This window comes from Oreochromis aureus, linkage group 10 (assembly GCF_013358895.1).
Source record: "Oreochromis aureus strain Israel breed Guangdong linkage group 10, ZZ_aureus, whole genome shotgun sequence".
In the NCBI taxonomy this organism is placed as follows: Eukaryota; Metazoa; Chordata; class Actinopteri; order Cichliformes; family Cichlidae; genus Oreochromis; species Oreochromis aureus.
The window spans coordinates 15,223,212-15,332,184 of record NC_052951.1 but is presented as its reverse complement, the minus strand read 5'-3'; the positions used below and the strand labels follow the sequence as shown (position 1 = coordinate 15,332,184).

The 108,973-nt window shown below is 40.7% G+C and overlaps 5 protein-coding genes across 13 annotated transcripts; 3 read left to right on the top strand and 2 right to left on the bottom strand.

Annotated features, from left to right (window-relative positions):
- Positions 1 to 6,847: 6,847 nt before the first annotated feature.
- si:dkey-175g6.2 lies at positions 6,848 to 55,617 on the bottom strand. Of its 3 annotated transcripts, none has more exons than XM_039617864.1 (4): positions 55,487 to 55,617; positions 53,881 to 54,137; positions 12,666 to 12,811; positions 6,848 to 10,491 (listed from the first exon to the last, which is right to left on the bottom strand). In XM_039617864.1, exon 4 carries the CDS (start codon positions 10,460 to 10,462, stop codon positions 8,432 to 8,434), a length of 2,031 nt encoding a protein of 676 aa, XP_039473798.1. In that variant the 5' UTR covers positions 10,463 to 10,491; positions 12,666 to 12,811; positions 53,881 to 54,137; positions 55,487 to 55,617; the 3' UTR covers positions 6,848 to 8,431. The 3 variants fall into 3 exon arrangements, with proteins under 3 accessions (XP_039473798.1, XP_039473799.1, XP_039473800.1); XM_039617865.1 differs by having other exon boundaries at positions 53,885 to 54,137; XM_039617866.1 differs by lacking the exons at positions 12,666 to 12,811; positions 53,881 to 54,137; positions 55,487 to 55,617 and adding an exon at positions 11,385 to 11,729.
- LOC116331471 (multidrug and toxin extrusion protein 1-like) lies at positions 49,712 to 62,685 on the top strand. Of its 3 annotated transcripts, XM_039617867.1 has the most exons (17): positions 49,712 to 49,976; positions 50,090 to 50,279; positions 53,168 to 53,269; positions 53,428 to 53,496; positions 53,626 to 53,774; positions 53,913 to 53,955; positions 54,065 to 54,109; positions 54,289 to 54,386; positions 54,554 to 54,651; positions 55,504 to 55,685; positions 56,203 to 56,311; positions 56,835 to 56,910; positions 58,600 to 58,669; positions 58,769 to 58,901; positions 58,998 to 59,092; positions 60,347 to 60,392; positions 60,463 to 62,685. In XM_039617867.1, the coding sequence occupies exons 2-17, from the start codon at positions 50,091 to 50,093 to the stop codon at positions 60,699 to 60,701; spliced, it is 1,743 nt and encodes a 580-aa protein (XP_039473801.1). In that variant the 5' UTR covers positions 49,712 to 49,976; position 50,090; the 3' UTR covers positions 60,702 to 62,685. The 3 variants fall into 3 exon arrangements, with proteins under 3 accessions (XP_039473801.1, XP_039473802.1, XP_031610020.2); XM_031754160.2 differs by lacking the exon at positions 49,712 to 49,976 and having other exon boundaries at positions 49,987 to 50,279; XM_039617868.1 differs by lacking the exons at positions 53,168 to 53,269; positions 53,428 to 53,496.
- A 6,054-nt stretch (positions 62,686 to 68,739) lies between these two features.
- slc47a1 (solute carrier family 47 member 1) lies at positions 68,740 to 88,428 on the bottom strand. The gene is made up of 17 exons (XM_031754136.2): positions 88,175 to 88,428; positions 87,699 to 87,800; positions 79,295 to 79,363; positions 79,027 to 79,175; positions 78,700 to 78,742; positions 78,401 to 78,445; positions 75,781 to 75,878; positions 75,119 to 75,216; positions 74,916 to 75,029; positions 73,883 to 73,950; positions 73,683 to 73,791; positions 73,511 to 73,586; positions 73,357 to 73,426; positions 73,097 to 73,229; positions 71,088 to 71,182; positions 69,809 to 69,913; positions 68,740 to 69,716 (listed from the first exon to the last, which is right to left on the bottom strand). Exons 1-17 carry the CDS (start codon positions 88,385 to 88,387, stop codon positions 69,351 to 69,353), a joined length of 1,953 nt encoding a protein of 650 aa, XP_031609996.2. The 5' UTR covers positions 88,388 to 88,428; the 3' UTR covers positions 68,740 to 69,350.
- tmigd1 (transmembrane and immunoglobulin domain containing 1) lies at positions 82,510 to 95,788 on the top strand. 4 transcript variants are annotated; one of them, XM_039618777.1, is made up of 8 exons: positions 82,510 to 82,640; positions 82,724 to 82,910; positions 83,786 to 83,920; positions 91,423 to 91,507; positions 91,637 to 91,915; positions 93,779 to 94,066; positions 94,199 to 94,302; positions 94,387 to 95,788. In XM_039618777.1, the coding sequence occupies exons 4-8, from the start codon at positions 91,444 to 91,446 to the stop codon at positions 94,396 to 94,398; spliced, it is 747 nt and encodes a 248-aa protein (XP_039474711.1). In that variant the 5' UTR covers positions 82,510 to 82,640; positions 82,724 to 82,910; positions 83,786 to 83,920; positions 91,423 to 91,443; the 3' UTR covers positions 94,399 to 95,788. The 4 variants fall into 4 exon arrangements, with proteins under 4 accessions (XP_039474711.1, XP_031610021.2, XP_039474713.1 ...); XM_031754161.2 differs by lacking the exons at positions 82,510 to 82,640; positions 82,724 to 82,910; positions 83,786 to 83,920 and adding an exon at positions 90,562 to 90,679; XM_039618779.1 differs by lacking the exons at positions 82,510 to 82,640; positions 82,724 to 82,910; positions 83,786 to 83,920 and adding an exon at positions 91,298 to 91,325.
- Positions 95,789 to 97,132: 1,344 nt separating this feature from the next.
- On the top strand, positions 97,133 to 101,222 carry LOC116331447. Of its 2 annotated transcripts, XM_039617948.1 has the most exons (6): positions 97,133 to 97,274; positions 98,005 to 98,322; positions 98,427 to 98,728; positions 98,960 to 99,055; positions 99,734 to 99,772; positions 100,246 to 101,222. In XM_039617948.1, exons 2-5 carry the CDS (start codon positions 98,029 to 98,031, stop codon positions 99,762 to 99,764), a joined length of 723 nt encoding a protein of 240 aa, XP_039473882.1. In that variant the 5' UTR covers positions 97,133 to 97,274; positions 98,005 to 98,028; the 3' UTR covers positions 99,765 to 99,772; positions 100,246 to 101,222. The 2 variants fall into 2 exon arrangements, with proteins under 2 accessions (XP_039473882.1, XP_039473881.1); XM_039617947.1 differs by lacking the exon at positions 99,734 to 99,772.
- Positions 101,223 to 108,973: the final 7,751 nt, after the last annotated feature.

The window sequence follows — 108,973 nt, the reverse complement described above, 5'->3', positions numbered from 1 at the left end:
CAAATTTTGTGCCTGTGAGAGTTGGAGCCTTTTGAAAGATTCAAATTGCATTTTAATTATAGCACACCCACCAGGCAACATATAAATGATTACTATAAGGACGTAATGTGATCTAAAGCTTGACACACAATTATCCCTTTGTGCTGGAAAAAAAATGTAAATCGCGATTGTGTAGTATGTCACAGAAACATGAATGAGGGAATGTAAATAGCCACATCCCAACAATGCTCTTTTTGTCCGCCGCTTGGCAACAAGGTGGGTGAAGAGGACTTCATGGAAGCTTCCTTTTTTTCATAAGCTGCAGTGTTTCAGCATCCTCTGCACAGACTTAACGCGTGATCAGAGCGGTCATGCTTAGTCACATCGTCATGTGTCAGGTCTGAGAAACACTGAACTGGATTCACTCAGACATTGTAAATGATACATTATCACACCGACTTTATACAGCTGTTTGTCTGTATTAGGCAATTATTCCAACACGAGGCAGCATGTGAGGCAGTTATGATAGCCCATACATGTAGCGTAGCTAACTCATAGAGCCTTGAATTCTGATAGAGCAGCGTAAAACAAATGGGAACACAGAAGAAAATCACTGAGAGGATTAGCTGCCTTTATCAGGTTAGATTACATTTGATTTGTGGAAAGATCTTGCTGGACTCGGGCCACACAGCAGTTGAGAAACCTCTTGTCATATTGTTGTAATCTGATCTTTTATACCACACTTCCCAGTTTAAAGATGCTACATGCTGATGTTTAAAAAAAATGCCCTAATGACATCTTAAAGTGCCGTCCATAAAAACATGTACTTAAAAAAAACACTACACAGAGGACAGGACATCCCTCTTGGTTCTTTGCTAGATGTCATCAAATCGATCATTTAAAGGGCAGCAGGGCTCTGGGGTCAGATCGACCCCGACTGTCATGATGTCATCTTTCTGAATTAATTTACTTACTGCGCTGGTTATGAGGTGGCCAGCATGCATCAGTGATCATACTGAAAAATTGATGTATTTTAATTTAATATTTGACATAACATTTTTTTAAAATTAACTCAAACTTGCACTGCAAATTTGAGCTTTTTTACTGATCTCACTGAGGCCTCAATACAGCCTCAGTACAGCCTCTGAGCATCTTTCACATTCAAACGATGGCCGGGAATTTTTCCAAATGTCCAAATCAGTCAGATGGGGTATTAAACAGACTTTGCCCCTCCAGCTTATTGGTGCAAAGTCAGTGCAGTGGCCAGTCAAGCCCATGGTCTAGGTAACTGTGCAGAGAAATTACAGTGAGGGGGTGTCTTGTGTCCTGCCAGTCCCCATTTACTGCCCATTAGTATGAGTGAAACACTTAGGGCCTACTTCTATTGCCTAAATGCTTTATGACTGAAAAGAGTTAGTTAAGATGTCATGTGCCACATTTTTAGGGGTTTCTTCAAACTGCTTACAAGCTTTGGAGTCTTCCTTTGAGAGCCTAATTGCCTCTGAAAGTAGAACCGGGGTGTCTGCTTCTGGCAGTTATAAGAAAATTATGACAAATAGCATTTGAAAATAGCAATCTAATAGCAAAGGGGAGACAGGTCCAGCTGTCATCAAAATTTTTGTGTATTGTTTTTGTCCACTGGACCCTGCGAGGGCCCTCTGACCCAGTGTTTTGAGTTTTCTTATACTTTGATGTTTATGGTTTATGTTTAAGATCATGTAGTTATCTTCAGCTGTTGCTGTTTTAGTTCAGTGTTTATTAGATTCCCGTTGTGTCTTCGCCCCCTGTGTTTAGGCCTTCCTCGCCCTTCATCCCGTCTCCTCCTCGTTGACGTTTTCCCCTTTTGACCCATTACTTCTGTTACATGTGTTTTCCCCCAGCCATCATGCTGTTTGTGCTTAGTTGTGTCAATGTCTCAACCACAGTCCCCTTTTCCCTCTGTATGTATTCATAGTGTGCGTGTTCCTCATTGGTTCACCATGTTAAGTCTGCATGTCTTAATCTGTCATATATAGAAGAGCCACCTTGACATGCATCTAAAGGACAAAGGTCACTCTTTCGAGGATGCCATTGTTCAATTATTGGACAGAGAAGACAGATGGTTTGAAAGAGGAGTAAAAGAAGCCATCTATGTTCACTGTGAATGACCATCTTTGAACAGAGGCGGTGGCTTACAACACCAACTGTCTGCCATAATCCAGTTTTGAGATCCCTTCCCAGATGCCTTAACGCCAACTCACATCCTGGGCCATTTGACCTCAGGAAATCACATGATAGGGTGAGGCTGACGTCCACACTAGCCTGGATAGATTTGAAAACGGCGTTTCCGTCTGAAAACGCTCCACGTCCACACTAGCGTTTTCAGTCGTTTTCACAGAGTTGTGCGTCCACATTGAAACGGCCGAAAACGCTTACGCTCCAGTACTGCGCATGCGTGAAGCGCGTCGTGGCAAACGGTCGAGAAAAAGCACAGAGTTTTTTAAATGGACTAACAATGAGGTGGAGTTGTTGCTGCAAGTAACGCAAAAGTGCAAAGTTGCAAAAGCGAGTGAGAATTAAATAATTTGAAGAAAAGCTATCTTTTATCATGTACAAACTGATATTAATCTTTTATAGGGCTGTCAAAATTGAGAGCAAACAAAACAACTGCTGTATAATGCACTCCGCTATCTTTGTTTAATTGGTCACATGACTGCATCACATGACTAAAATGCGTCATCGTTTTAGAAAGTCTTGTTTTCTCTGGTCCCTGCTGGTAACTGATGCCCTCAGGGGTTGGTGCATTGGTGGTTCTTGGTGTCCGGGGCTGGGCGCTCAGGTATGCACCAGCTCACTCCCGGTGGCTACTTGGCGGGGCCTGGTGCCTATCACTAGGTCAGGCCTCTTCTGGGGCAAAGGGGGCCCTCGGGCCTCCGGCCTCGGGGCCTGCAACTCGGTTCACTCTGGCACAGCTGGCTGCCGGCAGAGCCGGCGGGCACACCAGTGCAGCCCCCTCTGGCTTCTGCTCCGTGGCTACTGGGTGACCCCCTCATCTGGGGATCTCCTCAGCCCGGATGCCCCTCCGGTGGTACTCCTTGGGCTCTCGCACTCTGGGGCCTCTGGATGTCTGGAGCCTGGATCTCCTCCATGCCTGCTTCATGCCCTGGGGGACGGGGCTATGGGCCTCCACACCCTCTAGCAGACCGTTACATGGGGAAACCTTTTTGAATACAAGCGTTGATCCACACAGGTGTGCACACGGGTGTTCACTGTTCGTGAGACATAAACTACACCTTTCTTAGCTGCTACTTCAAAGCACATTGTGCGCTGTCTGTCCTCGTGTGCTGCACAACAACTTTCAATATTTAGTATTTACTGCTGTTCACACTTAGCTAGATTAACGTGATGGTGTTGTGTTTAGTATGTTGCTTTGTTTTGTTTGTTTTTTGCTTGTCTTCTCTTCTTTTTCTCTCAACAGGTGATCCAGGAGATTTTTTTCTTCTTTTTCTCTTTGTCTTTGTAAGTGCCCTTTCTCACTGTCCCTTTTCCCTTCTGTTTTCTTTTCCTTCCTCTCTCTCTTTCTCCCTTTCCTATCCCCCAGTCATGTCTGTCCCATCTGTAACAACTGAAAATAAAATAAATAATAACAACAAAGTTTGATCAAATGGACCAATACGGCAATGCCATGATGATCCATTTGGCAAAATAAATCCATTTGGTATCCTTGTTGGTCTTCAGACAACAATTCTGACGGCTAAAGAACCAAATGGGACAGACAAAAAAAAAAAAAAAAAAAAAAAGTCTTGTTTTCGCTGTCCACACTGCGATGCAAACGCACCGTCTTCAAATGTATTCGTTTTCAAGAGCGTTTTCAAAATGCTGCGTTTTTCTTTGGGGAAAATGCGGTCTCAGTGTGGACGGGAGGCCAAAACGGAGAGAAAACGATACGTTTTCAAACGAAAACGCTTTAGTGTGGACGTAGCCTAAGTTTCACAATCGGTTCACCTGAAACCTTGGCTGATTGTGACCCACACCCGTTTTCACACCTTGGCTCACGTGATTAGGTAGAGGATCAATAGGGGGTCCATGACCCTTTGGGGACACTCCCATAGGGCTTAAATCTGGGACTCTCCACCAATTGCTCTTAGAACTGAAGAAGCTTCTCAAATGAGAGGTGAAACGTCTTCAAGGAAACTTAAAGAAGTCTAGACGGTTTCTTTCCAACCTCCTTAGACTACAAGGCCCTGGATGACTGAGAACCTTCACAGACAATCTGTTATATGTTTCATGTCTGCGTGTCCTATGTTGTCAAGTTTGTGTTGTCATGTCTGCGTCTCATCATGTTTCCTGTTTTATTTTGAAGAGGTCTGGTGTTCCATGTTTAGTGAGTTTAGTTTCACTTCCCCTGTGATGTCATTATGTTCATTCTAATCAGCTGTTTTCTCATGTGTTTCCACTTCCCCATATCACCTCCTGTGTGTATTTAGTCTGTGTGTTTTCATTCATTCCTTGTCTGTTCATCCTGCTGTGTGATTCCATCTTTCAAGGTCTATGAATTGATGCCAAACGTCAGGTTTCTATGTTCACGTTCCAGAGTTTTTTATGTTTAGGCTTAGTTCTCCCAGTTTAGGTTATTGTTTAGCTTCGTCTTTGCCTTTTGTTTTTGTACTGTTTTACCAGCCTACAATAAACGACTCACAGTTTCAATCCAATCCAATTCAATCCAACTTTATTTATAGAGCACTTTAAAAACAACATGGTTGACCAAAGTCCTTTCCAGTAAAAAATAGCCCTTTGTTAAGATCAAGTTTAGTTTTCGTGTGTCTGCATTTGGGTCCACCTCCTCACTCCACACAGTCAGCTTCTCTGCTAACTGTGACACTCTCAGGTTAGAAACCAGTTTAAATGCCAGGTGGCCAGAAACATCAACTGAATAATAGTGTTGCGTTGTGTTTATCTGGGCTTATAAATAGGCAAATATCAGTTTAAAAGACAATATGTCAAGGCTGTGTTTAGTGCTTGTTTCTACTGCCTCCAAAAAGCCAGGAATCTCTTATTGCTTAAACTACCTTCTTCTTCTTCTTTCGGCTCTCTCCATCTCATCCTATCCTGACCATGTCATACCAACCATCCTCCTTCCCAACATCCATGAATCTTCTTTGATGGTCTTGCTCTTTTCCTCGTGCCTGGCAGCTCCATATTCATCATCCTTTGTCAACTACCCCACCCCACCCCCCGTCAAAACCATCTCAGACTTCCTTCCATGTTGCTTTAAACTATGAGTTAAACTCATTCAAATCACATTTTACATTTAAATAAAACTATCCCATCTTAAAGTTGCTTAAAAGAGCACTCAACAAACAAACTGTCTTTTATCCATGTATTCTTCACCAGCATTGCTATAATAATGTTTTTCACATTTGTAGACTTCAGTCTAAACAGAAACTGATTGAAATGATGAGAGACATAGCAGACCTCACACAGCTTTGTAGTGCTTTACCGTAGACTTCCCACAACATTGTTTTACTCACCGTGACTCGTGAATAAAAATATGGCGTGTAAAATGCGTCAGAAAAAAAGTGATTGTGATTTCTTCTTTATGTTTAGCCAAAATTAGAAAGGCAATAAACTCTTCAAAATGTCAAACTATTCTTTTGATATTCCTAAAGCACCATGAAGCCCATTAGTGAGGTGCTGAACAGTTTCAGTGGCCCTCGCCATTGATTCTCCAGGACTCCTGATTTTCAGTCTTTAAGAGTCAGATGTTTTCTCATCTGCTGTTTTGGTGGTAGTGGTGGTGGTGGTGGTGAAGAGCCCTGTCTAACATACTGGTTTACAATCTCATTGTCATATTTGCCAAAGAATTAAGTGACTCACTGATCCTCCCACCTCATCCCAACCAACCAACCAGCATGCCCACACCGCTCTCGCCACCATCAGGATCACCAAATCACCTCACTGCTAGGATCGAGGGTCCAAGGTTCTTTGTCTCTCTAGCACTGCTGCTTAAATGCAAGTGGCTAGTGCTAAATGACAAATGAACATAATTCCTACAGTCATTCTGTGAATATCTAGATAGAAGCTACAAGCTGTAACCCAATGTCTGGATTCATGAAATGGTGTCCAAGAAACACCATGAAAGGCAATGTTCAAATAAACCGAGGCGCAAGCTCACAAGATAACACCTGATTAAAACATATTGACAACCTGCTAATCACTGTCACTGTTTGTACCGCTGACAGCATGCATAAAGTTTGTTTTGATGCCAAACAAGCGGGCGACCAGAAGCACTTCAAGGGATTATAGCAGAAGGGTATATTGCCTGTGTGATGTGAGAGTGAGGGGGAGGTGTGGAAACAAGATATGGCAGGAAACCTATCTACCAAACACCTTTCCACCGGCCGACTGGCAGCCTCGAGGCAGAAGCAAACATGACTCAATCTTTATCTTAAATGCCAGCAGCTAAATTACTATACAGCTCAAAGAGAATATGTATGTGTGTGTGTGTGTGTGTGTATGTGTGTGTGGTCCTGCGCAGTAAAGTGTACAGATGGATGACTCATCCACCAATCATGTGACTCATCAATCACTGCAGTTACCATTTCCCTGCCTTCTTCTGAAATTTTCCTTTTCTTTAGTTCTCTTTCATTCCCGTCTGGCTGTTGTTGCCTTTTTCCACCCCTGTTTTTTACTCTTCATTTTGATTTTTTTGAGATAGAATAAAGTCCCTCTATGGGTTTTTCTTTACTTGATTGATGTGGCTGTCACTGAGATTTACTGTCTTTTTCTTTATTTTTTGTTTTAAGCTAAAGAACCAAGTGTTCGTGCTGTTTTTGCTTCGGCACAAATACAACAGAGCACTCGCCAAAAAGCCATGAAAAAACTGAACTTTAATAAAATAATTGCTTTTATTTTTTATCATATAGCAAAACTAGTAATCATCATGCTGTTATTTACACATTGCACGGGCATATTTATTTCACACTGTACATCTTACAATGCTAAAGTGACATCAACAACAACACTCTCCTTTTACAAGACAGATGGCTTCACTGTGGACACAGTGGCCCTCTTCCTTTGAGATTTCTTTTTTTTTTATGTTCACAGTTTATTCAGAGAAGACAACCATTTTGAATTCTCCATACTGTTTTATTTTTTTCCTCTTTTTTTGTTCTTTTTTTTTGTTCATTTTTTAAGATGCAAGTAGAAAGACGTGCATTTAACGGTTTAAGCACAATCCCTGACTCCCCGGCCTGAAACTTTTCAATGAATTTCTTCTGAAAAATGAACAAAATGTTTTGTAGCCTCTTGGTGGAAATCAGTTGGGTTTTTGTTTTTAAAAGGCTGCAGAACAGATAGCGTGATTTCAAGTATTTTTTTTCTTTTAAAAATAAAGGAAAAAAATAGACACAATAGATATGATGCGTGTGCGTAAAACAAAGTAAATGTGAACTGGAGATGGACAATGAGAAAATGATCCAAAACATGAAGCACTCCTGCAGAGTCACGGAGCACTGCATGGATGTGGCGACGGTGGATCTGCCGTAAATATGTTGACACAATAACTTCTGGATCCCAGAATGCTTGAAACCCCTTAGTCCACCAGGTTGGAAGTGTTTAGTGTTTAACTTTGTGCTTTTGGAGTCCACAGGGTTTCTACATTGGGATGATGAGAGAATTATGCAATATGATATTTCCCTTATAGAACCATGGTGCTTTGTAAGGCAAAAATCTGAATCTTGAGTTTGAAAAAACAAAAAACAAACGAACTGAAATGTGTGTATTTGGCACCTTTGCAAATTGCAGCTGTTTAAGGTTGATCCAATCAGAAATGAGAAAGGCAACTACACACATCAAATACAACAAAAAGTATACTGTCAACATTTGACAATATCCGTGTTCTTTCTCTTTTTCTCTGTGTGCGCGTGTGTGTGTAGATAAGACGTAATTGAACTACTTTAGTTTTGTAATGTGACGTACAGAATATAAAACAAAAGATACAAAGTGATGTTGTAAACATGGTTCTCTTACAATGGCCACATCTGCTTGTGAATGTGTCACAATGTGATTCTATGTAAGTGTGTGTGTGTGTGTGTAGTGTGTGTGTGTTTGCGTGTGTCCTCTATAGATCTCTGAAATATGCAAGAACATCAGAGATTGACCTGAATGGAGGCAGACATACACCATGGTATGTTCTGTTTCAAAATGTAAACTGAGCAAGAGGCTGAACATGGTTACAGGGAGCTTAAACTAGGACACCTTCATCCTCTCCCTGACTGAGAAAATCAACAAAAATACAGTGATTAAACCAACATAAATCTAACTTTTTACTTCTGAAATTTCTCATCAGGCTCAAAACACACCTTCTCTGAATCTTTTTTTTTCCCACCTCTGCTTTAGCTTTCCTCCCGCTACTGTATAACTATCCCACATCTGTGAGTCCCTCTGAGCGGACAGTGTCCAAAAAAGTCTCTCAATACATTCTGCGCTTCATGTAGATCCTCTCAATAAAGTTTTCCAGTTCCTCCTCACTGTCCAGCTGAGGCACCAGCCCATCTTCCTCATAGTCATCTCCCGGTGTGACTTGTGGATAGTAGTAGGGGGGTCGCCTGCCTCTCCTGGGTGTGGTTATTGGTTTGGGAGGGGGTAGGGGTTGGTAGGTCCGTGGGTGAGGAAGGATATAGTTAGAGATATAAGGGGTAAGAGGCAGGCGTGGTGGTGGCTGCTGCTTCCAGCCCTGTCCGCGGTTCTTACCCCCGCCCCTGTGTCTGCGTCTCGGGGCCTGGAGGTCAAGTTCCTGGGGGCCGAAGGTCTGGTCTCTGGAGGGGGCGGGCTTCCCATAATATTGTGGTTTGGGATATGGGAAATAAACTGGGTAGTATGCTCGATATGGCTTTTGGTAATATGGATAAGAGGGGAAGGCTAAAAACTGTTTCTGGGGCTTATACCAGTAGTCAAGCTGCTTCTGAGGCTTATACCAATAGTCCTGCTTGTATGACTTTACTTTATCCTTGTGCCATTTCTTGTTGGACTTGTTGTACCTATAAGGGGCTTTCTTGGGGTTTTTTGAGGCTGTGTAGTGATAAACAGGCGGAGCAGCCAGAGGAGGAGGTACCAGAGGCCTAAAGCGTGGGGCAACAGGGTTGCTGTTGGTTGGCTGTTGTTGTAGCTCTTTCCTTTTTTTCTTCTTCTCCTCCACATCACTAATAATCTCAATCACATCATCGGCAGGCAGGTGCAGCTTGCTGCTGATCTCAATAAGCCTGTCAATCATTTGCTGGTCCAGGTCATCTTCATCAGGAAGGACCTCCTCTGAGCGTTTGTCCTCAGCTGTGTTGCCGGCGGCCCCCATGCTGCTTTTCTGCCGGGGCTTCATGTAGGACTGCTGCTTCCTCCCCATGTACTGCAGCAACATGTCAGAGGCGATGTCTGCCAGCCTCTGCTCTTCCTCTCTGGCTCGCTCGGCCTCCTCCTGCTGCCGGAGCACCTCCTGTTTCTCCGCCCGTGCTCTCGCCTCTTCCTCCATGTGGGAGAGGCTCTCCTCTTCTTCCTCAACCTCCTCCTCCAGCTCCTCTCCTTCATCCTCAAAGTCATCCATGAAGTTGCCCCCCTTCACAGGTCTGTTGCGGGACGGGTTCTCCTGCCAGTGCTGCTTCTTTCCTGCACGTGCTAACTGAGTGTTGTACGCTTTGTAGCCCTTCAGAGGAGGCAGGATCTCATTATCTTGGAGACCCAAGTCAATGTTCTGGAAGTAGCCTCTTATTTTGCGCTGCAGGGAAGGGTCATCTCCCTCTGAGGTGGAGCCTGGCGTGGCCTCATCTAAGAAACTTTCCAAGTAATTTCCCTCCTCCCGCCCCTCTCCTTCATCTTTCCTTTCCTCCTCCCTTACGCTATCTGTTCCCACATTCTTCACAGACCACCCTTGATCCTCCGACCTTGTGTTTCCATCCACCTCCCCCTCCCTCTCCTTCAAGTCATCCCCCTGAGCAGCTGCCAAATGGCCTACATTTAGCTGTTCAATAGCCTTATCGGCCCCTCGCCCCTCCTTCTCCTCCTCCACCCCCCTCTCTCCCTGTGGCTGCTCCGTTCTCCTTATCTCACCACCCTCAGAGCCTTCAGCAGAGGGCAGCTCCGGACTCCGATCCCCTTCCCAGTCTCTGTTTTTGCTAGCCTGGTTTTCACTGTCCCCCAGGTGGTCCAGGGCCTCAAGCAGAACAGCGAGCACCTGCGCAGGGTCCGTCACTTTATCTAATTGGCTGTCTTGACCCGGGCCCCGACCCCAGTCTAGGGACACGTTGTCAGGGCTGGAGAGGCTCTGGGGCTGGGGCGAGTGAAAGGGGGCAAGGTTGTCCTCTTTACGATCTGTCCGGGTGCGCCCCTCCACCCCACCCTCCCCTGCCTCACCCCACACAGGGGCGGTGCCAGCTAACTGTGGAATGACAATGAGCAGGACCAATAGGATGAGGTGGGCTGTGGAAGGGGCGTGATGACAGGTCATGACCATGCAGAACTGGCAGGAGGGAGGTTAAGCACCTGAAGAAGGAGAGAAGGCAGAGAGAGAAGGGCAGAAGAAGGATGAGAATTTATTCACACATCATTTCTTATCTCTGGAATCACAAATATGTTTTTTGTGTTGTTGTTACTTATTTTCTTTATTGTTTTCTCCCAGTGGCAACGTGAGCATCAGTGTCATTTAAATAACATACAGCTTTGGTGAAAAAGCCAAAACGTAGAGAGGACTGACTGGTAAGAAATATTTCATTAAGTCCCCAGCCTGCCATAAAGTTTCAAAGAAAATGTACCTGGAAAAATGACCAGTTTTTCAAACAAAATATTTTTACCACAAAGAGGCCACCATATTAAAAACAAAAAAACGTTTTCCAGTTATTGTAGAAACCATTGAGGACAAAAGCAGACAGACGTAGCAGCCAAATGCAACAAATTCTCCTCTCTTTTATTTTCGATATAGAGCGTTTGACTGAAAAAAAAAATGTGGTTTCTAACATTTCCAGCTCCAGTTGTGTCACTGCTGTGCAGCTTGGATACAACTGAAAACATGAAGATAAAGGTCTGAGCTGAACGTAGAAACGAGATCGTGAGTCGTTGATTTAACCGCAAAAAAAGAAAAAGAAAACAAAAAAAAATTGCGCGTTTCTTTGAAAGGAAAGGGGATAATCCGCACAAAGAAACTGCGTTTCGATTCTAAACATCGTGCCTTTTTTGTCTCGAGTCGCGCGTTAACCCACTCATTACCCACTCATTATCTTTAAGCCGCACGAATCACCTGGTTGGGTATAATACATCCCCTGGCGCATTTTGTCAGGGTCACGAGATTTAACTGAGCAAATTGTTTGCAACAGCAACGAAAATGCGCATCCGGTAACTGATTTGCGTCTTTTTTCTGGTATATGTTAAAAATGCCTCACCTCTTCCTCCAAGCCAACCCATCCAAAACGCGCGCACCTCCCATTTTCTAACGTCTAGTTCTTAAAAAAAAAAAAAAAGAAAAGAAAGAAAGATGGAAAGAAAGAAAGGAAATACTGAGAACAAAAACGGGTCCGAGCTCGCGTCTCCGTAATTGCTGTGATTTTGGTATTCCATGCGTCAAAGCGATGTCACCAAGACACTGGCACAGAAAGCTGCAAGCTCGGGGAAGTCATGCGTAAAGCTGGTGGCCACGGTTGAGTTATTAACCCTACGGTTCCTGAGTGGTCCATCCAAATTGTAAATTAACCGGGCATTAAGTTTGAGAGGATAAAGCCTTTTTGCGCAAAGACAGGAGGGCGCAGCCAGTGAGGATGCAGGGCTTTGTCCTTGTGTGGCGTGAGCATGTTTCTCCTCACTGGCAGCGGTGGAATGCAGACAAGCGCAAATTTTTGGCAGCACAACCCAATTTGATTTTTTTTTTTTCATTTTAATAAATCAAGAGAAACGAAATTATTCGACTTATCAGGGCCAACTACCTACTCATAAATGGTTGCGATTCTAAATTATTTCGAATTAATAGCTGAAAACCGTCTGTTTAAATCGTGCTTGTTAAAACAAAAAATACTGAAATCGTAAAAATTTGCACATTTTTTCAAATGTGCGAATTCTTCAAAGGTTTTTTAAAAAAAATCTTGCGTGAAAATTTTCTCAAGCTCTTCTGAGAGGCAGCTAGAAATGTATATTAAATATTATTGTCTTCACATTGCAGTGGATTCATTCTTAATTCATACCGAGTGAGTGAAATAAACAAAATACAAAATTAGATATTTTACTGGGGATTTTTTAGACTGCATTTAATAATTAGTATCATGCCTATACGTTCATAAGAACTGGGTTTGTTCGTAAATGTCATAATAAAAACACTGTTTGAAAAAAAAAGAAAATTAGAAAATTATAAATATATATATATATATTGCTCGATTTCCTAGAATAGAAATCATACACAGATTAGTCTAAATTTAAGCGCCATATAGAAACGGCCACAGTTCACGTCTACTTCATAATCAGACAAGCAACAGTCGCACATAGATTAATTCTAACGATGAAGTTGCAAATTTAAAAGAAAAAAAAACACGAACTATTTCTCGTTTTTTTTAACAAAAAAAAACGTGATTATGAACAGAGAATTATAACGAACTGAATAACAGTCAGAAATTGTCCTAATCTATCTGGTTAGTATGGTTTGTGAATGATGCAGAGACAGATTTCGTTCCACTTACCTGAAGTCCCACTGGGGGGTGGGGAAGTGGTGAAACTCGCAACGCACGGATAAAGCCAAGATTATTTCATGAATAGTGAAAGCACCTGAGAGAATTTCAGCTTTCCTCCCTCTCTCTTTCTCTCTCTCTCTCTCTCACTCTTCAGCCTGTGACCAGCATCAAGGAAAAAAAAATAACAATCAAAAAAGAATCTAACGTCTCTTTATTTATTTGTGAGGTGTTTGTATGGCGGCAGCACTGGTGCTAATGTACAATTGAGTGAATGTTTTCAGCACCACGGTCAGCGCAACTTTATTGTATATACCCTCGGCGGACCACGTGATCCTCCCCACCGCCACCCCCCAGCTGCAGGCAGTGCTGACGTCACTTCCATTGATAAGAATGTTGGTGTGGAGATGGCACTGTGAGTCTAGGCTGGCCCCAGCTGATGAATGAACGGAAATGGCATGAATGAAATAGTACTTTTCCTCAATGAAAGGAGCAAATTGTAGAGATAGAGCTGGTACGCAGCCATTTTCCTTCTCACATATTAAAGGGTGGTGTGTTGCATCTTCCTCCCTTGTTGCTTCCTTCCTTTGCTCTGGCTTGTTTCAGAATCAGGAGAAGAGTGGGAGGGGAAAAAAATAGAGTGACCTCTTTCACAGGCTATCAATTAGGGTCATTTGATGACATTCTCCCAAGAATCAATGACAAGAGGCCGATGTCTCGCTGCAGCTTGCTTGTTAGGTTTTGGTCTTAGGTGGCCCCAGATCATCTGTAGCTTTGCTGCTTGATTTCTTCTCAATTTCCAGGGATTGCACAATTTTCCATCCACCCCGTCATTTCTAGCCGCTCTCCATCTGTCAGCGGCTCAGTGTGCTCTTAATGTGGCCTCTCATCAGCATTGTTCTGCGCCAAGGAGATACAAGCCAGTGACCATTTGTACATAAATCAGTAACATTTCACGATAAGGGCAAACACGTGCTGAAGCAATATGTCATGATTATATGCATGAATGAATGCGGGATGTATCATGAATTCCTGCTGCTCACCATTTCAGGAATGACTAAGCGGCTGTGTGTTTATGTGATCAGGCAATTAACTTCATACATTAATTTAGTCGATACCGTTAAATTAGCTGGAATGCAGTCGCATACAACAAAAAAGTGCATTTCAGACCCACGCGTACAATGGGCCTCTGAAAGTGGAGCCCATATGCATTCTCATAAAAACACAAGGCTATTTTGTGACACTGAGAAGCGAAGACACCTACGTGTTGCTGTAAGATCCGGCAGTCTTTGTTCACGTCACAGGATGGCGAGGTGTTTTAACGTGATATGTTTCTGTTGTTGAAGTGGAGCTTGCTCCAGCACATACAGCTAGTGCCAGTGGACAAATCACTGTAGAATAGACAGACTTGGTTTTTGGGATGATGGTTCAGCGAGATGGACCAATATCTTACGAAAAATGGAAGGAAATGGCTTAGTCCCAGGAATTCAGTACAGTTCAGAAATGGCTACAAAGTGCAGCCGTCACAAAGACAAGAGCAGTTTGACAAAGATGACAAGAAGAACAGATATTTATATACTCGATGTGTCCTGCATGGGCATGTTTTTTCTTGTGGCATTCGCAAGATATAAATGTGCAACAAATTTCTCACTAGCACAACACCCCATGACAATATACAGTGCTGCTAAACATTATTTGCTCCGTTTGTGAGAAAATACAAAATGCAGTTTTTAAATGATGATTTCATTTCTTAAGGGAAAGAGAGTTGTGTGAAAAAGTAATTCCATCTCCATACTTGTTAAACCAAGAATTAACTGTGATTAACCACTTTTCCCTCTCTTTTTTTTCACTTTTACTAACCACACCCAGGCCTGATTACTGCCAGCCCTGCTGAATTAAGAAATCACTTAAATAGAACCTTTCTGACAAAGTGAAGTAGACTAAAAGATGTCAGAAAGCAGCACATCTTGGCAAGATCGAAAGAAACTGGGGAACTTTCCATTAATCAGTCTGGAAAGGGTTACAAAACCATTTCTAACACTTTAGGAATTCAGCAATCTGTAATGAGAGCCTTTTCATGGTGAATATTCCCAAGAGTGTCCAGCCTACCAAAATTACTCCAAGGGTGCATCAATGACGCATCCAGGAGGTCACAAAAGAACCCAGAGCAACATCCAAGTGACTGCAGACCTGACTTGCCTCAGTTAAGGTCAGAATTCATGATTCAACAGTAAGAAATGCACTAGGCAAAAATGGCCCAGTGTGGCTGAATTAAAACAATGCTGCAGAGAACACTGAGCAAAGACTCCTCCACAGCGATGTGAAAGACTCATTCACAGTTACTGCAAATGCTTGGTTGCAGTTCTTGCTGCCTAAAATTAGTTTGACGATCTGAAACTTGTAAGTGTGACAAATATGCACATACACTAAGAAATCAGGAAGCCAAACCACTGTGCATACAACAGAGATCTCAAGATCATGTCAAAACAGAGTAAGTTTAAACACTACAGAAAATAAACATGTTTTTGAGCGAGGTTTACCACTAGCAACAATTTTCATCCACACAACTGTCATTGTGGAGGACTTGTGGTGAGAAAAATGTAACCCGAGATGTGTGCGCTGCTATATTTAGATGACCTGCGGCACGAAAATGCACAACACGAGGACTGATACCTCACTCTATTAGCAGCAATCAAGAAGGCAATCACAAGGAAGTGGTGTGAAGAGGACCACCCTACTCTGGGTAACTGACCGCACGTAGCTGAAAAGATGTACACTTTGAAGGACTCTCACTTGTTTTGTTTTTTGGGCCACTGTGAATCATGTGATGTCTGCAGAAGTTACACTGATGCAGTTTGGCCTCTGCGCCAAAACAGCTCAGGGCTCTTCCTACTATAGGCGAGAGCACAGATCTGACAGGGGCCTTTTCAAAGTGTAACTGGATCCGGGCTAATTTGGTGGCATATGTATAAAGCAACATTCATTAACTGATGATTAATTCAAGGTTAACTAATCACATAAACCTCTCAAAAGTGACCAACAGGGTGCATTAATGCACGATTTATTAAACGATAATGATTCACGCATTAGTTAAGCACGCTGCACTCTTAGCAAAAAAGCTTTCCATTATCAATACTAAAGCAAGAAGAGGCGTAGCATTGCAGCGCTGTCTCCCACTCCCAAAAGGTTTAAACCTCACTAGCCCTTCCTGAAACATGAGGATAAGAATCAAAGCTCTGCTAGGGTAAACAACCAGGTTGTAGAGGAAATGTTTGCTCTTTTTTTCAGCTTCCATTCGGCTTTATTTATTACAGAAACAGCTTCCACTTCCACTGTCAACCAGTCATTCCCAAGGTCTGCCGTAATGGGGCGTTTTTGTACATAATGACTCAAGGGCAGATAAATATAAAGTTATTTCTGGCACTCAGTTTTCCTGTTGTTTTGAAGGTAAAGGAAGACACTGCACTGCTATTACTGGCATTTATGTGCCGGATAACGTGGAAACAAGTTGATTCACAACGTTAAGCCAACCTCATTTCCATACACTTCATTTGTCACTGACAAGCCCCTGCTCTGGCCTTGTGCGCCACTAAATTCAGCTGTCAGTCCTCGTACAGGTTGGGTTCTCACTGCATTAAGGCTTGTGCATGTGTTTGTGGATGTGTTTTCTTTGTATGTGTGTCTGATTCATCCTCGCACTGTACGTTCAGTTAATCACAGACAGGGGTTCGGTATTTTCACTGATGTTCTGAGGTTAATTGGATATTAGCAGCAGATGTCACATGTGGCCAACTTTATCGAGCAATTATCGAGCGTCCTGATTCAAAATGTCTTCGTTATTTTTACAGATGGAGAATTACAAATATTATTTAGAGTCTTGAAAGTCTTCAGTCCTGTAATTAGCTGAATTTTCTGCTCTTACTCAGAAATTAGTCCTGATCTCCTTCTTAATAATATCTAAACTAATACGGCACAAAAATGTGTACTTTTCATGTCTTTTTTGAGTAATTACTCACAGGGAAGGCTGGAAAAAATAAAGTCAGCGCTTGAATTTAGTAACTTGCCAAACCTCTTTTAGCACCAACCATCAACCTGACATTTCCTGCATGTGCTTAGGGGGACTTATGAGGAGGGTTTTTGAATCACTCGTCACTAAAAAAAAAAGCCTGTTTCAGTTCCTGAATATTCCCAGCATCTCTTCATTAAACATCTCTCTTCATGTTATATAAAACAATATCAAGCAGTTTGGTTACGCTTTGAGTTTTCTCCCTAAGGCAGCAGACACCTGGCAGTCAGTAAGGCCCAAATTGTTATGCTACCACCATGCTCACAGTTGGGATGAGGTTTTGGTGCTGGTATAAAGTGCAGTGTTTTATGAAATTTAGGAAATTTGTGCAGCAAGTTTTTCTTTGCTTCCTCACATGCAGGGCCAGCCCAAGGTTTTATGGGGCCTTGGGCAGAATTTGATTTTGGGCTCCACCCCCAGCTAAACCCATTGGCAACATCAACTATATTAGCACGCTTGATTATTTGTACGTGTGTTGAAAAGGTGTCCAATAAACCAGGAGACAGTGGAACTTACAAACAAGTTAAAGCAGGTTAAAAAGAGTTAAAAGGTAAAGCAGGTCATCTGCTAATATTAAAGTTGGTGGTTCAATCCCTGAAGGCTCCAGTCTGCATCCTAAATATGCTTGGGCAAAATACTAACCCCTAAGTTGCTCTCCGATGCATCCATTGGCGTGTGAATGTTAGACATGTTGTATCAAGCGCTTTGAGCGCTCAGGAACAGGAAAGTGCTTTAAAGGATCACTCCATTTAATTTAATTGTTTTTCAAAGGGCAGAACAATCACTAAGAATTTAACATAGGCTTGAATATTTTTCTTTTTATACATAACAAATGCAAATGTAAAAACAGACTATATTAATTAATTTGAATGGAATCTAACTAAGTAGAGAGCTAACAATAGTTTGCTTCTGGTTTCCATGCAACATCAGCTCACCACACCTCAGCTGAGCTGAAGGCTTGTTTAAAGCTTCTTATTTAACATTATTGTTAGTGAATGTTCATGATAAACACCTAACATGGAGTTATTCATGGACTTTTATTCTTTACACTTTTTTTGCTTTTATTTTCTTTTAAGCCTCAGAGGGATAAATCCTTTTTCAACACACACTTGCAACAATCTACTTGCAAACATTTACAGTTTGTGTGAACGTGACCCCAGCTCTGACAGTGAAAATGATTAAACCAGTAGCAATAATTTGTCAGTCAGTAAACATATTTATTACAACATTTCCCTTTCTCTTGTATGATTGCTATTAATATATCACATGCACAAAAAGATACATTCACTTTGGGTGTTTGGAGGCCCCAAGCAGCTGCCTAGTCTGTTTATTCTATGTTACCCACTCCAAGTGAGATTTCTACTGTGATGAACACCCAGCTATAAAAAAATGCTGCTGCAGTCTATAATGATTTTTCTAATGTCCTGTAAAAGTTGGTGAAATTGAGATGCACTCACACCAACCTATCTATTTTTTTGAAGCGCAGAGTTTGTCAGTAATCACAATTTGTGTCTTCATTAACAAGAAAAACACAGTTCCAATCCCATCTCCCTAACTGAAACATCTGACTCCAGACAGAAGTCATTAGCACAGAGGTTCACTTATCTTTTCCCGCCTGCACCATGAGTTATTGCTCAGTGTATTCATTAAAGACATGAAAAGTACAAGTGTTTGTGTGTTATTAGTTTAGCCAGATTGTGTTTTGTGGCTGTGTCTTAGATGAAAATCAGATCCCCGCTGCACGAGTAAATCAGTGAAACTGATGGACTCAATCTGGTAATTCACAAACCTCCTTCATCAACCGCGTAGCCCGCGCAGCCTACCTGGAAAATAAAATGGAGCTTTGTTTCTGTTTTAAAGTGAGGTTTGACTCGTCTTTGTGTGGAAATATGTGTTTTGTGTTTGCAGATGAGATATGCACACATCAAATGAAAATGTAATTTGTTACGATGGCTTGAGGCACCACATAACCTCTGTTTGATTAGATTCTGCGCGAGCGACTGTTTGCTGCAGAATGTGAAGCATTCGCAAGGCAGCCGTGTCGTTGCGCCCGTGTGTGTGTGTCTGTGTGTGCGTGTCTTTGTTGAAATGCTTGACGGCAGCAGCAGGCTCAGAGAGGTAAGCATGAAGCCGGAGGGCAGATGCTGATATAACGGTCTGGCATTATCAACTGCCACTCAGCATTAGTTGGCCCCTTACCCTCACTCCATGTCCGCACCCCCGCACTGACTCACACTCTACCGCCTGCTTGGCCACTCACATAGTTTAACACTGGTACACCGTGCTTGCATTTAATGGAATACACACACTGGAGAACACACACACATACACCTCGCAGTAATAGTTCCATTTATGTGGTCTTTTTCGCTCACACAGACACAGACACAGACACACACACACATACACAGGCAGGGAAACAAACACACTCTTCCCTCTCTTACTGTAATGTACATTACAGACAAATGAACCTTTGGAGGAGGTTGGGGCGTGCTGTCACTGATGGTTCCCAGTACAAACCGCTAAGACAAGAGGCAATGACAACACGTGGCTGGCCTTTTGTTCCATTTAATTAACTTTTTCTTTCCACTGTTGGTATTGGACTGAGGAGAGCTGCAGGGTCGCGAGGCAGAGCTGAAAAATCGACACGCTTCAAACAGTCGCAGACACGGATTGGTGAATTCCCCAGGTTTTGCTGACATTATGGCCACAATTATAGTAATGGCAGGCTGGGGATCTTTCGGCAAGTGTGCTAATGCAGCTACCTCGCACAGCAAAGGATCTCTACCTGGAAGTGATAAAATAGAGCTCCTGATTAACAGAAGCTTTTCTGCCCACGCCATTTTGTCAGGGGAGGGAAGGACAAGTAATTGCACCATAAGGTTCCTACAACACAATGCTTAGCTGGGACTCGATGATGTGTGCAGGACCCCGGCGCCCACACTATAATCTGCCATTTCATCGAGGCAGAGGCTTTTTGTTTTTTTGTTTTTTTCACATGTGCTTTTTAAAAGTTAAAATTTGATGCGAGCTACGCTAACCTACACACATATCTGATATGCATGTTGCGTGTCTTAGTCACAGGAGACTCATATGATTACACTCCTTACAATAATGCTGATTATTAGGTTAATCTTTTACATCCATCCATCAAAAGTTTTCTGTCAGTGCTCAGGATACGGAAAGTAGATGCTGTCACTTTATGGCCCAGTTTCGTAGAAAGCAGCCATTTCCAGCCACCGAGCTGAATCACTCCCTGTCGTTCCCACGTTGTTCTCTGTGAGTCAAATACCGTTCGCGTCAGAAGGTTCAACGCAGCGTCGCACAACAACATCTGCTCTACTGGGGCTGGGTGACACACTGCTGTTATGCTGCATTGTTATTGTTGGCTTTTATAGCTAAGCAGCTGTGTTTACATATGGAAAGTAACGTGGTAGAAGAGCCTGACAGCGGAATCTTTTAAAACCCCTGTCCCATCGGTAGCCCTCAAAAGCCTCCAGATTAATTGGTGATATTACAACCAAATCCGACTTTAACGAGCGTTAAATGACACCGATGTCAAGCCTGGCTTTTGCCGTATTGCAGACTTAATGTCATCGTAATACACGATGCAGCTTTTCCCTTTGCATTGTTACAGAAATGCTTGCGGAGACTGCACATGCAACATAGCAAACATGTTATGCAGGAAGCTTAAGTCATATGTAATTGTAGCGTTACGTTTTCTTACAGTATGCGCATGTTTGTATCACCTTTGAATTTACCTTTCCAAAGTGGGCACAGCAGCTAATATCCAACATTTCTGGTCAGTTTGTGTCATGCTGCTTTTGATCTGCTAATGCATGCTGGGAAAAAATGCATCAGCATTAGCACTGTTGCCTCACAGCAAGACGGTCCTGAGTTCAAATGTACCATCTGGCCGGGTCTTTCTGTGAGGAGTTTGCATGTTCTCCCCGTGTTTGCGTGGGTTCGCTTCGAATATTCTGGCTTCCTCTCACAGTTCAAAGACGTGCAGTTAGTGGGGTTAGGTTAATTGTGGTGATTCTAATTTGCCCATAGGTGAAATCTGTGACTCTGTTAGCACTCCCTCCTATTTGTCTTTTATCCAGTTGCACCAGTTCCTTACTTCTCAAACCCAAAACTTTGACTTACTCAAGTTTGTATTTCTGGAATTTTCTTCACTTCTCTTTTGACTGTTTATTTTTTTTATTATATCTTTGTGTACTGTTTTACTGACCTTTAACTCAGAATGTTTCATGCATGGTGTGCTTTTGGATTCCCGGGCTGTTTTGTTTTTTTGGACCTCGCCATCCCTTGCCTCTTGTGCTTGCCTCACTGACTGCCTTAATGTCTATTGCCCTAAGCCTAGTATTAAAGATTTGGATATTTGAACTTTTATCTGCCTCTGGCGTCCTGCATTTGGGTCCACTCAAGGATGTGAGTTGTCACAAGACATGTTACACTGATATTAAAGTAAATAAATAAAATAGAAATGGAGCAATCAGCAAAATCAATATGGTCATGTTAGTGGCTTTTAAGAAAATGCCTTAAAACGATGAAAAATCAAATATTCCTAATATTTGTATTGCGTCTATCCTCCCAGGTGCCTTAATCGGTTCTGTCAGCCCCGCAAAGAATAATGTCTTTCTGTTCACACTGAGCAGCCCTGTGAATGAACACCATCCTTCCATAAGTAATCCATGACAGGTTAACGCATCTACCCTGATGAATATGTGTTAAGGGTAATATTGGAATCTATAAACCAATATTAATGATAGTTCGAGCAGCCACTGAATGCCAAATACCTATTAGACCTTTCAAAAGAGTTATGGTGGGACTCCATGGACCCCTCGGGAAGTGGATTCTGTGTGAATAATGTGTGCGCATTGTGGTGATTGTTGTCCTACTCTCTCACTGTCTGCTACCCAGAAATCATTTACCCCCTTGAATATTAGCTGTAAAATGTGCATTGCAACCTTTGAGAAACTGGTGGCGTCAGTGACGAATGGTGTTGGAGGCCAGAAGCAGGCAATGAATTTGAGGTTGATGAGGCGACTCATATCGGAGCGCGCGACATCAGTGCTCGCCATCAATCTCTTCGCCTCTTCCCTGTAGACATCTGGCACATGCATCAGCAAACACACTATTGAAAGTGAATTGAACCCAACCCTGACAAAAACACATGCAGACACAGGGCAATGCAAAGCCTCATGACAAGATGCTCGGCCTGCAGCTAAATGCCTCTAATGTAATACAGTAGAACCTGAGACTTTATTAGAGTAATAGCTTGCATCCACATCATTTGTAATCACTGCACCAGAAAGCAGAGATGGCAAAGCCACGAATTAAAGTCCTAAAAGTGGGCAAGGCCCGGTTTGCAGAACTTCTCTATAAAATGTGGCCAATTTTATCTTTATGCATTGATCCAAAAAAAACAATGAAAGACCGTGTTTAAATATACAAACATGAAAATGCATTGTTAAAAATGCAGCTTTTATTTTTGACTGTAGCTGTAATGAAGCATAGAAGTTCCTCATTTACATTCATGAGAAAAAAGACGCCATTGCAGTTGTCATTTTACTGAATTCTGAAGCTTAGTAAACAGCAGATGTTTATTTGTTTGTTTGCACAATTTTACATTATTCATTCTATTAGTATTAAAATAGAGCATTAGACTTCAGGCTACTAGTAATTGTGAACAGCATAGCTAAAGCTATGTTGGCTTTTTTTTTTTAAACTTTACTTAAAAATGCTGATGTTACCTCTGCTAATACTGCACATATATACACAAATATATGAACCAAGTGCGTTTCAGCTATCAGACTGGTGCTTTGCTCGTGTTTTGTTTACACTGCTCATTTTTAAGTGACCTTGTTAGTGTTGTCACTGAGGTGAAGATGCTTTTCTTATTTGTGCATTTATAGTGTTGACTTCTCAGCACAACTGTAACACTAAAATGTAGTATTGATTTAATTTTACGGTCATTTTACAGTTTTAAATTTGGTCAGTGATGTCCTGGCAACCACCAGTTGATAGAGAAAAGTGTGTTTTTCAAAAGTGCAAGCAGTCGCTAGTGTAAAATTGGTCACTAAGAGGTATAAAGTGCTGCACCAAAATCTTATTTGAGATTACTTTAGTTGCTAGAAGATTGCCGTGGTTGCCAACTTGGCTGCAGTAGAAGTTGTGCCTTTCGAAATTTGCACAACTTTTACTTTGAAGTCGAAAGTTCACTGTTTCCAGTTTGTGTCACACCTTTTCAAGTTTCATTACAGCTGAAAGAGTAAATGGCGAGTGTTTACAGACAAGTCAGCCATGCAAACTATTGGCAACCATAGCAACCTCTTCAGTGACTGATGAAATCACAAGGGGTTTCTTGGTGTAGCATTTTCTTTGCAATCAATAAAACTCTTTTTAAACTGCCAGCAACCCCTCGTCATCTCGTTGGGAAACATTTTTCACAGATCACCAACCATCTGGCTGTAACATTAGGTTTCTACCCACTGTAGCTTTAATATTGTCTTTCTTATCTCATTTATAATAGTACAAAAGATATTTTTTTTGTTTCGGCTGCAGGGTCAACAAATTTCAGATTATAAAGTTTTTAAAAAAACTCCTTTGTGAATCCTAACTGATCGGGAAAGAAACACGGTCATTTCCCATCAGCTCACAGCTTGCCTGTGTGTGTTGCCGGTCTAGACCAAACGCAAACAGGCACAAGCTGTACCACTGCTATACCTTGAGGCAAACAAACAGAAGGAAGGATGAGTCCTCCAAAACTCCTTGTTGAAGTGAAAACTGTTATCAGTTATCAGCGCACCACCCGACTGGAAGGGAAGTAATTTGAAAGCCGTTTGAAATGCAGTAATTTGCCAGTGTGACTCATCGCTGACACCTACAGCGACAAAAACCTCTGATCCTCTAAAGGAAGAATGGGGGTAACATAACTGTGTGTGTGCGTGTGTGTAATAAACCAGCAAGCTGGCATTTGAGGTTAATAGATAGAAAGCTATAAGAAGATATGTAGCTTCAATCATAATAATTACGGATCATATTTCCTGCATCATTGTAGAAAATATCTTTTATGTCCGGCTCCAAGCTCCACTTGCTAACCTTTAATTGATGCAATTAAAACATGAAGTTTTGTTTTATTTTGTTTTGTTTTTTCATTGATTAAATGCACTTGAGCACTTGTGTCTGCAACTGCTAAAAAGAATCACGAACCCTTTTATTGTTCCGACAGTCAACACATCTTTCTATTTATAAATGTCCTGTGAACATTTAGGGACTTTCCATTAAAGGAGAACAAGCTTGCTGTGGGTATTAAATGATATCACAAGGCTGAGATATAAAACAAACTGCCTACATTTCCATATCAGGCAGGAAGCCGGGGTCCAGTTAATATGATTTTGATGACAACCTGATGGCATCAAAGAAAATAGGGCACGCTCACTCGAGGTGTCAGGGTGACGGAAATTATCATGATTAATGATGGGTTATGACTAGGCAAGAATGTAATCAGTCTCTCACTTGTTAATCATTATCTCTCCCTGATTAATTTTGGCTCAAGATTTAAAATAAGATATCATGCTTCATTGTGTTGGGCAAAGGCCTTAAACAAGGCTTTCACTGCATGAAGCACTAGACTTTGCAACTCGTAATAATATTAATAATCATACGAATGCGTCTCCTGCATTTAACATGTGCTGAAATCAAAAGCGAGACATTTTAATACCATAGAAAGCCCGCAGTTAGGAGGTATACAGTATACTTGTCATCAACAGTAAGCATAGCCCCAGGTACTGCATGCTGTGGGGTCCACCGTGAAGCTATGGGGTTCAAAAACACTTCAAGTCCTAACAAAGCCAGGTGATTTGTGGCCAGCTTGCCAGCTAAAAAGACATAAGGTGCACTTTTGCATTAAGCTTATTTCTCTTCTTTTAGGGATGCTAGAACCCTCCAGCCAACCCACCAAACCAACATGACACACAAATGAATGAACAAAGAAAATTTATAAGCATCCTGTCAAGTGGACAGCAGGCTAACCAACACAGTGGGACATGAGTGAAGCCTTTAAATGTGTTCGTGGTTATCATGTTATTGCAATATTACATGATCCATGTAGAATAAAAGTTTTTCAAAGATTGCTAAGGCACTGCAAAGGTTTGACAACACTCTCTCATTTTTTAACAGTGAGTTATCAAGCACAGAGTAACTCATATAATGTTATTGTATGTCTGAGTGCCACGGTGGCATGAAAAAAATCACACGATGAGCAGTGTTATTCCCAACAATGTTACATGTACTTCTACACTCACCAAACACTTTGTTAGGTTAGCCTGTCAACTGCTGATTACAAGAAATATCAGATGACCTCATTGGATGGTAGCAACTCGGTGCATGTAAATGATGATTAGAGGTTATTAAAACGACTTTGAATGTGTCAAGGTTGCTGGCACTTGACCTGCTTGTTTGAGTAAACTGTTGATCTGCTGTGAATTTACTGCACAACCATCCCTAGGGTTTACAAACAGTGGTCTAAAAGTTCAGAGGAGAATGGCCAGATTGCTTTGAGCTGTAACTCAAATAACCAAATTCCAACCAAGGTATGCAGATGAGCATCTCTCTACACAGCAGCAGAAGACCACACTGGGTACTACTCCTGTCATCTGTCAACTGTAGTATTAAACACATCCCGCCTCCCATCTCCACCAAGATCTAAGTCATATTTCACTCAATGACATATTTTCTCAGGATTTTTGGTTGGTCCCTCTCTCCATTAAATTGAGAATAACATAAAATTAGAGACTTTCCATTTTGTTGTAAGTGAGAGCAACTGTTTTGCTTGCATATAATATACTGCCTGTATATTTGGTTTTTAAACTGTATAGTTTAAAAACAAAACTCTGCACATTTAAGTCATTCCTGTGAGCCAAAAGCTCAAACAGCTGGTTCTCTACTCATGGATCGGTGTGACATTAACAACAGTTGACGGTCATCTCAGCTCTTGCTGTGTAGCGCTCCCATCCACCTGCTCTGTTTGATTTATATTTATCCACTGCTCTAAAGCAGAACACACTGCAAGGTTTGGATGACAAAAAAAAAAATGTAGGTTCTGTGGGAAAATAAAATTAGTCTTTTTAAAGAAGAAAGATTAAGAGGATTAAGTTTGTGTTTCTCTATTTGTTTCTCTTTTGTTAGCATTTTTGGCTAGGCTAATGCTAACCGACCCTGCTGTTACATCTGTAAAGATCATCACTGAGGAGTCAGAGCGACAGACGACATGCTGTAACATGTCTCTGAAATGTTGCCATGAGTAAGAAAAGGTGAACTTTACCCAGTGAAGATACCACAAAATGCTGCTGGTACAAGCTGCCAATTATAGGTAATCAGTATAATCATTATCACCTGCTTGCTGATTGCAGTTTAACCGAGGAGTTTTCTCTGAAGGTGGTGAAAATGCACTCAGTGACTCAAGGAAACTCTTGAAGGCTTTTTGCAAAAAGTGTGCAGCGCATGAAAAAATTAAATTAAACACACTCTCACAACAACCTTTGTATTTTGCATACCATGAGATTAGCATTAGATTATCGTGCCGCGTCAAGGGCTTTAGAGTTTTCAGAGATCTGATAAGCCTGCAAACTGTTAAACATCTTCATCTGATAAGGGTCTTAAAAATGTGCATAACATTTATGGTTCAGAAACATGTGGGAGTGAGATTTAAATATAAAAATATCAGAACGTAATAATAATGCGCTCGTGAAATGCCAAATTTGGTGCAAAAAGTCAACAAATGGTTAAGTATACATTGTTTATGTACAAGTACAGTATGTATATATAGATATATATTTATTTTATTTTTTTTCATTTATGCCTGACACTGATAATCGCATTGAAGTGTGGAACCTTAATCCTCACATCCCAACCTGTGTTTGTTTTTAAATCACTGAATTAAACTGTGAAATTAATGACTTCCACGGGGTTGGACACCTTCAAAAGCTCCGATAAGGATTTACAGGGCAACATCAGTAATGCGATCATGTTCAGGCACATATGCAACCTCCTATTTTTGTAAGTGGAGCCAATATTCCTTTCCTTATGTGGTTATCATAGTGAATTCTCATATTAAACAAGACAAAAGTTTAGGATAATACGACTATTGTTTGTATAGGTAATCCCTGTGAGCTGAAAAAGCACAGACTTTGGTTTTTCCACTACCTACCATCAGAGTTATTAAGAAAAAATTTACTGTTTCTGTAATAAATTCAAATGCGCTTCCATTTGCTTAAGAAGAAAGAATAAAAGTGAATATTATTTTTTTGAACTGCCAAAATTCAGGTAGGCTGGAAAGTTGGAGTTCTTTCATGCATAAAGGACAATGTTGAGGAGTCAGAACCACAAGCTGTGAATCACAATTTATTAATGAAATGTGTTTCTCGTATTTCTATTAAGATTAATTTGTTCATTTCAGTGCAAAATAAGTTGCACTGAAATGGAATATATTTTACAATATAGCTAAGTTTATCTTCTTAGTTCTACCATCTCCTACAAACTGTTTTAATATCTGTAAGGATGAGAGGGATATACAATCCTGATCAAAAGTTTAAGACCACTTGAAAAATGGCAGAAAATCATATTTTGCATGGTTGGATCTTAACAAGGTTCCAAGCAGAGCTTCAATATGCAACAAGAAGAAATGGGAGAGAGACAAAACATTTCTTTGAGAATGCAATTTATTGAAAACAACGCTCAAACTGAAACAGCCCATTTTACAGCTGATCAAAAGTTTAGGACCACACTTCCAAAAAACCGTAACCCCCCCCCCCCAAAAACAGAAATAAATGTTCCAAACATGAACTTAGAAATGAGTGGCTCTACCGTTATTGTTGATAACTTCAAAAATTAGTTGCTGTGTGCTTGATGCAAGAGTTTCCATGAGGTGAGTGGGAACATTTCTCCAAGTGGTGAAGATGTCCACACGAAGGGCATCTACTGTCTGGAACGGTTGTCCATTTTTGTAAACTTTCCTTGCCATCCATCCCCAAAGGTTCTCAATTGGATTTAGATCAGGGGAACATGCAGGATGGACGCATTGTGTACTGTAGCGTTGTCTTGTTGAAAAACCCACTCGTTGCCACATACACAAGGGCCCTCAGCTCTGTTGTTCCACTGGAGGAAAAAGCACCCAAGACCATTATAGCGCCCCCTCCACTGTGGCGCGTAGAAAACATCTCAGGTGGGATCTGCATGTCAAGCCAGTAACATTGGAAACCATCAGGACCATCAAGGTTAAATTTTTTTCTCATCAGAGAATAAAACTTTCTTCCACCTTTAAGTGTCCTGTGTTTGGTGCTCTCTTGCAAAGTCCAAACGGTCAGTTCTGTGGTGTTCAAGGAGACGAGGCCTTTGAAGACATTTTTTGTTTTTGAGGCCCTTCAGTCTCAGATGCACTCTGAGAGTTATGGGGCTGCAGTCAGCACCAGTAATGGCCTTAATTTGGATCATCCAGTGTCTTGACGGACAGCCAATTCGATCCTCCGGCTCAGTACTGGTGAAACTGTTTTGAGCCTTCCACTTGACTTTTTTGTTCGATAACCCTCAGGATCATTTAAGAAATTCCAAGTGACTGTCTAACTGCGTCCCACCTCAGCAGCGATGGCACACTGCGAGAGACCCTGCTTCCTGCTTATGCAGTTCAACAACCCGACCACGTTCAAAAAGGGATCGGTTTTTTGCCTTTGCTGTCAGAACGTCATTGCAGTCTGACTACCTGACTGAAAATGACAATGAATCCACATTTTTGCACAGATTTGGCCTTTTAAAGGCATCCGGTCCTAAACTTTTGATCAGCTGTAAAACAGCCTGTTTCAGCTTAAGAGTTGTTTCAATTAATTGCATACTGAAAAAAAATGTTTTGTCTCACTCCCATTTCTTTTTGTTGCATGTTGAAGCTCTACTTGGAACCTTGTTAAGATCCAACCATGCAAAATATGATTTTCTGCCATTTTTCAAGTGGTCTTAAACTTTTGATCGGGACTGTATCACATAGTCGCTAATTAGGGTAATAGGGATATATGTTAACGTCACCTGTGTACAATGTCATTGCTGACTGTCTTTACTGAATTTTGAATTTTCATACTTTCATGCATAATCTGGCTAAAATGGACCTAGTGGACATAAGGTAGAACAGATCCACTTACATTTAGCCCAATATGAGGGCTCTTAAAGATGAGGACTTTAAAAGGTAATCTTCTATCTAACCCCTGTTGTTGTGCTAAATTCATAAAATTTAGCACAACAATTTATGAATTTGTTACATTTATGCTCAAATTACCCTGTGGCCAGTTACAGCCTGAGTCAGCTGACCTCTGGCCTGCTAACCCACTGCTTGGTCCAGCCACTGAGTTGACTAGCCTCCTCCCTGCTGTTCATGCCTCAGTGTGCCCCACAGCGTGCACCACAGCTGGCTGTTTCACTTCCTGTCTTTGTCAGTTTTCCCTCCTTCCCACCTTCTTCAGTTTCACCTGTGTCCAGTTACCAAGTAACTCTCTATATCATCACTTTTATTTTGTCCTCTTGTCTTAATCAAGCTTTTCAAACATTTTATGATGTTGCTAATATTTTTGTCTCCTCGTGTATGTCTTTAGTGGAACTGTTTACTTTCACTTAGGATGTTTAGTCAGTTTAAATTGAACTCAGTTCGTTTTTCCCCTTTGGTTTGGTTCATTTGTGCAGGATTGAACACAGAAATCAGATTTGAGTGTGGACCAAAACACCCACAACAAGACCCTTTGGAGGTGGTGGTACGGTCCCAAATGAACTAATGAGTGGTTAGTTTATGGTGTGAACGTAATCCGACCCTGATCCAAACCAACTACTGTGTGTGCTTTACAAGTATGAACTAAAAAATGTCTCATAGCTATGTATGCTGTGTATTCTCAATGCAGGAAGTTACTATAGATGTTCAAGTTCTGTAGATTCCTTATGTTCTCCAATAGCCCAGAACTCAGGATATTCTTCCTGCATTTACTCGTGTTGTTCCCGCCCCAGACACATCTGGCCAATGAGCAGAGTGAACATTGTCATGTGCTTTGTAGTGACACCCTTTGTTTCACTTGGAGTTCACTTGGACATTTCTCTGTGTGAAGACAAACCAAACCACAGGAAACAGCTACAAGTTTTACAAACTTCTCAACTGATTTGGACCAGAGTAAACAAACTATAGGTGTGATAACGCCCTCACTGCCTCTAGACACATGGCCCCTGATCTGATTAGAGAACTGAATGAAACTGGACTGGTACCTTAAACAACAACCTCGCAAATGTGGCCTCCGCACTGTTTTATTTCATTCATACAATACATAGATACAATTACATTTCTGTGGCATGTGCACCTGATTCAAGAAAATTCGTGGCATTCGACAATTTCTAAAACTCAGGAGCGGCCCAGACCTTTACTAGAAGTCTTATAGAAAAAGTTTGCTTCTCTCCGCAGGCGGAAAGACTATTTATTTGACACAAAATGTCATTGTAAATTATGAAATCTTGGCAAAAGTGCACCTCCTCATGAGCAGGTGGCATTTATTTCAGTTAAGTCACTGGCTCCCACTCGGAACACTTTGGGAAAAAAGACAAATAACATGTTTTGCAGGTCCATGTTAAACTTTGTACACATACTTTATTTTACAAGCTGTAGAGCGTGTCACTTTTTTCTGTGGAGACAGAGAAAAAAAAGGCCTCATTGTAGCCAGGGGTAAAACCTGAGCTTGTCAGTGTAAAAGGATTCAGGCAGAGAGGGACTGAATAAAGCTTATATTCAGCTAGCTCAGTATTCACAAAATCCATTTTCCAGATAGCAGTGTACAATGAAATTTTCCATTTCTTTATCTGTCACTTCTGCTAATCCAGACACTGATCTTCCTGAAACAAAGCTCTGCTTTCTGTATGTAACTGATTGTCATAAACTCATTTCTCCTTTATCATTTGAGCTCATCACCTCCTCTATTCTGGCTGCATGCATTTTATTTTCATCATTTCAGTTTTCCAAGAGTGTTTCTCTATATGTTCTGAGTGCCTGCCTGCATCCATGAGGCAGCATTTGCAGCAGAAAATGGTCTAAGCACAAAGATATGGAATAATTCTGGCTTTTATTTATTAAATCTCATTACTTTTAACATTCTAAAATTCATATTATTATACTTATCATACTCTTAATTTTAGACTTGAAAGTTTACGTATTAATTAACACAATATGTAATAATCTCCACCTGTTATAAATAAACCAAAGAGCCGTAAATATTTTATTTTCTTTCTGCTTTACGTGTTGTTTCTTAAAAGAAAAAATGCATTGCACGTGGCATGCACAAGGCTGATAAATATTTTTGTGACTTGGCATTAAAAGACCTTTGCTCAGCTGTCTTGGTCAAAGACTTAGAGAGCCGAGCTACTTCAGGGATGTATTTAATGTTATGTTCGTACAGAGAGTGTTATCTGTAATTGAAACATTATATCCTGTGCCTGTTCTGATTTGGACAGACTGCTTACTGACAGAACCAGTCTCTTTAAAAGTAAACAACACGGCTGAATAGCAGGTTTGTCTAATCTTTCTATTGTTGCAGGAGTGCATTGCAGTTATATTCAGTTGTAACCACAGAAAAGAGGCAGAAAGAATCCTATCACTTTTGTTAATCACTTGTTGAATTCCTGAAAAAAACTCAGCAATGGTAGTTCCGTCAGTCTGTAAAAACATCCACATAACAGTGGATTTCTGGCATGAAAATGCACTGTCAAAAGGCTAAGAGGCTGGTATGAAGGTGGCCCCAAAAGCAGACTCAATACAGGAAGAATTCAAACTTAAACAGATTTTATTTAACACAGGGATTATCAAAGGCAGAGCAGGGCTCAGAGGAAACTTCACAGGGGCTGGATCCACTGCAACGGGAGGAGAGAGGCATTATTTCCAGTGCAGTGGACTACAGGAGAGTTTAAGGATGAGGTGAATAAAAGAAGAGTGCTTACTTGGCAGGTGGAGGAAAGAAGCTATTGAGGGTGGGGTGGTTCTCCGGGGGTGATGGCAAAGTTAGCGGCGAGTGAAACGAGAATGTCCAGGCACAATTTCTAGAAGCTGTGGATGGTTGTGATGAGCATGAGGGCAGGCCAGTGAGTTTCCTGATTTTCCACAGGAGGTGTGGAGGCAGCTTGGAGGAAGAATCGGGGTGGAAGTAAGCTGGAGCGAAGGAACGGTGTCAGGGGAAATCCAGGTAGTTACGGCAGTAAGTGGAGAATGAACCAGAGGTGCAAGCAACTGGAGAAATGACACCATGAGATTACACAAGGAAAAACTTGAACAGACAAAGCATGGAGGCCGCTATGGTTGAGCTGACGATCTGGGGAAGAATTAAGACCTGAACCGGTCCTTAAGACTGCCATGCTGATTACGGATGATGAGCTGCAGGTGGAGACAGGTGGAAGTGGAAACCCTGAACTCCACCCGGAGGTGAGGCTAGAGCTCCAGACAGGAAAACAACAAGCAACGCCACATCACTGACACCCTGGATCATGACAGGCACATACTGCTTTGCCAGAGTAGAGTTTTTCAGCACCGCTTCTTCTCTGTTCCACTCAAAAAACACAAAAACCCTCATATAACCCTCACTGATGCTCACTTTATGTGAGCATCAGCCTGACCAACAAGGACAGGGTGTTTGTCGGTCAGGGTCGTGAATTCAAGTCACTACTCTAATGAGAGATGCCATAATCTGTAACTGGCAAACACATTTAATATGAATAAATACATATAGTATAAGAACAATGACTAAAATAGGTAATATACACAATCAGAGGCTTGTTTTAGCCTGCAGTTAGACACTAAAAACAAGAAAACAGTGATGCACGCTTGTTTTTAAGGCGGTAAACTATTGTAAAGACTGCTGGAACATCAGAATTCACAATGCTTCAGCAGCCGCCTTACACAAAGGGTACAAATGCCCACCTGCCTCAATGATCTGGTATAATGTCCTGATAGGACACGAATTATGATAGTGGGCAAAAACTCTCAGATGAACATGCATTGTGGAGAAAAATGGAGCATTAGGTTAAACAGGAACGGTTTAGCTTTGAGGCTTTAGGAATGATTTCCAAACCATTTGGCACATTTGCCAAGTTGAGTCTACCTTGGAGACTACTTGGAAAACATGCAGCCATTAAAAAGACAATAACAACCAGTTGGGAAACCTGCAGCTTTCATTTTGACTGCAGGTAGATAAGTAGCTATCATCATGGGATCCAAGGATGCTCAGCAACATGTGGAGTAGAATAGGATCTGCTAAACAGCACAAATTGGGAAACAGCAGGAGGACAAGATGGACATAATGTGGCTCATTATGTATTGTTGGTTAAGAATTTGCAAAGCAGTTGTTGTACACACTTAGAGAAACCCAACTATCACAATAATAACCCCTTTTTCATGTGTTCCACATCTATTATTATAAATAAAAGCAGAATTTTTTTTTAAACGGTGATGCAACACTTCGGTTTTAGCGCTTTATTTTCACATGAATCAAATGGCCTTTTTTATACTTTCTTATGCAAATTTGAAAGCATCTTAGAGTTTATTGACAGCGGAGAGCAATAAAGAAACATCAGAAGAGTGATGTGAATGACTTGCAGCAAAGTTCTCCAGCTGGATTCAAACTGCAGATATTGCTGTTTTATGACACGTGTCTTTATCAGCAAGCTTCCAAAAACCTTTGTGTTTGTGTGTTGGCAAAGAAATGGTGCTAGAGACACCCACTGCTGCAGGAACCATCATTTTAAGTATTGTAGCAGCTCTTTGTATGTTTGGATAGATTTTGTCGGCTTATCTGACAAATGTGGACTAAATACTCATGCAATAATGTAGTAATAACTCCAAAATACTCGCAAACCCTGCTTAGGTTGTATTAAGGTTTTAAGGCTTTAAGTTACGCAGGTTTGGCCATTTTGAGTGATAAACTGGATACTTTGTCATTTTAAGGCTATTACCTGACAAATCAAGAGGCATCATGTGTGGTTAATTGTAAAAACAGGTCAATCACGAAGTCTGGGCACCAGTTTAGTCATTACATTTCCTTTGCAAATTTGTTAGCATTAGCTGAAAACTTAAGTCTTTAAAAAACGTTCCACAAACCAATGAGTGACACCACATCATGTTTCCATGAAAGACAGTATACCACATGGGCGTATACATCAGGTGATAGCTGTGGTTGCAAAAAAGACTTCAAGTCCTATGGAAGTTTATAATATAGCAGGTTCCTGACATCACCTCTGTAAACACTTTTCAACTGAGCTGGGTTCAGTCATTCGTTTTGGGTCATATTAAACAAATAAAAGGAAGTCTTTAAAAAAACAAGTCTTTACAATTTTTGGCTATGCTCTGTTCTAAGTTTTCAATCATAAAATTATGATTCATTATATTTTCTTTGCCCAAGTTTACGGCGGCAGGAATGCTCATCTCAAGGCTTCAAATCAGGACTTCAGGGTAGCGTCCATCTTTTATGCTGTCATTGGTTTACAATTAAGACATAGGCACCAATAACAGGGTATCCTATTCCTGTTTTAACTGTTTTAAACATTTGCACATCTCAACACTTAGTGTCTTGAATGTGGTGTTTTAGAATTGTGTTTTCATGTAACAGTTTTCATTTTAGTGAGGTGATATTTCTGGCTTGTTGGCATTAGGAACATTGTAGAAATGTTATATATCATATATAACTAGAACAGAAGAGGTTAAATTACATTGCATTACATTCCTTCTTGGTCTTCTTCAGAGCTGCTATATCATAGTATTACATAGAGTAGATGAGTAGTAGTAATAAGAACCTTGGATATACTCTTATGCTAAGAAGTATAAAGCAGTTTAAAGTTAAACTAACTCAGATTTATGTTGTTCCTTTGTGCCTTAGAACAATCTTTAGCAGAAGGAGTGAAATAGTGAATTTCTCAGTATTACAAATTTTATTTTAGCTCCTGCAAATCTGAATAGTTTTTTTTATATCAAGTATATCATTTTGTTTGTGTAGCTTTGGCAGTGGGATATATCCAGAAATTAGACTATGTAAGCTAGAGGCAATCATTTAAATCCTACTCACAGTGATGGTATCACTACACCACAGTATTTGCTAAGCTTTTCCTTTTTCTTTTCTTCTTTTTTTTTTTTTTGGTGATCTCCACTGTCATAGGCTATTAAAAGTCTGCATTGTTCAAAATACGCTTTAGGCAACTTCCAATTCAAGTCATAAATATTTCAAATGTTTGAAATAAATGTGGGATGCTCCAGTGGAGTAGTATGTAGTGCCATAACACTGAGTCATTCGCTCTTGGATTCTGAATAATAAATGCTGAGGAGAGAGTGTTGCCTGCACATATATATATATGCAACTAGTATTATCCCCAAACTTTGAAAACTGACAGGAAGATTTTAGTGGCATACAAGTTATTTTTGTCTCTTAAAGGAAATACTCCTGGATTATTCCGTATTAGAGCATGTTTGGCAGATAAGGTCTATTCTAAATGAAGATTTCCACACATCATTTTTGTGGTTCATTCACACGGTGAAAAAAGACGGTGTCTTTATCAGGAATGTCCTGGATGTACAGAAGATTAATGTGCACATGCTGGAGCAAGATAATAAACAACACTGGTCTGTGGGAAACCCTTATACAGTCAAGCCGCTTGGCTTTGTTAATGAACACACAGCTTACGGCATTCGTGTGCGGAATAACCAGCTCAGAGGATAACAGTGCACGATCCCCTCTGTCAAACTGAAACAACTAATGCCGAATACAAAACTATTGCACTCAAAATGTAATATTTCATCAGACAGCTTTGCTACGTATTCGTGAAGGTTTCTCTTGGGGATAAAACATCTATCAGGAACAGAAGCATGTTGGCATACATCCGCTTAGCCACATGTTTTGTGTAACTAATTGGATAACCACACCAACTAAAGCACGAAATTGCCTTTTTTTTTATCCCTCGTGCAGCAGTGGATGCAAACCCTCTCTGCAGGGCGTTGGTGGGGCACAGAGGCGCGCACATTTATGAGTCATACATTTAATATGCTCTCCCTTCCTACCCATATCATAAACACTCAGAGGGATGGAAATGAAACATCCCCTTTTTTTCCTCTTTACCCGCGTCGGGAGACTTCGTCAGACAGCTGAGAGAGATCCTCTCCTCTCTGTCCTTTGAGTGTTTCTCGTCCGTACGCGCCGGTGCCCCCTGACTCTTCTCTTCTTCGCTGTCTGACACTCAAAAGTGCTGCTTTGACTCTCCTTGCACTATTTTTAAAAAAAATAATAATAATCTGCGTGTCTGTGTGTGTCTGTGTGCGTGTGTTTGGCTGAGAAGATAAGAGATTAGCATGAGTCAGATAATGATTCAGGACGCCAGGTGGCAAATGCCTCAAATCACGCTCTCCCCCTTTTCGCTCCCTCGTTTCCTTTCACTTGTTCACTTGCCGTCCCTGCTCTCTGCGCCGCACGAACTGTCACTGCTGCTCTTTTCTGCTCACCAATTCCCACTCCTTTCTCCTCAAAATTTGAGCCCGTCTCTTTTGTCTACCCCCATTTAAGTCCCTCTCGCTCTTGTTCCTCCCAATGTCGCCTTCTGTCCCCTCACCGCCTGCAACTGTGGCAAACTTAATAACCCATCGGTTCAGGGGTGGGCGTGGAGAGGTTAACAGGGGAGATAAAGAGGGCAAAGACAGATCGAGTGAAGAGGGGACGGCGGTGGGGGTGCAGTAGGGAGATCGATGGCCCGATGTGGAGAGATAAACGGGAGCGTGTCGGATCGAGGTGGATTTTGAGCACGAATCTCAAGGAGTGCTCATGGAAAAAAGCGGCTGGTATCGTGCATGTGCCGGAGGGAGTAGAGGGTGGTGGGTAATTTAGAAAGAGTGGGACATAGGAATGTGTAGTGAGAGGCAGAGAGGGTTATAGAGAGCTGTGTAGAGGTGGATGGAGGCAGGGATAGAGAGATAGAAGGAGGGGTGGTGATCCTGGGGGCCTGATGACTCATGGCTGTGCTGCGGTTTGTGCGTCACTGGCGCTGGCTGGAGGAGGAGATAGTGGAGAGGTCTACGCATTTAATTACAGCCTTCCAATTTAGACACACTGTACACACACGCACCTACACACACACACTTGCACAAAATAATATCACAAATAATAGTCTTGCAAGTACCCTAATTGGTGACACACAAACACGTAGGAATACATGGATGGAGGGCGCACTGTGAGCGCCTCAAACATGACATCCTTGGGTTTTACTTGCAAGCTGGATGTAAAAATGTTTACATCCCTTCCCTTTTTTTTTCTGCATTCCCTTTTTTGTCGTCACTGGCATCGAGCTAAAACAATTACAGTCATGGGCGTGTTGAGCATGCACGTTCACTGTGTGCAGCCATCCCATCCCAGACAGACCTTGAGGCACAAAACTTATCAATCCCCCCCACCACCACCACCACCAAAAAAATAAAGAATTCCAAAATACAAAATCGTACCCTTTGAGCAGTTGCACCACACAGCCTGTGACTGGAATATGAAATAGAGACAGAGACATACAGAGGGACGTGCAGGACTGGCTTTGATGACGCAGTAAAGCAAACTCTTCTCTCAGAAAAATCCTGCACGCTTGAGAGTTTTCACCACACATCCGCTGCTGCGTGATATACAAGTTGTCCTGCTGGTTAAAGGTCAGCCCCGTAAGAGCAGGATTTCTGCATCATCTGTTATTTATTTATTGTATTATACATGGTTGTGTGGTTTTGACAAAGACATGGAGAGCTTGTTATTTTAAAATGCCACATCTGAGAGATTTTTTAAAAGGATAAAACTGTGGAGGAAAAAAACCCTCCAAATATCACATTCTTTACATCGAAGGAGCTGTTTGCATAGTTCCCTGCTGCATGGTCAAGTCAAGTTTTAACACCTGCTTTCCATCAGCCAGAAACAAAGGACACGTAGATAGAAATGGAAGCAAGAAACAGAACAAGAACATCATGAATATCAGGAAATGGTTGCAGAGCCTGCTGTTGGAAACAGGCAACAGAAGAAAATGCAACAGCTGCTTCGTGCAGCGTTCACTGCATGTATTTTCGGTAATATTTGTTTTGTGTTGTTGAAAGCATCAGAAGAGAGGAAGCTAAATGTAAATAAAGCATTAATACTGTAGATTTACAGGGATTCTCTATTACAGGCTTAAAACAAGTAAAAAAAAACAACATTAAAAAATGTAAAAATAGTAATTTGTAGTGATTTTTATATGTTCCACAACTAAGCTTATAAGAAAGAAAAAGATAAGATAATAAAGATAATATCTGCTGATGATTTCAGTTTCTGTGTCTACAGATAAAAACAAATAATGCTTCAAAATTGCCATGACTTGCACAGACATACAAAGGCAACTCGAAGCAGCAGAGGTTATTTTTGTATTTCAACATCCTGCTATCAGCTATCATTTCCAGGTTTCCTGTGTTTGTCATGGGTTTAAACATATTAAATATACTATTTTCTTTCTCTGTTATATTTCATCCAACAGGAAACTGTGGGGAAATTTGATTCCGAGGCCTCCTTGTACTTTGATGTGGCAGTAAAAAAAAAAATTAAAGAAAAAAGCATGTGAAAGAGAAAAGAGCTCCAGGGCAAAAAAATAAATGAAATACCGATTTCAGAATATGCTGCTTTCACTGGTTCAAATTTAATTTCAAATGTTTCAGATTTAACGTTCCTTTTAATTTCCCCACTCTTTTTTTTTCCTTTTTTTTTTTTTGACTCCTCTTTCCTGTCCAAACACATTACCCTCCTTGTGTGCCAATTATCCCCTAAGAGGCAGCAAGCCTCACTCTTAAACAATAGGAGCAATCAGTTGCCCTCACTCCCTCTCCCCCTCTGTGCCCCTTTACTCGCTCTCTTTTCCAGCAGCGAGTGCAAAGGGAGGATAATTTTTCCAAACAACAGCGTTGAGAGTAGAATGGCAGAGGGAAGAGAAAGGAGAGGTAGAAAGAGATAAAGGAAGAGAGAGGGACTGCTGATCGGCCAGGTCACGTTGGTTCAAAGACTCAAGAGGCACATCTGACAATACAACGCCGCATACAGATGTTTGCTGTCCTAAGCCAAGACAGGCAAATGCACAGCTGCTCTATAACCCCTGACACAGAGTCTATAAAGCCTAAAATATACAAAGACACAGCTACAATCACATCTACTAAAACGATCCCAGGACAAAGAACCGGAAGGAGATAACAGCTTACATTTGCATACTAGTAAATATGCACGTGTGTTTCTCCAGCGTTTCATTTCTGTCTGTTGTCTGCAATGTCTTGTGTCTGAAAAAATATGGTTTAATGGCTTTGCAATTTCTTAAATCTAGCAAACATTTATTAAAATTTTATTTTTTATTAACAATAATAAAATAATCACATTTTTAGGTAAACGAGACTATTTTTATTGTTCTGTAGACATTTAAAGGAAAATCAGAAAAGCACTCTGACACGGATAACTTTTGTAAAAAACATTTACTTGCATGTACGTGTGGTTTTGGGGGGTTTGTTTTGTTTTTAATTAATTCGGGGTGTTTTTCTTCCCGGCAGTTTTCCAGGTCTTTCAATTTAACGCCTATTTCCCCTTTCATTCATGTCTCCTATCATGAGTTGTCAGCAGCTACATCCCGAGGGAGGGAAATCCCAGCTGTCACTAAATAACTTTTCAGATCACACCAATAAAGCTAATGTCCACGGACATTAAAGGCTATGGAGTCCATTTAACAACCGCTTAACGCATGGGCACACATGTGACACACACACACACACACACACACACACACACACACATGCTGTTGTGGATTACTCTAACCAGGCTAATGATCTCCTCAATGGGACAACTGGGACTCTTCTGAGACCGTCTTCAGCCTGAGGTCCCACAGGGACCTGGAGAGAGGCTCAGGGGTAATTACAATGTAAATGCTCCTTTTGGGTGAGTGTGTGTGTGAGTGTGTGTGTAAGGAGGGGCCTCCTGCCTGTATTTTCAAGATTAGGCTAATCTATAGTTGTACATTTTGATTTTGATAGTAAAAATCACACTTATTATAAAAAGGGGGGGAAAGCTGCTTATTTGAACCGTGTTACATGTTCTTTTTTTCTTAAACATATCAGATGTACACTGTATATTTGAGTCCTGCTGCTATATCTGGTTTGTTTTGAAAGGTTTTAAGAAGATTTTTTAGATAATTCCTCTTTTACGAAAGCATAAGTTTCCAATAAAGTTTAGCAATGGCTACGCGTCATGTTTGGGAACGTCAATATGGGCACATGCTGGCTTTCTGATGCCCTTTTTACTGTCCAAATGAAGGCTCAGCTACTTTTCTGCTCAGTAAGCATTCAGATTTGGCATCACAGAGGCATAACAGTTTAACAGCCCCGACTGCAAGAGAGAATACACATTTTAAATTATTTTCAGTGCTTGAAATCTGTGATATTGGGTGACCAAAAAATGGAGGGGAGAGTGTTATTGAGAGGCAGAGAGAGGAACGGGGTAAATGAATGTATGATTGATGCGAGTTTGACACTAGGAGGGTTAGACAGAGAGAGAGAAAGAGATATTCACCTCTTTTTTTTCACTCTGCCTTTGTTTCGGCTCATCGCCCCTCATCATTACCCTCATCATCATCATCACCATCATAATTATTTCCCTCTCTCTCCTTTTTTTCGAGCTCTGTCACCAGTCCCCTTGTCCCACCCCTCTCTGTGACGCTCACCATGCCAATCAGATCGTAACGTGACATTATGGCTCATTATACCTGGGCTGCACCGTCTGCTGCAAGTGGCCAGCCTTCTCAGAGACACACACTCAAAAAAACAAAGACCTTTAGCTCAACATGTAAATGTTCCTTTTATTTATCTCTTTTATTTGCATTTCATGTCTGTAGCATCCACACACAGAACTGTATGGGATCCCGCATCGTGTAATCTGGAGGCTTGTAAGCTGCTTAAAAGCACCAAAGGGAAGGAGATAGCAAGAGGTCTGAAGCTACAAAAATAGAGTAAAGAAAGGGAATAAGAATCATAGGAGAGGCAAAGGTAGAAAGAGAGCCACGAACACTCAAGCAGCAGAAAAACATTGTGGTCATCTGCAGTGCGATGAGTCACCTGTAGGCAACACGCACACACACATACACACACAAATGCGCACTAACCCAAAAGAGACAGGCTTTGCAATCACAGCCCACATCTCTGTACTTATAATGCCATATTGTCTCATGAGCTGCATCTACTGAGAGCTTTGCATTGTCAAATCTGGAATGCAATCTTCTGCTGAGAGTGAGAATCAAAGTGAAACGGTGGAATATATGAAAATCAAAAAGAAACTGCAAAATGATTCGACCTTTTACAGCCTTGCTGGCGAATTCGAGATCTCGCCCCGATAATTAACGTCAACTGCCGAACAAAATGTTAATGAAAGGCAGAAAAAAAAACATGGTTTACTGGCAGCAATGATGTTGCTGCTCTTGTAATTAGTTAAAATACAAATCTGTGGATTAAATCAGCCATCTGCATCTTGTATACATATTTCCTTCTGCACCCCTTCTGCTCCTCTTCTTGTGAGTAGGGCGTGAAACAAAAAACTGCATCAAATATGCCGTCATCGGTGTGATTAAGCCATTCATTTTTTTTCACTCATAATCAAACCTACATACACATCACATATACACTAAAGACAATTACTAAAGCTGCAGCTAATGATGGTTTTCATTAATGACTAATCTTTCTATTATTTTCTCAATGAATCATTTGGTCTATAATAAACTATAAAACCAACGCAACATCCTGCAACACAAGGTGACCCTAGAAAATGCTTAAAACTCAAAAATAGATAATGGAAGGCTTTAAAAAGCATTTGATTATCTTGTTTAAAGGATTTGGAGATATTAGCTTTTTTTTTAAACCAACTAAAAGAATTAATTTAGTGTTATTTTTCTTATCTTTAGAATGATACAGTAACCATCTGCACTGCTAAAATTAAAGACAACCTCACTTTGACACTTTTAAAAGGGTTAATAGCAAATCGGGGCAAACTGGAAGGCACATCTCATGACAAATAATCAAAAAGGAAAAATCCTCACAGAAAATGACAACAACAGAGGGAAACAAAAAACATTTGACTTTCTCTGTAGATTTGATCAAATTCCTGCTACAGTTTTATCAATTCTTGTGGAACCTAACACTGGATTTGCTTTGGTTTGATTATCACAAATATTCGCTTCATCTTCTGAACTATGTCTCCTTACGTTCTAAAGGACTCTGTATGTTGAGCTGGATCATTATTCATTCATACTGCTGCCTGACAGAAAATCAGGTGCGCTTTCACCAGCAACATTAGCTAATTTCCAAACTGCCAATCCATCATCAGGTGCTAACATTTCCTTGTTAATTTGAATGTGAAACGTCTGACTGCTGCAAAGTTTGGGTCGTGAGGCGATGCCCATCGAATTCCGACAATGAGGACAAAACAGATGTGGGGGAAAAAAGGAGTAGATCTTGTCATCATTCATTCCAATTCTCTTTGCGTTTAACTCTCACTCTCTAGTCCTCCCCCCGCACGGCTTCATCTCTTTTCAAGCCTCATCACCAACACGCAGCACTTCCCCCGCTCCGCCCTGCCACCTCACTCCCCTCCCCAATTTCCTCCATCCACACTCATGTTCCTGAACAAGAATGAGACTAATTCAGCCCATTTGTATTAGCAGGAGCTGTTTATGCTCCTTTAGGTTCCCTAACAGCAGTGAAAGAAAAATTATAAATTCATGCTCCTTGTCTGCTGTACCCTCACACAGCATTACCTCAGTGCTGTGATCTCACTCTGATATATAAACATGCATACAGCTTAAAGCCTGTGGTCCAGTTTGCACAATTTATCGTCTTGTAAAAATGCATCTCTCATTTCTGAAATATTTTAGTTACATGCTTTCTGCAGCTTCCAGGAGACAGGAAACATTCAGATGAGAAAGACAACATTAATCATTAGTGCAGTGATTAGCTTTTTCAGTTTTACCATGGCAACAATGTCAAAGACGAACATATTGATTATTACTATTTTGCTATCTCTTCAAACTTAAGACACACCTGATCCTGCACCTGTGTGCAGCAGGCTCTTATTTATAGTCTGTGGTTGTGACCTTTAACTCTAGAGTCTGACCACATATTTGGCTGAACCCTGTTCAAACACAATGCGTAACGCATGGACAAACATCCACACTGGACCAAATCCTAGATTCACCCAAGCCGGAGAGCAGATTCATCACACAGATTTAGTCCAAAACCCAATCAGTCGAGTCTAAAAAGAGACAAATCACTGAAAAACTGAAATACTTAACTTGCTGAATGTCAATTCTTAGTCTTCGCTCTAATGTAATTGTGTGGAAACAAAAAGAGGTTTAAAATGACGTGAATTATTCTCTGGTTTCTTAGCGCATCATTTGTAATTGATGTGATTACATCTTAGCCCGTCACAGAGATTTGAAATTTTGTGTCATATGCAAAAATGTGTTACATAAAGTCACTGAGAATGAAGATGATCAAGATGAAAGCACAAAAAAGGAAGAAAGGACTCTGATTCACCCTCTTCAATGAATTGCACAGTATGTTTGTTTGTGTCCACGCTTCCTATATGAGTAACTTTGCCTGAATATGAAGACGAAGGCGAGGCGATATTTTTATAAAGTTCTTGGTTTAACTTGGTAAACAATAACAGTAATGATAATGCTGTCATAAATTATGTTCTATAAGCCGCCTTTTCCTCAAATAATTGTAACCCACAGATGGTTCTGCATACCATCGTAGATAAGCCAGTGTCTTAGAAGGCAGGGAATGTTTAAAAAAAGGCACTGGACACTTAGAGTTTCAATTAAGTTTAATTGAAATGTAGTTTTATGATGTACCTTTAAGCTATTGGGTGAAATGAATGATGTTGGAGTTATAAAGCTCGTCTTTCAAGTCACTGATCTCCTTTCTTTGAGCTCTTCTGGTTACGTTTTCAGTTTCCATATTATTATTTTTTTTATGGAGCACATTTTGTCTGCCATCTGCTTAATACTAGTGATGCATTTCAAATGTAACATTCAGGAAACTTCAAGACGTACCACTGTCTGTTTTTTTTCTGCAGCAAACAAATGTTACAGGATATCATGTCGAAAACTCAAGCAAAAAGTGGAATGTGTTTGCCCTCCCTACTCTTTGTTTCACAGGTATGATGCGAGTGTACAAGTGAAGGTTTCAAGGTTAAAGGTTGCACATGTGCTATGATTCAGCCCGAATCAAAGGCTATCTTTCTGGGTAATCAGGACCACGCCAGTATAAGGACAGTGCCCCCCCCTCTTCAACAAAACATACTTCATACTTTACAATGAGTCTAAAGAGCTGAAAGACTTTGAGATCATCAGTAAGGCATCACTTCTGTGCGTTAGATATTATGCACCGTAGGTGAGGCCAGGTGCCTCTCACCTCCTGCGACTCTCACGTCAGAACGAATATCTTCCGTTTCCCTCCTTCAGACAAGGCACGCACAAGAAAGCTCCAGAGGTTCAAACTGAAAGTGAGAGAAACAGGTTGCCTTCCCTCCAAGGTCAACCAGCCGCCACAGTCAATGAGCCTCTTCAGACTGTGAGTCCACAAAGCACCGAATCACTTCCTATTATAAATGTGTCATCAATAATGCCGACCCTGTCATGCACATAGTCACATGTGGGCTCAGTGGGAGGTTTTTGACTGACTAATGCAAGATGTCCACAAAAACATGTTTACCTCTCATCACTTCCTGTGTTTTCTTTTTGTTTTTGGGGAGGTTTTTGGGGTTTTTTTCCTGCTCTTGACCATCCCCATGTGAGAAGTCCCTGAGATACCCTTTGGAGCTGTCGGTTTGTGTTTATCCCTGCGGACAAACCTTGCAGCTTCATCAGGGGTGCTACGGAAAGGACAGTGTGTCATGAGGGAGCGTGTGGCATGGTGTCGCATTGTTTCAGAGGCTGGATGAGTCATGGAAGGAAAAATCAGGGTTGGTGGCATTTTGAGAAGGCTCGTCCGTTGCGTTAAGACAGCACTGCTAAATCAACAGCGGAATTATAATGTGGTCTTTTGATGCCTGTTGCAGCGGGTCAGACATGGAATTGATTAAGGCATAGTCTAATCTAATTACCTGAGAGGCTCCACAGTTACATGTCATGAGTGTAATTTGTTTTTGAAGAATACCACCACCATCCCCCGCCACCTCTGTCGTCCGTCCTCGCCGAGCTGACGGGAGTTTAAATTCCCAAAACATCCGAGCGTATTTATAGCGCCTACTTTACAGTTTGATTGCTGTGACTGTTTCAAGTAATTTCTATATGACTCACCAAAGAAACTCAATGGCTTGTACATCATCAAAAGGCAGACAGCAAAATTTCTTTCTGCTTTAGTCATGGCTGAATTACTTTTCATCTGTATCGTCATTTTTCAGTCAGATGAGTCCACGCTTCAATTATGGGTTCCCTTTTTTTTTATTTTTAGCAAAGTCCAAAATTCAAATGACGTGCTTGACATCGTGTGGATTTAAACTGAAAATGTGGTCAAAGTGATGTCAGACAACTCCCACCACCACCACTACCACCTCCCAACACCCCACCTTCTTGGGCTCCACCCGACACCTCCCACCATCTCATTCAGCTTTTACCATGTTTCAAAATAATGCTTCCCAGTAGGGTTCAGCTTTCTCTGAGTGGCTGCCTTTGAGTGTTTTTTTTCCTCTTTCTCTCTCTGTACTGATAAAAGCAAAATTACACAAGATTGCCCACATACAATAGGGGGAGCTATAAATGCTTTCATTTTGTTTTTTCATTTCAGCTCCTACACGTTCGTCCCATACGCGAATGTCAAGTATATGCAGGTGACAGGCTCTAATCTCTTTCCCTCCTCGTGCCCCCTTTTTTTTCTCCCTCTCTCTCTCTGTTTCCACCTCTGTCTCTCTTTGTGTCTCCCTCGCTCCCTCTGACCACCCTCACACACTCTGCCAACATGAGATAGCCATGTCTGCGTGTCCGGCGCGTCGCGTGTGATAGCCTGTGACGTATGCGTCACGTGCCGGCGGTTTTAGGGTTCCACAAGAAGCTACTTATTATCGTTATCGTTTTTAGGCATCATCATTATCAGTTGGAGCAGACGCGGCGGGTCCCTCTACGTCATTGTTCACTCCAAAGCCCCTAAAGCTCTTGCCGCCAAAGCTACCCACAACATAGCCAACAAATGGAAGGGAGGGAGGGAGGGAGGGTGGAGAACATGACAAAAATCACTCTGGCACTCTTTCAATGTCTCTCCTCTCATCCAGGCCTGCAATCCCCACCACCACCACCACCCTACTTCCCATACACCCTCTCTACTCTATCTTTCTGGATTTATTGTTTTTTGTTTGTTTGTTTATTGGGGGGTTTTCACCTCTCTACTATCGAATGTTCACTTTTGTCTCATCCACTCTTTCTTGTTCCATCACACTCTATCTTTCAGCGTGACACCCTCTGCCCTCGTCCGTTCTCCGTGGCGGCTATTATCTAAACCACCCATCTCCTCATCTTTCCCCCCAATTCTACTCGCTGACGCTCAGGAGGAAAAATTTCACAACCTAGACGCAGATAGACACACACACTCCAACACGCACACACACACACACACAGTCGTACGGTGTGCGTGCAAATGCTCTCACCCACCAACCCCACCGTCCTCCTCTTCCCCCTCCTCCTCCTCCCACACCAACAAGACCACCTCCACCACAACCTTCTACTCTTTTCAAACCCCTACCCCCCACCCTAATCCTAATCACACCACCGCCACCGTCATCAGCCCTTATCTCCCTCCACCAAATCTGCTCTGACTCAAAACAATTTCCTCTCATTTGCGATTTTTACGGCCCGCCCCCCGCCTCCTACACCTTCATCAACCCACCTACCCCCTTCCAATAAACCCTCTCCACCTCCTCAATACCCCATCGCTACCCATCCGATGCAAACCCCACCCAAACTGCACACAAACACATACACGAATGGACTCACGTACACACACTCTGAGCGGTCGCCATTAAGAATGACGGCTCATCGCGTGTAAGCGGCGAATTGCCACTGTCATCCAGTGGAGCCCGAGAAGAACTGCAGTGTGACGTCATGGCGGACGCCGGCCCCGCTGGTTGGTGGAGAATATTTACGTGTGTGTGATTCTGTGCATGTGGATGGGATGGGGGAGACAGAGGAATACAATTTGGTGAGTGGGTGGACCCGTTGGGCCTTGCTGCATCACTGAACCAGGAAAATGAATGAGAACCTACATTAGATGTCACCCCTTCCTCTCCCATTGGCCTCCGCTAATTTTCATTCCTTTTTCCTCTAATTCACATCTCCTTTTGGCCCCCAAGGTGAAGAAAAACAGTTAAAACTGCAAAAACTATCCAAATGTTTGACCGTATGTTCGACAGTATGTTACAGGGTTCTTTAACTGTATTCAGTCATTTAAAGCAGGTGAAGAAGAAACAAATGGGTTTTTGTTTTTTTTGTTTTTATTATATGGTAAGAAATCCCTTCAAAGTTCAGTTAAGCAGTCTGGTGCTGGTGCCAGAAATTTTGTGCATTTGAATTTTCACAAGAGCAAAACAGCACCACCCAATGGGAGGTTTTCATAGCCACAGCTGGAGAGAGGAACGCCTCACTGAGAGGTGTTACTAGGGCAGAAAAGAACATGAACATACTACGCAATGAGCTGCAAAATTGACAGGATACAAGCATGCACGACGCTTTACAGTGGCAGTGACTCAGTGATTTATCTCAGTGAGGGGGGAAACAAAATGTAGTCTGTCTCAGAAAAACATAGACCCAGTTCTTTTTATATCTCTCCTTTGACTAAAAGGCACATAGTTTTTACAGTGCAGTTTTTATTGGTGAGCTGATTTTCAATTATTGCCCTTAGCTGATAGTGAACATGGTGATTCGCAGATGTTGAGCCTATAGTGAGAGGGTTTAAAAACTGTAATTCAGTTCAGATTCATGAACAAATTGCCAAATGTCAGCACGGTTGTCAATGCAAGGAAAAGACCTTACACAGTTGTCCAGCAACTTCCACTCAAAGACCATTGGTCTCGTGATTGCATCAGACACAAAAATATAGCAAAGTCTTGATTTTAAACTTTTAGCTACATTGGTAAACACACATATTGAGATAATGTGGTATATTGCTAGGCGAGATTAGTTTTTAATCTCTCAGATGTTATGTAAAAAAAATGTTTTCACAGGACACTATGCAGTATGACTTTATCAGTCTTTCATATCACTGTGGAGGAAATGTTACTCTATAATGTTGCTTCATTGAGGTTTATGGGCAAATTCTCTGGCAGGAATAAAGTCCGCCACAAAATTTCAATCAGATAAAGGTTTGGACTTTGACTGGATCACCTGGATTCTCTTTTTCAGCCTCCTCTCTGGTGTAGATTTCATGCTGTCATTGTCATTTTGCATGACCCAATTTGGGCCAGCCTTTAGCTGTCAGGCATATGGCCTCACATTTGACTCTTTGGAATATAAACTAAAGTTTAATCAACAACTGTCCTGTGGTTGCAAAACAAGCCCAAATCATCACCCCTCCGCCACTGCGCTTGACAGTTGGTATGAGGTATTTGTGCTGATACGTATAACATTTAACATGCTAACTGAAGCTTGTAGATCCTGAAATATTTACATGTTTGCATTTATTCTGAGTATTAGACAGTGTGATCTTGCGAATGTGGTAGAATTTCAGTTCCTAGGAAGACTGTAGTATCATGTTAACACACCTGAATGAGTCCAGCAAACTTCTTTTTTTACAAAATTGCTCACACTTGTGATAACCTTCATTTTCACGTGACTGTATATTATCAACCAGCTGTATGGTAAAATCAGCGTCTTAATATAATAGTATTTTGCCGTTAGTTGTTTTGGCTTCATCAATGCCAAAACAGTAAACGGAAAAAGAAAAGCTTATATGAAATGGCAGCATAGGATCCTAAAAGAAAGAGAGACCAAATCCAGAGCAGGCTAATCCTTTGGAACCAGTGACAGTGTCTTTTTAATCCCTCAATACATATCTAACACCAAGGATAATGTGTCATTTACCTGCACTGTTTAATTCTTCTTTGATGGTGTTTAAAATGCTCCCTTTGTCCTGGTCCCGGGTATTCAGTTTCTATTGCATTTTTGGATTATTGTGTTTTTGTTGGCTTTCTTCGTTGTTCTTATGCTCTCAGTTTTTGATTATAGTGAGGCTAAGGTTTTGATTTCACTTTATGCATTAGTTCCCGTTGTTGTCTTGTTATTGTTTAGTGTTTACAGAGTTGAATTCGTGTTAATATGATTTACTGTTCTAGTGTAGGTTTTGAATCCTTGTTTTTTCCCTACTAGGCTTTAGTTCATATTTTGAGTTCCTTTTCTACTACTCACTCTTTCTCCTCTTTCTATGTTACCCAATGTATTACTTCATATATGTTTCAGTTATGGTTGTTGCTAATTGTTTCTTGTATCTTGTTTTGAGTTTTACCTCTTCCTCTGTGGCTGTCTTGATTGCATCTGTGTCTACTTTCCCCACCTGTTTCCACTTCCCTTATCAATCCCATGTGTATAAATAGTCCAATCCTCCCTGTTATTTCCTTTGACTAGTGTGAGTTTTCTGGATTCTTAGTTCTTCTGTTTTGTTATTTATGTATTTCTGTTTTTTTGCTTTTTGGGGGGCAGTTTTGTTGTTTTTTGATTTCTTGTATTTTTTTGTTGATACTTTTAGACTTTATGAGATTTTAATAAAGCTCTCACTTTGTTTGATCTGCATTAATTTTTAGACTAAATCGTAACACCTTAGAGATTTAACTTCTTCTTCTATATAGCAAGTTGTCACAATTGTGAAATCCACCACTGCAATAAACAATAAGGGGCAGGGAGAAACAGGGTGAACACTGTTTTGACCTGTTAGTGTTTAACTATAGAAATGTGCACTTGCACTTTGACTGAAAAAACATTTTGCTTTGTTGATGAAGACCAGTGATTCTTTAATGATCAACCTTATTTTTGACGCAGCTTGCAGTGTCCCGGCTTTTTTGGTGGGTCAGAGGTGGTGAGATCACTGCTGCCAGTGCATGTCCACTTTCAGAGACAAGGAGCAACGTGGGCAAGCATAGCCTCGGTTATTGATTAATACTCTGGTAATTGGTTATTGATCACTTTCAGCCTCCTTCACATTGTCTGAAGGGAATGCACTGCGCGAACATCATTTAGTTTAGGACTGAGTTCTGTTTTCTGCCAAATCTCATTTCAGGATGGAAGATTTAGTATCTGAAAGTACATGTAGAGGGGTAATTGGTCAGTCCAAAACAGACGAATTGCCTCCTCCTGCTGCTCTCAGTGTTGACTCATCCTGCAGATCCTGCCTGAAAAGCATCAAGCGCTGGGTGCCTTTGGACTACAAGCATGAAATGGTTCAGCTTTTAAAACTTGCGGGTCCTGTGGTAAGACTGTGTTTAGCAGACTCAGCTGACAAAATTTTACCCTGTATGAATATATTCTGTATGAATAAATCTAAAGGTACTAAGGTACTCCAATTTGAATGTGAATCTTAATAAATGCAGGAACAGCTCTCTAGTTATTATTATTGTATCCTGAGTAGTTTGCAGTGTAGATCACAAGGTGTCATGAATGAAGTTTGTTACTTTAACTTTGGATTCATTTTAGACCAGTAATTATTTTTAATGTGACACCTGTTTTATTAAAACAGTAATGAACAGGTTAATTGCATCAAACCACTGAGGCACACTGGAAAAATAATTACCTGATGGTGATAAAAGTATGATCACGTTAGCACTTTAACTAAAACTGATCTCACCCTTTTACTGACCTAAGATATAGTATATCTGTATGCTTTAGAGAAGTGGCTCTCAGGCTGTGTGGTGGGCCCCCTGGTGGAGGATACAATCACTGCAGGGTGGATGTAGAAGACTTGGGATAAAATATGGAGTTAAACTAAGTTGAATTAATATGAATTCATTAGGGAAAATAAACCAAAAATACCTTCCTGTTATTATGTTGACCTTTATTTTACTAAACTGATCTTTTCTTATTGTTGATGACTAATGGAAATTGTGTGGTATTAGAAAGAAGCTATGCTGTATATGTCTGTTAGGTTTGTCACTCATCCAGGTCATTCTGGACTTCTTCAAGTTTCTTGAAGACGTTTCACCCCTCATCTGAGAAGATTCTTCAGTTCTAAGAGCAGTTGGTGCTTCAGGAAACTTAAAGAAGTCCAGACGCTTTTCTTTCCAAGCTCCTTGCAGCAATATACAGCACAGTAATGTATTTTTTATTTTATTTAAATTTTTTATTTCAAACTTTTGCAGTCTTACACTGATCACTTTGAACACAAGACAGATAAATAGGCTGCTCAAAAAGCAGGTGCACTGGAGAGGCAACAACAAGACAACCCTCAAAAAGCAGGTGCTGTCTCCTTATCCCTGCTGACTGATTTCTCTCTACATTTACTTTCTGTTAGGATCTTTTTCAATACAGCATAACACGCTACCCGGAGCCCATTCAGGCTGGACAAGTAGTCCAGCTCCTCCAGATAGCACATCTAATGTGGCATCACAAGAAGGCTGGCTATGTCTCAACACAGTCTCAAGAGTGTGGAAAAGATATCTGGAGTTGGGTTGTTACGCCAGAAGAGCCGGACAGAAGCAACCAGCAGGACAAGTATCTGCTCCTCTGGGCAAGAAGGAGAAACAGTAGCACTATTAAAGCCCTAAAATAACCTCCAGTAGGTTACTCATGTACATCTTTCTGATAAAACTGTCAGAAATAGCCTCCATTAGACTGTCGTGAGGACTTGATGTTTTTTAGTGGGACACATTCACAATCAAGTAGTTCAATTAGCAGCCACAGAGGGTTCACCTCTGGTGCCCTGTTCTCTTCCAAGATGCATGCATCATAACGTTTGCCAAGGCCTCTCTGACTCTTGAGTGAGCCTGCTCCCATCGATGAAGAAAATGGGTACCACTGGTGGACCTGCCAGTTCTGTGGATCTGTCACACATGCCAATCAATCTACATGGTGCTGGCCCCACTAAAGGATATCAGGACCTTGTGCCATGCTCATGGTTCATTTTCTGACAGTTTACTCTGAAAAAATGCACATGAATAGCCCTGTGATGGTGATATTGTAGGGCCCTTGCAGTGCTCCTACTGTTCCTCTTCACACAAAGGAGCAGAAACCAGTCTTGCTGCAGGGTTGATGCCTTTCTATGGCCTTTCCTGATATCTCGTTCACACAATAGAAACTGTGCTGGGAGACACAGCAAACCTGTTTTTGACATATGTATGAGTCATCCTGGAGGAGCTGGACGACCTGTGCAACCTGAATGAGCTGCATCTACTGTCTCCTAGCAGTAGCCACAAGGACACTTAAAAAAAAAGCAACACTGGAGACAAATCGTTGAGGAGGAATAAGGAGAGAGGAATGGTTTCTGGTTACGATTCAATTTTGGGCATAACTGTCTTATTGTTACCTCTGTAGTGCATCTACATTTTCATTTGCATCAAAACAGGTGAAACTCCTTCACATTGGTTTGTGCTTCCTAATCTGATGACTGATATCCCTAAAGTCTAAGTGATTTTGTCTGCTAAAGTGTTTCCTTTATTAATTTTTTAGCACTGTAGTAGAAAACAAACACAGCGACATTTCTTGGATGTATTAGCCGGGTATATAAAAATGGTCTAGAAGTTCCAGGTCATGCACAAAATGTAAATGAATCTAAATTAAAACACTACCCTAAACACCTTGCAATGCATCTACCATCAAATTCAATGCAATACGATAGCGAATGTTGAATCACAGATATTTTTCAAACAATAGTCTCCACAGAAAATAAGGCACATTTACAAGTGCCTCCTCAACAGAAAATTATAACTGTGAGGAGGAAAATAGTTTTGCAGCCCAACATGTATCCACTTTTCACTGAGTGCTATTCATTGCACAAAGCCAGAACTTGATAGATGAGGGCATTTAGTTTCCTTTGTGCAAACCTTTTGATGCCAAAAACCTGTCAAAAACCTACACCAGCAATCACAAGAACTACTTTCTAAAGAAAGGAGAAGTAGTAAAAGACATTTAGAAATACAAAGGAGCTGCAGCAAAATCAAAGCATGACACATGTCAGCTGCCAGAGCAAATAAGAACTTTTTTTTCTTATCTCAAGGCCTCTTGAATTAATGTTTCTTTTATGAATAAGAACCCAGCCAGCAACTTTATGTGATGAATATTAAGTGTAACATTTCATTCATGTTCGGCGATGTTCATTTATCTTTTTATTGTTATAAAAACGAAAGCACTTGATTTTGTTTTTCAGTTCATTTCACAATTGATGAGCTTCCTGATCGGCTTCGTCAGTGCGGTGTTCTGCGGTCACCTGGGAAAGACGGAGCTGGCAGGGGTGGCGTTAGCAATAGCAGTAGGCTATCTCGTTACGTTTTCTTGCTATTGTGAAATGTAGAAAATCGCTTCAATAGCCTTTTTTGCCTTTAAATAAGTATTATACTCGTGCATTCAGCTTTTCATTTGTGAGCCTGTGGTTCTTCTGTCATTTACTAAAGTTTGATTTCAATGCAGGTCATAAATGTCACAGGTATTTCCATTGGCTGTGGTTTGATATCAGCATTTGATACTCTCATATCGCAGGTACAATTCACTTTATTCATCTAATTGGGTCAGTCTTAAACACAGTCTGCTTTTTCAGGCTTGTGGTTACCTTTTTCTTGCACCTCAGCAAATACTATGAGATTTTCCTTTTTCACATTTTGTTTTCAGACTTATGGAAGTGGTAACCTGAAGCGTGTAGGAGTGATACTCCAAAGAGGAGTTTTGATCCTCCTCTTAGCCTGTTTCCCCTGCTGGGCTCTCCTTATTAACACTCAGTCCATTTTGCTTGCTGTCAGGCAGAGCACGGAGGTTGCAAGGTGACCTTCTTACACAAATCAGTGCCATTCTGTGGCACAAACTGACATCAATGGCACATATACACTTATTACTCACAAAGTTATTCAGTATGGGTTCTGCACTTACTTACAATCTCCCCTTTTCTCTCTGCCATAAAGACTGTCGCAGCTGTATGTGAAGATCTTTATGCCGGCTCTGCCAGTGAGTTCAGCTGCCGCCACGCTTTTCCCAAATGCCTTTTGTATCTCCTTCCATAATGTGTTGCATTATCAGTCTAATTAACCCCCATTCAACACGTTGGGTTCGGCAGGCTGCCTTCATGTACCATCTGCAGGGGAGTTATCTTCAGAATCAGGTGCATTTGATGACTGCAAAACACTGGCCTGAAACAAAATATTAATGAGATGTCTTGGAGTATGCAATGACATTGTTTTGTGTGTTGCTAGAGAGAAATTTCTTTGAGAAAAAGTAGCAAAAGTAACAGCAGGTGCACCGAAACCCTGTGTTTTTCATACAGTTTGCTTTGGCTCACAGGGCATCATGTGGCCCCAGGTGATATCCGGAGCCATGGGAAATGTTTTAAATGCTGTTATCAATTACATCCTCCTCAGTGTTCTGGATCTGGGGATTGCGTAAGTACACACCATCACTCCTTGTGCCCCTTAGTTAATATTTTACACTAATCAGCTTTGGAAAGCAATATAATGTTGATTACTGATAGTCAGCTGAATGCTTAATCTGGGAACGTCTTTGTATGTGCAACTTTCCTTTTCTACTTTTCTATTGCTTAACATTCAAGGGGATCCGCAGCTGCCAATGCCATCTCACAGTACTCCCTGGCTGTGTTTCTGTTTTTATACATCTACGTCAAAGAGCTGCACATACCTACATGGGATGGCAAGTTTACTAGATATACTTTTTCTCCAAATTTTCAAATTAAGTGACAGGATATCAGAGAAAGGGAAAAGCCACTCTCTTGCAACTAATACTTGGCTCTTCATTACAATTATAGTAATTAGTTGTGCGTAAACTCTTCAAGGGTGTTGCTATATAAACTGACTGGACTCCACATTACGATCATAATGGAGGATTTAGTTTGTGATGCTATTATATTTTTAAATTATCCTCAGAGTGTACACGAAAAATACTAAAACGAAAAATACTAAAAGCAAATACTGTTGAAAAACCTCTTTTTTAAAAAAGCACATTTACACCTTAATTACAGATTTGTAATTAATTTGTGGCATGATCGTTACATTAAATTACATCAGCTTTGCTGTCTGTAAACATCTACAAGCTGTTTATTTTTTAAATCACTACTTTATTTAGTTTTTATTCCTTAATATGTGCTGACTTGAAAACTTGTCTATAGATGTAAAAGTCAAATTTTTTTACATTTGGGTTTCAGTGTTTAGCTAACGTGCTTAAGCTAGCTAAAGAGCAACATAACTAAGGTAGAAGAATTACAATTTTAAATAATTTAGGCATATTTTTGTCCTTCAAAGCAACCGTGACACATAAAGTTCCTAAAAATTAAGGAATGCTAGCATGCTAACACACTACTAGGAAGCTATAACTTTCATGTCAAACTGTTATTGTGTGTGTTAGCATACTGATGGCACTGTTTAAGCATTGATGCTTCATAGCATAGTAGATACTGAAAGAAGTCTAATTTAAATGGCAGCACAGTGTAAAGAAGCCAAATGTGAGCATTTAGCTAAACGTTTCATACCTCCTGTTATCTTTCAGGCTGGTCTGGAGACTGCCTGCAAGAATGGGGTTCCTTCTTCCACTTGGCCCTCCCCAGCATGCTGATGCAATGTCTGGAGTGGTGGTTGTATGAGATTGCAGGGTTCCTGGCTGGTGTCATCAGTGAAACAGAGTTGGCGGCTCAGTCTGTAGTTTATGAAGTGGCTGTTGTGGTTTTCATGGTAACTCGTTTTTTGATATAGTTATTTAAACATTTTTTTAAAGGTATGTGCAAGAGGGCTGATAACCGAGTAGCTTATTGATAATAACTGTAACACTGTGTCACTAATCCACACACATTCACAATATATTTATGCTCAAAATGCTGATATAATTTATTTGATTATGTGTAAATTCTCCACATAGTTTTGTTACATTATTGCAGTGTCAAATGAAATGTACTTGATTAGTATAAATTCAGTTTAAGCTTTTTTTTTGCTTAATGATTAAGTATTTAAATATTTTTATATATTTCAGTTCCATTTTACTTAAAATTATTGCTTCATGTTTATTCACGTGGTGAATAATTGTGAAAAAAATGTTTGATCTTTCGCCACATTGGCGAGCCTGTATATTGAGTTTATTTTACACACATTAAATAAAGTTATGGATAAATTCTAAAGTAACTAAATGATTTTCATGAGCAAAATGTTACTCTGTTACACTGTGAAGTAATTGCTAACATTTGCTCTTCCACAGTTTCCTGCGGGCTTTTCTGCTGCTGCCAGTGTAAGGGTTGGAAAGGCTCTTGGTGGTGGGAACACAGACCAAGCCAAGCTGTCCAGCAAGGTCTCCCTTCTCTGTGCATGTATGAAATTATATTACTGTGACCCAGCAGCGCCACCAGAATTTTTTCATAGGGGTGGCCTTATGGGGGGCACTAAAATTATTGGGATGTCACACCAAGAACAGAATTTCCAGTTTTATTATGCTGCTGACAAATGAAAAATATGTCAAAAATGAGAGAAAGAAAAGTATTATATGCCTAGTTAATTTCCTGAAAATGGGTACATATAAGATTTTAAAATCCATAATGATCTATTCAATTCATTGTAGAGTGTATTCCTCTCTCTTGTGCTCACATTTATTAAAATTAATACCAACATGGGACAGTCTTGCCGGGGGGGCACTGAGGGGGTTAGCAAATTTTGGAGGGTAGCCAGTGGCCCCCTTAGACCCTCCTTGGTGGCTCCCCTGCAAAGGCCTAAAAAAATTCAAATAGAGCCATGCTGTATTCAAAGAGTAAAAAGTAATGTTTGTCCCCACTCTTGTCAATCTCATATACTTTATTGCTCGCATTTTTAAAAACACCTTTCTTATATCCATTCCAGTGATTGTCTCATGTTTCCTTGGAGCCTTTCTTGGTATAGCCAAGGATGTGATTGGTTACATATTTACCACAGAGAGGTGAGTAATACAGAGAGGTGAATAAACTTGTGTGTTTATTCTTGGTGCAGAAACTATGAGTATACGTCAGTCATGAGTAATTCATCGTGTATTAACTTCGGTACTAATCCATCTGTGCTTCTTAATACACAAACGTAAGTCATGGAGTTCCACAGGGGTCTCTAGTGGTAACCAATACTTTACATTATACATGTTTCCCTTATATAATATTATTTGAATTATGTTATTTGACACTGAATAACATTTTCATTGCTATGCAGCTGACATCCAGCTTAAAGACATAAAGGCCTGGGTGACCTCTCATTTCATACCTGATATTTATTTTAGAAGGCATTTCTTTGGCCTATCTCAATGATACTGAAAAGCTAGTTCATGAATGTATTACCTCTAGGCTGGACTATTGTTATTCATTATTATCTGGTTGCTTTAAAACAGGGGTATCAAACTCCAGGCCTCAAGGGCCAGTGTCCTGTAGGTTTTAGTTAGTTCATTTCCAGACCTCTGGAGAACTTCAAGACATGTTGAAGAGGCCATTTAACCATTTAAATCAGCTGTGCTGGATCAAGGACACATCTAAAACCTGCAGGACACCGCATTGGCCCTCGAGGCCTGGAGTTTGACGCCCCTGCTTTAAAAGCTCCCCGAATAACCTTCAGTTGATAAAGAATGTTGCAACAAGAATACTAACTGGTACTAGAAAGGGGACAATATTTCTCATCTATTAGCTTCTCTATATTGTTTACTTGTGGCTGAGTATTTAAAGTAAAATGGGAGGCAGAGCCTTCTGCTTTCAGAGTCCTGTTCTGTGGAACCAGCTCCCAGTTTGGATTCAGGAGACAGATACCCTCTGCACTTTTAAGTTTGGGCTTTTGATAAAGCATATAGTTAGGCCTGGATCAGATGACCCTGAACTATCCATTAATTACACTGCAATAAAACTAGGCTACTGGGGGGTTCCCTTGATGCACTGACCATGTTTTCGTCACCTCTTTTCATGCTCTTTGTGCTAATATACCACTCTGCATTCAGTCAGTAATAATTATGGAACTCTGGCTTTTTTTTAGATGTGTGTCTGATTCTCTCTGCTGTCTTCTCATTCTCTTCACCCTCAACCGGTCACAGCAGATGGTTCTGCTGGAGGTTTCTTCCTGTTAAATGGGAGTTTGTTCCCTTCGCAGCTTCAGCCACTTGCTTGCTCATAATGGGTCATGTGATTGGGGTTTGAGGTTTTTTTCTACTGTTGTGGGATCTTTACGTCAGCGGTCCCCAACCTTTTTTGCGCCACGGACCGGTTTATGCCCGACAATATTTTCACGGACCGGCAATGAGGTGTCGCGGATGAATACAACAAAATAAAACTAGTGCCGGTACCGAAAAAAAGAAGATTTATTCATAACACACGTGAAAAGACCCAGGAAAACCGAGTTAACGATACAAACGATAACAAAATAACGTTGAAAACCGATAAAAACCCTGAAAACCATACGTTTCACTCCTGAGCCTCAACTCTCGCGGCCCGGTACCAAACGACTCACGGACCGGTACCGGTCCGAGGCCCGGGGGTTGGGGACCGCTGCTTTACGTTACAATATGAAATACCTTGAAGAGACTGTTGTTGTGAATTGGCACTATATAAATGAAACTGAATCTAATTAAATTGGCTTACTCCTACTTACTCCTCAATTTCAGAGACATTATACAGAGGGTGGCTAATATCATGAAGCTATACAGTTTCATCCATGTTGCTGAGGCTATTTCGGTGAGATCCTTCCCAGTTCAAAATCGCTTTTTCCCTCTGCTGAGCAAAATCAACCTGATGTGTCGACATAAAATTTTATTTGCTTTTTTACCTCCACAGAGTGTGACAGGAAGCATTGTCAGGGGGGCAGGGAAGCAGAAGATTGGTGCGCTGTGCAGCTTGGTGGGATACTACCTCATTGGGTTCCCGATTGGAGTATCTTTAATGTTCCCCGTGAAAATGGGAATTTTAGGTTAATATCAACAATATATGTATGTAGCATATACAAAAGATAGTTAAATTATATTTACACTAACAACTAACTGATGACTTTCCATCTCTGCTGCAGGGCTTTGGACTGGGTTTTTAATTAGTGCTTCTTTACAGTCCATGTTTTTTATAGTTTTCCTGTGTAAACTAAACTGGACGAAAGCCACTGAGGAGGTGAGTAAGTCCTGTGTCACAGAGGAAGATACAGTCATGTAAAAAAGAACATGTTAAATCCCGTGAAAAAAGCTTCCAGAGCCACTTTTAGTAGCAAGAACAAGAAGTAATATTTTTCTATCTGACTTTATCAGAAGGAGTTTCAGTCTCTCACGTTGTTGTGGAGGAATTTCTTTACGACAGCGCTCCAGTTTGTTGAGACTTGCTGGTATTTATTTATGCACAGTTCTCTTAGGGTCCCACCAAATTTCATTTTCAATCAGTCTGAGGTCTGGACTTTGACTGGGTCACTCCAACACCTTGATTCGGATTTTGTTTTTTGTTGTTTTTTTACCCTTTCTGTTGTAGATCTGCTGCTGTGCTTGGTATCATTGATGGCCTTACAGTTGACTCCAGAATACTTTGGTATACAGAGTTCATAGTTCCCTCAATGACTGCAAGGTGCCCAGATCCTTTAGCTACAAAAGAAGCCTCTTCAATTACCCCTTCACCGCTGTGCATGACAGTTGGTATGAGGTCCCAGAAAGTTGATCCTTTTCATCTGGATGTAGTGTTTTAAGTGGGAGAAGCCATTTTGTCAGTCATCCAAGTCACTCCTTCAGCCTCAAGTGGCTGCAGGTTTCTCCAACTTTCACTCATTACACGATTGTGTAATGAGTGAAAGTTTCGTAATCATTAATATGCAAATTGTCAAGACCATTGCTTAATGGCCATTCACAGAGAATTGGGGAATGACAAGAAAAACATCATTATACGATTGTGAAATAGACTGACACATAAAGGATGACCAAAGGCAGCGGTTGTCCTTCTTCTCTCCTGGAATGTGTGGAGCATTCTTTAGGGGACTTCCGAGCTTTCACAACATGTCCAGCTAACCACATTCACCCAGGGCCTTTCTAATATGATGTTCCTCTGCTTTCAAGATGAGATGAAACCATTTTTCTCCAAAGGAGAGAAGTTTTTGTGCTTTGTTCAGATACAGCTTTACAAACCTAAGCTGTGCTGCTAAAGGTTCTCAGAGTTTCTTCTGAGAACCTTTCCAAAGAAGCCATGTTTGTTCAGTGTTTTTTCTAACTAACTGAGGCCTGTGTAGTCAGGGATGTAGCTTATGCATTTTGGGCATTTTCTCTTTCATGTGAGTGTAAGAAATTTAGTTAATGTAATGTTAACATGATCTGTGTAAAATCTGGGATCTGTGTTCTTTTTAAAATACTTTTAGTTATTTTTTTCTTGTTTTTTAATATCTCTGAATAGGCACTTGTAAGAACAGGAGTCCATATTACAGAGAGGAATACTAATGGTAAGCAAATAATTTCCTTCAGTAGCTTTTGGTCATTTTTCTGGGAAATAAGATTACCATGATTTTAAAGCTTCCCTCAGTGCCCTGGACCCAAGGGAAAAATGCATGAGGACCAGCCGATCCAGTTCTCTGACTCCAGTAGAAGAAAGGCCAGAGCCACTCAGTTCAGATCAGAAGCCCTTGGGCGCCGTGGCCTTATCCACCAGGCAGCTGGTGTTACGGCGTGGTGCCACTGTGCTGCTAATGTTCGTCATCCTTGCTGCTGGAGTTATCATCAGCGAAGTTCTCATCAGACTCCTTGAAAAGTGATTGAATAATGTGTGCAGCACAAAACAAACAAACAAGTCTGCCTTTGGGAGTATATGTGACATGTATCATAGTAAAGCACATCTTATAAACCAGCTTAATATTTATCACAGGATGTTCTGTCTGCACCCACAATATGAAGTAATTAGGATGACTGTGAAGACTGTGAATTGCCCCATCTCAACTAATTCATCATTTAAAATATTCAGTCCAACTTTTACAAAATTTTAGGCCATTTTGTTTTCTGCACTTAGTGCATCAGATGGCAAATAGCAACATTAGAATAAGCAGTAATTACTGAGCTTTCTAAAAGTCAAACACTCTTCTTGGGGCTGAATTATAGCTTCATTCCCTGACATTACTGCACAATCCAAATGTCTTTAAAGTCACAGAATATTATCTGCTTGCCATTTTAGTAGTAGTATTTGAGGTCAGTTTTCTAGCTCTTTCTAGATCTAATTTAATCCATAGTCGGAAAAATATAGTAAAAAATAGGGCTTAACTGAATGAAAAGCCAAAGTGAAAATAGTTACTGTATAGACAAGACTTTCTTTTTTATAGGAACATGCTGTGTAAGCTGCGCGCCAATCGAGACTCTGAAATAAATAAAATTTCCCATCCTACAATTCATAGCCTGAATGGATGCCGCAATTAGAACTAACATGATTAAAGGTTATATTTAGGCTACAGCACATCTGTGGAAGGGTGCTTTCATCATCAAAAGACAGAAATGCTACTCTCTTGCTTGGTTTATCTTGCGTTCCTTTGATCTGTGTTGCCAAATTTGATGATAATGAAAGGCCTGTATGTGCTCACTGTAACATGCTGGCTGGATAAAGACATGTCACCCTGAGCAAATCAACCACCTGTTCCCTCTGCCCGAGCAGATAACCAGCTCACAGCTGAAGCCTGCTCATAAATAAAGGATTCAACCTGCTTAACAATGAACAGTCAACCATGTGGGATTTTGGCATGTATATGTGGTGTTTGTACACAGCTATTAATTAAATAAATTGACTGTCTGTCTGTAATATGTAAGGTTAGCCTGGAATCAGTTAGCGCAAAGGCTAGTAAGAGGATTCACTGCCCAAAGATAACAAAATCTGCATTTAAATACCTCTAAAGCTCACTATCTACCCAGTTGTGGCCAGTGACCAAACCAGAGCCTGGCTCCTCCTTGTACAGTCTGTCCTAAAGCAAAGACCTGCTATTGTGTTTGGGCCAGATTTCAATTAATTCTTTTTTTTGGAGCAAGTCTGAAAACAAGTAAATAAGAAATCTGATTTTTATTTGATTTTAATCTGAACTCAACTGGCATGAGAAGTTCCCAAATTACGCTCATAACATGTTAAGTGAATACAAAACAGGGGAACAGGTTTTGGTTGCTCTAGCTTTATTTTTGCTACACAGATGTAAATCCTTTTCTCATCAAGTGTATTTCCCGACTACACTACTTTTATTTTACTTGTGCTAATGCTAAACGTTGATGTCAAGCAGCTAATGGACGGTCACACAGGTTAAAGCACGATACAAGGCCCTGCACTTGCTACAGCTTGATGTTTGCAACAGTACGGTTAAAAAAAACTTGCATATTAATTTATCATTATTCAACATGTAAATCAGGTTTGATTCATACAAGGTTACATCGTCATCCGAGCTTCAGTCTTGCTCATCAGTGTAGATATTGCCACAGGCTCCTCACAGAGACCATAATCTTGGTCTGCTCACCTCCAGAGACTGCAATCAGTAACACGCTGCGGCATCATTAACAAGTGAAAAGTGACTGTCTAAAGATTTGCTGTCAATATCTTTAGACTGCAACTTAGTCTCTTTGGGAGTCTCATATTAACTTCTTAGGTGTTGTAACCACAAAGCACAATAATATTCTTGAATCTCAGTTAAATTATGACTCCAATTAATGCAGCAATATAAAGCCAGGACAGAGTTTAAATGTCCAAATTTAAATAGAAATAGTATTAAATGTTGAAACGAACACATTGTCTTGCTTGTTTTTTGTTTTTTAACCCTAGAACACTATCGCCGGGTGATTTATACCCGAGAAAATACATTTACATGATTTCTCCCTCCTCCAGCTGTAAACGTGTCGAGGAGCATGTGCCTTCACCATGGAAGTCTCAAATGTCCCAGGAATGGGTGGACCAAAGACCAGCTTTCCAGAGTCATTATTTTGTTTTAGGAGGATTATTTTTCATTTTGTTAGACATGGCACAGTTGAAAGTAAAAGAAGACCACTCTAATTTGTCATGTGTTGTCATATTTTGATATATTTGATTACTTTTCATTGGTTATATGGAACGGTTCGCAGCCGAGTGTGAAGCAGCGGGAATGAGGATCAGCACCTCCAAATCTGAGGCCATGGTTCTCAGCCGGAAAAGGGTGGAGTGCCCACTCCGGGTCGGGGATGAGTTTCTGCCCCAAGTGGAGGAGTTTAAGTATCTCGGGGTCTTGTTCGCGAGTGATGGGAGAAGGGAGCCGGAGATCGACAGACGGATTGGTGCTGCGGCTGCAGTGATGCGGACGCTGCACCGGTCCGTCGTGGTGAAGAGGGAGCTGAGTGTAAAAGCGAAGCTCTCAATTTACCGGTCGATCTACGTCCCGACCCTCACCTATGGCCACGAGCTGTGGGTAGTGACCGAAAGAACGAGATCGCGGATACAAGCGGCAGAAATGAGCTTCCTCCGAAGGGTGGCTGGCCTCTCCCTTAGAGATAGGGTGAGAGGTTCGGCCATCCGGGAGGGGCTCAGAGTAGAGCCGCTGCTCCTCCACATCGAAAGGAGCCAGTTGAGGTGGTTCGGGCATCTGATAAGGATGCCCCCTGGGCGCCTCCTGGGTGAGGTGTTCCGGCATGTCCCACCGGGAGGAGGCCCAGGGCAGACCCAGGACGCGCTGGAGAGATTATATCTCTCGGCTGGCCTGGGAACGCCTTGGTGTTCCCCGGATGAGCTGGAGGAGGTGGCTGGGAGAGGGAGGTCTGGGCTTCTCTGCTTAGGCTGCTGCCCCCGCGACCCGATCTCGGATAAAGCGGATGAGGATGGATGGATGGATGGATGGATGGATGGATGGTTATATTATATCGGGTAAAAATCACCCGGCACTAGTGATCATGTTACTATTTATAGCGATAGTGTTCTAGGGTTAAGAAATACATTCTCATTTTATACTCGATGCCCGTTCGCACGCTTTAAAATAGTTGGGATGGGGGCATGTATCCCATTATGTGGCTATACATGTACTTTTAAACTACACTCAGTGAGGTTTTGATAACTGAGGAAGCCAGCAGCTGTAGCTTTGAAAGCAAAATGATTTTGTGTTGTTGCTTGGAATTTCATCTCCACAGCAATTCGGGGACTCCTTTGTTGTATTTTCCATTTCATAATGTACAAAATGTTTCAAGGGGAGACAGCTTTGGACTGCAGGCAGGGCCATTTATCACCTGCACTAGTTTGCTATAGTGGTCTTCTTTCGAATACCTGCATAATGTTGTCTGGCACTGTCTCACAGACACAAGCAAGGCTTTCTTAAAAAAAGACATCATCTGCGGGGCAACAAGTGCTGTTCCAAAACCTGAATATACAGCACAGTGTTGTGCAAAAGTCTTGAAGCAACTCTCATTTCTTTATATTTTGTTTTCAAGGAGCCAGACATTCTTCTAATTTTTTAAAGTGGTCTTTAAATATAAATCGTTTCCCAGGCTTTATGAAAGTCTTTTACTGTTTTTCTTTGGATATTGTCTGCTTTTCCATTCATTTTCATTCCAGTCCTTGTGTTCACCATTTTCAGAGGTTTTGATTGTTTTTCTTAAGGCACTTAACACTCTTTGAATCATTCAAGCACAAAAATGAACAAGAAAGGCATCTATATCAAGGGACAAACTGATGTACATTGGACAACTTAGCAAAGAGAAACATTTAAATTGGCACTTTGTTATTAGCAGCCTGTCACAAAAACACATAATTTGTTCTCATATGTTCGAACAACGAAAGACAAATGCCAACGATAACACAAAGATAACAGTAAGTATTTTATGTGCACTAGCAAGGTGATTCTCAAAGAGGTAAAAACACACAGCACGGTTTGTTGTACTTAAAATATTTGAGTAATGTGAACAAGTGGAGGACAAAATAAGTAGTGGCCAATATAGAAAAACTATCACAGCAGATGAACAGCACCTGAAAGTCATGTCCTCGGGTATGCCAAATTTCATAAGAACTTGACTGAAAATCAGGAGAAACAGGTTTGATGGAGTGATAAATCCAAATTTGAAATTTCAAATGCTTGCCAGTATGAACAGAAGTCAGGATACAGGAATCTGGAAAGCATCTGATTGGCAGCAGCTTAATTTTTCAGTATGACAGTGATCCCAAATACAGTGACAATGCAGTGAAAGCATACCCAGATAGAGAAATACACACTGGAACAGTCATGGATTGGCCTCCCCAGAGCCTGAAACTCAACGTTATTGAAGCAGTGTGGTGAAATAAAAGGCAGCCAACATCCAAAGAAGAACTTTGTATGTCCTTCAAGAAACCTGGAGGAGTATTCCTGAATACTACTTAAAGAAATTACAAGAAAGTTTTGCCAGGAGAGTTCAGGCTATCTTGAAGAATACAGGTAGTCATACCAAATATTACCAAATTGACTTGTACAAACTCTGTTTTTTATATACTGTCTTTCAATGTGTGTTTGGATATTTCAGTAAATCTCTTCACCTGTTTCCTGGCAAAATTTAATGAAATGAGTGGCTCAGGACTTTTGCACAGTACTGCAGTTATGAGCATTCATTCACCCCGATACCCTCCTAGATATTGATACTATTCTATTTTCTTTTATTTGCAAACAGACCGTACTCAGTGACAATGATTTTTTTTCACTGTGTTATTTCTAGTCTTTTTCTCTGGGATTCTCTTTTCATACCCAGTCCTGTCACTAATTAACCTGATTGCCTGTGCGATTTGTCCCCATGATTACACAATTTTCTATTCTTATTTTGTGTAGAGTGCATATCAGATAAGCTCTATTCGATACTGCCAATCTTTTGAATACTTCATTGGTGCTGCTTGTGGATGAAGGCGGTCTCTGCATGCTAAGAGGTTGAATGGGTATGTTAGGTCCAGAAACAATTGTGTAGCGGTTATTGATTGGCTTGTGAGCTTTGTTTCAGTCTTACCTGCATGGATACTATAGTATAGTAACATACTATAGTAACATACACTATATTGCCAGAAGTATTCGTTAAACTGCCTTCACACGCATATGAACTTGAGTGACATCTTAATCCATTCTTAATCCATAGGAGTTAATATGATGTCGGCCCAACCTTTGCAGATATAACAACTTTAACTGTTCTGGGAAGGTTTTCCACAAGGTTTAGGAGTGTTTACTGACCATTCTTCTATAAGCACATTTATGAGATCAGACAATAATGTTGGCTCAAAGTCTGCGCTCCAATTCATCACTCTGTGCAGCTCAGTCAAGTTCCTCCACACCAAATTCGCTCCTCCACATCTTTACAGGGAGTGCAGAATTATTAGGCAAATGAGTATTTTGTCCACATCATCCTCTTCATGCATGTTGTCTTACTCCAAGCTGTATAGGCTCGAAAGCCTACTACCAATTAAGCATATTAGGTGATGTGCATCTCTGAAATGAGAAGGGGTGTGGTCTAATGACATCAACACCCTATATCAGGTGTGCATAATTATTAGGCAACTTCCTTTCCTTTGGCAAAATGGGTCAAAAGAAGGACTTGACAGGCTCAGAAAAGTCAAAAATAGTGAGATATCTTGCAGAGGGATGCAGCAGTCTTAAAATTGCAAAGCTTCTGAAGCGTGATCATCGAACAATCAAGCGTTTCATTCAAAATAGTCAACAGGGTCACAAGAAGCGTGTGGAAAAACCAAGGCGCAAAATAACTGCCCATGAACTGAGAAAAGTCAAGCGTGCAGCTGCCAAGATGCCACTTGCCACCAGTTTGGCCATATTTCAGAGCTGCAACATCACTGGAGTGCCCAAAAGCACAAGGTGTGCAATACTCAGAGACATGGCCAAGGTAAGAAAGGCTGAAAGACGACCACCACTGAACAAGACACACAAGTTGAAACGTCAAGACTGGGCCAAGAAATATCTCAAGACTGATTTTTCTAAGGTTTTATGGACTGATGAAATGAGAATGAGTCTTGATGGGCCAGATGGATGGGCCCGTGGCTGGACTGGTAAAGGGCAGAGAGCTCCAGTCCGACTCAGACGCCAGAAAGGTGGAGGTGGAGTACTGGTTTGGGCTGGTATCATCAAAGATGAGCTTGTGGGGCCTTTTCGGGTTGAGGATGGAATCAAGCTCAACTCCCAGTCCTACTGCCAGTTTCTGGAAGACACCTTCTTCAAGCAGTGGTACAGGAAGAAGTCTGCATCCTTCAAGAAAAACATGATTTTCATGCAGGACAATGCTCCATCACACACGTCCAAGTACTCCACAGCGTGGCTGGCAAGAAAGGGTATAAAAGAAGAAAAACTAATGACATGGCCTCCTTGTTCACCTGATCTGAACCCCATTGAGAACCTGTGGTCCATCATCAAATGTGAGATTTACAAGGAGGGAAAACGGTACACCTCTCTGAACAGTGTCTGGGAGGCTGTGGTTGCTGCTGCACGCAATGTTGATGGTGAACAGATCAAAACACTGACAGAATCCATGGATGGCAGGCTTTTGAGTGTCCTTGCAAAGAAAGGTGGCTATATTGGTCGCTGATTTGTTTTTGTTTTGTTTTGAATGTCAGAAATGTATATTTGTGAATGTGGAGATGTTATATTGGTTTCACTGGTAAAAATAAATAATTGAAATGGGTATATATTTGTTTTTTGTTAAGTTGCCTAATAATTATGCACAGTAATAGTCACCTGCACACAGATATCCCCCTAAAATAGCTAAAACTAAAAACAAACTAAAAACTACTTCCAAAAACATTCAGCTTTGATATTAATGAGTTTTTTGGGTTCATTGAGAACATGGTTGTTGTTCAATAATAAAATTATTCCTCAAAAATACAACTTGCCTAATAATTCTGCACTCCCTGTATGGATCTTGCTTTGTGCACTGGTGCGCAGTCGTGTTGGAACAGGAACAAGCCATCTCCAAACTGTTCCCACAAATTTGGGAGCATTTAAATTGTCCAATATGTCTTGGTATGATTAAGCATTCAGAATTCCTCTCTCTGGAAACGAAGGGCAGAGCCCAACTCTTGAAAAACAACCCGACACTATAATCCTTTCTCCACCAAAATTCACACTTGGCACAATGCAGTCAAAAAAGTACTGTTCTCCTGGCAAACCACCAAACCCAGACTCATACATCGAAATGCCAGGTGGAGAACTGTATTTCATCACTCCAGTCCAGTAGCAGTGTGCTTTATATAACTGCATCTGACATTTTGCATTACACTTGATGATGTAGGGCTTGGATGCAGCTGCTCGGCCATGGAAACTCATTCCATTAAGCTTTCTGCACACTGTTTTTGAGCTACTCTGAAGGCCACATGAAGTTTGGATTGACTCTGCAGAAAGACCTCTGCACCTCAGTATCCACTGGCCCGGGTCTGTGATTTTACATGACTGAGTTGCCGTTCCCAATCATTTACACTTTGTTATAATATCACTAACAGCTGACTATAGAATATTTTTACAACTGGACATGTAGCACAAGTGGCATCCTATAATGGTACCGCGCTGGAATTCACTGAACTCCTGAGAGTGACCCATTCTTTCACAAATGTTTGTAGAAGCAGTCTGCATGCCTAGGTGCTTGATGTTATACACCTGTGGCCATGAAAGTGATTGGAACACATGAATTCAATCATTTGAATGGGTGAGTAAATACTTTTGGTATATAGTGTATTATTTAAAGGATAGTTACTTTGCAGTTATTAGTAGTGCATCTATAAGAGAAGGAACTATGGTTATTTTCCATATTAGTATATGAGTCTTCGTGTTTTGTTTGTAAAGAAAAAATAGAGTTCAGACTAGAGGCTGTGATGTATTCCACTGACACATAGCTCATTATTTATTATTCACTTCTGTTCTGAAAATAAACAGAGCCAGAGCAACAGTAAAAGACTATGTGACGATGATATTTCACTTACAGACATGTAAAATTTAGCATCACATATTTACAGTCAATCTTCAAGTTAAAAAAAATGAGAGAATGATTTGAGGTCAGTAAGCTGCGATATACATCTCACAGTGCAACATGTAAATCAAGTCAAGAACAGGTTGAAAAACAAAAAGCTATCTGTGGGAAAACATCTGTTGCTTGATGCCCACGTGATTTTCCTGTGAGGATTTGTAACCTACCTTGTTGCTCCAGTTAAGAAATCTCAGCTCTGAGCTGGTTAAAACATGATCTTTGTAACAAGACCTTTGTTAATCCTGCCAGATTCCCTCTCATTTGATATTGCTTCCAGCTTTCTGTGGATTTGCTCAGCGGTGCAGCACTGAGACGTTTTTTTTTTTCTCTACACAAGGTAGCACCAGTTTTAGAAAATAAGAACCCTGGTTTACGAGTAGATGTGCAACTAGGAAGGAATTTAACACTTACTACATGCAGCCATGACAAGTCAATATTTGGAAGTTAAAAATATCTCAGAAGTGTGGTGTAAAGTTCAGTGGAGCCAGTGGCGTGGGAGTGGAGTCATTGGCCCAGTTCAGAGTAAAGTTGGCCTTGCTCTGTGCACTCTGCTCTGGTACAGGGAAAGCAATATGACAAGCAACACCTATAATCAAAATAAGAACCGAAACCAGTAAGGTGGTTCCCCGACGGAAAATCAGCTGTGTGGTAGAAAGCACCACTTTAGGTTTGGTGGTTTCGTTATGTTCAGTGTCCCTCTCAGATGGTGTTGCATTAGTATTGATGATGCCTGCCTCATGAGCAGCTTTCATCTCCTGATCCAGGGTGTTGACAGGACTGTAGCCATCTGTTTTTGGAGCTTCTCCACCATCCGACTGGGCCTTCACAGTGCAAAGATGCAGTTAATGAATGTGTGAGTGGCTCCATTATGATATGGCAAGATACAAAAAACACGCTGTGTTGAAAGACTTACTGAGTCTGGGCAGACAGGACCATCCAGCAGCATCGCTTCATTGAGCCCTGTACCAGGAAGGTGTCCAGGTCCTACCAATAACTTCTTCCCAGCTCGCAGTTGAGCCTAAAACATGTCAGAGCGAGGTTCAAGAAGCAAATAAAAATATCTGGTAACTCTTGGGTATAAATCCACAAAAGTAAACCACAATCTAAAAACAGATATAGTCCTCTGCTTTCTTCCTGCTGTTTTCAAACACATTACTACTCACCTGTCAGCTCTGGCATTGTTATGCAATAATATGAATAATAACAATAAAAAAACAAAAAATTAAAATAAAAAGAAACTGACAAAAACAAGGAGACTATATAGAGTTTATAGAGCTACTCTTGACAAACAAATGTGTTTGGCACAACCGGGCATTTAGATCTTTACTCTGCTCGCTAAAGCAGCCGGATACGGCAGGTTTGTCTCCCTAGCCGGCTCGAACAGGCTACAGGTATTTGTTGTTGTTTTTCTCCCTAGCTCTCTCTTTCTTCTGTCTTGCTCGCCTGGGCGGAGCTCACTGTGGGGTGAGCCAAAACACCTGCAAGCGACTGCTCACCTGTGTCTCATTATTCCTGCCTCTTCCAGCCACCATTTAAAATGGTGGCTCAGTGTTTCTTGTCGCATTAGTGTTGACCAGCTGTAAAATTGTCTCCAGTGTTTCCTTCGTGCCTTTCCTAGTGTTGATTCTCTCGTCTGTCTCTGTACCTAGATTCCCTGGTTCCATCCGTGTTTTGCGTCCCTGGACTACCCAAGTGTGAGTGTGAATTACAAGCATGGAGAGGAGTGAAGAGGAGTGTGTTGTGTGGCGTGGCAGAAGAGGAGTGTGTGTGGAATTTCCCTCACCATTCCCTGTGGAGCCCTGCCCTTCCCCTTTCCTCCCTTCAGTACACCCGGTTTGTTGTAAATAAACCTTTTGCACCTTTCTCCCTGTCTGCCCTTGAATCCGTTCAGTCCACAGTGACAAGGTTACACAAAAATAATTAAATGCATTAGTATTTGGGATGTGTGAGAGTACATATTGTCTTTTATGTCTTATCTATTTTTTTGAAAGTGAGAAAAAATTTAAGCTAAACAAAAAAGCAAAAGTTCTAAGAATAAAACTAAAATAAATTTTGCAACGATATACAGATAAAAAAAACTTACTGACAGACCTCCAAAGATTTAACTCAGAAATGTCACCTGTTACATTCATACTTTTTTTGGAAGATTGAAATAATATCTATGCTTTTAGAGAAAGATATGAGTGTCTTACCTTCTGAGTGACTTTTTTCCAGTTAATTTTAAAGATCAGAACCAGAAATAACACTGTCTCGAGGGAAAGGCATACAAGTAGGCCCAGCCACAGACCTGAAAGGAGGAACACAAATTCAAACAAACACATCAAGAAATAGTCTAGCTATCAAGCTATCAAACTGCTTATACCAATGGTCTTTAAAGACACAGCCAAGCTGACAGTCGACTCTGCTTATTCACAGCTGTAGAGTCCATATGCTCGTATAAAGTAGAGACAGCACACCTGGACTGTGCTTCCATGTTCAGATGCTGTGCCTGTGTACAGAATTTCCAACTGTCTTTGCAATCCCATGGTACTTGTATTATTTTATTTTATTTCTGTGACAACCACTATGAAAGCCAATTGATCAAAGACCATTGATCAATGGCCATGAGTACCATTCACAGAGAGTTGGGGAATGGCTGCAATCACAGCATTGTAAGATGGTGAAAGATGTACCCTTAGGCCCCCTCCTTGATTCAGCGATGGTCTTTCCCTTTTCACATAAATGGCCTCCTTGACTCTGCGCTCAAACCAGCGTTCTTCCACTGCTTTAATAATATTGCAGGCTGATAGTGCTTCACTATGTACTTTTCTGTCCAGGTATCCTTTTACTGCAGAGTGTTTGGGATCACTGTCGTGTTGAAATATTAAGCTGCTGGCAAGACGGCACTGCACTGTGGATCATAATCTGATGGCATTTTTTTTGTGTTCATAATTCCATTAATTTTGATCAGATTTGTTTAAGAACACTTTAAAAATTACAAGTCTCTCACTCCTTGAAAGCAAAAATTAAGAAATGAGAAATTTGCACAATACTGTATAACATTTAATTGTGTGTTGTGTGCAACTGTTTTTAAGTGAATGAGAATTTAATTTAATCAGAAACATAAATAATTAATAATTTTTTTTTAAAGGTAATCATATCCATATCCATCCAGTTTTACACATCAAGGTTTTTCGGCTCTTGTGGAAAATGTTACAAAACAGCTGCTGAATCACCTCAGGTGAAGAGTGTGACCTATAGCTGGCTCTTTATCTCAGACTGATACTAAAGGCTGGGTTATACATCCAAATCCTAAATCAACAGCAGCTGAAGTGCATTGTGGGTAATGGGATATCTTTGTATTAAAAATGATCAGACTGCAAAACTAAATGTAAATAACTGAAATCTAGTTACATGGAGTTACATTTAGAAACCCAGTGTTGCTGCCTACAAGCTCTTATGTGGCAACTTAAGTGCCACTGGTGATCAATCTCGGAATCAGATATTGTTATCAGCTGTTTTATTACTTGTCTCGCCCTAATGTCATATGACCTCTGTCAAATTGTGCACTCTCCATTGTGTATTTTGCGTTCCTTGTCTCTGTGCCAAATTATCTTTGCATTGAGAATTCCTGCCTTTTCTTCTCCATGAAGGTTTATCTGTGAATCTGAACCTACCTGGTATCCTGGTTTTTGTCCTTGGTCTTCCCTGTCAGACTTGGTTTGCCTGTTCTGATCTGACAGTGTACCTGACTGTCTCTTGCCTGAAGTAAAGAATGTATCTCGGGGCTTTCAAGCCTATTTCAGAACTTCTTTTCATGTTATGCCGTTGAGTCGTTTGATTTTGGCTTATCAGTCCAGCCATCAATTTTCTTAATCATTTATCCAGTTACAGTCACCAGGAGTCTGCACCTTATCCCAGGTGACTTTGTTAAACAGGCTTGAGTACACCCTGGCTAACACAGGGCTAACAGTCACATCTACACCTACACCTTTGACCTAACATGAAAGACTTTAGGCTGTGGCAGCCGAAAGCCCTCACAGGCAAAGAGGGAACATGCAAACTATAGTAAAAAAAAAAAAGAGAGAGAGAGAGAGAGAGAGAGAGCTTTGAATACCAAACCTTCTTGCTGTGAGGCAAAAGTGCAAACCTTTGCACCACTACAGCATTTAACTTATAGCTTGTCTGTTGAAACATGCCTACAATGGAATGAAAGTATTACCTAATATCCTCAGCTTGGCATAAAACATCAAAGTTATTCCCACTGGCAGGCCGATGAAGTAGTAACCCATCAGGTTGGAGATGGCAGCAATTTTCTGCATCCCAGATCCTACAAGGATCCCTGAGCAGACACACTGAAATGGGACACAGAATAAAAGGAAACAAAGTTGAGGGTTAGATTTGATTGACCACACAACCAGCTCTCTGAATTAGTCTTTGTAAAGTGAGATGAGAAATTTTTTTTGTTGTGAAAAGGCATACCAGAAGTGAATCAAAGAACTGTACAAATATGTGCACTGTGAGGTTTTCAGACACGGTCGACACAATTTCGCTGCAGAGAGCAGAAAAAGAGCATTAAAACAGTGTTATGATAATATTTTACAGGCTTGAATGTGTGTGTTGCTGTGATACTCACACATCAGAGGTAAATATGAAGGCAACAACTGACTTACAGCTTGCAAAACCAATACCCTGGCAAATAGCAAGCGTTCCTATAGAGAAAATACATGTAAGTCCATATGTGTCCTTATTTTATCATGTATTACGTATGTTTGAATTTTCAAAGAAATGTTTAAATATCCTAATACCCGACAGAAATAGGGTCACTTTGCAGGTGAGCAAAGCTCCGGTGGTGTCCCCGGCACCCAGAGCATTCCCAACACGCACACAAGCAGCTGCATGGATACCTAAAGGAATCTACAAGGTCCAGACCAGAGTAAGCATTTTGCAGAATTGCTGTTAAATAATAAGATGACTGTGTTCAACTAAGTAAATGGCTGATCCATACCATGTATGCAATGGTTCCTATTTCATTCAGCACATGCTGAGCAGCAAGATCCACTTCACCAAGTAAACCTGAGATGATTTAGAGAGAGATTCATAAAAGGTTTTGCTGCTGTACACGAACGAAACATTTTTACACAAACTTTTGAGACTAAGATTTTACAGTGAGGTAAGATCATGTGAATTAAACTTTTCCATTTTCCATCATGATTTTTTTGCAAAAAAAAATGTGAAAACCAGGACATTATCTGGGGAGATAACCTCAAAGAAGATGGGAGAATTGCAAAGTAGTAAATATATTTTAACAGCATTTTGACTGTAATGATTTACACTGTCACTGATACTGAACAGATTCTAACTGGAAATAAGCACATTGTAATATAATGTATAATTGGTGGAATATGATTCTAAATATTATCAGGCCACTGATTAGAGTATAGATTTTTGTTTACAGAAAGATAAGACAACCCTGGTCAACAATTTAATGCATTTTTGAGAAAAGTTATTGGACCCTTTGCTTCCTTTACATGTAGATCTATCAGTATTGCATATGCACTCCTCCCCAACTCTGCTGACCTCCAGCATGAGCATGCTCATCTCTGTTCAGTCACCCTAATTCTAATCTATGCTGCATAATGTAATATTGGAGTAATAGAAGAACAAAGACAACCAGAAGTACCACCAGTAATATCAAGGTCAAGTTATTACATAGTTAATAATATGCTGCTAGTTATAGATAAATCTTTTTCCTAGAAACCAGTTATAACAAGTTAGCCCAAACCAGCAACATTAGGTACTCTTTCTTTAGATTTGTTCCATATGAAACCCTGGAAGCCTGAATCTGGGTTTTTGAGACATGATCACTGTATTTTTGTGACTTGTGCATGGTAGAGATGTTCTGTCATAGTGATAACTGCTTGGTTAAAAGGAAAAAAATAGCTTGATTTTTGTTTTCTTCTTGAGAAAATATGTGTAAAATGAGTGTGTGTAATCAGCCGTTTATGTGCATGTTTGTGTGTCTGGCAAATAACACTCACCAGCGAGAAAACTGCCAATCTCCCAGAGCCACCATTCAAAGTAGACCATAAGTAAACTTGGAATAGCCAGCTTCATGTAAGAGCCCCATTCCTGCAGACATTCAGTGGACCAACCTGCAAGGTTTAGAGAATACTCAATTCAGTAAAACTAATGACTGAAAAGCTGCATCATTCACTTTGCGTTATTCATCTGTAGCACTCACCTCCCCATGTCTTTCGATGCAGCTTCCTTATTCTGATGTAGCCATACAGCAGCAGGCAGAGGGTGATCTGAGCGAGGCTGTTAGCGATTGCTGATCCACTGAAAACACAGATGATAAAACGTATTTATACCTGTGGTTGCCAGAGGAATGACCATTAACAAACAACATTAACAAACACAGGACTATGCTGAGGAGGCATGGACCAAAACACTAACAGAAAGACTGTGGTTTGGCACACTAGGTTTCTGATGAGCTGAGGATAAGACTTTTTACAATTAGTAGGAGTGAGTGCTTGGTAAATGTGAAGGATAGGAAACAGGGCCCAGACAGAGGCCTGATTGGTTGAGTCATCTGCCTGATGAATCAAATGTTTGTCCAGCTGGAATAACTCCTGTCAGAGAACTTTCTTCTTCCTTTGCCCTACGCTGCCCCCCTCTCTTAAATAAATTTCAAAAATAATAAACATCAGTGCACTCCTGACTCACATTTAACAGAAAACAAATTTTCTTCTCCTCTCACTCCCCTCTTTGGACAACAGTGTAGTGAACATGGCAGTGACAGAGGGCTTTTTTCTGTTTTATTAGTAGATTTTATCTGTTATGCTGCCATCAAAAAGTCCATCAAAAATGAAAAGGCATAAAGAGGAAGTGTGACACACTTACAGGACGCCCAAATTGAGGGTGAAGATCAAGACGTAGTTGAAGCCCACGTTAAAAACATTCGCTATTCCCGCTGTGTACATCTGTGGCAATATGATCCCCTGAAAGATTTTTTAAAAGACATGATTAGCAATCCAGTATGCAGAGCCACCATTCCTTCAGCAAGATTATTTATTTACTTGAATTACTTTACTAAGTTCCCAATGACAAATTCAGGTAAATGTAGCACACTGGTGGAAACTAGAATAAGACATGATCTCACTGAAACTGCACATTAGCTGTTTATATTGTATTTGGTGCTAAAAATAGACCTGGCAGTTGAAATAGACAAAAGAAGGACAATAAATTATTTCAAAAAATTGCATAGTATGTGCATGATTGCATTTCTGTCACAGACAATCACAAGTCTGAACATTACAAGGGCGCTTTAGGATGCTATATATAATATTGTGCTAATATTAGCTGATATTGTGGGTAAACAGCTGGAATGGCACATCATGACACTGTGTCTATATATGCAAATATACATATATATATATAAATATCTTAATATTTATATATTATTCCCCTCTTGCTCCTGTGGGCAGTCTTTATTTTTCAAGCTCGGGTCCTCTAGCAGAGGCCTGGGAGCTGGAGGGTCCTGCACAGTATCTTTGCTGTTCCTAGGACTGCACTCTTCTAGACAGCGATCTCAGATGTTGTTACTGGGAACTGCTGGAGCCACTTGCCTAGCTTGGGTCCCTGCACCGAGTGCTCCGACTACCACTGGGACCACTGTAACTTTCCCCCTCCACATCTTCTCGAGTTCTTCTCGGGAAGATGTGGTGTTCCCTTCTGGTAGTTCAATCCCCTCAGTTCTAATTACCTTCCCTCTCTTTGTTACCATCTGACTACACTTCTCCAGTCCAAATGAAACTCCGATGTTGTTGCTGTACATCATGGTGGAAAGCCCAGCAGCGCCTCCATTTCTTGAGGGTTCTGAGATGGAACCAGCTGCAGAGTGACCTACTAGTGTCCTTCTACTGAGCCACAACTGAGAGTGTGCTGGTGCACGCCATCTCCGTGTGGTACGCTAGTTGTACAACAGCCGATAAGAAGAGACTCCAGAGGGTCACCAGAACTGCAGAGAAGGTGATCGGTTGTCCACTCCCCTCCCTGGACTCCATTGCCAGCTCTAGATGTCCCTCCAGAGCCTGGGCGATTTTAAAAGACGACTTCCATCCTAACCACCACCTATTTAACATAATGCCGTCTGGAGAAAGGTTCAGATCCATCAGATGCAAAACCAACAGACTAAAGATCGGCTTCCTCCCGTGGGCTGTCAGAACTCTCAATGCACCAGAACACTGACACCACTCCTGCAGTCTTCCCCTTTGTTTACTTATGGTAACCTTGAGTGTGTGTACGTGTGCATGTGAGTGTGGGTGTGTGCGGATGTGGGTATGCCTGTGCGAGCAGACCTCTTCCATACAGCCATTACGTTGCTGCTATTAACAATTTCCTGCGCAATATCCTGGCAAATGTGCAATAATCATCCTACCTTTTTTTTCTAACTTATGCATTGTGTATATTGTGTACATAGTGTTTTATATTGTTGTTTTGAAACAAGTCACTTTCTTGCACCTTTGTGGTTTTGCTACGTAATTTCACTGTGCAGGCAACTGTACAATGCAATAAATAAAGTTCTAAGTTCTGGTGGTGTGGATAAGTGAATCAAGGTCTTGTTCATCCCTGGCATACAGCTTGATGTCATCCACGTAGAGGAAGTGGTTGTCAATTACCCTATTCTGTAGTTGGTATTCATAGCCAGTCTTGTTAAAGTTCTCACTGAGGTGGTTCAGTGGAGACAGAGCATCTCCTTGGTAGATCCCACACTTGATGGTGGCTTGGTGCTATGGGCTTGAAGTTGAACTTCAGTAGGCTGAAGTTGGCCTCTAGTGTTGTACACAACATCCCCATTTAGTTCCTGATGAAGGCTCTTAGGGTCCTGTTGATGTTGAACAGTTCTAGGCATCGAGTCATAGGCCTTCTTGTAGCCAATCCAGGCAGTGCACAGGTTGGTCAGCCTGGCCTTGCAGTCTTGAGCAACGTTCTTGTCCACCAGTAGCTGGTGTTTCACCCCCTTTTGGTATTCCTTTCTGTGACCTGCTCATGTATTGAGCCATATGCCTGTTGTTGCAATGATGGCTGACAGGAGCTTCCATGCGGTACTGAGGCAGGTTATTGGCCGGTAGTTGGATGGGATCGGTCCCTTCTTGGGATCCTTGGGGATCAGGACTGTCCGGCCTTCAGTTAGCCATTACAAGTGTCTCTCCTTGATTAGCAGCTGGTTCATTTGTGCTGCCAGTTATTCAGACTGGAGATCCATTCTTGGATGTCTGCACTATGATGGTTATTGGCCCCTGTTCAGAGAGGTTGCTGTGGTCTGCAACCTCTGGTTTACTCCCCTGGTATACCTCTTCAAGTGCTTGCTGTACTTCTTAGTAAGAGGAGGAGGAGGATATCTCCTTGGTAGATCCCACACTTAACAACATAACAACATGACCTTTCTGTTTTAGTTTCCCCTGGAAGTTGTCTGATTCCTACACACCAGAAGGATACTTGTTTCATCTCATGAACCTACCTGGTTTTGCAGGTAGGCAACCTGCAGCTGGTGCAGAAACATAGCCTGTAGCAGAAAGAAAGACAACATGAATTTAGTTGTTTGTTTGTTTTTTACTAAATTAAATTGGCAGTAATAATTCTCAAACATGAGGGTTAAACAACTAGTAGCTGTCAATACTAGTGCGCTAATTAAACTGCTGCACATGTGTTACTAAATGTAGATGTTGCAACAGTGCAGCTGACAAGTACACAATAACTGATAATCTCAGTCAAGGTTAGGAGGTAAGTGGAGTCTCAGTTTCAGTTCATTAAACTCACTGGAACAGCTGGTAGAAATGCCATCACATAGATCTGGGCAATTCTGAAGGGGAAGCAAACAAAATGATATTCATTTAGTGAAGCAAACACAAAGACAATCATTCAAGTTCAGCTCAATAGTGCACCTGTAAACACAAGCATTGTGGGAAAGTGTCTTCACATTAAGTGAAAACACATACAAAGCTGAAGTTATCTATAAAGCACAGAATAGTATTAGTACTGCTGACAAAAATGCCAACAACAGAACTAAAAATATAGATTTGTATTCCTTTTTTTCCAATTATATATTCAAAGATGCTATATCAGCTTTAAAAACCATGATTTTACCTCGCCACCTCTTCCTCTTGGTGCATGAGGATCAGTAGGCTGTAAGAGTTCATGATAATAGCCCAACATGGCAGGCAAAACGCCAGCAGGATCAGTAAACTCCTTTGGAGAATCACTCCCACACGTTTCATGTTTTTACTGCCAAAAGTCTGCAAAACACAAACATGCTGACGGTAACCGGATTTGATTCCATCATAGTGAAGTTAAAACCTTCCCATGGATAAAACCACTGCAACAATAATGCACACACACAGTGTGGTTTGCTCACCTGAGAGATGAGTGTATCACAAGCCAAGGCAAGGCCATGGCCTGTTGCAACTGTGGTCGCGTTAACGGTCTGAAAGGTGAAGAATAAAAGTCACACTTTAGTAAACAGTTCATACATTCATTATGTCCACAACTTGCAGTTGTATTATAAATTAATTTAAGATCATGGGCTGCTGTCACATTCAAATTATTCTTAAATTAAAAATGTATTACACTTCAACCTTTGACAATCAAAATACGTATCAAGTCAAAGAGAGGCAGTTATTTTTGCACACCAAAATGAAAGGCCAAACTTGGGTTAATGTTGCATCAAACTGAAATGTGTCATGTACTCCATTCCTTTATATATTTTATGCTGCAAAGCATCTTGAGATCGAGTCACACCATCCATCCTGGCAACACCCGTCTTCAAACACAGACTTCACTATGAGCTTACTTACATTATACAGTGGTCTTAAATGGTTGTGAAACTACAGGGAGTGCAGAATTATTAGGCAAGTTGTATTTTTGAGGAATAATTTTATTATTGAACAACAACCATGTTCTCAATGAACCCAAAAAACTCATTAATATCAAAGCTGAATGTTTTTGGAAGTAGTTTTTGGTTGTTTTTAGTTTTAGCTATTTTAGGGGGATATCTGTGTGTGCAGGTGACTATTACTGTGCATAATTATTAGGCAACTTAACAAAAAACAAATATATACCCATTTCAATTATTTATTTTTACCAGTGAAACCAATATAACATCTCCACATTCACAAATATACATTTCTGACATTCAAAAACAAAACAAAAACAAATCAGCGACCAATATAGCCACCTTTCTTTGCAAGGACACTCAAAAGCCTGCCATCCATGGATTCTGTCAGTGTTTTGATCTGTTCACCATCAACATTGCGTGCAGCAGCAACCACAGCCTCCCAGACACTGTTCAGAGAGGTGTACCGTTTTCCCTCCTTGTAAATCTCACATTTGATGATGGACCACAGGTTCTCAATGGGGTTCAGATCAGGTGAACAAGGAGGCCATGTCATTAGTTTTTCTTCTTTTATACCCTTTCTTGCCAGCCACGCTGTGGAGTACTTGGACGCGTGTGATGGAGCATTGTCCTGCATGAAAATCATGTTTTTCTTGAAGGATGCAGACTTCTTCCTGTACCACTGCTTGAAGAAGGTGTCTTCCAGAAACTGGCAGTAGGACTGGGAGTTGAGCTTGACTCCATCCTCAACCCGAAAAGGCCCCACAAGCTCATCTTTGATGATACCAGCCCAAACCAGTACTCCACCTCCACCTTGCTGGCGTCTGAGTCGGACTGGAGCTCTCTGCCCTTTACCAGTCCAGCCACGGGCCCATCCATCTGGCCCATCAAGACTCACTCTCATTTCATCAGTCCATAAAACCTTAGAAAAATCAGTCTTGAGATATTTCTTGGCCCAGTCTTGACGTTTCAACTTGTGTGTCTTGTTCAGTGGTGGTCGTCTTTCAGCCTTTCTTACCTTGGCCATGTCTCTGAGTATTGCACACCTTGTGCTTTTGGGCACTCCAGTGATGTTGCAGCTCTGAAATATGGCCAAACTGGTGGCAAGTGGCATCTTGGCAGCTGCACGCTTGACTTTTCTCAGTTCATGGGCAGTTATTTTGCGCCTTGGTTTTTCCACACGCTTCTTGTGACCCTGTTGACTATTTTGAATGAAACGCTTGATTGTTCGATGATCACGCTTCAGAAGCTTTGCAATTTTAAGACTGCTGCATCCCTCTGCAAGATATCTCACTATTTTGACTTTTCTGAGCCTGTCAAGTCCTTCTTTTGACCCATTTTGCCAAAGGAAAGGAAGTTGCCTAATAATTATGCACACCTGATATAGGGTGTTGATGTCATTAGACCACACCCTTCTCATTACAGAGATGCACATCACCTAATATGCTTAATTGGTAGTAGGCTTTCGAGCCTATACAGCTTGGAGTAAGACAACATGCATGAAGAGGATGATGTGGACAAAATACTCATTTGCCTAATAATTCTGCACTCCCTGTACTGAGTGGACAAACTTGGTCCACAGACAGACAACACCCGGCAAGGTACTGAAAAGCACCTGAGAGGTCGTTCCTACTATTTTAAAATGGTGACACACACGCACACAGAAAGGGAGAGAGACAGGCTCACAACTTGAAAACAATAAACATCATCACAAAGGTTAGTGCAACTTGATTTGCTCCTCACAAAGATGTCAGGTGATTCAGCAAACACAGAGCACTGGACTGTTTTAGGAGTATATGCCCAGAGCTTAAAACCTTTCTGACTGATCAAATGCAAAAGCAAAAATGTTTGTTGATTTTCTGCCATACATAGACAAAATAGGAGCTGTTTTCATCTCTGATACATTCCACCTCAGTGACCCTAATTTCAAGTTACAGGCCAGAAACAACAGTGAGTAACCTCGTGTCAGTGGAGTGATTTTCAGATGAAGCCAAAGGTCGTTAAAGCTTTGATAGATAAAGTTCTGTTTAGTTCCAAATTTTTTTGAATAAATCAGAAGGGGGAACGAGGTGTCCTAAAATCGTGCTAATCAAGGAGTCCCTGGAGAATGAAAAACCTTTGAATTTGTTCAGCAATCCAAACATAAAAGATCCAGCAGAGTACCTAGTTACCAAAAATAAAAGGGATACCAACAGAAAAGAAAAAGAAAAAGAAAAAGAAGATCCTTCGATTTTCACAGGGAGTGGCCAGGACAAGATTAGAAATGAATCTATCAGAGGGAAAGCTCAGACTGAGTAGTTTGGAGAAATAGTTAGAGAGGCAAGGCTAAAATGTTTTGCACATTTGCAGAGCAGGAAAATTGACTCTATTGGACAAAGCACGAGGAAAAGAGAAATATCACAGATAAGATTCATGGATGCAATGAAGGAGGCCATGCAGAGGGTTGGTGTGCAGAAGAGGATGCTAGTGATGGGGTGATAGGCAGATGATTTGCTCAGACAACCCCTAAAAGGAGCAGATCCTAGTAACTACAGCCTCTGTTTGTACTTCAGTTAAACAATAATAATAATAATAATCTTGATTTTTTTTTTTTATACAATAAAATATAGTTTGATTTTTCTTTGTAGCAATTCCACAAATTATTATTAACTGACTGGCAAGGAAAGGAAGCTTAATCTCCCATTAACAGAAAACACAATATAGTAATTCCCACTGCTCTGATGATTTTAGCCTAACCTCACACCAGTAGCGGGAAGTTAGCAGGTTAGCAGAGGGGAGCTTGTATAAAATTTAAGTTTTAAAATATTCCTTTTTAACTGAAACTCAACCAAAACCATACCCTGAGACTGGACCGCACTCACAGGCAAAGGTAAAGTAAAAGCTCGGACATTTTTAGATGGAAACTTTCGAGCATTAAGCTAAACCGGACTTGCCTCTTGTTATACCGGTCAGGCAGCTACGTGGATGCATTGCACACCCAGTCTGGAGTCTGGAAGTCATTTATAACCGGAGCTCCGACTGAAACGTTTCAAGGATGGATCAAGTTGAAATCAGCAAATCACAGTATAACCGAGTGGAGGATAGGGATAGCAGGCCAGGAGCAGGCATGCCGTGCAGAAGGAGGTGGACTACTATGCAGGTAGTGTAAACTTTTACCAAGTTAGATATAATGCTAGCAGAACACTTAGCATTAACTACTACATTCTTGGCGTATTAGGTCCATTTCAGAGCAAGTGGCTAACACCACAGACACACACTGCCAACAAAAAAGTGCTGGCTTAATCAAAGATATGATAGAGCAACTACAGTTCATTCACTTTTAAACACTAAACCACAAGTCTCAAACATAATTAAAGGCTCCAATCCGGCCCACTGGACAGCTAGAGGGTATACATTTTGTACTTTTAACTATCTTTACATAATCTTTAAAAATTTCTTACTGAGAAAGACCTCCTACTACCTACTGCCATTCATACTACACCAAAGTAATTGAGTAGAAGATAAGCAAATAAATGACAGAAAAGATCCTGTTTTTTAATAGTATACTGTAGTTTTTACAGTGGTTCCACGGTTAAATATTTTCTATGAACTTTCTCTTTTGTAATTATAGGACAACCTGGGCAATAAGCTGCTTGAACTTTCTCTGTAACTTTACACATTCATTTTTTTCAATTTAAATCCAAAAATTTGTGCTTTCATTTACTACACCAGCATTTCTCTGTTATGTAGGAAAACTGACACGTACTGTTGAAATTGCACTTCTTTTTCTTAAATTAAGATGTCTCAAGGATTAAATGTATAGTTTAAGAAAGTGTAGCGTCACTGGTTTGGCCCACTTAAAATCAAAGTGTGCTGTATTTGGCCCATGATGTAAAATGAGTTTGACATCCCTGAGAATACAACACAGTATTCATTAATTAATCAAAGCAAGTTCAACAAGCTTCAGCATTTGAGCTGAAAGGACAGCACTATCACTGAGGTGGATGATTGAGTTTTGCTTCTGCTTTGGACCAGATAACAACTTGTTCCTGCACAAAAAGCTAGAAAGGAAACACCTGTCTCCTGTCCACTTGGTAAAGGCACCCTCTGTTACACGAGAGCTGGAGCTACAATGAAGGATAAGGCAAAGTCCTTCCTCTGCGAGGACAGGTGAGTAAGTAGATATTTTTCTAGGCCGGTTACTCTCTGCCTATCTCCTTGTCGCTTCAGCACCTCGGACAGTGACATGACCTACTGGGGTTTTGTTTTTATAGTGCAGTTAGTCGGCTTTAAAACATATTTTTTTGTTATAAGATCTATCTAATATTTTACAGTATGACTTTTATGTTCTTAAAATTCATAAACGCATGAGATTTAGTTTTTGATAATGAACTAGTATGATATTGTGCTTGTTTCCTTAACAACGTTGTTTTTTAGTTAGAGTACAGGCGACAGCCCCACCTAAGAGAATGTGCATGATTCATTAGTTGATATTAACCAGTGCTTAGTAGAAGTTTGAATTTTCTAAATATTTCGTCAGTTGTGTTTTAAATGTGCAATAAGCCACATTCAGAAACTCTGGATATCCGATTAGTGCCTCGCCATCTTGAACTGAAAAGGTTTCAATTACAGTCAGAAAGGTTGTGCACATGAGAGCCAAAACAACCCAACATAAATTACAAAATGGGTAACATATTAAAGTGAACCCCAAAAAACTTAAAGTGAAGTGTTTGGCCTCAAGTACAGTCAGAAAGGCAAAAACATGAAAGTACTCTGCACCTCTACATGAGCGATGGAACACCTTTTTTTTTTAGAAGATATTCCCTTCTTTGGTGTTTTTAAAGAAATCAGTCCAAAATCTCTCATAGTTCCTCAGGGCTAAAATCTGGTGACTGTGTAGGCCAAAGCATATGATTTAAAGATGCATAAAGTCCAATTTTCTTTGCTATTTCCAATTACCTGATAGGCAGAGCACTGTGTTGGGTTCATGCATGCAAGTGAAAAAGTGGTGACTAGAAGATTACGTTGGAGTTTGAGACAACAAATGCTGAACTATGATGGCCTAATGAAATTACTACAACATAGAAAAGAGATACTGAAGCCATGCAGTGATTGGTAGAACATTAAAAACAAGGAAACATTATTGGCTTTGCATTAACACTATGAATAAGCCAGGTACAATTAAAGCCTATGACAAATTATAGTTTTGCTTCATAGGAACCATTCAGCGATCCTTCATGCCTTGTGTATGTAGGAACAGGCTAGAAATGTTGCTTGATAGGCTAAACCGAGTAACTCAGTATTTTTTTACCCCTCAGCTGTAAAAGGCTGATGGGATATTTTTATCCACTCGGTGGGCAGGTGGGCAGGTGTGCAGGCAGCGCGGACACCCAAGTTTGTGAATGCGATAACTCGAGAATGAGATGAAGCAGGAGTTTCAAATTCATACCATAGGTGTATCTACTAAAAATCTTTGACCTCGACCTCAACGTTATAGGTCGTTTCCTAGGATTTTCAAATTTATACCATTTAGACCACTTGTCACATCTACTAGGAGGCTGAGGGGAAAGCCTTGGCAGCCGCCAGTTCTGATTTTCCTTTTACTTTCTCATTACCATTAATTACCAATAATCATCCCACAGATGTAATATTATCTACAGCTACTTTTAGTACCATTGATGTTAAGTTAGACTCTTTTTCTCCAATTGATCTTTCTGAGTTAACTTCAATAATTAATTCCTCCAAACCATCAACGTGTCTTTTAGACCCCATTCCTACAAAACTGCTCAAAGAAGTCCTGCCATTAATTAATTCTTCAATCTTAAATATGATCAACCTATCTCTAATAAACGGCTATGTACCACAGGCCTTCAAGGTGGCTGTAGTTAAACCTTTACTTAAAAAGCCATCTCTAGACCCAACTGTCTTAGCTAATTATAGGCCAATCTCCAACCTTCCTTTCATATCAAAAATCCTTGAAAGAGTAGTTGTCAAACAGTACAGGTACTCTGCTGCAGTGGTTTGTATCATATCTATCTAATAGACTCCAGTTTGTTCAAGTAAATGGAGAGTCCTCTTCACACACTAAGGTCAATTATGGTGTTCCACAGGGTTCAGTGCTAGGACCAATTCTATTTACATTATACATGCTTCCCCTAGGCAGCATCATTAGAAGACATAGCATAAATTTTCACTGCTATGCAGATGACACGCAGCTCTATCTATCCATGAAGCCAGGTATCACAGACCAATTAGTTAAACTGCAGGAATGCCTTAAAGACATAAAGACCTGGATGGCCGCTAACTTTCTGCTTCTTAATTCAGATAAAACTGAGGTTATTGTACTCGGCCCTGAAAATCTTAGAAATATGGTATCTAAGCAGATTCTTTACTCTGGATGGCATTACCTTGGCCTCCAGTAATGCTGTGAGGAACCTTGAGTCATTTTGACCAGGACATGTCCTTCAACGCACATATTAAACAAATATGTAAGACTGCTTTCTTCCATTTGCGCAACATCTCTAAAATTAGAAATATCCTGTCTCAGAGTGACGCTGAAAAACTAGTTCATGCATTCATTACTTCCAGGCTGGACTACTGTAATTCATTATTATCAGGATGTCCTAAAAACTCGCTGAAAAGCCTTCAGCTGATCCAAAATGCTGCAGCAAGAGTCCTGACAGGGACTAGAAAGAGAGAGCATATTTCTCCTGTTTTGGCTTCCCTTCACTGGCTTCCTGTTAAATCCAGAATTGAATTCAAAATCCTGCTCCTCACATACAAGGTCTTAAATAATCAGGCCCCATCTTATCTTAATGACCTTGTAGTGCCATATCACCCTATTAGAGCACTTCGCTCTCGCTCTGCAGGCCTACTTGCTGTCCCTAGAGTATTTAAAAGTAGAATGGGAGGGAGAGCCTTCAGTTTTCAGGCCCCTCTTCTGTGGAACCAGCTTCCAGTTTGGATTCGGGAGACAGACACTATCTCTACTTTCAAGATTAGGCTTAAAACTTTCCTTTTTGCTAAAGCGTATAGTTAGGGCTGGACCAGGTGACCCTGAATCCTCCCTTAGTTATGCTGCAATAGATGTAGGCTGCCGGGGATTCCCATGATGCATTGAGTTTTTCCTTTCCAGTCACCTTTCTCACTCACTATGTGTTAATAGACCTCTCTGCATCGAATCATATCTGTTATTAATCTCTGTCTCTCTTCCACAGCATGTCTTTATCCTGTTTTCCTTCTTTCACCCCAACCGTCGCAGCAGATGGCCGCCTCCCTGAGCCTGGTTCTGCCGGAGGTTTCTTCCTGTTAAAGGGAGTTTTTCCTTCCCACTGTCGCCAAAGTGCTTGCTCATAGGGGGTCATATGATTGTTGGGTTTTTCTCTGTATTTATTATTGTGCTATCTACTGTACAATATAAAGCGCCTTGAGGCGACTTTTGTTGTGATTTGGTGCTATATAAATAAAATTGAATTGAATTGAATTGAATTGAATTTCTCATATAATTAACTATAGAAACCACTATAGTAATAAGAGTTATTAGCTATTTTGCTGCTGTCCTCTGCTCTTTGTTTCACCACGTGGATTTGTCTCCTCTGTTGCACTCAGTGAACAAAATAGCAGTTGAACCTCTGCTTTGCAAATAAGTTATAATAAAGTTCCTGTATAGTTGTTCCGAAAAGATGCATAAGCTATAAAGTTTTGCTTTTGTTTTTTTCGACCATGCTTTATTTTAATATGGTTAATTTTGGTGAATTTAATTGCTTTTGGAGCCATCCATAGTGGCTACTCATCCACAGAGGTTGCTCCTTGGCTACGTCACTCTGCTGAGATGTAGATGTAGGCAAACCAGCATCACCTCCAGTATGCACTACCATTACAACCCACTATAAGTAGACAAAGCAGTGGTGCTAAAATAAACTGTTCTGAAAAGGAGTACTGTACATACCGCTGAGGCCAGTGCATATCCAGCCAGTGCTGCATTGCTAATGTGACCACAGAATATGGTGATAACAAATGGCAGGAGGAAGTTCAGAATCCGCGACAGCAGCTGTAGAAACAAGCAGAAGGAAGGACTTTAATAATTTGCTGGTACGGTGAAACCACAGCGATTTATTGCCATTAACTGTGTCCAGGGGACTTATCAGTACTTGGCAAAGCAGCGTTGTGAAATCACAAGGCACAGACTTGATTGCATTAATATTCAGTCAGTATAGACCTCATTTTTTTTCTTCACTTTTTTAGGCATGCAGTATATTCAGTTTATATTTGAGATATAGTGACTAGTTTCACTGCATTATGTAAACTTGTACTATAAACAGTAATTCTGCAGTGCAGGAGTGTGCTGACTGTACGTACTATAATCATAGGATCCCCCAACTAAAAAGGAAAAGAAGAACAAGAAGACCACTTTCCGCTACTCACCAGTGGGCCTGTGAGTCGTAACACTTGGTAGAGTTCTTCTCTGTAAGCCTGCGGTAGCAAGCGTTTCATGCACCCACACTCAAAGAGTTTGGATCTCACCCATGATGCACCCTCGTCTTCCACAGGCTCTGCCGTCTTAGCAACAGAAACCTCAGCAACGGGCCCTGCACCGGGCAAAGGGTGTGCTGGTTCCGGTGAAGCCAGCTTCTCCATTCAAACACAGAAAGAGAATACAGACGGGAGAGAGGAGGGAGAAAAGTTAGAAAGCACTGGTGGGAGGGAGCGAGAGTGGCAGGGAGGGAGTGGGGTAAGAGAGTGCAAGGGTAAGAGGGGCAACTGGCCTATCTGGGTTTAGAAGTGCGACACATGCACTTCTTAGAAGTTATTGATTAAATTATGTGGTTTTGGGTGTGTGTGTGTGTGGGGGGGGTGGTGGTGGAAACAACAGATTAAACAAAATAAAGAAAATAAACATGGGAGGTGACGGCTGGAGTAGGGATTGGAAAAGAACAGAAGACCTTTCTGATACAAGGATCAAAACAGGGCTGACAAACGTGTCTTGAAGTTGGGGGAGGGAATGCAACGTGTTTGAGTATTTGCTCTATGTGCAGTGTACGAGTGCGTGCTTTGTGAATATGTTACATGGCATATTTTGTCGTGTGGGTTTACTTGCGCGTTTGAGTGGTCTTGCAGGGCTCAGTGGTAATCTGATGAGGAATGCCTTGTTTTTCAGTGTATACAAGGAATTTTGATGGCATCTGCTCTGCAGGCTTTGACTAATTGGTGCAGGGCAGTCATGCTGTTTGTGTTTGTGTGTGTGTGTGTGTGTGTGCCGGTATTAGCCATTGATTGCAGCTCCCTCTGAATGGACTTTGACTAATGATTTTTGGAGTCGTCCTTCCTCGTGTCACATAAATCAACAAAGTCACATGAGCACAAAAACCTGACCGCTCTACAACTCAAACATTTACTCACAAGCATTTACAGATAACTTGACTTTAGTCTTTATAGTCGACTGACTATTAAGAAGAGACCAAAAAGGCACAGTGTGGAAATGAACACCTAATACGTATCATGTCCACATGATCAAACCGATTTTAACCTGGCCATGAGCTCAGTCAGAAGTTAAAAAATTAGTTTAGACAGTAGAGCTGAAAAGTGTGCGTGTGTGTGTCTGTGTGTGTGTGTGTGTGTTTGTCTCTCTGTGTGTGTGTGTGTTTGCCTGCAGATGGATAGAAAGTGTTTCCTGTCCATAGTGTGCTATCCAGTCAATTGCGCAACAGCATCATAAAGAGCATCTTTTTACACCTCTGTTCGTGTTGCAATTGCAGCTAACCTTTGATCTTTGTGTGAACACATAAGGCTTTCTTAAAGAGCGAGCTCAGAAATCTGTCATAGATTAAAAAGTACAGTGTTGGCAGTGGTGAAATATATGAATGAAGAAGGTCCAAGCGTGAAGGCGATGGTTATTATTACAACTTGCACTTTAGCATATGTGCTAAGTCGCAAGAATAAAGGGGAGAGGAAGCTGGCCTTTTTCCTGCTTTAAATTTGAGTTCTGATTTAATTCTGATGTAAAGTAATAACTAGGTGTAGTGTGTCTGCTGCAGGTCTTGCTTTAAAGCTACTTTTAGATGTCTACTCCCACTGGAGTCAAACGTTGCATGCACAGCACTGTGACTTAACAAATTAAATTGCTGAAGCATCAAAATTGATGCCTCAGCAAACAGTGGAGAATTTCGAAGCAAAGTTTAGCTAAGCATATTTCACAAGCTATCAGTAAGGATAGTAACATTATTTCCATTCCTCACAAATGGTCATTAAATTAGCACATTTTTGTTGTTGTCGGTCCAGCAGTTGGTTCAGAAATGCTGATTTTTAAAAAAAAAAAAAACTTAGGGCAACCCTGAATTATTAGCTTGTTACAGAGCAGTAAACCCATGTCTTTGAAATTTCTGTTACAATTCAAATTTCACGTTTCATTAACATTTGTTAATGTATAAGTAATTTATATATTTTGTATAATTTTATGGTATTAGAAATAATTAATGGGCTTGCATTGTAACTTGCTTCATAAATAAATGTGTAGAAGTACACTGATTTTAAAGAATTTTAATTTAATTTTGAATCCCTCCAACCACTGATTTTAAGGGTTTGTGATGTCATAAGGGTATTTAAAAGCGGCAAAAAAAAAATTAAACTATTAAAAAGGGTGTTTTTTAACTTGGCACACACACCCAGTTTAGTTTTAGTGCCATTGTAATGGCTACAGCCAATAAAAGTTTTCCTTGTGTTAAAAGTGTCCACAATAAAAGATGGAAAAAAGTCATGGGTGGGAGGATTTAAAGGGTGTTGACATGAAGGTAAATACTATTATAAGAAAGGCATTTTGAACGAGATGGTAGTTATAAAAAGGGACCTGCGAAGTACAGACTAGGAGCTGATCCAGGTTAAAACAGTGATTCAGACCCTCATATAACACAGACAAGGCACGAGCTTCGTCAGGTAAATTCGTCAAACTCATCTCAGAATGCGAAACATTTCTAGATATATTTATAGTATAATTCCTAAAATCTTTCTTATAGTTTTAAATCCGGAGAGTTTTTTTTAGGATTTTTAAAGCTGTCCTTAATATCTAACAAATGCTGAAAAAAAAGTGTTTTGAAACAAATGTGTTTCCTTTCTGAGTCATAAAGTTCTGGTTGCCAGAGTTGGAAATAGTCTGATTTAAACTTAAATCAGAAAAATCCCTTTTTTTTCTGTAGATGGATTTTGAGATATTTTGATGCTAACTGATTTTTAAACCAGGTTTGTAAATGAACAGCCAGTCAACAGTTTAACACAGCAGCTCATCTGCTTAAAACCTGTGTAACACAGACATTTTCAGGTCATTCAGATCAGGTAGTTATTTTTTAAGGTTACAGAAGGATAAATAAGTTGAAAGTTTTTTGATGGCTTTCTTTTTTTTTTAGAAGTGCAGAGGAGAAAATGTTTGCACTTTGGTCATCTGGAATGTAAATTTAATCTGAGGCTAAAATTCCGAGAGACTAATGTTTAACGTATTTTTGGTTTGTTGGTTGACCTGTTAAGTAAATGGTTAGTGGTCTTACTACCTCTCGATGAAGAACACAACAGAATGCGGGGTCTGGTGGTATGCCACATCTGAAAAAACTTGTAATGCTTTAGCTTAAAATTGTAAATGAATTGCATACCAGTGCTTTTTCTAATGATCTCTTCCTTTCCTCCAGGTTCATTGAAGGCAAAGCAAAATGAAGTTTATCCTCAGAGCCGCAGTTTTCCATTTCCTCTTCCTCTATGCAGTGCACGTTTTAGGTAAGTTTGTCGTTTTAGAAAGACCTGGTCACAGGGAACGTATCTCAATCAGTTTTCTTGTCTCTGTTTATATTGTCAAGATTTACTTCCCCGATCTTACTCAACTTCCTTTTCTTCCCCATCCTAAAGCCATTGAAATCGAGTCTGTACCTAAATTCAACGATGAGCGTGTTATACAGGCAGAGCTCAACAAACCCGTATCACTGGTTTGTACGCTTGATGCTACTCAAGCTGATGAAGAGCTGGTCTGGCTCAGGAATGATGCAGCGGTTCTTCTGAAGGAAGGGAACAACAAGGGTAGAAGCAGTCTGTGTGTCACACCGATCTATGAAGATAATGGTGCCAAGTTCACTTGCCACCAAAAAGGCAATTCCACAGATCAAGTCTCTGTCACCCTGAATGTCATATGTAAGTCCCTTTAAAGAATTCTGATCTGATCTGTTTATTGTATTATTACATTAATACTGCCGGCCAATACTGAATCACTTTTAGATTAATTGCATATTTAGCCAAGTTAGGAATCAGAAACAGTATAACTGCATAATGACCAAAACTATCACACTGACTGATAACGGGGCGTGAGTTCAGTTTTATGATCTTTAATATGTATCAGTACTCAAGGTTTGATTGTCATCATACTCTGGAGCATAAACAGGTTGTCATCAGGACACTACAACACAGAGCAAACGACATCCTCGCAAACATGCCGGGTACGGAAGCAGAAGAACATTGTATCAAAACGGCCCTGGGTAAATGTGGCATTCCCAGTTGGACATTTGACCAGTTGGGAAGTCGCCTAAAGAATACTTGAGGAGAGAAGTACAACCGATGCCTAAACGAAAACCTTTTGGTGATCCTGAGGCACATTTTCTCTAAACAATGCATCTCTGTGGTTTTCAAACCAAAAAACATGCTATGTCAGAAAATTGCTCCACCCCAAGGATCGGGTCCTCCGGTACAAACAGAGTAATCTAGTCTATGTGTTTAAGTACAAGGAGGATTTTTGTAAAATTATACATCAGTGAAATCAAACAACCTCTAAGCTGATGACACAACACAGAAAAGCTACATCATCAGGCCAGGACTCTGCAGTCTGTTTAGGCCTACAGGCCAGCAGCCACCCTGTCAGTGATGCTGATGTGCACATCCTGGACAGGGAGGGGTTATATTCTATAAAACAGAATATAGAAGAAAATATGCTGCCGTAGGCTGTAATTTATCCGTGTGTAAACAAGCAAATAAGGCAGAACACAAAGCACATTGAAAGACGGAGGTATTCAGGAAATGCGTTTTTATGTGGATTTGTTTTGAAAGAAAGAAAGCAAAGGTAAGACAAAATTCATCATGTTTTTCAAGTGGGATGCATAATTTTGGTCTTGTTTTGCTGCTGGTTCAGAGAAATTAGGTTGGAGCGTGATGAAACATGCAGTTTTGCTACATGTCTACTTGCTCTTTAATTATATGTTGTTTTAGCTCTGTTTGGTGATCGTAGAAAATGTTTTTGAGCCTTGAGCTCACAAAACATTCAGATTTTTCTGTGGATGCCACAAATGTTTATATTTTAAAAACAGATGTGGCAGGACATCTCGTGAAACCAGATGTTTTCCATCTTGCCCCCAGTACTGGGGTCATTGGGATTTAACAGGTTTTAAACCAAAGGACCAACCAAAGTAGGGCTCATTACCTGTTAGTTCATATATTTTTCACTGCTCTCAGAGAAAAAGTACAGCACCACAATATGTGGATCTTTAACATGTTATACTAGTAGTCCTAGTGGAGTCACTAGTCTCGACCATGGAGAACACCAAACTATGCATGGACCATTCAAGTGGACTTGCAGGAAGCGTGACTGGAAGGAACTGACCACGATCCCATCTTTATTCTAGCCCTGATTTGTCCAGGATTATCAGTGATCATGAGGACAACGTTTGGGTTTTTATAGTAAACTGACATCTGGGTTTTTGAAAAGATTTCATCTGCACACAGTCTCCCCTCTGGATGCAACTAGTTGTTCTGTGGTCACATTCCTGCATAACAACAGCACTTTAACAGGGAATGTCCATTTTAAGAGGAGGGAGGGATGGAATGATACCAACACACCCAACATACCTGTGCAAATTTTGATGACAGGCTGGTCATGGAATATTCCAGTTTGAATCAGTGTAGCTGCTAGTTTAACGCGTAACTTGCGTTAAGTTGATGTGCATCTATCTGAAAAAAGTTACTTCAATAATCTCACAAGCATTAATATTTGCACTGATCATTTTTCAGTTGCCCCAAATATCTCTGGAACAGTGGAAGTTACAGTTGAAGAGGAGGCTGACCTTGTCTTGGAGTGTGACACAAGGGCCAATCCACTTGTCTCCTCTGTGACATGGTCACTAAATGGAAGCCTGGTGGATCTACTAGCAGACGGCTTCTCTGTGATTAATAATGGCTTAATAAGTCAGCTGACAGCCAACAAAGTAAAGAAAAGCTTGCATGGAGGCATGTACACGTGCACAGTGGACTCTCCTATGTATAACGATAGCAGCAGGCATTTCCAAGTCACAATAACAGGTGAGCTCACAAGATCAGCACTCTGCAATGCTACCCAAGCCACATCTCCACATTAAGTTGTTCAGTGGATTATAAAAATCAGTGCATGATATTGTGGCTTGGTTATTAATGTTTTAATCTTCATTTTTACAGACAAAACCCTGAAGTTCCCACTGGGGCCCATGATAGCTGGGCTGGTGGTTGTTGGCCTCACTGCTCTTCTTGCTGCTGTTTCAAGGTGGAGGAAAATCGTAAAGGTAACGCACAGAATACATGCGTGGAGTACAGAGACTGACTGATTACAACCCGGACCTTCTAATATTTTAAATCTCTTTTAACAGTGCTGCAAGTAAGTTGTGCTCAAAATAACCAGTCTTCTCTACATCATCAAACGAGACAAGCCATGAAGATAACGCTACTACTCTGTGTGTAAGAGACTCTGATTATCCATTATTGTGTCCTTCTATTTAATTTTGTGATGTGATGGTTGTCATTTTTTAAAGGAATGCTTTGTCATTTTGAGAGATACATCTATTCTACATTTAAGTTTTCTTCCCATTGTACAAACAATGAATATTCTTATGTATACTATATGGACAAAAGTGCAGGGCTACATATACATTACACCTACAGGAGCTGCACAGCCATGGAAACTCACGTTATGTAGCTCCCAGCTTGTGCTGATATTAATGCCAGAGGACATTTGGACCTCTGCAGTTACTGAGCGAGCAGAGCACTGGCGACTTTCATGCACTACTCTTTAACTTCATATGATCTGCTACATCGTGTGGCTCCTGAACACTTCCTCTGTGCAATAATACTACAGCTGACTGTGTAATGTCTAGGTGGAGAAAAACTTCAGGAAGGGACTTCCTGCAATAGAAATATCCGATCAAACTCACATTCAGCTCTTTATCACAACATGTTCATTCCCAAATATTTGTAATGGGAGACAGCGTGGCTAGGTGCTTGATGTTAAACACCTGAATTTAAAGATTAATAGGTGTGGCCTAAAGCTTTTGTCCATATAGTGTATTTCTGTTATGTAAACACCTAGCTAGTTTAGCTTAGAGTGAAACTTCAGTGAAACACTTAGGTAGTGTTAGTCTAACTGTAATCAATTCATAAAACTCACAGTATGTTAGTTTTTCTAGGTGTTATACAATCAGGGTATAACTTATCAGTTAAATGTCCTGTTACCTTTGGTTAAACCCAGACTAGCCTGTTCCCCCTGTTTCCTGTCTTACACTGTGCTAACTGTCTGGTAACGGTAGCTGCATATGTTCAGAAACAAATGTGTCTGAAACCATAAATCATCTTCACGATTTATGGGTTCAGGATAGAAATGATGCAGCTAGTAAAGCTCATCTTTCCAATGCAATCAATGCAATATAAACTGTCTTTGTCTGTAAGATCATTTTTATTGGTTATTATACAATATAGATATATATATTACCAGACACAGACAGAAACCACCATTCACACTGTCACATTTAACTGCTATTGTATGAGAAATGCATGCACTTACCCTGATATATAGCTCATGCTGGCTTCTGCATATTAATCAGTGTGCTTTTTAAAGCAATACAGAGACAGATAATTGTCAGACTAATTGTGTTAAAAGCCAAAAAGCTGCTTAAAAGAGAGTAACTCAATGCTTAAGCTGATGCTTTGATAATACCCAGTGTAAAACTATCAAACTGCTGTCAAACCAGAGAAATAAACACGTCTGTGTAATGTTTATAATGCTTCAGAATCTAATTCTTGCATTTGCTCTGAACTTTACCTCCTTACTCAACTATACAGCCACAGCTCATTAAGATGATGTTATACATTTACTTTTAATGAGACAAAAGGACAGTGACTGCTAGGTTGTTAGGGTCAAGGTCTCCTCTTTATGTTCTTTCCAATAAAGAAAGAAACACTTTAAAACACATAAAACAGAGTGATATGAGTGAAGGACAAATGGATTCAAAGTTAAAGATAAATTATTCCACAGTCTTGTTAATGCCTTTACTAAATCACTACCGAAGTGGACAAGACAAAGATTTCAAAATACTGTTTGAAAGCATTTCATGTGCAGGTGTGCAGTGACATCTGCTGGTCACCAAGCCCTTTGTAGCCACAATGGTGGATTTTTGTGTACACATGCAACCAAAAGCAAAGAAAAACCTTATGGTGTTTGATAAATGACCAACAGTATTTAGTGACCTGTTATAATTGTGCTGTTGGTGGAAAAAACTGTGCAAACTATCTAGCATTTCCCAGCAGCTAAATATATTTGATTTACATCACCAAGTCCAAAGGCACTGTTATACTTAGCTTTGTAAAATGTTTCTTACGTGTATTTTTATGTATTCCTTTATCTGTAAATTGGGTGGGAAAACAGTATTGCAATAGAAGAGGATTACTAACATCCCTGTTAGTTGCTTCAATACCAATCTCATGCCAAGTCAATAAAAACTGGACATATTACCTGGCAAAGATAAGCTTTATTGCTAAACATTTCATAATGGAACAAGAATTGTAGTTACCCAAACATTTTCTTTAATTGAAAATGTGACAGTGTTTGAGAGATAGTTTACATACACTCATCATGGGCATAAATGCCATGGTAATTTAGGGCTTTTAATGATTTCTTTAAGCTGTTATTTTTCCAGGGTGAAATGATTGTGCAGCATAAGTCTTAAAAAAAAGAAAAGAAAAGAAAGAATTAGGTGCACATTTTAAATTTATTTTGGATTTTCCCTAATCCACACAGGATCAAAATTACACATACAGGCTCAAATATAAACATAGACCCCCAATAATACTTAGCTAAATGTCCCTTTGCAAGTCACAACACGACTTTTGGTAGGCATCAACAAGCCATGTGTTTGTATTGAGGAATCTAGTATTACAAAGTTGTCATCCTAAGTATTTTTTACAACTATTTTGAAAATACAGACCTTAAAAGATCATTTTAAAATATATATTTCAAGAAAAAACATCTTGGAATCTTATTCGCACACTATAATTCTAGTCACATTTCAACGTAAATCCCATTAACTTAAAACTGTACGTAGTGACGCATCGTGTTACGTCACGTAACACTGCGTAGGGCGTGGTGACGCGTGCCTTTGTGGATTCTGTGGTCCGCCGCCAAATTCAAACAGCGAAAGAAGAAACGGGAGCTACAGCCGCCTAAAAGCCACAGAGAATCGACTACTTTTACAACTGAAACTTTCAGGTAAGCTCTCTGTACAGCAGTTGTCTCAGCAGACGTTCTTCTATTAGGTTTTTATACTTATTTGTGTCGAAGTTTTGTCGTGTAAACTGAAATAGTAACGTTTTTTTTTTCTAGCTAAGCGTGGCTTCGGGGGCACAGCCCTCTTTTGTTTTGTTAATGATATTCACTGACTTTTATGGGTAAAGGCAGCATTTGACAACAATGGCACAATTTGACAGCGTTTTCCATGTAAAGGCAAGTGAAAGGTAAACTTTAATTCTCATTTGTTGCTTAAGGCTGTTATTCCCTCCCCAGGGCAAGCCATTCCTGGGTTAAGTTGGACACTTGACCAGGAGCATTGTCTCTATCTAACAAAAGCCACGGAGCTTTTACTAACACGATTACTGCTGCTTGTTACGGCTCATTTTTCACTTTTTCCGTCCTTTGTTCATTGACATTTTTCGCATTTTTTGACAGTGACACAGGAACTCTGAAATAGTTTCCTAAAGCAACAGTTAAGCAAGCTTAATTAAGCTCAAATTTGAGGATTAAAAGAGAAAGATTTGTCTTAACTTGTAACTTTTTCTTATTTTGGTCTATGAGTCCAAAGAAATATTCAAATTTCATAGCATGCTGAGCCAGATTAGAATATTGGGGGGGGGGGGGGTTTATATTGTGAGATTTTGAAACGGTAGTATTAAAAATGTTTTTTCATAAAACGCATTCATACAGATCACTTTTTTTTTCTCAGCTCAGTCATATAGCCTGCTCAGTCATGGATGGTGTTGGTAAAGCTGTGGTTGGAGTCTGGCGGGCACACACAGTCCTGGATGAGTCTGATGGAGCAGAGAGCTCCCCAGAAGCCCCGGACCGTTTCCGTAAACTTCGATCCTCATCTTCACTCAACTCTCTGAGAATGTCACTGAGGAAGCGACTCCCACTGCGATCTGTCCAGACCAGCTCCCTCCCTGAGAATCCGACCTGGGAAACCATGAAGGAGCAACCAAAGACCAACACAGTCCGCAAGCTTACTCGCAGTGCTCGTAATTCTATCACCGGAGTGTATCAGGTAGATTAACTGTTATGTGTGAAATTGCCTATTTTTGATTATTATCAGTCAACAAAAGCCACCAGTCAGTTATTCCAGAGTTGTTTTTTCCCTCTCTCTCTCAGAGGTTGCAGAGGAGCAGAGAATTTTCCCGTGAAGAGTGTTTGGTAGCGACCCCGGGTCGTGATGGAGAAAATGCTGGTGCATCAAATTCTTGCACCCCAGGACGTACACCTCATCGGGCTGCAACACCCAGACGCACACCCAGAGCAGCAGGTACACCCGGGCGTACTCCAGGCTCCAGAGGACGCAGGACTCCTGAAGCATCTGTAAGAGGAGTGAAAACAGGAGGTGGCAGGAGGCAACTGGTCCGCATGGCTGCTGTACGAAGTCCCTTTGCCTCTCCGAATACACAAAACCAGAGGATGTGAGTTTGATTCACTCTTTATGCAACTTTGCTTTTTAGGACTTTGTTAGTTTATTAGTTTGTTGAGTACTTTTATTCCAGTGGATCCCTGTGAGGTTGTGTCAGGAAGATCATGCACCATTTATTAAAAAAAAAATTCAATCAAATATGTGGAGCAGTTGAAAGTAGCTTACTTGAATTTCAGTGGTTATCTTTCTCCACCAAATATTTTGTTTTTATGATCTATAATAGGAAATTTGACCAAGATTTGGAGTCAGTTTCCAGTGGACTCAGGAGGCTCAAACATCTGTCAAAGGCCTTTGATGACATCATTGGCAGAGACAACAGGTAACATTTTTTATTTTAGTGAATTCTTTTGATATCTTGATCATTGACTGGCTGGTAAATTGTAAAAAGTGTTTGCATTATGTGTATTATTAGTTTCTCCCAAATTGGGTAATTAACAGAAAAAAGAACATGTTAAGTTTTGTTACCTTTTTCTATAATCACCACTAAAGAAGTGTTTTGTTCGTAAATTAAAGTTTTGTGTAACTGAAGAAGCCATTAGTCCATTTCCTTGTATTCATACATATTCTGCATTGAGGAAGGGAGTCTGTGTCCTCCTTGCCCTCTCACCCAAAGAATCCCAGCTTGTGGGTCCCCAGACTTCCTCCCCCTCCCTCCAGACATTCCTCCCGCCTCAGTTTGAAACAGGGTCTGTGTTTCTGGTATTCAGATAAGGAGGGAGTAAGGGGGAAAGGAGGTGGGTGTGGGAATTGGAGCCAGATGACATGACAGAATGCAATTGAACATTTGCGTCACTTCCCGTGTTGTAATTTAAAATATTTGTGTCCTGTCCGATGTATAAACGATGATATTCAGTGTGGAAAGCGAGCACTCGGTAATGGTGATCTTGCCTGTTATCTGCGCACATTACATGCTCCCAGATCCTTTCCTCACTGAATATAGACGTCTTCTTGTTTAATTGAAATCAGTTTTTTGTTGTTGTTTTTTTACTTACAACAGGCAGTTCAACTATTCCCAAATTGTGGAGTAATACAGAAGGTAAAATCCCCTTTCCAAAAAGTAAAACCAGCTGAGTTATGAGAACATACGCTTTCAGTGTAAACACAAAAGTGCATGGCAGAGCTAATCGGATGCATGCAAATCTGTGAAAGTCTCCTTTGAAACGGAAGAAAAACAGATGAATAACTCGCTGTCCGAACAAATGTTGCTCACACTTTTTCTTCTTGCTGACTTTACAGCTCCTGCTTTAAATTTTCTTTGACACCAAACTTTCCCAAATACTTTTTCTGATATTACCAGAATGTCTACAAGGCCATTTACACATTAAAATGATAAGTAATAAAATTCAAATTGTAGATCAGGAAATGAGTTACTGAAAATTTTCATTTGTTGCCTGATGGCTTAACACTTGCCTTTTTCTTTTTAAATAACTAACTGATGTTACAGTTGTAAACCTATATGGTTTTAATGGCAGTCTCTTTCCACTGACTCATGTCTCTCTGTCTCTGCAGATCTGGCCCAAAGGAACGTTCTGGGGGAGCGATGATGAGAAAGCTGGATCCAAGCGGTAAACTCAGCCGCTCAAATGTCACACGCAGAGCCACACGCGTCTCGGACACGCTGGGCAGTTGGGCCCACACAGCTGTGAACACTATTCGCAAACCCAACTGAACTACATGCATGTGTGTATAATGCAGGACCTTTTGTAGCCATGTTTTACACTTATTATACTCATTATTATTGTGGTGTCACTGTTACATATTCACAGTGGTGTTATGATACTGGGAGACTATTATGCTACAGCTTGTCTTTTTTTAATGTGTGCTCTGCATATTTGTGAGCATCTGTGTGACTCTTGTTTGTTTACATGTCTCAGGTTAGCTTGTTGTGGGTAAAATATCCTCACTGTAGCTTCCAGAGAAATTTTCTTTGCATCTGTCGTAGCTGCTACAACCAAAATGTTACATTTAGTTACATTTTCAAAATACTAATATTGTACTTTGTGTTCTCATTCTCTGCATAGAAAGTTAATGAAATGTACTCTAAAGAGATCACGAACAAGAACCACAGTTTATCTGCAGAACTAACACTAAATTTTCTGACAGAGGGGAAATTTTTTTCCACTATTTTTATATGTATGCAATAATGTTTCTAACACTTGTTACACTATTTTTAAATGTCATTTGATTATACCAAATTATCAAGTGTATTTTCTAAAACACAGTATTTAAATGTGAACATTCTTTGAGGCAGAGGTTGGCACTTCTAATGGCCTGTGGATGATTCATGCATCGATACTGTACACATAAATCATCTGATAATGTGATGGGGAGAAAGATTTAGTGGCTCATTACCAAATGATGCCTTTAATGATGATGTTATAAAGAGAGATCCCGAGTCTTATTAGTGACTGTCAAGCTACCAGCCTCAAATTAAGCAAAGCTCTTCTGTGGGTGTGTTGTTGTTGTTTTTCTGTTTTTGATTTTTTTTTTTTTTTTTTTTTTTTTTTTTTGCATTAATATTTTTTTAAAGGGAGAACAACTGTGCAAATGTGAAAAAATAAAACTTTGCTTTTTTTATGTATATATATCTGTTTCATGTTTTCTCTTCACATCATTTTGGTTGGGTGTTTGTTTTTGTTTGTTTGTTTTCTTTTCTTTTTGTTAAAATAACATTTTTCTCAACATCATGATGTTGATGATGGTGGTCCTGAGTTCAATTCCACCATCAGGCCGGGGTCTTTCTGTGTGGAGTTTGCATGTTCTCCCCGTGTTTGCGTGGGTTACCTCCGGGTACTCCGGCTTCCTCCCACCGTCCAGTTTGGGGGGGGGGGGTAGGTTAATTGATTAATCCAAATTGCCCTTAGGTGTGAATCTGTGAGTGAATGTGAGTGCGAATGGTTGTCTGTCTCTGTGTTAGGCCTGCAACAGACTGGCAACCTGTCCAGGGTGTACCCCGCCTCTCGCCCTATGACAGCCGGGATAGGCTCCAGCACCCCCCGTGACCCTGAAAAGGATAAGCAGAAGCAAATGGATGCATGGACAGTTCCTCCAAGATTTTAGAAACTGAGTGGAAAAATGTGTTTATATCACCATTTTGGGTTTTGTTTTGTTATTTTCTTTCTGTTCAGATCTTTTTCAGGTATTGAAATCTACATATGCCAGTATACTAACCTCCCACTTTATTAGGTATACCTTGCTAGTACTGCCTTAATGCTTGCCTAATGGCACAGATCCACCATGGCGCTGGAATAAGAGGCCCAATTTATGGCAATAAAACACTCCCACGCCATTAAATGACCACCGGCAACCTGAACCAGTGATCAGTCCAAGGAAGGATCGATCCATGCTTTGATGCTCTTTGCATTAAATTTTGACCCTATCACTTGAATGTTGCAGCAGAAATTGAGATTCATCAAACCAGGCAACATTTTTCCAGCCCAGTTTTATCTGTGCAACATGCCTCTTTCAGATCACAGAGATGGTTGTGTGGGAAAATTTCGGTAGATCAGCAGTTTCTGAAATATTCACATCAACCACCATGTCATGTTCAAAGTCACTTAAATCCCCTTTCTTCCCCTTTCTGATGCTCAGTTTGAACTTCTTCTGGTACAATAATTTGTGTTTTAACTTAGAATAATTGTAATATTCATACATCCATACTCTTCTGCTTATTGTTATGGGGTGGGGGGCTATCCCAGCTAACATAGGGCAAGTGGAGGGCACATCCTTGATAGGTTGCCAAACCGCTGACCTAAAATTAAATTATGTTACACATTTGTGATCAAGTACTTTATATGACATTAGTACTACTTTAATTTGTATGTAGAAAATTTGTGTAATTCTTTTAGTGGGTAAATAATTTGGGATAGCATGGTTATATTTGTATATATTATATTTGTATAATATGCATGGCACAGTCTATAGAAAACTAACTGGTAAAGGCAATACATTTTTAATTTAAAACAACTACACGTTTAAGACAACTAGAAAGTGCATTTTCTGAAGAAACTGCAGTGTGAATGCTTGAATCTGAATGTATGCACTGAAATGAATTAATTGCTGAATTTTAAGTTAAAAATGTTGAATGAGATGAAAATACAGAAATTTTCACCTGAAATCAAAAGTGCCGAACTGCTAAAAGCTGACATCCACAGAGAAGAAGTTGGAAAATAGTTGAAAATGTTTTAAATGTAAATTAGAAAAACCTAAGAAATGAGAAAAAACAAATTAGAGTCAGAAAACATCTAAATGAATATTAAAAGTTCATATTCTTTGAATCACTGAATGACTAAAATGTGATCCCTCCACTTGGATCCACACAGTTTAAAAAGTTTACATCTCTGAGCTTTGAAAGACACGGTGTTGGAAAGAGAACAACGATGGCGATGTTTTGAGGGTAAAATGATGGCTGTAGAGCAAACACTGTGGACACAGCAGCAGTTAAAAGAGAAGTGTTTAAGATGAATCTTGGCACAGTGAGAGACAGAGCTCGTTAGGCGGGCAGGTGTGAGCCTGGTTGCTATAGTGACTGCACCCAATGGCTCCATACACACACACACAGACATGCACCTCACTTTTGCTGCTTAAAATGAACAGAAAAGTCAGCCCCAAACAAATTGTTCCCAAAAGAAAAGTACAGGTCGTATTGACAAAATTCTTTCACCATGAGCGGCAGCAATGTCCAGTCTACCAAATTCTCAGTTTTCATGCCCATGGAGTTTATTATATGGACATGGTGACAGTGCAAAGACACCATGCTCTTCTGATTTTCAAACGAACCTTCTGAGCCATTTTAACATTAGAGTCTATGGAAGAGTTGGAGGGAGGAGGCTGTGCATTGGTGACATTTATGAAAGAACCATAACACCTAGTACAATAGTAAACACATTGGATGAAAGAGGACCTAGCGATGGCTACGTTTTGAGGGTAAAATCATACCTGTAGAGCAAACGCCGCGGACACAGCAGCAGTTTTTAAAAAGATTTTAAGATTAATTTTTTTGCTCCTCTCACTCTAGCAGTTGAGCTGTCTCACTCTAGCGCCAACATTCCGTCCCATACACACCCATTATAAACTCTGAAACGGCTGAAAAAACATCATGAAACTTAAACTGGAACTGAAGAAAAAGTATAATAGATATTGAAAAGATAAATACAAGTTGAATAGTTGAATGTCTTGTCTTCGTTTTAAAGTTTGAATGGTGGCTCTACGTCAATGTATGTGGAAGTAGATACAGTTTAAAGAGGAGTAAGTTGAAGGAGAATTTGAAGGGTCTCCCCATTGAAATATATTATACATTTTTTTTTAAATAAAGTTGAATAATTTAAAAAATATAAATGTTAGTGTGAATGCTTTTCAAGCATTCACACTAATAAAGAATAACATTGTTGTCATTGTTGATTTTGTGTCTTCACCCTGAGTCCATCCCCTGCCAAGCTGCACCTGTGATTCTACGGCTGCTCGCTGATGAGCTGACCGATAAGTAAATCTTTTCTTGAATTTTATCCTCTGCATCCTTACCCAATCACCTCTGCCTCCCACAGGACGCCAGCCTGCCCTGTTGAAACACTATTTTTTTCAGTGTTTCAACTGAAAAAATAGAATGCCTTTTATCCAAAATAGAATGCCTTTGATCCTTTGTTATGTCATCATCTTGCTGAGAGGCAAAACCCATAAATAGGGGCTTTGCTCTGTTAAACTTTACTGCTTAACCGACGTAGACCTGACAGCAACCACAGCCCTTTTGGAAAGTTTTGAGAGAATTTCACATTTCTCAGCAATTCACCGACCAAGCCGACACATTTCATCATGTCAGCTAACCCATCCTTCAGCTCAGATGAGCTTGAAATAGTTGAAGGGAGCATTTTGGGAAACCACTACAAGGTAGAGGCCTTCCTCGGAGAAGGGGCTTTGGTATTGTAGCCAAATGTCGTGATACCAAGACCAACCGAGCTGTGGCTATTAAAGTCAACAAGAGCCGCCCTGATATTCTGCAACAGGCAAAACTGGAAATTTTCATCCTGGAGCAGCTGCGAAGGTTGGATCCAGATGCCGCCAACATTGTTAAATGGGACGGCTTTTTCCAAGACGGAGAGCGGGTTTGCTTAAACTTTGAACTCCTTGATCAATGCCTGTGGGACTATATACGGGACCGAATAACCAGGGTCTCCCCATAAGTGAAGTCGGGCCAATTTTACGTCAACTCACAAATGCTCTGTCCCACCTGGGTTCTGTGGGAATAGTGCACGCTGACCTCAAATCTAGAAACATCATGGTTGTAAATCGCCATGAGTCTCCCATCAAAGTCAAACTTATAGACTTTGGCCTCGCATGTCCTGCGTCTGCAGTGATGCCTGGTGACCGTGTGGGGACGGTTGGTTATAGTGCGCCTGAGGTTATGCTTGGCCTTCCTTTTAATGAAGCAAGTGACATGTGGTCTCTGGGGCTGGTAGCTGTGGAGCTTGGTACAGGGTGCCACTCTACCCTGGAAATGAAGATTATGATGTTTTGAAATTCATCATAGAGACTCAGGGTCAGCCACCAGATCATGTTCTAGATTCTGGCGTGTACACTGAAGACTATTTCATTGAAGACAACTACAAGCAACAGCGCTGGACATTTAAGACTGACCAACAATTTCAGTACGAGACAGGATATGAATCCCTGGAGACTCGATGCTTAAAACTTAAAAGCCTTGATGACCTTGAACAAGTAATGATGTTTACACAAGGACCTGAAAATGGCCAACGTTTGTTTGTCAGCCTAATTAAACAGATGTTGGCCTTGGATGCAAACCAGCGAATAACACCTTTGGAGGTTCTCCAGCATCCCTTTTTCAACCCTAAGAGTTCCCTGTGCATTGACACGAGTAGCACAAGGGGACAAAACCCTGTGGTCTTTCAGCAGCCTTCAAACTTGAAAAGTAAGAGATCACAGAAAATCAACTGCAGTTTCCAAAACTCTGTTGAATTTTCTCAACAAGTGCACATCAACATGTCAGCCAGCCCATCCTTCAGCTCAGATGAGCTTGAAATAGTTGAAGGGAGCATTTTGGGAAACCACTACAAGGTAGAGGCTTTACTTGGAGAAGGGGCCTTTGGTATTGTAGCCAAATGTCGCGACACAAAAACCAACCAAGCTATTGCCATTAAAGTCAACAAGAGCCGCCCTGATGTTCAGCAAGAGGCAAAACTGGAAATTTTCATCCTGGAGCAGCTGCGAAAGTTGGATCCAGATGCCGCCAACATTGTTAAATGGAACGGCTTTTTCCAAGACGGAGAGCGGGTTTGCCTAAAGTTTGAACTCCTTGATCAATGCCTGTGGGACTACATACGGGACCGGAATAACCAGGGTCTCCCCATAAGCGAATTCAGGCCAATTTTAGGTCAACTCACAAGTGCTCTGTCCCACCTGGGTTCTGTGGGAATAGTGCACGCTGACCTCAAACCTGGAAACATCATGGTTGTAAACCGCCATGAGTCTCCAGTCAAAGTCAAACTCATAGACTTTGGCCTCGCATGTCCTCGTCTGCAGTGAATCCTAGTGACTGCGTGGGGACAGTTGGTTATAGTGCACCTGAGGTTGTGCTTGGCCTTCCTTATAATGAAGCAAGTGACATGTGGTCTCTGGGTCTGGTAGCTGTGGAGCTTGCTACAGGGTGCCACTCTACCCTCGCGGAGAATGAGTATGATTATCTGAAATTCATCATAGAGACTCAGGGTCAGCTACCAGATCATGTTCTAGACTCTGGCATTTACACTGATGACTATTTCATTGAAGACAACTACAAGCAACAGCGCTGGACATTTAAGACTGACCAACAATTTCAGTACGAGACAGGATATCCATCCCTGGAGACTCGATACATAAAACTTAAATGTCTCGATGACCTCGAACAAATAATGAAGGTTAGACGAGGACCAGAAGATGGCCAAAGCTTATTTGTCAGCCTGATTAAAAAGATGTTGGCCATAGATGCACACCAGCGCATAACACCCTCGGAGGTTCTCCGGCATCCCTTTTTCAACCCTGGCCTCTCTAACAGCTTCCCATGTATTGCCATTGAGAGACCACACAGAATCAATCTCCAGAAGGGAGAAACAAAAGTCTGGATCATTGGGTCAAGCTACATCAGACGAGGCGAGAGTGATGCAAAAGAGATATACGGAGAAAATTTCGGACTTAATGCCAAAGTCCAGTGGTTTGGCAAAGGAGGGATGTGCTGGAGTGGAGTCCTTCCTCGTTTTTATGAGGAGCTATCCACACAGAGCCCACCTGACATATTGGTAATCCATGCTGGGGGCAATGATTTGGGACTCATGTCTGCTTATCAACTTTCTTCTGTCATTGAGAAGGAATTGATGCAATTGCACACAGAGTTCCCCTCAATGACAATTGTATATTCATCCATCAACGAGCGTCAAGTGTGGAGATATGGAAATCCAGGCCAAATCAATAAGGACAGAAAGATCGTGAACGCCAGCATTAGAAAGGCTGTCAACCGCTTTGCTGGAGTGATTATTGAGCATCCACGCTTGAGGTTTTTCAACAACTCAATTTTTTTACCCGACGGAGTTCATTTAAACAAGAAAGGAAATGAACTGTTTCTGAAAAGCATCCGCTCGGCCATCCAGCAAAGTCTTCAGTCACCTCACAGAAAAGTGACTTGAGGGATTTCCTTCACAGTCCAGAAAACCACATGTTGTTCATTTTAGGCAATGTGAGCAACACATATCTAAATTGTGCTCTCATTTTTCTTTTCTTTTACCTCTCACCACCCAACCAGTCATGACAGATGGCTGCCCCTTTCTGAGCCTGGTTCTGTCAAAGGTTTCTTCCTGTTAAAAGGAAGTTTTTCCTTTCCACTGTTGCCTAGTGCTTGCTCTCATAGGGGATCATTTGATTGTTGGGCTTGAATTTAATTTAATTTAATTTAATTTAATTTAATTGGATTGAACAAAATTTTAAAAATTCAGGTGAGAGGTCCAAATTGTAGGGAGCACTACAAAATCTACAAATAAAAAAATTGTCATTAGCAGCAAATCAAAATAAAGAAAAAAAAAATTTGAAAAACATCTCTTACTGCTCTGTTTATTTACTTAAATGAACACTTGTACTTTTTTGTCATAGAAAACTATTAATATAAATAGAATAGAATAGAATAGAATAGAATAGAATAGAATAGAATAGAATTCAACTTTATTGTCATTGCACATGTCACAGGTGCAGGGCAACGAAATGCAGTTTGCATCCATCCAGAAAGTGCTTTAGTCGTGATATAGATATATTACAATATAAATTAGCAATAATAGAGATGTGTAAGTATATTACAGAAATGTGTCTATTATGGTATGTTATAATGTACACAGTGTGAAGTATGTTATGAATATTCTATAACTATAAGTATGTACAGGCTGTAGTGAGTACAAGCTATGTACAGGCTATGAACAGGATATAAATATGAAATAAAACTATACAGAAATCTGAGATATACAGTTATACAGAAATGTGAACTATGTAAGTTATAAACAGTTGTGGGATTAAAATTATCGTATGTACAGAATGATTATTTACACAGAACTATACAGTAGTGGTAAAGTGCTAGTGGTTGTGGGTGTGTGTATGTTCAGTCCATGAGTTTAACGTGGGTCAGATGTCAGGAGGCAGAGTTCAGGAGTCTGACAGCTGTGGGGAAGAAGCTGTTCCGGTACCTGGTGGTCTTAGTCTGGAGGCTCCTGTAGCGCCTCCCAGAGGGCAGGAGGGTGAAGAGTCTATGTGATGGGTGACTGGGGTCTTTGATGATTTTCCCAGCCCTTTTCAGACACCGCTTCCTGTAGATGTCCTTTATGGCAGGAAGTGGTGCTCCGGCGATGCGCTGGGCAGTTTTCACGACCCTCTGCAATGCCTTCCGTCCGAGGCAGAGCAGTTCCCGTACCAGACTGTTATACAGTTGGTCAGGATGCTCTCGATGGTGCAGCGATAGAAGTTCACCAGGATGTCTGAGGACAGGTGGTTCTTCCTCAGAGTCCTCAAGAAGAAGAGGCGCTGGTGAGCCTTCTTGACCAGCTTGGAGCAGTTGGTCATCCAGATGAGATCCTCGGAGATGTGGACTCCCAGGAACTTGAAGCTGCTCACACGCTCCACAGCCATCCCCTTAATGTGGATGGGTGGATGTGGGTCAGCATTCCTCCTGTAGTCCACGATGAGCTCCTTAGTCTTCTCAGTGTTAAGCAGCAGG

Coding starts and splice junctions, on each gene's coding strand:
- si:dkey-175g6.2 (XM_039617864.1), bottom strand. CDS start 10,462: ATGGTCATGACCTGTCATCACGCCCCTTCCACAGCCCACCTCATCCTA.
- LOC116331471 (XM_039617867.1), top strand. CDS start 50,091: ATGGAAGATTTAGTATCTGAAAGTACATGTAGAGGGGTAATTGGTCAG. Junction 50,280..53,167: donor TAAAACTTGCGGGTCCTGTG/GTAAGACTGTGT, acceptor TTTGTTTTTCAG/TTCATTTCACAATTGATGAG. Junction 56,911..58,599: donor TACATATTTACCACAGAGAG/GTGAGTAATACA, acceptor CCTCAATTTCAG/AGACATTATACAGAGGGTGG.
- slc47a1 (XM_031754136.2), bottom strand. CDS start 88,387: ATGGAGAAGCTGGCTTCACCGGAACCAGCACACCCTTTGCCCGGTGCA. Junction 78,743..79,026: donor CAAGAGGAAGAGGTGGCGAG/GTAAAATCATGG, acceptor CTTCCCCTTCAG/AATTGCCCAGATCTATGTGA. Junction 75,030..75,118: donor GCATCGAAAGACATGGGGAG/GTGAGTGCTACA, acceptor TAAACCTTGCAG/GTTGGTCCACTGAATGTCTG.
- tmigd1 (XM_039618777.1), top strand. CDS start 91,444: ATGAAGTTTATCCTCAGAGCCGCAGTTTTCCATTTCCTCTTCCTCTAT. Junction 91,508..91,636: donor CTATGCAGTGCACGTTTTAG/GTAAGTTTGTCG, acceptor CCCATCCTAAAG/CCATTGAAATCGAGTCTGTA. Junction 94,067..94,198: donor TTTCCAAGTCACAATAACAG/GTGAGCTCACAA, acceptor TCATTTTTACAG/ACAAAACCCTGAAGTTCCCA.
- LOC116331447 (XM_039617947.1), top strand. CDS start 98,029: ATGGATGGTGTTGGTAAAGCTGTGGTTGGAGTCTGGCGGGCACACACA. Junction 98,729..98,959: donor AATACACAAAACCAGAGGAT/GTGAGTTTGATT, acceptor GATCTATAATAG/GAAATTTGACCAAGATTTGG. Junction 99,056..100,245: donor ATCATTGGCAGAGACAACAG/GTAACATTTTTT, acceptor CTGTCTCTGCAG/ATCTGGCCCAAAGGAACGTT.